Genomic DNA, 114,906 nt, shown 5'->3' on the forward strand with positions numbered 1-114,906 from the left:
TTCCAGATGCTTAGGGGAGAAAGCCGCATATGGATGCCAAAAGGCTCCCCCCCATAGGACTTCCAGATGAGTCAAGGGGGAAAGCCAGGTATGGTGGGTCCAGAGGCTCCCCTCATGAGACTTTTATAAGCCTCAGTGGGGAAAGCAGGGTATGGCAGGCCCAGAGGCTCCCCCCATGAGACTTCCATGCGCATTGCGGGGTAAAGCAAGGTATGGATGCCCAAAGGCTCCCTGCATGAGACTTCCATAAGGGTAAGGGGGAAAGCTGGGTATTGATTCCCAGAGGCTACCTGCATAGGACTTCCAGATGAGTCAGGGGGGAAAGGCTAGAATGGAAGCTAAGAGGGCCCATGCATGGGACTTCCAGGCACGTATGGTGGGAAAGGCTAGAAAGGAAGCTAAGAGGGCCCACGTATCGGATTTCCAGACACGTAAGGGGGGAGATGCTGGAATAGATGCTGAGGGCCTCTGTATGGGACTTTCAGGAACATAAGGGGAAAAAGCTGGTAATGGATGCCAAGAGGTTCCCCGCATGAGACTTCCAGATGCATTGGGGGGAAAGCCAGGTATGGATGCCCAAAGGCTCCCTGCACGAGACTTCCAGATGCGTTGGGAGGAAAGCCGGGAATGGATGCCCAAAGACTCCCCGCATGAGACTTCCATACGGGTAAGGGGCAAAGCTGGGTATGGATGCTCAGAGGCTCCCCGCATAGGACTTCCAGATGCATCAGGGGGAAAGGCTAGAATGGATGCTCAGAGGCTCCCCACATGGGATTACCAGACGCATAAGGGGGGAAAGCCAGGTATCAATGCCCAGAGGCTCCCCACATGAGAATTCCAGATGTGTTGGGGGGAAAAGTCTGGTATGGATGCCCAAAGGCTCCCAGCATAGGACTTCCATATGCATCAAGGGGGAAAGCCAGGTATGGCTGCCCACATGCTTCTCGCATGAGACTTCCAGACGCTTCAGAGGGAAAGCCAGGTATGGATACACAAAAGCTCCAAACATAGAACTTCCATACGCATTAGGGGGGAAAGCCAGGTATGGATGCACATATGGGACTTCCAGACACGTAAGGGGGGAAAGGCTAGAACGGAAGCTAAGAGTGCCCCTGTCAGGAAGCTAAGAGTGCCCCGGATCCGCTTCTCTCAGCCAGGCAGATATGCGCAGGGCTGAGAGAAGTGGAGATACGCCCTTACTCTATGGCCCATAAAGCTCAAGCAACAAGCTGTTGCACAATAAACTCATTTATCAACACATAGTAATAAGGGTGTTCTTTCATTTCTACTGTATAAGGTGTAGCTAGGGCAAGGACACATACAGTGGTATGGACATTTGTAAGTAAGAATTGCATTGTTTTACCAATAGCCCTAAAATGACTTTTGGATGCGTGGATTAAATGTTCTAATCTTATGTTCTGTGAGTGCAATAAGTTTAGCGGGTGATTATACAGTAAATAGCATGTATTTAGATGTGGAACAACTTTATTAAAGAATCCCATTAGTTCTTTAACCATTCTGTTTGTCTGCAACCTGGACTTTGAGTTGGAAGGGCTTAGGCTAATGCCACACGTAGCGTATGGCGCAAGCTGAAAAATGTTTGAATACATTTGGGTGCAGACACATGTAGCCGATATCCACCTAAAAACATTTTCTGGTGTTTTTAGGTGGATATTGGGTACATGTGCCTGCACCTGAGTGTATTCAATTCATTCGGGGGCAGGCACAGGTAGGGTTTTTTTTAAGCGTATACAGGTCCTTTTCAAAAAATTAGCATATTGTGATAAAGTTCATTATTTTCTGTAATGTACTGATAAACATTAGACTTTCATATATTTTAGATTCATTACACACAACTGAAGTAGTTCAAGCCTTTTATTGTTTTAATATTGATGATTGTGGCATACAGCTCATGAAAACCCCCCCAAAAAATCTCAAAAAATTAGCATATCATGAAAAGGTTCTCTAAACGAGCTATTAACCTAATCATCTGAATCAACTAATTAACTCTAAAAACCTTCAAAAGATTCCTGAGGCTTTTAAAAACTCCCAGCCTGGTTCATTACTCAAAACCGCAATCATGGGTAAGACTGCCGACCTGACTGCTGTCCAGAAGGCCATCACTGACACCCTCAAGCAAGAGGGTAAGACACAGAAAGAAATTTCTGAACGAATAGGCTGTTCCCAGAGTGCTGTATCAAGGCACCTCAGTGGGAAGTCTGTGGGAAGGAAAAAGTGTGGCAGAAAATGCTGCACAACGAGAAGAGGTGACCGGGCCCTGAGGAAGATTGTGGAGAAGGACCGATTCCTGACCTTGGGGGACCTGCGGAAGTAGAAACATCCAGAGCCACCGTGTACAGGCGTGTGCAGGAAATGGGCTACAGGTGCCGCATTCCCCAGGTCAAGCCACTTTTGAACCAGAAACAGCGGCAGAAGCGCCTGACCTGGGCTACAGAGAAGCAGCACTGGACTGTTGCTCAGTGGTCCAAAGTATGTCATTCGGAAATCAAGGTGCCAGAGTCTGGAGGAAGACTGGGGAGAGGGAAATGCCAAAATGCCTGAAGTCCAGTGTCAAGTACCCACAGTCAGTGATGGTCTGGGGTGCCATGTCAGCTGCTGGTGTTGGTCCACTGTGTTTTATCAAGGGCAGGGTCAATGCAGCTAGCTATCAGGAGATTTTGGAGCACTTCATGCTTCCATCTGCTGAAAAGCTTTATGGAGATGAAGATTTCATTTTTCAGCACGACCTGGCACCTGCTCACAGTGCCAAAACCACTGGTAAATGGTTTACTGACCATGGTATTACTGTGCTCAATTGGCCTGCCAACTCTCCTGACCTGAACCCCATAGAGAATCTGTGGGATATTGTGAAGAGAAAGTTGAGAGACACAAGACCCAACACTCTGGATGAGCTTAAGGCCGCTATTGAAGCATCCTGGGCCTCCATAACACCTGAGCAGTGCCACAGGCTGATTGCCTCCATGCCACGCCGCATTGAAGCAGTCATTTCTGCAAAAGGATTCCCGACCAAGTATTGAGTGCATAACTGAACATAATTATTTGAAGGTTGACTTTTTTTTGTATTAAAAACACTTTTCTTTTATTGGTCGGATGAAATATGCTAATTTTTTGAGATATGAATTTTGGGTTTTCATGAGCTGTATGCCACAATCATCAATATTAAAACAAGAAAAGGCTTGAACTACTTCAGTTGTGTGTAATGAATCTAAAATATATGAAAGTCTAATGTTTATCAGTACATTACAGAAAATAATGAACTTTATCACAATATGCTAATTTTTTGAAAAGGACCTGTATAGCATCAAATGTTTTTCGGTTTGCCGAAAATATGCGCCATACCCCACGTGTGGCATTAGATTTAATAATAGATAAACGGCCCAGACATCATTATTACAATGCATTTTTTGAAACTAAGTACAAATAAATAATTGCAATATGCTAACATTCTATTTTTTTTTTAAGACTCAAGCTCTCTAAGGCTTGGGGCACATGGAACATTTCCGCCTCTTCTCTCGGAGACACATCTCTGCACTGAAAAGTACAGCTTCCGTGCAGGTACACGGAGCTGCACAAGGGAACATATCCACTTAACTCATCCTGAAGAAGAAACCCAGGCTGCTTTTTAGCCTAATTAGCCTCATTTCAGCAGGATTCAGCCAAACTAAATCCGAAAAATCACGTGACTTTTTGTCATGTGAACACAGAAGTGGAAAAATTTTTAACCCTCCCTTGAGAAGGATTCAGGCGAATCCGAAAAAGTGGCTTCGTTGCATCCCTATTTATAAATGAGGGTTTTTTATAATATGTGCTCGTATTGCTGGTACAAGTATGGTAATATACTTTGAGCTTTGTGTTGATCCTGTGACATTATCATTTGATGGAACTATAGCGCCTTCTTTGGGCTGAAAGTGGTATAGCATTAGTAATATCTAACTACTTGTCTTAATGTAAAGCAGGGCAAAGCATTACTAATGCTATACTGAACTTACAAAGACAATACTAATTTATGTGAACTGCTGTTTCCTCGGATAATTATCATTCCATTGGTAATTCCGTGAGTTTGGTTGTGGTAGAACCTCTAAAATTAGAACCACCCCCTTAAGGACAGTTCAGTTATTTTCTTACCATACTGCATTGTACTCCTGTTTAAGCAATAAAATATACCCTTTGTGAGCTCTCATTTCTAGGTTCAGGAGGCAGGTTTTCAGAAAAGGGAATTTCGGGCAACGTAGTCTGTAAATCTAGATGCACCATAGTTAATGCAGCGCTGTCACAACAAGGATGTAATTGGTTAAATAAATGATTGTTACTTTCCTATATACACACTATACGCTTTCATCTTTCCCCCTAGACTGCCTTACTTTTGGACTAATCCAAAGGTGATCAGTTAATGAAACTGAGAGACTTGTACCCGCCAACAATTGAAGAATGGCGATACACGGTTAACGAAATATGTCATATGGAAGAATTATCTTCCTCACTCAATAATAAACATAACGATTTCATAACTACTTGGTTACCATGGATCTCCTATTATATGACCTAAACACTCAAATTCTGCAATAAAACAGGCACAATCAGGCGACCGCATCACCTCTGTATTTTACATCTTCTTTGTACTTTCTACCTCTTCTTCACTTACCTATACTTCCCTCTATCATTACCTAACCCAACCCCTACCCTCCCTCATTCCTTCCTATCCTTCAACATATATGATAGCCTCTTTCTAAAGTATCTATATTATAAAGAGATAAGATGTAAAGAATGTGGAAACAAAATCGTTTAAACCAATGTAAAAGGCTATGAATGTATGAAGCTTTACTATCTTTTTGAAAATAAACGGATTTAATACAAAAAAAAAAAAAAAAAAAAAAAAAAAAAAAAGAAACTGAGAGACTTGTAAAGTAAATATGTAAGCAAAAATGTTTGAGGGGAATCGACATATGAAACGTATATAGGAAAAACAGTTGACTTTTTGGAGCAATGCAGTTCTCCTTCCTCAAAGCCTAGTGTTGGATTTGCTTACTAACATAACCCACCTGTACAGGTGGGGGATCTATATCCAGAATGCTCGGGACCTGGGTTTTTCAGATAAGGGATCTTTTCTGTAATTGGATCACCAGACCTTAAGTCTGCTAAAAATCATTCATATGTAAATAAACCCAATATGGATTCATGCAGCTTGTTTCCCATTAAGTACAAGTTTTTATTATTACAAAGAAAAAGGAATTAATTTCCTAAAATTAGAATTGCTCAAAATTGGTTGTATGGAAGATAGCTTCCTGTAATTCTAAGCTTTCTGGATAACGGGTTTCCAGATAAGGGATCCCATACCTGTACATTGAATTATTTCTTTGATATATATTTATTTGGGTGTGAAGATATTTAAAAAAAAAATGTATCCACCAGTAAAGATAAATTTAAGACCCCATTTCACTTTTGAAGCAGAAACCCGAGGGATTATTAGCCCTGTAATGGGGGTGTGGTCAGGCCATGTCTTGGTTTCTATAGTTGGGTGTCATAGTAGGGGTAAGCGCCCACTCACTCGCTAACTCTGCCCGGGATTAATCTTGGTGTGCACCAATGCAAAGCGAAAGCTGGGTTCAGACTGTATCCCAAGTTTCTGTGGAGTCAATCTACATCCACAATATGGCATGCTTTAGTGGCTTTATTACCTCAAGGAAACATAGTTCAGTACAAAAAAAACATTACTAGACATTTTAGCTTGTTAATACACAAATATGCAGTGTTCACTGCTTTTAGCTGCCCGATGAAGGAATATTTTCATGTAAATACTGCAGTGCCAGGTCAGCCCATTTCATTTCCTGTTCTTTAACGGACTCCGTTGCTCCGCCATTATCCTGCTCTGGCTCCGGAAGTTCATTCTAAGAAAAATTCAAAACAAAATCTCAATTCTTGTTTCTTTCGCCCAATTTGTTTTATAAATATACAGTGTAAATAATAACTACATAGCAAATAGGGCTGAAAAAGAATACATGTTCTTGCTCCTGCACTTTCTTTTACTGCTTCAAGCACATGTTGGCCAACTAATGCTTTTCAGCCTTTCTATGGCCACTACCTGCAACCAGATAAGATACGTTTCACCAATGCAGTTTCACCCTTAACATCACATACACAAACAAATTACTTCCATAAAAACGGTGGTCATTGTTGTCTCACTGTGTGAGAATTTCTTTTTTTTTTTTATTGCTCTTATTAATTTGTTAGTGATTATATTCCTCTCTACATTTCTGTGCATAAAAAGTGTGTGTGTGCTATTCTAATGCTCGGGTCTCATATTGGGGGGTCTTTACATGCCATATAGTTCTGTTCTGGAATGCTGCTCAAAAGAGCTGTATCATTCTAATTTATCTATTTGTACTCTAGAACTAATTTTGAGTCTATGTAATTAAAAATGCAAACTATAGCTTTTGGTAATTTAAAGTAAAAATATACAATTTTCCTATTTTAGTTTTATCACAGAGTATACTTTATAAAATTACATGGCTTTCTGATTACTGCTAGGGCTTTAACGACACATAAATCACGGCAATGTGTTGTATTTGCTAGGTCAGCCACATTTTAGGGATAAACCTATGCATATTGGCCATTAAATACCCTAGGCATTTCTATGTGTTATGAGGCCTTATCTTTGTACCTAGGGACATGTGGGTGATAAAATGTCATCAACTGAGGTAATTGATACATTTTCTAAATGATTTAAAGGAAAAGGCTGATTTATTAAATATTGGTACATTTTGCATTAAGATTTTTTAAATCGTTGAATAGACTGATCTGATAGGAATCATTCTGGATGATAAATCTTGCTCTAAATCTACTACAAAGTAGTGCCCTAAATCTACTACAAAGTAGTGACATTAGTACATAGAAACACAAATGCTGAAGCAGCTTGTCTCACCAGAGGGATGGTCACATCCTCATACGGCAGTTTATCCTCTCTCCAAGCATCATCAATTAGGTCTAAAATCCGTCCATCTCTCAGCACCTCACTGTCCATTAATGGGCTAGAAAAACCAGAAGTAAAAAATTATAAAACTAACAGAACCGTGTTTCAGTCTATACTGACAAGATATAGAAGTCCAGATGTTCCTGTAATGGGGGACACATTTCCTATAGATTTTTATATTTAGATATGTTTGGTTAATGTTTATTTACTAGTTTGTACTTTATGTGTCTTGCTTTTTGGCAGAGAACAGGATGAAATGGGCTTTGCGCAGACCTAATTTATACCACCACCACTAATTTGCTGTCTTTTTATGCTATCTGCTTCCCTCTCTGGCCTGCAGACCACCTACCTCCCCTATCAGGGACCAGAGGGATGGGTATCAGGGAGGAACAGACAATATTCCTGTCAGGAGCATATGGCAGTTATAAACACAGTTTAAATAGTATGGGGGAGGTTTGTGGTCAGGGACTTCAAGTTCATTGGCAGGTGTGCTTTATAGGCGTATAAGCTTTATAGCTTTTTTCTTTTTAGGTGTTACTAATCAGTGCCCCCTGGGGCAGATAGCCCTACTACCAAATAGCACAGAGTCCCCTTATTTCCAATGAGGGCCCCGCCAAACCTCACATCAGACACAGTTCATAAGATTATTTCCCACATATCAGTTAATTCCAGAAAAAAGAAAACTTCCATGTTCTCAGGGACTATGTGCCTAACTAAGTCAGGCTTAACCTTGATCGAAGAAAATATTTGGCTGATGGGCCAAATTGTATGTTTAGTTTAGCATCACCCTCCCTGACCGGATATTCGTTATTACAGAGACATTTCAACAAAAATACGTAACTTTGCTAAATGTAGAGGCTGTGGAATACTCCACCTCTTTTAAGGGAAGACACACGAGCTACTTAACGCCAGAAAATCCCCTCCCATAGACAATACTGAGAATTGCCTCTGCTAAAACACTCGTAGAGACAATTATCAGGAAATGATCAGCATTGTCTATTTTTGTAGCTGCTACTAGTAAATCTGTGTGTCTTACCCATACATGGTAAGATCCACTCGCTTGGCGAGGTCACCTATGGGTGGGCAATATTGGGCTAATTCAGGCTAATTCGGTTATTTGGCCCTGGGGCCAAACGATCAAATTAGAATGATGGGTAAAGGCGTCCGTCGGTTCAGGGACCGCATCATACAGCTGATGCGGTCCCTGATCCAACTAAATTTTTTAACCTGCCCGATCAAGATCTGCCCGATCTCAGGCCAGATATCGGTCGGGCAGGCCCGTCCTTAGTGCCCATACGCAGGACCGATATTGGCAGCTAGAATCGGCCCGTGTACCTTTAGAAAGCATGCGTACTTCAGCATGTGTACCTCACTGGCTCTCAGTGTACCAACTGGCAGCGCTAATGGCTTGGGTACACAGTGCATTAAGTGCCCCAGCGCCACCTACACCATGGTACTGCTGCTTTTTAAGTTTGTCTGATTAGGGCTCTGGCACACGGGGAGACTAGTCGCCCGCGACAAATCTCCCTGTTCGCGGGCGACTAATTTCCCCGGATTGCCATCCCACGGGCGAAAATGTAAATCGCCGGTGGGATGGCATACGCTAATCTCCCCGTGTGCCAGAGCCCTTAACGTATTTGCTGGGGTTACGTGAATAGATCAACATTTTTCCTGTATCAGTTCCTTTTAGTAAAAAACAAAATAGAATTAAGATGGAGGAAAAAGATGTAGCAATTAAATTCATTAAGGGGTGCCCAATATAATCCTACGCACCCCAACCTCAGGTCCAATATTTTCTATGGCCCCCTAAGAGCAAAACAAGGCTGCAGCTGCGGGAATGCCAATAGGCTAAATAGTGAGTGAGTGCAGCCGCTAAGCAGCTCCCAGTAAAGAACATATTTATGTGACCGTAAAGCAGAGTTGGAAACTAATGTGGGAAACGCTTCGGCATACCCACCAACAGCCCTGCTTCTCTCTACATAAGCCGCAGCCGCGGATCCCAGCTCAATCACTATTACCTGCCCGGCTCCTTACACAGTATTCCCGCAGCCGCTGCCTCAAGTCTCATCTCGCGAGATTTGACGTCACTACGTCTCTATATAAGCGCAGCACGCAAAGCTCTTCCGCCAATGGGCAAGCAATGCGGGGTGTGTGTTAGATGGAAGCTGGGAGTATGGGGGAGTCTGTGGTGGTCCGGCATGGTCCGGCATGGTCCGGCATGGTCCGGCATGTTGCGTCGCCGTTCACTTTTCTTTCTTCTTTACTTTTACTTTTCTGTAGCTTCTGCCTTTGGCAGAAATAAAATAGGTTGGGCTGACAATATTGCCTAATACTAACGCCGTGAGTGCATTTGTTTAACCAACCTGGATTTATGATAGCTTAGTCACAACCAAGACACATATAGTATTTTATTATAATAGATTTTTTCTGCCACAGATAAGTCCAAATTGGCAATTTAGTCTCATGTAGAGCAGGCTGGACGATGTTATATGTGACTAATCAGTTTGGGCCCTCACACCGGCTAGTAAGTTTACTTCGTACTGACTAAATTTGCAGTAGTATCCTGATATATATATATATATATATTTTTTGGGCACACCCAACTTTGGCTATCTTGATCAAAATAAGATAATATATGGGTCATTTACTACCTGTATTCCCAGCTCAGAGAGCAATACAACAGTCTGCTTCCAATGTGTTTCCTCAATGGTACATGTAATATTGGTCCAGGGTATAATTTACTCTTAAGGGACCCAGTGTTATTGTGCGATTGAGCCAAAGAAAGAATCTTACTTGGAAAAAAAAATATTACTGCTACTTACTTGCCCACTCAAAATATAGCTGCTGCCCCTCAGCTAGGTAGCAAACAATACATAAAGACTGGTGGGAAAGAAAATAAATATTAAGAATTATGTATGAATACAGTGCAGTGTTGAAAAACTCCCAGTTGAGATTATCATGAGATCAGAGAAGAGCACTGTCAGGTATCTAGAAAAGAAGTATTGGATAAATGGAAAAACCCCTAATGTAGCTAATTATGAATAATATATGGTGCTGGTATCACGTTGGGCTAAAAATGAATCCTATCTGTAAAATGGCCCCTGTATTGGATCTCCCTATAGATCTGGGGTGCCCTGACTTTGTCACCCTGTGATCTACTCTTGCCACCTGGCCTCCGTCATGAGATATACTACAGTTAAAATAGTGCGACGTCTATCATTTTGCACAATAAGCAAGAAAAAGTATCAAACGGTGTTTAACAAATTCACATAGCAATATATAAATGCAGTGCCAAATTCACATTTAATGCCCACATAACATTATTCAAGTGCCAACTTCAAGTTTAATGTGAAAGGATTGGAGTAGTTTCCCTTGTTCATGGCCCACTTTGTAGTCTGCACACAGAAACATATATAAAGTGGGAACAAATATATACAGCGGCCCGGTGGGGACAATCTTCTATACTAGGATGGAACTACAAAGACAGATGGCTTGAGCAGCCGCACTCAAAAGCTCCAGTATGCTGGGGGTGGGGGGGGGAAATGATGGTGGCAGGATGTCATCCTACTGCATTTCACCTTGAGGTCTACCAGAAACTTTAAAGTGATCTGGTAGACTGCGATCTGCGATCACCCCTGCTATAGATCCTATCAGTTCTCTGTCCCTGTTTCAAATGAAGGGTGGACGTGTCATAACGGTCCCTGCCAAAAGCACAGTAGGAGGGGGAGAGCCAATCACAGCCCTGCAGTCACACAAGCAAAGACAGACTTCAGTTCCCTATCAGGTCAGCCTAGCTGCTATTCTACAATGCAGTGTATTGAGAACCGCAAGCTCCCCTGCACATACAGAGAATTCAGCCACCATGAAGTGGAACAGATAGGCGGGACTAGTGGGGTTTTGATGGAATTTCTCAATAAATCAGTCCAAAACACAACTTTTTTTAAGCACAATCGTTCTAAATCTAGAGGAGTATAATTCACTGTTACATTCTTCATTTTTATATATTATGTCTCCTTTAAGAACTCATTCCTGAGGGTTGGGGCCCACATGTCTGGGGTGTGCTGCTTATATCTGTGCATACAGTGGGGCCAAAGGTTTAGAGTCTGCTAATATCAGTGCTTGAAGCAAGGCCACATAAATATAAAGCATGGCTGGAAGTTGGACTGTGGCTTGTAGGGTAGAATGCTTGAGAGGCCACCACTCTGTCCGTCATGATTGAGACCAAAGTGAGTCTATTGTTCCTATCAGACTCTGATAGGTTCTGATCCAGGCTTCTAAAATCAGATTTCTATATTGCAGCACAAACATTCAGCTACTGCAGGCAAGTAATCTCCCCCAATATGCCTTACTACCAAAAAATAAACATAAGCGCTTTTGGGGAAGGCATATGAGGTGCTTCTTTTCCAAAGTCACCAGAAGTTTCCTCTTGCAGGAAACTTGGGAGAACAAAGCGCCACATATGCCTTCCCACCGATGATTCACTTTATTGGCAGTGGTGAAGGCTTTTCAGGGAGATTAGTCGCCCTCCTCCTGAGGGAATCTTCAGGCGACTTCAGAAAACGAAGTGCCACATATGCCTTTGTACTGGCATTTTACTTTATTGCTGGTGGGAACGCATTTTGCGAGCGACTAATCACCCTGTGGGCCATGGCCCTTACTCATTTCTTGCTACAGGTTAGTACAGGAAATACACTGACTTTTTAAACACGCAATCATCAATAGTACTGTTTGTAAAATGGACTAATCACTGTTAAGCAATAGCAACACAGTTCAAAATAATCTGCCTTTGCTTTGCATCGTCCAGTACAGAGTCCCGCAGTACAGAGTCCCGCAAACATCTACAAAATCTATTGAAATAATAATTAAAACAAACAAATTCTTTTAAACATTTAGATTCTCTCACCATGATCACAAGAGTCATCATTAATAATGACAAAAACAAATTTACTTTCCTACACAAGTAGCTTTTGATTGGTGTATCCTCCTCTGTAATTCATGATTACTCGCTCCACACCCGTTAGATGTACAAAAACTCATGTTGCTGTCTGAGCAATTATCAAAATGTTTAACCATGTCTATTACGTTCTTATTTCTGGCATGTAGCCAAGCCGCATTTGCATTTGTTCTCGCAGCACTTGGGAGTCGGCTCAAAGTGTGTGTTCACGGCATGGCTAGAGAGATTCTGCCAAAATAAATTCTAAAAGCTTTTCAAAGTGATCTGGCATGTGTGGTTTTAAACACGAATTAACCCCTTATGTAATAATAAGCAATAACCCATAGCAACCAATAAAATGTTTGCTTTTAAACAGGTGACCAATCAATGCTACCTTTTTTTGTTTGCTAGATGTGAATAGACTTGCAGCAATCTTTGCACCTTTTATTGCAATACCCTTTGTACTGTGGTGTGTACTGTTATGTGTCCCACCAGCATTTATACAGATTTTTTTCTGACCCTCTGATCTGAACCCATGGGAGTGAAAACTTGGAATTATTAAAGAAAAGGTCCTCTCACAGCTGCAGATTGGCAGAACAAAATGAAATTAATTACCACTTGCTTTGCCATTATAAGAGAAACATGGGACAAGAAATAATAAAGAAATGCAACCTACAGGGTAAGAATTTGAACATTTAACAGGAGCCCTTATGAATCATGAAACCCTTGAATTTAATGTTCTACTCTATTGCCAGGTTGTCACTTGAAGTTGTGCAGTGGGGTTGGCAGCTGCCATATCTGTCTGTGTTATTTCCAGTCCCTGGTTTTCTGCCATTGATTATCAACCAAGAGCATCCATACTGGAAGGCAGGAATAGGTCAGCTTCAGGCTGCAGCTTGTTTGATGCAGCGCAGCTCTGTATTTTAAGGTCAAGTGTAGGAAGGAGGGCCACGTTTGGGAGTCTAGTTCATGCGTTTGGTTAGGGGGGCCTGTGCAGGGGAAGGAAGGGTTAACCACACTGATCCCATACACAGTACTCAATCTCTAGGGGTTCTTAAAACAGATAAACACTTTATTTACAAATCTCATGCAATCTCTTTCTGTTGGGTGCTGAATTGACGTTAAACAAATGATCAGTTATTTCGTCCAACAAATAGTCATCCAGTGTATACTCACAACTTTCAGTTTTACTGTGTAGCATTGCCTGCCTTGGTGTACAATTCCCAGCAATAGGCACCCTCACAGCATTCCTATGTTCCAGCAGATCTGTCTATCCCTGAGCCTTACCCTTGAGTCCCTATTCTGGCAGCCTTGTCACCGCAGGTTACTAACTCTCTTGATCTCTTCTTTCCAAGCCCTTCAGCACCACATGACCAAAAGAGGCAGAGCACACATGCTTACCTTTTTATCACATTGGGGAAACCTGACATCTTTCTTGTTAAGGGATCTACTCTCCCTCCCAACTAAGCAGGACCCAGCCTATAGCCTGATAGTGATGTGCGGGTTGAGTATTTGTTGACCCTAACGTGCTCCTTCTCCACCTACACCTAAACTGGCTTGGGGCTTCACATCTATAGACCTGAACCCAGGGCAGGACAGGCACATGCCTATAAATAGATGTCACGAGACTCACAAGCGGGGCTCAGGTTGCAGGGAGGGAGGTAGAAGGCCCCGACATGGCTGCAACCCGCTTTTGATGTTGCGTTGTCGGCCTGAACCCGCCAGTCCCACGGGTTGTGGGCCGGCCTGCACATCACTACCAGCTGGCTAACTCATTCCCAGGGGCTAAAAAATTAAAGGTTGTCTAAACCTTTACCCTCCTACAATTGTATAAACTACTGAGCCAGTTGTCAAACACCTGATTCATGCAGCTGTAGATTTCAAGTTCACAATTTCCTATTCTAAGTTTTTAACCCCAGGTTAAAACAAACTGGCCAGCAGATTAATGGACAGACGGAATGCATGAAGCAAACTGCATTGGCTTCTATTCAAAAATGAGGAATGTAGCTAAACAAATTACTGGCATGGTGCATAACCACGCAACACGCGTTGGACTGAATTTAATTGAACCCATCTGTTTGTCTATGTGCTATATTGGATGCTCTGTAAGTAGCAAATTTTTAGTGTTTTACTCATTTATTAAAATCTGCTACACTGCACATCAGCTTGTATGCTTTATGTCCAACCTGTTGAGCATTGGAATATTTTTACATCGCTGGGGCATTTGAAGATCTGCTACAGGACCATATGCACCACCATTCCTTTCCATTTGGCTTAACGCTGATCTGTATCTGAGTAGGCTGACTTACTCTCCCTTATCAACACTGGGCAAATTTGCCCATGGGCAGTAACCCATAGCAATCAGTGATTGGCTGTTTTCAGCCAGTTGCATGTAGAACAATGAATGCAACAATTTGTTTGGTTGACATGTGTTACTGCCTATGGGCAAATTGGCCCAGTGTTGATAAATAACCCCCACTGAGTGTATGGTAAAGGAGAGATCAAACAAGTGCACAAGTCACTATAAATTGATTTTGGTAATTTTTCACATATCTTTACAAATACACAATCTGTATTAACTACACTATATAGTTTGGTATGTAGGGTAAAGAAGAGATCGTATAAGTCACTATAAATGGATTTATTTGGCCATTTTTCACATATCTTTACAAATACACAATCTGTATTAGCTACACTATATAGTTTTGTAGGTATGGTAAAGTATAGATCGCACAAGTCACTATAAATGGATTTATTTGGTCATTTTTCACATAACTTTACAAATACACAATCTGTATTAACTACACTATATAGTTTGGTATGTAGGGTAAAGAATAGATTGCTCAAGTCACTATAAATGGATTTATTTGGTCATTTTTCACATATCTTTACAAATACACAATCTGTATTAACTACACTATATAGTTTGGTATGTAGGGTAAAGAATAGATTGCTCAAGTCACTATAAATGGATTTATTTGGTCATTTTTCACATATCTTTACAAATACACGATCTGTATAAACCACGCTATATAGTTTTTATTTAATGTGTGCTTTCTTGTAGTTCTACTGCTTCTATATCAGATTTTGGACTCCTGTACAGAGGGAATGATTTAGGAAGCTGCTGTTCACTAATTGGATATTGGTTGTTTGTTTGTTAAAGATCATGTTTTAGTGCCAAACTGGTATACATATTGTCCAATAAGTGTTTGCTTGTAAAACATTAATACAAAAAATTGATCTTGCAGGGAGATTTTATTGCAATTTTGGGTGATTTATTTGTGTTTTTTGTGTGCATGTGCTTGCAGTCCAAAGTCACACCCAATTTTAAATTAGACCTTAACCCCCACATTTGTAACTGAGGTTAACTTGCCTCTCCCCAGTTACATCATACATCAGTTCCTGCATGTAAAAGGTCCCATGCTTCCCCCCCCCCCTTCTCCCCTCTCCTAGTAGTGCAGCTGTATCACTTTCTGCTTCTGCCTCCGCCTCCCTGCCATTTATTGCTGAGCTGGTCCTGGCTTTCAATGTACAGGCTCCTGTCATAACTTAGGGTAAATATTCCGGTCATTTATGACCACAGCTGCAGCTTCTGCAACAATAAAGCTACCTGCATGTAAGCACACTCCTCCTCCCTTGCTCAAATTTGCTCCACCAATTTCTATTATAGCCTTCCATTCCGTTTGGATGAATCATGCAGAAGTGCACCCAGGGAAATGCTGTAACTACCACCACCTCAAAGGATTCACACTCCACTGTTTCTATCAATAGGTGCAGCAGATCTGCGAAAAGCACAAATTCCGCCTATACTCAGGAATTATATACTCAGAAATATCTCTCTGAATTCTAGGATTTGAGATGGTGCCTATAGTAGCAATGGGGGGGGGATAATAGCCTCTGGGAAGGGACTGGGGCTGTGGGATAGCAGATATAGTAGGGAGAGATGGTGCCTATAGTAGCAGTGGGGGGGATAATAGCCTCTGGGAAGGGACTGGGGCTGTGGGATAGCAGGTATAGTAGGGAGAGATGGTGCCTATAGTAGAGTGGGGATAATAGCCTCTGGGAAGGGACTGTGGCTGTGGGATAGCAGGTATAGTAGGGAGAGATGGTGCCTATAGTAGCAGTGGGATAATAGCCTCTGGGAAGGGACTGTGGCTGTGAGATAGCAGGTATAGTAGGGAGAGATGGTGCCTATAGTAGCAGTGGGATAATAGCCTCTGGGAAGGGACTGTGGCTGTGGGATAGCAGGTATAGTAGGGAGAGATGGTGCCTATAGTAGCAATGGGGGGATAATAGCCTCTGGGAAGGGACTGGGGCTGTGGGATAGCAGGTATAGTAGGTAGAGATGGTGCCTATAGTAGCAGTGGGGGGGATAATAGCCTCTGGGAAGGGACTGTGGCTGTGGGATAGCAGGTATAGTAGGGAGAGATGGTGCCTATAGTAGGCAGTTGGGATAGTAGCCTCTGGGAAGGGACTGTGGCTGTGGGAATAGCAGGTATAGTAGGGAGAGATGGTGCCTATAGTAGGCGGTGGGGATAGTAGCCTCTGGGAAGGGACTGTGGCTGTGGGAATAGCAGGTATAGTAGGGAGAGATGGTGCCTATAGTAGGCGGTGGGGATAGTAGCCTCTGGGAAGGGACTGTGGCTGTGGGAATAGCAGGTATAATAGGGAGAGATTGTGCCTATAGTAGGCGGTGGGGATAGTAGCCTCTGGGACGGACTGTGGCTGTGGGAATAGCAGGTATAGTAGGGAGAGATGGTGCCTATAGTAGCAGTGGGGATAATAGCCCCTGGGAAGGGACTGTGGCTGTGGGATAGCAGGTATAGTAGGGAGAGATGGTGCCTATAGTAGGCAGTGGGGGATAAAAGCCTCTGGGAAGGGACTGGGGCTGTGGGATAGCAGGTATAGTAGGGAGAGATGGTGCCTATAGTGGCAGTGGGGGATAAAAGCCTCTGGGAAGGGACTGGGGCTGTGGGATAGCAGGTATAGTAGGGAGAGATGGTGCCTATAGTGGCAGTGGGGATAATAGCCCCTGGGAAGGGACTGTGGCTGTGGGATAGCAGGTATAGTAGGGAGAGATGGTGCCTATAGTGGCAGTGGGGGATAAAAGCCTCTGGGAAGGGACTGGGGCTGTGGGATAGCAGGTATAGTAGGGAGAGATGGTGCCTATAGTGGCAGTGGGGGATAAAAGCCTCTGGGAGAGATGGTGCCTATAGTAGAACCTTCCTGAGAAAGAGGATGGATAAGAATTTAGGGATTATCAGTTAGGGCAATGGCACCAGAACTGTAGGCAGGGGGTAGGTATCTGCAGCTTGCAATGAAGTTCCCTAATCTGTGTGCATGTATAATGTGCAAGCTCTGGACCATTAAAATGGGTGGACAGGCAGCAGTAATAGCTGCCCCATTAGACACAACTCATGTTGCTTTCTTTGGTCAAGACCAGGAAATACCGGATGTCGCTATGACACCATTACAATCATTTCAGACATTTCTCTTCCTATTATTAAACAGTTACAATGGAAACAAACACAAAACAAATGATTTTTAGTCCCAGATTCAATATCTGCAGAAATTTTCCTATGAATCTGATTAGTAGATATTTAATTTGGCTCAGTAGGAAGCATTGATCTCCTCTGATTCAATAAAACCCAATGAGTTAAACAGATATCTTTCCTGCTGACAGTCCACATAGGGGCTACCAAATAGCCAACTTTAGTTCTTATTTGCACCCCCAGGAACTTTTTTCCATGCTTGTGTTGCTCCCCAACACTTTTTCATGGGTATAAAAGGTTGGGGATCCCTGCTATATGGCATAAATCAGAACTCAAAAAGGGCACAAGTCTGATTTTCAGCATCAGTGTAGGAAAATATAATAAATATAAGAAAGCAAATCCCACAAATAATGTTGCAAATCTAGTGGAAACCTTTCCAGAGGAGTAGATGCAAAACAGAGGACCACCTTCATAGTTACATAGTTACATAGGGTTGAAAAAAGACCAGTGTCCATCAAGTTCAACCCATCCAAGTAAACCCAGCACACCTAACCCACACCTACCGATCTATACACTCACATACATAAACTATAAATACAACCACTAGTACTAACTGTAGATATTAGTATCACAATAGCCTTGGATATTCTGATTGATCAAGAACTCATCCAGGCCCCTCTTAAAGGCATTAATAGAATCTGCCATTACCACATCACTAGGAAGGGCATTCCACAACCTCACTGCCCTCACTGTGAAAAAACCCCTACGCTGCTTCAAATGGAAGCTCCGTTCCTTTAATCTAAAGGGGTGACCTCTGGTGCGTTGATTGTTTTTATGGGAAAAAAGAACATCCCCCATCTGCCTATAATCCCCTCTAATGTACTTGTACAGAGTAATCATGTCCCCTCGCAAGCGCCTCTTTTCCAGAGAAAACAACTCCAACCTCGACAGTCTCACCTCATAGTTTAAATCTTCCATCCCCTTTACCAGTTTAGTTGCACGTCTCTGCACTCTCTCCAGCTCATTAATATCCTTCTTAAGGACTGGAGCCCAAAACTGCACTGCATACTCAAGGTGAGGCCTTACCAGGGACCTATAAAGGGGCAAAATTATGTTCTCATCCCTTGAGTCAATGCCCTTTTTTATACAAGACAGCACTTTATTTGCTTTAGTAGCCACATAATGACACTGCCTGGAATTAGACAACTTGTTATCAACAAAAACCCCTAGATCCTTCTCCATTAAGGAAACCCCCAACACACTACCATTCAGTAGATAGTTTGCGTTTATATTATTTCTACCAAAGTGCATAACTTTGCACTTATCAACATTGAACCTCATTTTCCAGTTTGCTGCCCAGTTATCTAATTTTGTCAAATCGCTCTGCAAAGCGGCAGCATCCTGCATGGAACTTATAGTTTTGCACAATTTAGTGTCATCAGCAAAAATAGAAACATTACTCTCTATGCCCCCTCCAGGTCATTAATAAACAAGTTAAAAAGCAAAGGCCCAAGGACTGACCCCTGCGGTACTCCACTAACCACACTGGTCCAATTAGAAAATGTTCCATTTACAACCACTCTTTGTAATCTATCCTTCAGCCAGTTCTCTATCCAATTACAAATATTATGTTCTAGGCCAATATTCCTTAATTTGATCATTAACCTTCTGTGAGGTACTGTATCAAACGCTTTAGAAAAGACCAAGTAGATGACATCAACTGCCATTCCAGCATCAAGGTTCCTGCTCACCTCCTCATAAAAGGCGACTAAATTAGTCTGGCAAGATCTGTTACGCATAAAACCATGCTGGCACAAACTAATAGTATTGTGAACTGCAATGTGTTCAAGTACCCTATCCCTTATTACCCCTTCCAAAAGTTTTCCTAGTACTGATGTCAGACTAACAGGCCTATAGTTTTCAGGCTGAGAAAGGGATCCCTTTTTAAATAACGGCACCACATTAGCAATCCGCCAGTCTCTCTGCACCCTGCCAGACCTCAATGAATCCTGAAAAATTAAGTGAAGAGGTTTGGCAATCACAGCGCTCAGCTCATTTAATACTATGGGATGAATCCCATCCGGCCCTGGACCTTTGTTTACCTTTACATGTTCAAGTCTCTTTTGAATTACCTCCTGAGTGACCCACGCGTCAGTAGCTAAATTACTAGAACTGGGCATATTACAAGGGAAGCCTTCATTATCTGGCTCCTCAGATGTATAGACAGATGAAAGATAAGAGTTCAAAATTTCAGCTTTTTCCCCGTTCTCATCAACCAACATACCCCTCCGTGATAATAAAGTTCCCACCCCTTCTTGCTTCATTTTTTTACTATTCACATAATTAAAAAATAATTTAGGATTCTTTTTACTCCTAGCTGCAATATCCCTTTCCATTTCTATTTTAGCTTGCTTGATAGCTTTTTTGCATGCTTTATTTGCTTCCTTGTACCTGATGAAAGTTTCTGCTGTCCCAGCTAATTTGAATGCCCTAAAAGCACGTTTTTTCTTACCAACCTCTACAATAACACTTTTATTCAGCCATAAAGGTTTTGCTTTGCGATGCCTCTCCTTGCTTACAAGGGGGATATACTGTTGTGTATACCTACAAAGCAATGTTTTAAAGATGTTCCATTTTCCTTCTGTGTCTAACCCCATGAAAAGCCTTTCCCAGTTGACACATTGCAGAGATGCCCTTATACTGGCAAAGTCTGCACGTCTAAAATTGAGCGTTTTAGTTGCTCCCTTATAGCGCTGTCTCTGCAGCATTATCTCAAAGGAGACCATGTTGTGATCACTGTTCCCCAAATGCTCACCCACACAAATGTTAGAGATGAGTTCATTATTATTAGAAATCACCAGGTCCAAAATAGATTCATTCCTAGTGGGTTCTTGAACCGCCTGAAATAAAAAGTTGTCATTTAGCATATTTACAAACCTACTAGCTTTTTCTGACTTAGCCACCCCATTACTCCAGTCAATGTCCGGATAATTAAAGTCCCCCATAATAACAACTTGACCCAGTTTTGAAGCCTCCTCCATTTGCAACAATAGCTGGGCCTCATCCCCCTCATCTATACGGAGTGGTTTATAGCATACACCAATGATCATTTTCTTTGTGACCTTCAGCCCTACTGAAATTTCTACCCAAAGAGATTCAAGGTTTTCATTGGTAATGTCTTTATTTCATGGCTTTAAATCTGACTTTACGTAAAGACAAACCCCTCCACCCTTTTTAATCTCTCATATTAATACCCTTGGTTTCAGAATAAGGTGTTATACAGGCAGGTTTCCATTTTAGTCCATACAGTGTAGCACTATATTTAGTATGCAGATGGATCTGCAAGATCTAGAATCCAGTAAGATGGGTGGTCACATAGGATTGCTATTGTAGTCCTCCCACCCCTGCCCATCTTCTACATTCAGTTTTGCTGCTAGGAGGCACCATGTTCGCTGGGGCCTTCCAAAGATTTTTTTGGGGGGGAAGGGCAATGGTTTCTATTTAAGCCACTGGACTTTTAACTGGATGAATTGGAAAATATAAGTGACAGCTATATGTACCATCAGCCCCACGAGACCCACCAGACTGGACATCAGACAAAATGGGCAGATCTTATGGATTGCCAACAACTACACACTGCTAGAAGCTAAGGAGGCGCTCATAAATAAAAGATTATTTTGTGGCACCTCATGAGCCCTAATCTCCATCTAAGATGGACACTCATTTAAAAAAATAATTTCAGTCCACAATGCTTATTTTCAGAGGAACCCTAATAGAACTTTCCAAGTACTGCCGCGTACAAGCTGGGGGTAATGCCAGGGTTCCCCTGCCTGCTCAGTTTTGCATCCACTGGTAAAGGAGATCACACAATTCTTTAGGGCCCATTTACAAAAACAGTATGTAAGGTGCAAACTTCTGGCACAAATCAGCATATTTTTTTCAAAAATTCCAGTGTGCACCAACATGGACATAAATTAGCATTTGTTATAGTAAATTGCATCAGCTTGCAGCATACCTTCATTTTACTGCCTTTGTGTTCAAATTGCCTCACTGGCATTTGTGTCCGCTTGGTGCAGGACAGTTGCGGCTATTGCCACACCCTAAGGGAACCAATGGTTAGTCCAGACTAACGTCAACATCAGATGTTAGAACCTCTAAAAAGAGCAACTAAAACAAATTCAATGTACATGAGGCCTACAAAAAGTTACTGTTGCTTTCCTCTCTTCATTATTTAGTCAATTTCCTAAATTATAAGAATGACTTTCAGCAGAAGAACCATCACTTGCAGCTTCCCTTTGAGAGCCTTTTGCTTCGACACGCACTGATACTTTCTAGCATTCACAGATTTTCTAGGCTCATTACTGCCACAGTATTTTTTGCCCTAATATTAGAAGAATTACTAGAATTTGTGACAATTCCCAGTGAGAATTTCAATGAGTTTTGATGGCATGATCCTTGGAAAGGAGAATCTCACATCATCGGGGATTAGCTTGTAAGGAGCGACCTTGGCACATTGTGCTTTCCAGGCCCTTGCTACTGACCCGTTTCCAGCTGTTTGAATGTAGATATTCCCACAGCAAATAGAGCTGCTTCACTAATTACTGCCGATGGGTTGTAAAGCCTTCAATATTCATTATCAGAACTAGGGGATAATTATCATGTTTAAAGTTGATTTGTCATCTTTCCAGAAACGACAATGTTCCTTGTTCTTGACTAACAGAGAGTAAATTAGATTAAATCAGCATTTCCGTGGGATACCCTAACCTTCATCCCACTTACCTTTATTCATCTGCTTATATACAAGTAAGGCTTGTCCTTTATTACTCTTAAACAGTGACATAATGCTCACACACTGGCCAGGATTATCTTCCATGGGTCTCAGTTTTCAGCAGTTCAGCAAATATTGATCATCTTGGATAAAATATAGATCTATATGTGTGTACTTGCATTAAAGCCTAAATGGGACATGTGCAGTGCTGAAAATAGTTTCTTCATGTTTAATCAAACAGAGAGACATAGTGGTGGATCATACCCTTTTTTGCCCTCCAATTTGAACACAACCACTTGTTTGGTTTCTTTTTTTCTATTTCTCCAGTTTATGTGAACATTCTACTGGCTGAACTGGCAATGATCCTGTTGTGTTTATAATTCCATACCAAAAAGCTAGGAGGGGCATGACCTGACCTAAACCAGCATCTGGCTGGGTACCCGGGGCTGGGGGCCCAGTGGTGATGGCAGACTGACTCTAACCCACCCTTTCCCAACTTGGACTGAGTTCAAATTGGCACGCAGCATCCCTTATATAGCTACTACTGACAGAAGTCAGAGTGTGGGCTAAAGGGGTACACCGGTGTTTTTCTCGGTGCTGTGTTGGGCCAGTCCTACACTGAGTTCAGCCAAGAATAGTATACAGTGGTTGTCTGATTTAATCACTTCAAGTCCCCTTGGCGTTCCAACCATCCGGGTCCTTCTTATCTCAGAACTAGGTTACAGGTATAGAAAAACAATGGTGTAATGGTCATTTAACCAGTGTTTCAGGAACATCCAGGACAGCAAATGTTACCCTAGTGGGTCTTCAAACAGGGGATTCAGGTGTATTTAGAGGAACAAATACTAATTATCCCCAAATCTCACCCTAAATGACCTTCAGGCTGAGGCCCCTGCCTCTCCTTTAGTCTTGTCCCACAGTTTGGGAGCCACTAATGGTATGACTTAACTGGGGGCATGACCAGCTGAACTGGGCCATAATGAAACTCTTTATGACAGCAACATCTCCCGGGCCTGTAAAAAAAGATACATGTAATATAAAAGGAAATTCAACAACTTCCGCTGCAGAGTCCTGAGTACAGGTGGCCATACAGGGGCCGATTTCAGCTGCCGATATCAGTCCTTTAGATCGATTTGTGACTAAAGTATGACTGAAGTTTATCAGAGCACAGGTCACATGGCTGTAGCACCCTGGGAAATGAAGAATATGGCTAGCCCCATGGGAAAAACAGATTCCAATGCAGGATTCTGCTGGAGAAGCTCTATTAAGTGATGGGTTTTTAAAAAACACCCATTTTAAAGCTGTTTCTGCGTAGCTTGGGGGTTACCAGGAACCCATTCTACTGTATTTCTATACTAAGATACTTGTTGAAATAACTAAATCTGCGCCTATGTGCAAAAGGAACAATATCGATGTGTAAATACAAACACCCAAAGAAAAGAAAAAAAAAAGTTTTTTTTATAAATTAATTGGCTTTATCTTTAGTAAAACATACACAAACTGTGAATATACACACCTTTTATCCCATATGTTCATCCCATATGTATTGTTATATATAATATTGAAGTCTATAGAGAGATAAGGCTTTTACTAGCAATTATTTCATCTCATCTCTATTAGCGTAGAAATGGTTTTTCTAGCCCCTAATTTTTACAATTGACCTAGATATAAGATAAAATCAATAATCGTTGGTGACTTGATAAAATAATATCTTTATAGATATTTTATCCTTATTAGTTTGATGGGATGCCATAAGTGGGTACATTTTATATAATTTTGTTAATTGATGTGTTTATAAAACATGGTTATATAATTTATTTTTTGATCTGGGTTTTTTTTTTTTCTCGCTCTCCTGTCCCTTTCTTGTTTCTGTATATTTTAATTTAGATATACATTTATAGAATAGTGGGTGTACAGAGGCGGTGTTTCTTTATATTTAGATACAGTGTGTCTGGGTTTGAGTGTGCAGAGACATTGCTTTTGTTCGAACAGCCCGACTGCACAATTAACGGACTGGTGCGGAAAGAGGGCAACCCCACACATAGGAAAGTAAGTTCCCGGCCGGTACAATTGACACACACCTTGTTTTTATTTATTTTATGCGCCTTAGCTATTTAATACAGTAGATACTGTTTAATCCCAATTAAGGGAGGGAGACCTTGCTAATTCGCTAGGCTTAGTAGCCCTTCTCTGGACCCTGTCTAATTCAATAATGTCCCGTTTGAGCACTGGAGACCAAAACTGCACGGCATATTCTAGATGGGGCCTTACCAGCACTCTATAAAGGGGAAAAATAACACCCTCCTTCTGTGAATCTATACCCTTTTTAATACAGCTCATAGCCTTGTTTGCCCTTGCCACTGCTGCCTGGCATTGCTTGCTACAGCCAAGTTTATTATCTACAAGGACTCCAAGGTCCTTCTCCATTTTGGATTTGCCTAGTGCAGTCCCATTACCCCAGATACCAAGGACGAAAAAGCCTCCACAATAGCTAAAGTAAACTAAACTACTCCCTATCACCCCCAGGGAGATGCCCTTCCTGAGAGATTTAACCGGACATTGTTGGACATGCTACTGTAGGTACCCTACCAGTGGAGGATAGCATGTGGAGGCTATGGTGCATGCTTATAACAGTACTTGGCATGATAGCACTGGTTTCTCTCCATACTTCTTGATGTTTGGGAGGGAGCCAAGGTTGTCCCTTGATATCCAGCTGGGTGTATCTACAGATGGAGTGAGTCATCGGGACCACTTTTGTATGTTTCTCGATTGAGGGAAGGCTTGACTACTGCCTATTGTTTGGCTCAAGAGAATGTTAGCAAGTTGAACGCCAATAACAAAAGGAAGTATGATCTTAAAGTCAAGTACAGAGAGTTACTTCCAGGTGACAAAGTGTTACTGAGGAATTTAGGAGTGCCTGGGACGCATAAGCTGATCATTGAAGAAATGAACTATTTGATATGGTGAGCAAGCAGCCTGGAATTCCGGTGTACAAGATAAAGGGACCAGAGGGTCGAGTAAAAGCCTGGCATAGAAATCACTTACTTCCTGTATCTCAAGTAAGTGATGTTTCTACGGGTGTTGACATTGAGGAGGGTCAAATGGAGTGTACTTCTGATTTCCCCAATGCCACAGAAACCGCCCCTATAGTTCAACAGACCCCTATGGATGTTCAAATGCCTGAACCTGATGAGGGTGGAAATGATGTACTGTACTTCACCCTTGCTCAGATATAAATAATCCTTATTGAATCCTTATAGTAGACCATACATACACATATCAAAATCTTTTGTCCTGCACGACAAGGCGGCTGATATCCAAATTGTTTGCGTTATCTGTTGTCTCAATCCACCATACGGAATACTGGATTCCCTATGGAACGAGGTTTCATACAATAATATCGGTGCATGTATGGCAAGCTTAAAGGTATAGAGGTCAAAATTATGGAAAAACCTATTATTCGGCAATCCCCAGGTACCGCGCATTCTGAATTACAGGCTCCATACCTGTAACCATGTACCATGTAAAACAATAGGAGAGGTGTTAGAACTAAAAGCTCCTTCTCTAGGGCAGCGTCTACAAACTGTGCTATGAGCATAACCAGTTCTTCCTCCAGAAATGCTTCTGAATAGTAAAATGGCAACAGGCTTACCTATGTAAGAACCAGTCACACCAGCCATAAAGGGTAATAATAGCCCCTCCTCCTCTGGGAAAACAATTTATTTCCAAAATGATAAATAACTTTAAAATTGGCCTAGAAAGAAAAAAAAATTACATGCTGAAAATGAGAGCCATATGCAGCTTTTACTCTTTCTATATATATTTAAAATCTTTTAAAGGGAGCATTTGCTGTTATGAGAACATTTGCCGTGGCGATTGATTTAAAAATCATCAAAGAGAAGTTTAATGAAGAGTAATGAACTGATATCTATCTATCTTCTGTTTATTCGAAGGTAAATGCATTTCTGTGCATTCATTTCCTACTCTGCTGTGGCCCTGATTATAAAAGTATAGCATTATATATATTAAGTTCTTGTAATCTTGTCTCTTTTACACTTAGCACATAATCTTAGATAATGTAAGATAATTTTATTATAACTGTATTACTATTTTGTGTTTATAATTACAGGTATAGGACCTGTTATCCAAAATGCTCGAGGCCAAGGGTATTCTGGATAAGGGGTCTTACCGTAATTTGGATCTCCATACCTTAAGTCTACTAAAAAATCAATAAAACCTTAATTAAACCCAATAGGGTTGTTTTGCATCCAATAAGGATTATTTATATCTTAGTTGGGATCAATTACAAGGTACTGTTTTATTACTACAGAGAAAAAGGAAATCAGTTTTAAAGTTCTGAATTATTTGATTAAAATGGAGTCTATGGGAGATGGGCTTTCCATAATTTGGAGCTTTCTGGATAACGGATTTTATTCTGTTTTTTTTAATGTATTGTTTTAATGCACCATGTGCATGCATGCACTATAAATAAAGATGTACATACATACAGAAATACAAGTCTGACTTAGTAACTGAATTAGCCTGTTTGGGGGCCATAAGCTAGTACATGCCCAGATGCACCAGAATATCACAAAAACAACAAAAGTTACACAATAAATTCAAAGAGATCCTTAATTAACATGTGGGTGTCCTCATGTTTCCAGAGCACTGCACTCTTTCAAACCAAGCCAATTTTTCTAAAATGTTTTCTAAAGAGATGTTTGTCATGTTAAGTAGCGTGTATTCAGCTGCAACAGTTTAAATGAAACAGCTGTGTTTTCTTATTCCTTTCATAAAGTATTTTAATATTCTTGCAAACATTTTTGGTCTGTTAATGCACAAAGAAAAACAAAACAGCAAGTTTGTCTCTAAATACCACGTTAATATTTTTTAGTCATAGAAGCCGATATTATAGTCTGAGAATAAAAAAATCCAAGTTGCAACTCATATATGTCATATATTGTGTCAGTGATACAAAATTGCAACAGATAGTGTTGTAGACACTAGAATCCCAACTGGCCGGTATCTGGTGAAATATCTGTCAAGGCCAGGCCATGTATGCCCATTTATTTCTTCCCTAGCCCACAAAGTACTGTCTGAATCCTTACTCCAAGCTTACTTTCAGCGCCCCATTCAGCTAATGAGGTTGAGCTCAGAAGCGATGAGGCAAAACTGAAGAGGTTGAAGAAAAAGAGAAGGTGGTTTCAAAGCAATGAACCTTTTTTAAATACAGCTTTTAAAAATTGGAGTGGAGTTAACAGAAGGTGATACGGCATATAAGAACAAAACATTTCATAAAGGTGTAAAATTCTAGGTTTGGAGTAGAGAATCCTAGAGCAAACAAAAAAGGTAAAAAAAGGAGCAAAAAGAAACATCCTTGTAAAGTTAAGGTCCCCATACACTATAAGATCCGCTCGCTTGGCGATGTCGCCAAGCGAGCGGATCTTTACCCGATATCCCCACCTACGGGTGGGCGATATCGGGTAGTAAGTTGCTTTAAAAAAAAATAATCCGATCGTTTGGCCCTGGGGCCAAACGATCGGATTACATTTGCAGCCATGGGCAGTCGGTTCGGGGACCGCATCAACGAGCCGATGCGGTCCCCGATCCGACTGGATTTTCTAACCTGGCCGATCGATATCTGGCCAATTTCAGGCCAGATATCGGTCGGCCAGGCCGCTCTTTTCTGCCCATACACGGGCCGATTAGCTGCCGAATCGGTCCAAGGGAGCGATATCGGCAGCTTCTATCGGCCCGTGTATGGGGACCTTTACCCAAGGAATTGGTAGAAATCTTAAATGACAAGATTACCATCTCTCTTTCCCCCAAAAGGGTCTCTGTTTTTCTTCAACTGCTTTGTTAAATAACTTAAATAACTATTAATTATAGGGTAATCTTAGACAGTCTTAAACTGAGGACGCCTACTTTTTATGTTATACTAAGAATACATATTAACCTTTCACCCCACCTGGGAGGCTGATTGTCTCCGGACAATAAAAATGTGATATTTTTTATTTGCTAACATCCACACATTGGATTTAAGCCTCTCCTTTTATGAAGATTTTAGTCTGAGTGGGAATTCTTTCTTATTGATTATGTTCTCACCGTATGGGGCTCCTCACCCACAATTGGGTCTGTATTGTGTACTGTATGGCTTATATTATATTCTAACAAACCTTCAAATAAACTCTGCACACCAGAAAAAAAACTTTCTCAGGGAGGTACTATAGTTAAAAAGACATTTTTATTTATCAAGTCATTATGCAGCAACAATATTGCATTTAAAAAAAAAAACAAAAAAAACAACATAATATCCATCAACAATACATACCACCCAGTGAAAAAGCTGAAAAAAGATATGAAGGCAGATACTCTGGATGAGAGAATACCCCAATCTTTCGGCTCAAACGCCTTTGTCAAGGGAGCTCTAGTGTCCATAGAGTGGTACAGGTATGGGACCTGTTATCCAGAATGCTCTGGACCAATTTGGATCTCCATACCTTAAGTCTACTAAAAAAACAATAAAACATTAATTAACCCTTTCACTGCCAGCCGTTTTGAACAAAGCGGAACTTCTACTGCCAGACAGTTTTTGGACATTTTGCACTGTTTCACTTTAGGGGCCTTTCCTTGGGGGAACTTTTAGTTTACCCAGGAAAACAATATATTGTTTTTTTCAGGACAACCTAAGCTTTTAAAATATGGTAGAATTTTTGTGTAATTCCAATTTTGTAACAAGATATAGGCTTCTAAATGTCTAAAAAATGAAAAAAAATTATATTTTCCATAATATAAACACACATACCAGAAACAAAAATTATTTTATGCATGAAAATACACCTGATTTGGAAAGTTTCATGTCTCCTGAACGTGCAAATACCAAATATATATAGTTTTATGGAGATTTCTCACATGTATAGGTCAAAAACTCCCAGCAGTACACTACCAAATTTCCAAAGCACTGCTCCAGAAAGCTGCATACTTTAGATTTTAAGGCCAACAATTCCGCTAACAGAAAGTTTATCCCAGAAAATTTTACATTTTTAGAAAGAAGAGATTCTGGGGAATCCAGAATAGGCACAACTGTCTGTCTACTCCAAACTATCAAGTCGCAATGCTTTCCTAAAGTTATTGGTTTTTATCAAAATTTGTGAAATTTTTTTAAAATCGCTTCAAAGCTTCCAGTCTATAGTATCTTAACTCCTAAAGGTCATAAAGTAACCAAATAAAACACCCTAAATATGAACGCCAGGGGCCCACTTAACAGTTTGATGCCCAATATGTATAGGTTTAGCTAAGTATGTGGCATGTAGGGGCCCCAATGTGAACATACACCCATATGTACTGTCATTTCTGTCATTTCAGCTTCTGCAAAATCAACATTTACATCATTACATGTGGGATAATGCTAGTAAAAAGTACATTCACCCCAGAAAGCCATATATTTTTGGAAAGTACACATTCCCCCGAATCTAAAATGGGTACCCATGTCTTTCTACTCTCTAATCTTATTTTCTACAGGTCATTAGGTACCAAGACAAAACACCCTAAATATGAACCCCAGAGGTCTACTAAACAGTTTGATGCCCAATATGTATAGGTTTACCTAAGTATGTGGCATGTAGGGGCCCCAATGGGAACATACCCCCATGTGATCTATCATTTCTGTCATTTCAGCTCCTGCAAAATCAACATTTACATCATTTTACATGTGGGATAAAGCTAGTAAAAAGTACATTCACCCCAGAAAGCCATATATTTTTGGAAAGTAAACATTCCCCCGAATCTAAAATGGGTACCCATGTCTTTCTACTCCATAGTACCAAGCCGCAAAGCTTTCCTAAAGTTGGCAATTTTGATAACATTTCCAAAAATCCACTCAAAGCTTCCAGTTTCCAGCATCTTATCTCCCACATAGCATTAGGTACCATGATAAAACACCCTAAATATGAACGCCAGGGGCCCACTTAACAGTTTGATGCCCAATATGTATAAGTTTACCTAAGTATGTGGCATGTAGGGGCCTCAACGAGAACATACCTCCATATGATCTATCATTTCAGCTTCTGCAAAATCAATACATTTACATCATTATATGTGGGATAATGCTAGTAAAAAGTACATTCACCCCAGAAAGTCATATATTTTTGGAAAGTACATATTCCCCCGAATCTAAAATGGGTACCCATGTCTTTCTACTCCACAGTACCAAGCCATAAAGCTTTCCTAAGTTTGACGATTTTTATGGCATTTCCAAAAATCCACTCAAAGCTTCCAGTTTCCAGCATCTTATCTCCCACATAGCATTAGGTACCAAGATAAAACACCCTAAATATGAACGCCAGGGGCCCACTTAACAGTTTGATGCCCAATATGTATAGGTTTACCTAAGTATGTGGCATGTAGGGGCCCCAATGTGAACATACCTCCATATGATCTATCATTTCAGCTTCTGCAAAATCAATACATTTACATCATTATATGTGGGATAATGCTAGTAAAAAGTACATTCACCCCAGAAAGTCATATATTTTTGGAAAGTACACATTCCCCCGAATCTAAAATGGGTATCCATGTCTTTCTACTCCACAGTACCAAGCCATAAAGCTTTCCTAAGTTTGACGATTTTTATGGCATTTCCAAAAATCACCTCAAAACTTCCACTATGCAGCATCTTATTTTCTACAGGTCATTAGGTACCAAGACAAAACACCCTAAATATGAACCCCAGAGGTCTACTGAACAGTTTGATGCCCAATATGTATAGGTTTACCTAAGTATGTGGCATGTAGGGGCCCCAATGGGAACATACCCCCATATGATCTATCATTTCTGTCATTTCAGCTCCTGCAAAATCAACATTTACATCATTTTACATGTGGAATAAAGCTAGTAAAAAGTACATTCACCCCAGAAAGCCATATATTTTTGGAAAGTACACATTCCCCCGAATCTAAAATGGGTACCCATGTCTTTCTACTCCAAAGTACCAAGCCGCAAAGCATTTAGAAAGTTAGCAATTTTGATGACATTTCCAAAAATCCGCTCAAAGCTTCCACTTTGCAGCATCTTATCTCCCACAGAGCATTAGGTACCAAGATAAAACACCCTAAATATGAACGCCAGGGGCCCACTGAACAGTTTGATGACCAATATGTATAGGTTTACCTAAATATGTGGCATGTAGGGGCCCCAATGGGAACATACCCCCATATGATGCGTCATTTCAGAAAATAAACACATTTACATCCTTTATGTGGGATAATGCTACAAAAAAGTATGCTCACCCCAGAAAGCCATATATTTTTGGAAAGTACACATTCCCTCGAATCTATAATGGGTACACATTTCCTTTTACTCCAAAGTACCAAGCCGCAAAGCTTTCCTAAATTTAGTGGTTTTTATGACATTTCAGAAAATCGCCTAAAAATGTTGCAATTTGCTGCATTTATCTCACACAATTTCTTGCGTACAAAGGCAAATCACCCCAAATAGAAACACCAGAGGCCTACTGAACAATTTGATGCCCAATATGCATAGATATACCAAAGTCTGTGGTGTGTACTGACCCCAAAATGAAAATAGCGTATATGGATTTCTAGCCTGCCAACTCAGCTTTTGCATACAGAGCCCCCTGTCAGCGTATTATGTGCTGTAAAACCCCCAAACTATACAGAAAAACCCAGAAAACCATATATTTTTGGAAAGTACACATTCTGACAAATCCAACATGGGTAAAGAGTCCTTTCTACACCAAAGTACCAAGCCGCAAAGCTTTCCTAAAGTTAGTGGTTTTTATGACATTTCAGAAAATCGCCTTAAAATGTTGCAATTTGCTGCATTTATCTCACACAATTTCTTGCATACAAAGGCAAATCACCCCAAATAGAAACACCAGAGGCCTACTGAACAGTTCAATGCCCAATATGCATAGATATACCAAAGTCTGTGGTGTGTACTGACCCCAAAATGAAAATAGCATGTATGGATTTCTAGCCTGCCAACTCAGCTTTTGCATACAGAGCCCCCTGTCAGCGTATTATGTGCAGTAACCCCCCCAAACTATACAGAAAAACCCAGAAAACCATATATTTTTGGAAAGTACACATTCTGACAAATCCAACATGGGTAAAGAGTCCTTGCTACACCAAAGTACCAAGCCGCAAAGCTTTCCTAAAGTTAGTGGTTTTTATGACATTTCAGAAAATCGCCTAAAAATGTTGCGATTTGCCACATTTATCTCACACAATTTCTTGCGTACAAAGGCAAATCACCCCAAATAGAAACACCAGAGGCCTACTGAACAGTTTGATGCCCAATACGCATAGATATACCAAAGTCTGTGGTGTGTACTGACCCCAAAATGAAAATAGCGCATATGGATTTCTAGCCTGCCAACTCAGCTTTTGCACACAGAGCCCCCTGTCAGTGTATTATGTGCTGTAACCCCCCTAACTATACAGAAAAACCCAGAAACCATATATTTTTAGAACGTACACATTCTGAGGAATTCAAAATAGATAAAGTTATTTTTCTACACCAAAGTTACACATGGCAAAGCTATGCTAAAAACAGATCAGGAATACTAATACAGGGATAAAAATGCAATAAAACCACAAAAATTGTGCAAATTAGTGAAACAACAAAATAAGTCACACAACAGCGTAATTAGTGGTCAGAATATCTTATCCAATAGTCACGCTGTCATAATAAACAGTTTTTAAGGAAAAGAAACTAAAAACAAAGTGGTAAAAAAAATTAAAAAATTTTAAAAAAAAAGTGTTTGTGTATACATGTGTGTGCATGTGTAAAAGTTGTGTGACAGTGTGTAAGTGTGTATATGAGTGTATATGAGTGCATATAGGTGTATATAAGTGTGCAAAAAACAAAAACAAAAAACCCCCCAAAAAACTGTAAAATTGTGTGCTGTATGTGTGTGTGTACATGTATGTAAGTGTATGTAAGTGTGTGTAAGTGTGTATAAATGCAAAAAAAAATCACCCTTACCTGTCTTCAAGTTTGCCTGGTCCTGGTGCTGCAGTTCTGCCCTCCATCTCGCGTGAACTCGCGTGGGCGGCGGCTAGGGAGGAAGCAGGAAGCCGGCAGTAAGCAGCAGACGCGATGCGATGCGTCTGCTGCTTGGGGGGGAGGTCCTGCAACGATCGCGTTGCAGGGCCGGCCTGACAGCCCCCCTGGCTCGTTGCCCAGGGGGCTGTCATGCTTAAAAGCTCTCTGCGGAAGCGACACATGCCGCTTCTGCAGAGAGTATGTTTATCTGCCAAACGACGTACGGCGCACGTCGTTGGCAGATAAAGCCTTTTAATGCCACGACGTACGCCGTATGTCGTTGGCATTTAAGGGTTAAACCCAATAGGATTGTTTTGCCTCCAATAAGGATTATTTATATCTTAGTTGTTATAAAATACAAGGTACTGTTTTATTATTACAGAGAAAAAGAAAATGCTTTTTAAAAATCTGAATTATTTCATTTAAGTGGAGTTTATGGGAGACAGGCAATCCATAATTCGGAGCTTTCTGGATAATGGGTTTCTGGATAACAGATCCCATACCTGTACACAGTTCTTAAACCTTGTATGGCGCCAAAAAAATGACTGCACGAGCGAGCGGATACTGTGATGTCACTTCCGCATACATCACTTCCGCAAACATATTCGCTTCCGCGATGTTGCGCCCTATACACTACGTGTGCGCGGCATCGCATGCGCATACCCGTAATCGTGCATGCCATGCATACACGTAAAAGCGCACACACCTTATGCGCATACACACATATATTATTTACAGCGTTGCTTAGCAACCAGTCTAAATTTTATATTAAGATTCTCTCTGTGGTTCCAAAGGAGAATCTATATGTATATTACTAATATTCCTAGGCCTTGGTTTGCACTTGTGGTTCTCAATTCTGCACTTTATGCCAGCAGTTTCTAACAGTATGTTTTATGAAGTAACTGGCAATAATATACTTGCTCATAAAATCAGAAGGAAACTTTCATTTCCTTCTGTTTAAGTCCTCCTTTGAGACCAACTTCCTGCTTTCCGGTACATACAATTCCTTTTGGGTAAAATTAGTCCTTTTGTGCAAAGCGTTGTTCTTTCTACTTCTTGGTCTGTTACAATATGTGTTATTCTCATAAATTATTTTAGGCATTATATTCTTAAGTGTAGGTGAATGAAAGCGTGCATAGTGCAGCAGATTATTTCTGTGTTTTTCATATTCTAGTCTGTAATCAATGAGTCCCTTCTTTAAAAGTCAAGCTCAGAAAACTGATTTTCCCAGCACTGTGTATCAGAGAGAAGCATATTGTAGGCACCACGGAGTTCAGAGAAGAATGGAATGCAATGAGCTCATTAGGCAGCCCCTCCTATAGTATAATGGACAATATTTAACAAGCAAGGGGTTTCCTTAATACAAATAAATGTTCTAAGCAATCTATGTATATATTGGTGTACGTGGTGTATGTGCGTGCTACATTAAGTACCAAAAAGAATTGTTGTGCCTCAGGGAGAAGGTACAATATGCAATTATAGTTCCACCTTCATCCTGCTTCATGCATCATGGATTTAAAAATAAAATGCATAGACATACTAGCCATGCTGATTGGATGGATTTATAAAGGTTGTGCATATCCATAACAGCCATGAACATATGTCTCAACACCTCACACTCACTTGAAATGCTTAATAGGTTTGTAGTGTCCTTCACAAAGGATCTGAGTTTGGTCACAAAAGGCTGGAATAAGTAGTGGGCTCAACTCAGAATCATTGCTTGCTAAATCAGACAGCCAGAAGGATGGTGTATGTGTTTGTGGGTTTTGGCAGTGTATAAAATGATTATTATTGCTATTATTATAACAGGTATGGGATCTGTTATCTGTAGACCCTTTATCCAGAAAGTTCCGAATTACGGGAGGGCCATCTCCCATAGACTCCAATTTAAACAAGTTACAATTTTTTAAAAATAATTTACTTGTTCTATGCAATATTAATACAGTACCTTGTACTTGATCACAATTAGGATATTATTAAACCTTTATTGAAGGCAAAACAATCCTATTGGGTTGTTTTATTGTTTAAATTATTTTTTAGTAGACTCAAGGTATGCAGATCCAAATTATGAAAAGATCCATTATCTGCAAAACCCTAGGTCCTGTGCATTTGGATAACAGGTCCCATACCTGTAACACATATTTATAAAGCACCAACATATTCTGCAGTGCTGTACAATAAATGGTTATACACATTAAGCATACCGATTACATAAAAATGGTAAAATACAGGGTTATAAAATATAAAAATAGCTCTTAGTGTAAGTTGATCCGGGGACTGGTCTACACTTTTGCATGACTGTGGAACTTTTTTTAAAAATCCACTTCTGATGTCACCTTGTTAAAAGAACAAAAGTGACTTATTGGTCTGGACTTACATTCAACAAGGCTGTTCACCCTGAAATTAACTTTTTAATATGATGTAGATAATGATATTCTGAGACCATTTGCAATTGGTTTTCATTTGTTTTTTGTAGTTTTTGTTATTTAGCTATTTGATTAGCAGTTTCCAGTTGGAAGTTCAGCAGCTATCTGGCTGCTAGGGTCTTGTTTACCTTAGCAACCAGGCAGTGTTGTGAATGAGAGACTGGAATATGAATAGAAGAGGGACTAAAGAGAAAGATAAGACATGAAAAGTAACATAGACAAAAGTAATGTACACCAAAGGCAAATAATTAAAAAAATAATGAAGACCAATTGCAAAGTTGCTAGGAACCGTACATTGCATAAACTAATAAAAGTTATCTTAGAGGTGAACCACCCCTTTAATAGTATATTACAAGGTAGGAAGTATTCCAGGCATCTTGAGAAAAATGTGTGCACTTGTTATCTTTAAAGACAAGTTAGAATTGGTTCAGAAATATTAGAAATTCTGTGAGAAATAACTGTTCCTCTGTAAGTGATGAAAATAACTTAATAAAACATTGCAGCGAAACTGAAGAAAGGAGCGTCAAATTTAGGAGAGACGAGCTTGAGTGCAATTTGTACCAGTTGAACAGTTGGCAGAAACATAGTAATTGCTGGCAGTCCTAAGGAACTGAACCCCTCCCAACCCAGAGACGTTATCAAAGGGAGATAAGGGAACAGGAAACTGTAGAAAAAGAGTGGGGCACCTCCACAGAGCGTGCAGATACACGGCACGGCACCTCATCAACATCCTCATCATATTTTATTTTCTCTGTGCCCAGACCTTAAAAAAAACACATGCAGAGAAAATGACAGGGAGGGCCACCATAGGCAGCAAATGGAAACCTGGAGGCATCCCAAGTTGGAAAATATTGCCATTTTGTTTTTTTATATGCATTCTAATAATAAACTTTGTTTTTTTAGATAAAATACGATGAACTGCTAACCCCAACCACAAATGGCTGAAAACCACAAGACATCCTGCTTTCTGACCAATGTTAGTTGACAGTAGATAACTGCCAAGATCTAGCATGAAATAATTACGATGCATCACCATAACTTCCCCCTTTTTTATATTGGATGAGGTTATGCCTTATTTATATAAAGGTGCTTTAGACTCTTTGAAAATTGCTATCACAATACTTTGCCCAACGATTTTGCTGTCTTTCTTTGTTCCAGACAAAACATTAACATCTCTTTGGCCCTACAAAATAATAGAGAAATATTAAATATATATATATATATATATACAGGTATATATATATATATATATATATATATATATACAATCCATACACTTTCAGAACACCATACCTGCAACACAACTAATCTGGGTGCTACCTAACTGTGCCAAATTATCCAAAATCCAAAAATAAGTAGGTGCACACCAGGACCCTTTAAATATATATATATATATATATATATATAATTAATGATTTTGTCTACACATTATGACACATTCCAGTTACATATTAATCTAGAGCAGTGCTGACCAACGTATCACATGATGCTGTCATACAGTGAAATCTATGGGGCCTTTTAGCAGATGAAGATCTAAAGCTTGTTTTTGGTAACATAGTATGTTAGGTTGAAAAAAAGACATACATCCATTAAGTTATGTCTATATAAAACCTGCATAACTGTTAGGTAATCCATAGGAAGGAAAAAAAAACCTTCTGAAATCTCTCTAATTTGCCATAGAGGAGGGAAAAAACCTTCCCCTGTTGGGGCTGAGGTAGCTGTGGAATTCAAGCCAGACGAAAGCCCTGGGGGAACCCTGGTAGTACTAGACAAGATTATGTAAATAAAATATTGTACCATCCCTATATTGACAATATCAGGTTATTGTGGGAGGAGCCCCTTGATGAGCTAATTTCATACCATTCTTCTGACTATTAAAGAAGGGACTCAGTTGATAGCCAACCTGTATTAGAAATAATCTGATAGAAAAAACAAGCTCCCATGGTCTTGCTGCTTATTCACACTATTTGCTGGGGAACTAATGATTTCAAATACACTATAGACTTGAGAATGCGAGTAGGCATTGTAGGACGCACATATGATAAGGGGGCTAGATGTGCTAGATCTCTGTATATCAACCTCACACAGATGGGCTGGTAGAAAGATTTAGTAATCTTACCTTAAGGGCTTGCACCGAAAGTTTCTTCCTGCATTCACACCCAGTGCAGGATGAAACGCACCCCATTTTTCCTTATAGGGCTGTACTAACACAGGCGCATGTAATGCCAAATACAGATGGAACGCAACATGCTGTCAGTACAGCCCATAAGGAAGAATGGGGTGTTTCTTCCTGTGCCCCCCTGTAGTGTAAGGTAGGAGAACACCACTGCGCAGGAAGAATCACTTGTCTGTAGAAAAAGATGGAAAGACTTGGACTGTTTGACCTTATTTATCATTTGTCATTAAAGAGTGCCCCAGGGCCCCAACAGGTTTTCACCATTTAAACCGCTATATGGAAGATGCCCAGAGGGACTTCTTAACATTGCAAAAGAAACATGCAAACAAAAGGCCACTCCTTATTAAAGTGTAACTAAACACATTACATTCAAGCAGGATTTGCTGCTGTAATGCCAGTCAACTATTAAAAAAGCGACTCAGCCAACCAGTATAAGAAATAGTCTGATAGATAGGAGAAGCTCCCATGGTCTTGCTGCTTATTCACACTATTTTCTGGGGAACGAATGATTTTAAATACATTACCTACAATGCGAGTAGGCATTGTAGGACACATGTATGATAAGAGGGCTACATGTGACATGTGAGTTTGCATATTTTTGCAGTAATCGCTTTTTATTGTTTATAGCAGCTAGTCAACTCCAGAACTAAGGATAAGCCAAGCATTGGCACAGTGGCGTTTCTAGAAGCTGGTCAACACTCCATCTTGGTTAGTCCGAGCACTGATAATTTCTATCTTTCTGTCACGGTAGACAGAAATAGTCTTCTACACTATATGAACTTTCATCCATCTACACAAGGCAATAAAAATGTTTGTTCATCTGGATGAAGAGAGGCTTGTGCCTCCCTGGAATGTTGATTCGCAACTGGTCAAAACCAGTGGGTTAATCTCTGTCTGCATGATGCGTGTGTAGCTCCTTATAAAATCCTTTTGCTCCATTTTACCCACTATAATGGTCTTCAACCACATTGCAGGAGTGTGGGAATAGTGAATGGTGGAATGGCTATTTAATTCTGCTAGCAGTTCAGAAAGCATATCTATAAATTCCTTTACTTCCTGCGGTACTTTCACTTCAGGTTCCTCATTCATAACACAGAAAGGGATTTGCTTTCCTTTCAGTGTTTTATTCGATACATACGGTAAATTTGCTTTATATATATCTCACCCACTGACTTAATAATCTTATATGGCCCCTGCCAATTAGCAAGAATGTGCTTTCTAAAGTGGGTAATAAAACTCACAGTACTCTGTCTCCAGGGTTAAAGGTGTGGACTGATACACCCCAGTATTCTGCTGTAAGTGTTCTTTAATGACTGGCATTCCAGCAGCAAATCCTGCTTGAACGTATGGACATCTTCCATAAAGCGAACAGGATGTTGCTTTCCACCTGCGTTTGGCACGACATGCGCCATGTTAGTACAGCCCGATAAGCAAAAATGGGGTGCGTTTCTCCCAGAGAATGCCACTGGGTGGAAATGCAGGAAGAAACTCTCTGTACGAGTCCTTTAGGTAAGATTACTAAATCGCTCCACCAGCCCATCTGTCTGAGGTTGATATACAGAGATCTGATGTATTGCTTTAGTGCCACTCTTTTGATGATCCGGGCAGCTATTGATTCTTTTGAATGTATCCACTTCTTTGCCAGGTTAATGAGATCATACATCAGTAATCTCGTTTGGCACACTGTGTGGGCAGTCATATTAACTCCCAGCAGGGATAGGATTTCTGCTTTCAGTTTAGCAGAATCCTGTTCACTTAGATAATAAAAAAACCTTTGAGGTTCAGTAGTTAATGGCCTCTCCTTACTGCTCTGTTGTTCCCTCTCTCTGAAATTCTTTCAAACACCATTATATATGCCTTAAGATCATCTGTAGGTGCAGATATTTGTGCCTCTACTAGGACAACACCAGTGTTGGGTAAATGTAGGTTATAACTACCAGTTTGGTTTCAGTATGCCCATTTTGTGCACTTGAGTAGGACTTTTTCACTGCATTATGCCAAGTATTGACTCGCACATAAGCTTCAGATTAGGCAACACATCTACAGGTTTATATATCTATATATATGTATGCAGATGTGGTTGTACAGGTCAAACTAAGAGGAAATTAAAAGCCATATTCAGAAATCATAGGCCAAATCTTCTTAAAGGTGCTCAACATACAGTATGATCTTTCCAAAACCTTTTCAAAAAGTATTTAATGGAGACTTGACAGGGTTACAAGTCTGTAGCATAGTACATTTTACTTTTACTTTGAACAAAACCCACTTAATGAATTATGTATGAAAGAAAATTATTGGATATACAAACTTCAAACTTTCTCCCCCCTTGGGGTACTGTGGTGGAACTGAAGCCCGTCTCTTGGCTATGCACAAAAAAGGGTATATTTAAACTGAATTGTCAAGTATTACATATATATGCTTTTGCCTCTAAGAAAGAATGCCATAGACCTCTTGACTATTGTCTCTGTAGATGACATTCATTAATTCTGTAAGTGCAATGATTTTTACTAACTAAAAAAAAGCCCTTGGATGTTGCTCCCAGTGGCCTCAAAACAGGTGCTTATTTTTGAATTCCTGGCTTGGAGGCAAGTTTTGGTTGCATACAACCCAGTATAATGTGAAACAGAGCCTTCTGTAGGCTGCCAGTCCATATAGGGGCTTTTACGGAGCCAATTATTGCTCTTATTGGCACCATCAAGAATCATTTTCATGCTTGTGTTGCAACACAACCCTTTTTCATTTGAATGTAGCTCACGGGTATAAAAGGTTGGGGATCCCTGATGTACACTATGGGAGTGTGCCCCTCTCTTTTGTTTATACATCTTTAGATGCTTCTGATTTGACCTACCGCTCAGGTGACTACACCCTTTTTAATCAATTGATTAAATACACCAATTAAATCATTAAATACATCAATCCCTTGGAACTCTACTTTTGTTAACCTCATGTCATTTCTGGTGCATAAATGATCTGCTTTGTTAATTCCTTTATGGCTGCTTTTTATAACCAGGTACCTCTTAAACAGGTGTCTGTTCTTTAAAGATGTTGTCATATTTGCAAATTCACTCAAATGGCAGAGGTAATATCTGTTTCAAAGTGAAAGACACCCAGGGTAACTTCAAGCAAATATTAATACCAGGGTTTTTTTTGTATACTATAAAATACCACAAACCACAAATACATATGCTCAGAGTAACCTGGCCGATTGACATCAACCAGATTGACATCAGTCAAGATGTAGGTGGGGTAGGACTGCCAGAAAGCCCTCTACAAGGGCCGATAACACCTTATGGATTATAATTGAATACATATCAATGAAGAGAAAACTGCTTAAGTTGTGACTATTGTAAACACTATTGTAACACCTGGCCTAAGCCGAGGCCCCTAAAAACAATAGACAACCATAGTGCCCAAGTATGCATTTTTCACCAGGGGACAAAGTACTGGTGTTGGTTGTCATGGTTAAGAAGTTCCTTACAATATGGTGGGGGAACTTTGAAGTCATGAAGAGGAAGGTAAATTGCAGGTTCACCAACATGGCAAAAGGAAGCCATAACAAATATATAATTTTTATTTACTTCAGTCAGTGACATCCTGTCTTTCCAGGGTTCAAGTCCCTGCCTCCACAATCTCGCATGTACCTCATTAGATGCCTCTGGTCCCTACCCTACTATTATGGGAATTTTGTTCACCCCCCAAAAAAGAGGCAAAAGAATTCCTTATGGGAAACAGGAATATTTTCTCTGACCTGTAAGGATAGAACACAGATATTGTCACTGAGCCAAGGATTAAAACTCAAGCCTTTTAAGATCCCCAAGCAAGTCAAAGGGCTGTTGTGGATAAAATGGGAAAAATGCTTGCATAAGGGTGATTGAGTTGTCCTGTAGTGACTGGTCCGGCTCAATTGTACTTGCTCCCAAGCCAGACAGTAGCTGGCAGCTTTGTAATAACTTCCTTAAGCGTAATAGTGACCAAGTTCAATACCCAATCCACAGGGTAGACAAGCTCATAGACAGAGTAGATACCACTCGGTATCTGTCAACATTGGACAAAATAGTATCAATACCATCGACTGAACAGGGTAAGGTTGTCACTTTAGGTTAGGATCTATTATCTGAAATGCTTAGATCCTGGGGTTTTGAAGATAAGGGATCTTTCCTTAATTTGCATCCCCCATACCTTAAGGGCAAGGGTACACGGGAGATTAGTTGGGCTGCGAAAAACCTCCGTTGTCATGGGTGACTAATCTACCCGCAATGCCATCCCAACGGCTATAATGTAAATCGCCGGTGGGGTGGCATAAACGCCACCATGTTTTGCCGAATTCGCAGAAGTTTCCTCTCAAGGCAACTTTGGCGACTTCGGCAAATTTCGGCACAATTAATCTCCTCGTGTACCCCTGCCCTTAGTCTGCTATAAAAAGCTGCCTTCAACTACAAGGTACTGTTTTATTATTACAGAAAAAAGGGAAATCATTTTTAAAAATTAGAATTATTTGCTTAAAAGTGACTCAATGGGGGGTGGCCTTCTCATTATTTGGAGCATTCTGGATAATTGATTTCCAGATAAGGAATCCCATACATTTTTCTACAGTTCATGTTTTAAATATGTAGCTGAGAAATGAGAAAATTGCCAGTGAACATAACCAGGGTAAGATGTAATAACAAAGAATATGTTACGTCTTTCTGGTTTTTGTTTTTCTTGGATCCCTTGAGCCTTAAAAAGCCAGCAGGCTGTCCACAGTGCGGGAAAAGAACTTTGCAGGATATATAGCAGGAACTCAAAACAATACAAATGAAAATACTGAGTTATTGGTGGGGTAGGTGTTCAGAGATGCATGTGGATAGATTGGGATTTGGGAGCCAGTAAATGTACTTCATAATGTTTACCATGTAGCTAAAAGTGATTCTGCTGGAAGGTGCTAGCGAATAACCACTCAATAAAATCCCTGTTTATATTGAATTTGCTTGCCTGGCCAACTACAAATCAAAAACATTTTTTGCACCATTAAAGTAGCCACAATAACTGTATATATAACATTCACCCCTTGATTTACCTTGAATTACAGACTCAAATCTGTGACCAGAACTTGATGGATATGTGGTACTACGTTACTCAGACTGTATATACAGGAAACAAATTCCAGACACCTCCACTCACATGAAAAGTCTGTGAAATTCTGTTATTATATATATAAAGGAATGTAATATGATCTAATCCTTCATCTTCAATCATTCGAGCAACACATTAGGGGTCATTTATGAAGTGCAGGTGCAGTTGACAAGTTTGCTGCTTTCAGTTGTAAGAAAAAAATATCTTTTTTTCCCAAATTGATTCTTGTACTTCAGTATACTTGGGCTTGGCCCCCTGACTTTATTCCACCTTCTTTTACAAATTTGGCATTAGGTACTTTTACGCAGGGGAACCCTGGAGCTACTGCCACCTTTGGAGGTTGGAACAACTCCAGGACAGGGTTCCCTGTATCAATTGCAACAGAAAACCTGTGCCTAAAAAATCACGTTCTTTCAGTATACATCTGCTTGTTTTGGCTTCAACTTTTTCCTACAAAACTAATAAAAAGGCTTGCTGTTGCAGGCTTGTTTTTTTGCCACCAATTAAATAAAATGCAGATGATTTGGATATGAAAACAGCTTTGACTCAAAATGATCCACAATTAGATTAGCATGTTTTGAATATAAGTAGTTAATTGTTTGTTTGTAAACTTATTGTTAGCTAAATATTTGGATAAACAGGGTTAACATTAGCAGTCATTAGCAGTCATTAGCAGTGTATTACTATATATTGTAGTGCAGAAGTGTATTATTTTATTGTTTATTGGTGGGAAGCCAGCACTCATGTTAAAAGGAGGTATTCGGCCTGGGTGCAGTCCTCAAAAAACTTCATTGATAATATCAAAAAAGTAGGATCCGCTTCACACAGGACTTATAGGTAAGTAAAATATTTTATCTAAGGCAGGCAAGTAACTAAGTTTTAGCTGGTATCCAAGCCTTTATCATATATATATATATATATATATATATATATATATGCTGTATATATGTTACTTAAGAAATATGGCTTAAAAATAAGAAGATAAAGCTTGGCCACTCCTTGACACAGGGCTGGAACATTAGAACTGATTGCAGCTAGTATATATGCTTATTTATAAAGTATTCATAAAATGATGAATTTGTCTGATTTAATTTTAACATTGGCTTGATATCCTATGCCTTTTAAAGGAAAAGGTAAGCCCTATTCATTCTGGGGTGCCAAAATGTCAGGGAGTAGTAGCACAGAGGCTCCATCTTGCTTTGCTTTCCCAGTCAGATTTAGATTCCCCCATGAGCAGCTGAGTAGACTGAAGCACTTAAAGGTTATAAAAAGAGGACCAGCTGGTACTTTTTTTCCATCAAATGTAGTTTCTCTGTTCTTAATATTACAAGCCGCTGACAAGATCCTTTTACCATAGTAAGTGGTACAGTGTGTGTTTTTGATATTTAACCCCAACAACAGTTATATTGCCGGTACATCTTTGCCTGATTGTTGGGCAGAAAAGGGGTTCCAGACAGAGAACTGCAAGGAGTTTGTGTGTTCCCCCAGGCTTGTCCCAAGGGCACTGTGGCTTTCTATTCACTTTCCAAATACAGAAGGTTAACTGGCTCCTGATAAAATTTCCATTATATCTAAGTAAACCCTCCAGGCAAGGGACTAAAGGTGGCCATATATGTTAAGATCTGCTCATTTGGTGAGGTCACTAAACAAGCAGATTTTTTCCGCTATGCCGACCCAAGGTGGGCAATATAAGGCTAATTAGGCTATTAGGCCAAATGATCTAATTAAAGCGGCAGGTATATGGGCACTCTGACTGAGGACTGCATCAATGAGCCGATGCGGTCCCTGATCCAATGGGAATAGCAAACCTGTGCAATCGAGATCTGGGCAATTTTAGGCCAGATATCAGTTGGGTAGGCCCGTCAGGGTGCCCATACACAGGCAGATAAGCTGCTGAATTGGCAACTAAAATCTGCCCATGAATGGCCACCTTTATGTGAATGCGGCATAATCTCTGTAAAGTGCTGTGGAATGTGTTAGTGGCATATAAATTAAGGATAATTATATACAATTTTGAATGTTGATGTAGAATTTGTCCACATTATGAGGACAAATTGCATGGTGCATAATTAGACCCATTAGGCACACAGATCTTTTTTGTATGTGCATGAAATATATTTGTAGAGGGAACCCTGCTGCTGGCTAATTGAAATACAAAAGAAGTGTGTATCATTAGCCAGATGCATTTAGCCATTCATACAAAGCATGTTGCATATACCTTGCATCTACTCCAAACAAAGCATACGGACTGACAGTATGGTGCCTATATACAAGCTATGCATAATATCAAATATGCTTTGTCTGTGGATACTAGTCTGTAGCAAATTAAAATATTAAAATGCTGCCATCTAAAGCTGGCCATACACACACCAATATAATCATATAAAACTATGTTTCACACCAGGTGTGGACGTTTGAATTATCATCCCGATAATTTGTGTGCCACATGTTCGGTGGTTTCGTCGATCAAACAGGTTAGAAAATTTTAGTCGGATAACTATAAAATCTTTACGTGTTTTGTGTATCTGCCAATATCGTTGGGGGACCTACAATGCATTTCTGTTAATGCAGAAAAAGTCGCGACAATTCGCGCAAATCGTAATGGTTACGAAAAAGTCGTAACGGCGACAAAATAATCGCAAAAAATACGAAAAAGTCGCAAAATGTTCGTTTTCCAATCTGAATTTTTCCCATTCAGATTTGGATTCGTGGATTAGTAAATCAGCCCCTTAGTGTCTGCCAACCTGTTCCAACCTGGTCAACTCTGAGATAAAACCAATAGTAATGTATCTGATCTAAATCTACGCAATCATTGAGTCCAAGTCTATAAAAAACATCCCCCATCAAAACAAGAAAGGGAACTTAACATTTTTGCTGACCAAGCCATCAGTGAGCTCTGGAGCAAATATAAACAGAAGGTTACTCCATTGTACAGGCAGCTTTCCTTGAATAAATGTATCCCACCTGGCCTGTTAGCCCACCCTTTCCCTCCCTGCCCTTCATTTTCTTTCTCTTAATGCAGCTTCCGCACCTTCTGCTGCCTGAAGGGGTGGGGGTGGAAGGGGCAATGCTCTCAGCTACAGAGCCTTCCCTGGGGGAGGGAGAGCCCTTTGCCAAAAAAAAGTACGTCAGCCTTATGTGTTGGCTTCTTTTTTACATTGCCGTAATTACAATTTTTGTTATTTGGATGTAGATTTTTTTTATTCCTTACTCAGCCAATATAAACAATATTGGAGGTCAATTACCTCCTTTCCTCTAATATTATGCAATCACAATTTCCAACCTTCAACTGCTAGATTTCCCCTGCATCAGATTAGGTTAACAAGGCATTTCGGACTAGGAATCCTAGACTGGGGTTTACACAGAGAATGCGTTCTAACTCGCCTGGGTGTTATTCACTTCAGTAATATTCCCTAGCACTTCCCCTGCACTTAACTCGGCTGCAGGCGAAACATTTCTGTAACAGTTAGTCTTATTGGCTGTAGATAGGTCCTGAGACTGTGGGAGGGGAACATTCTAGTGCTCTTTATGAAATGTGAATAGGTTAGAAAACAGCTTTACATTGTAAAAAATCTTAACTAAACCTAGCGACATGGCTGGTAAGTTGCTGCATATTCTCCAATAGACTGGCTTCAAATTACAAGTAAGGAAAAAGCAGAAAGTATTAATTATGTGCCTGCATTTCAGGACTTTGTCTCACTGTGCTGTTTGTGATTGTGACCACTTCATATTCATTGGAAGTTTCAGATAAAGGTAAGTGTGCTCTTTTTTAAGTGTTTATTGCTTTATATTACATTTTAATAGGGCTAATCCCTTGCTTGTTGGAAAGTACCCAAAACACTAATGAATGCATAAAAAGGCACTGAGAAGATGGACATGTTTATCCTCTTTTTGAGGAAACTAAGTCCTGAATAAAACTTTCTCAGTGTCATATCTAACGTTTTTCAGAATTTCAATCAAATACCAGGTTGGACTCCAGTGTTTTCCATAGATTTTAGCTATTTTTAGAGGTGCTGTAATCTTCTATTGCCTTTGTTGCATGTTTGCTAAAGATAGTTCATAATTGCCAGTTATAACTTGCACGCTCCACATCTTAGAAGTACTTTATAACAATGCCCTGAATACTTTGGCTGTACAAAAAAGGTTAGAAAATGCAAGCAAAGAAGCTGGTATCTATTCTGTTCTGCAATTTCTGATATGATGAACTTGCTTTAGTGTTCATTGATTTTATATTTTTATTAGATTTCTTTGCTTCCTATTAGGCAGATAACAGGTACATTTGCCCCAAGGTTTGCCCATGCACCCTACACTATAAAGCCACAAGTAACTAAACTCATACCTGGGGCTTTTGCAATGCATGATGCAGTTTTAGGAAATGCAATTTTGCACACAATCTACCATGTATTATTACTCACAATGCAATGTTATTCTGTGGCAACTGTTTTTGAGTTTTGTGCCACCAGTGAATGCCTCCTCTAGTAAATTGCATAACCTGCTGCTAATTTCTGTTTTATAAGTAATGGAACAAATTGCATCATTGTGGGCCTGGTGATGTGCAAGGCATTTCCTGGATTGTGTGCAATTCATTCGGTTCAAGTTAGTTGTGTGTGTGTGGATGCAGCATGGTAAGAGATCCTTGGAAGTAACAATTTGTCAAGGTAGTTGTTCTAGTACTTATGTCTGAATTCCCAATACTTGCACCTAAACAAAATGAAGGCAGTTGGCTTTGTGGTGCAAGGTCTGTATATATGTAGTGCAGCAAGTACCATTGAATACTGTCTAAGAACAGTGCCAATGTCCTTAGACATCCCTTCTAAAATTACATCTTTAATTTAAACACTCACTGCTGTGGGCAAACAACTGCACATAAGTCGTATCCAGTGCAAAGGATTGACGGGATTGGTATAAAGGTCTCCACCATTGGGCTTTAGAGCAGGGGAAACACTTTCTCTGCAGTGATGAACCCTTTGTTGCCATTTAGTAAAGAACAGTTTGAGGTCTGTGTTTTTATATGATTTGTTATTTAAACTGCATTAGAAAAATGATGTCTTAGTGCCTGCCATATATGTTAAGTATGGTTTATCTGCTTGAGATGTTGGACTAGGCGGGCACCAATCTGTAGTGGTGAGATTCACTTACTAAGCTTTAACACAACCATATGCTGCTGTCCTACCCAAGTTTCTTTTCTCAGTAGTTCTGTGTGCAAGTTTCCTGATGTGTTTATTGCCGTCAGGATTCCTTCCATCTCTTCTATTAACCAGGCTTTCAGAGAACAGGATGCATCTGTTCTGTTTAACATTACAAATCTCTTTAACGTCTCTTAATAAGAAGCAGCTTGTTACATTGTCTCATTACAATGATTAAATCGTTTAGAAATTGTGTATGGAGTATATTCAACTTGCAGCTCGACAGCTGACAGCGGCTGTCGGAGAATGCTGGGAAAGGATAATGATACACTGTTGGGAATCCTTTAGCTACATCTACATTTAGTACACTATTAAATCTCACCCATAGATTTTCACGTAATAAACCATTTTTTAATCTGACCCATTGTCATTAGATGTCTGACAACATTAAAGACCCAGGTGAGCATAAACCCATTTTTACTGTGGCATATCCCTATATAATACCATCTATTGGAACTCTGATCAGAACACTCTAGAAAGCTTTATTGGAAGTTACGACACCTATCAACCCATGCTATTATGTGAGTACAAATTTAAAATGGGGATTGCAGGCCCATAATTATACCAGTCCATAGTAGTAATAAGATTGTGTGTAACTATTTAAAACAACCTGGCCATCATCCTGCACTTTGATCATGTATCTACAGGTTCACACACCATTGTGCACCTTGTGGATAGCAATAGAATCACGTTATGGGAAAGGGGTGTTCCTATACACTGGATCCCACAGTGGTGGCAAGACTGCCCTTCAGCTATGCTGCCACATGACTCAGTTTAAGCAAATGAAGTGCTAAAAAGGCAGAGAATTTCAAACAAAATCAAATATTGACCCAAAATGATGGGATGCTAGGCCACAGTGGGGTATTACATCACCACTGTAAACACTTAATTATTATAAGGTAGTTGGTCAATTATAGTGCAGGACAGGTTATTCCTAAGATGGCCATACACATTAAGATCTGTGAAATGCCCCAGGCCCCCCAGGCCTAAGGGTCAGATCAGTATGAGCAACTATGCAGGCCAGCCCATTCATTCTTTTGACATAGTAATAGCCTTCTCCACATAAAGAAATCCAAGGGAGTTTTTGAAAAAAATAATTACATAAAGGGCAAGATTCAGTTTACTGAAATGCAATTCAATTCAGATTTTTTTTTCTCACCGTTTATCATGTAAAAACTCAATTAAAGTCTATGGAAAAAAGCTGAAATTGTATTAGAAGTTTTTTCTCCTCAAGTTGCAACTAGTTTTTTTATGATAAACCATAAGATTTGTTTTTCTGAGCTGAATTGCGTCTCAAATTGAATCTTATCCATGAGTTAATAAACCTTTTTCTCACTGAATTGAATCTGGCCCAATGTACAAGTCAGTGTAGGCTTGCCGGAATGTGGGTGAGATTAGGTTTAGAGGTTGCTAGCCAGTTTGATAACATTTTCCTGGATCAGTTTTGACTAATACGTGCCTAAGGCTTCAGCCATGTCTTATGACGTGTTTGCAATCCACATTATTTCTGACAATACAGATCTTTTGTGAATAAGGAATACTTTTAAGTGAATGTGGAGAGTGACAGCATGTTCAGTAATAGTGTTCTTCTCAATGTCTTACCGTTATATGTTAGTATTAACTTTGTCTGGGGTCAAGTGAAAAAAGTTAGTTTTACAGTAATCATTTTGTGCTGTAAATCTGACAGATAAATATTCATTAAAAAGAGATGCTTTATCTAAAACCCCACCTCTAACATAAATACTATAGAGCATATGAAAGCAGTTACATAAGAAAAAGATAAAACTCCAGCAAGTTCAACCCAAATGAACCCCAGTGCCTATATCTACACATACAAATGCAGACCTAACTATATATGCCAATAACTATACTGAACTAACCGTAGATTTTAAGATTCCAATAACCTTGAATGTTATACCTGTTTAAGACGTTGTCCAACAATGACTGAAATCTGCTTAGAATCACATCACTAGGAAGGGAATTCCCCAAACTCACTGCCCTCTCCATGGGAAAAAAAACACACTGCTTCAAATGAAAGTTCTGTTCTTCAAGTGTAATCCCCTCTAATGTACAGAGTAATCATATCCCCTGACAAGCACCTTTTTTTTCCAGAGAAAACAACCTCGACAGTCTAACCTTATAGTTTAAATCTTCCATCCCCTTTACCAGTTTAGTTGCAGTCTCTGCACTCTCTCCAGCTCATTAATATCCTTCTTAAGGACTGGAGCCCAAAACTGCACTGCATACTCAAGGTGAGGCCTTACCAGGGACCTATAAAGGGGCAAAGCTATGTTTTCATCCCTTGAGATAATGTCATCCTTTGACAGTCCCCTGCAGTACTCCACCAACAACACTGGTCTAGTTAAAAATGTTTGATTGACCACCACTTTTTTTATTATATCCTTTAGTCAGTTCTCTGTGCAAGCACAAATATCATCTTGTTCCAGGTCAATATTCTTTACTTTAATAAGTACTCTTCTGTTTTTACTAAATCATGCTGCTTTCACCTTAGGAACATTTCTTGCATTGGACCCATCTTCACACAAGTGACAGACAAAATTCTCATTCATTCTCTCATCGTATCCCGTACGCTGCTGTAATTCATTACTTTGCTTACTTTCCCCCCCTTAACTGAACCCACTCCAGTGCATCATGAGCACTGCGAGATTTATATACCTGTCCTCCCACTCCATTGGTTCTGCTCCTCTCTGCCAGTCTCCGTATTGGCTACCTATCATACATAGAATTCACTTTCAGGTTCTTTTACTCACTTAGTCACAAAACAAAAACTGTAGTACCATGTTAGCCAGTGTCAACAATAATAAAAAAACACAAATACAAGAGAATTGTAGAAATGATAGGAATACATTGCAAGCTTTCAGAGCTCTAAGGCCCCTTCATCAGGCAAAATACTAACAAAGGGGCCTTAGAGCTCCGAAAGCTTGCAATGTATTCCAATTGTTAGCCAATATAGTTTTAATTTCTACAATACTCTTGTATTTGTGTTTTTTTTATTATTTTTTACTCACTTACAAAGCACTCAGTGCCACACCACCACCATACATACAGACCTTTCTAATTATTAAGTACACCATTAGACATAACCTTTGGTCTGCTCACATCCTCCTTCTCTACTCCTCACTAATTACTTTACTCCTGTATTCAGAAGATTTCATGTGCTACACTGGAACACTCTCCCATCCCATTAGACACTCTTAGGACCTCCAGGCTTTTTAATCATTACATAAAACTCCCCTTTTTAGTCAAGTCTATAACCTAAGCCCTCGGTAACCTGACCATCCTAACCCTCTTAATCTTTGCTTATACACACACACTGATTACTAGTTTTACATCTTTCACTATGCCCTTTCTATTACTATCCTAGCAAATGGGAACACTACAACCACACTGGTTACCCATTCTTCATGTCTCACTTCCTTTCCCTTCCTTTCAAGCAGAGAACTACACAAGTTCAATAAGCAAAGTTCAGGCACAATTGTCATGTTTTCCCACAATGCAGCACAATGCAGAATTCCAGCATCATTACGGGCACAAGGGGGTATGGGGGTGTGTCTGACACAGTTGCATCTAGTATGGCAATTGTGTGGTATAGTTACTGGTGTTCGCCACCATGTTATGTCTGCATCTGATTCTTTAGGTGCAAGTGTGCTAAACCTTCTCTGGAGTGGAAGGCACAGACCTGTATCTCATGCTGTAGCATTAGTAATAAATCACACCCACTGCCACCCCAACATCTAGGTTTCTGCTCACCTTCTAGAAGAAAGCAATTTAATTTGTCCGTCAAGCATGTAAAACAATGCTGGGCACAACCCATAGTATTCTGATTTGAAATGTGCGTGTGCTGTTAGTCTGGACAAACTAACAATATAAATTGTGTGTTTAGTGTAAAAAGTGTGTGTGACTTTCCTGGGCGCAGGCAGAAGAAGCAGCAAAATTGGCATGTGATTCAAGTTGGTATGGACCAGTGGATAGATGGAAGGACAACATATATTTGCTGTTGTCCTGGGCCCCCAGGGCAGTCATTCCTTTCTCTGTTTCTTGCCCAGGGTCACCAGTGGCTAAGCTAGCTAAGCCAGACCGGGGAAGTTGTGCATACTGAATGAGCCCTTAGGGGCATGCTAAATGCCTCTGAACGTCTTTCCCCAGGCTATCGAATGGGTCCCTTTGGTTTTCTGCAAAAGCCATTTTCTCAAATACATTCCTATCTGTCAGCGCAGATGGTATACCATGTTTCCAAAGAAATCAAAGCAAGCAAGACATCCTTCTAGTAAGCACAAACCATGCCAAACAGAAAAGCAGGTCCCAAAAACAAAACTTCAGCATGACCTGTGTGCAGAACTACACTCACTGAGGGCTGGGGGAAGTCTGAGACATATTCATCCCATTGGCAGATGTACATATGAGACAAATGGGCACTGATGATCATTTGGGAGGGCTACAAGGTACCGCACACTTCCCCCTACACCCCAGAACTGTCAGAGTACTAAAGGACCCTCTCAAGAGATTGGTTCAATACAATGTCATGGTTGTTGTCCTACACAACAAGTGATCAAAAGTTTTTTCATACAGTCAGGGAAGAACTTTAGCCATAGGGTTATGCACAACTCTACACAGAGATAAACAGACCTTTTCTACCTCATTAACCCACTCTGTCTGGGAGATGAACTACAAGACAAGGCAGTTCACTCTGACCCAGAACATAAAGTTCTTTGGAATGTTATTCAGTTCAAATTACACTGGCAATACCAGACACCAGAGAAGATACAGAGGATAACACAAGCACCTCAACAAATATGCACATAGCTGACCTCAGCAACACAGCGGTGTCTTGGAACACTAGGCTCTATGTTTGGACCATGCTACTTTGACATAAAATAAGAGAATCTTTAATGTGGTGGTCATCAAAAAATGACATTAACACCATGGACAATCAGTAGTAGGATGATAGAACAGAGCAAAGTGGAGGTTGGTTTAAAAAACCATGAAGGCAGGTATTTTTAGGCCAACCTTCGCTCCGTTTACCTACACTCAACCGGAAGCTGTACTTCTCAGTGCAAATAAATGGCCCTGTGTAAGGGAGCATATCCATTTCTCTCAGTCTAAAGAAAAAACACAGGCTGAGGGAAGCTAAGAAAATGCTCTGTGTGCCCATAGCCTTAGAGAGCTTAGCACAGTTTTAGCCAGGCCATTTTTCCTAAATTTCTCAGGCAGGCTTTTATCTGGTGTGGTACCTATGTACTGAAGGAAAGCTAATGAAATTCCAGCATTTAAATCAGTGATCCCCAACCAGTGGCTCGTGAGCAACATGTTGCTCCCCAACCCCTTGGATGTTGCTCCCAGTGGCCTCAAAGCAGGTGCTTATTTTTGAATTCCTGACTTGGAGGCAAGTTTTGGTTGCATAAAAACCCAATATAATGCCAAAACAGAGCTTCATGTAGGCTGACAGTCCTCATAGGAGTAATTAAATAGCCAATTATAGCTCTTATTGGCACCATCAGTAACCATTTTTATGCTTGTGTTGCTCCCTAACACTTTTTCCATTTGAATGCGGCTCATGGGTATAAAAGGTTGGGGATCCCTGATTTAAATAATAATTACAATCTCAGCCTGGCAGTTATAGACCTGTACATTTGACATTTGCTGTATATATAAGTATTATATAATATAATAATACTTATATGTATAAATATTATAAGTCACCTTGGAGTTCAATGACCTGCATAAAAGCTCTTTGCTTGGCCTTGTGCTTTTATATGGTCATGGAACTCCTTTGTGACTTATAATATCCTCATATTTTAGAAAAGGGGTACTTTATTAACTATATAAATAATGACAGCTTGCCAGTTTGGGTTGGATGTGGGTCTGGACAGCCTTTTTTTGCCCTCCTACACTAGGGGGCACATTTACTAATCCACGAACATCCGAAAAGCGTCCGAATGCAGTTTTTTCGAAATGATCGGTATTTTGTGACTTTTTCACAAATTTTTCAAGCGCTCAATACGGACAAGTCGTGACAATTCGCGAAAGTTGTAATGGCTATGCAAAAGACAATTCGACGGTGACGAAAAAAACGCAAAAAATACGAAAAAGTCGCAAAATGTTCGTTTCCAATTCCATTTTTTCCCATTCGGGATTTGGATTCGTGGATTAGTAAATCAGCCCCTAGCTCTTGGAAGGGGGTCTCAGACTCGACAAACTGTTATAGTTTGATGTATTTCTTATCTTTTGCCCTGCTGAGTTTAGGATTTATTCTTCTCAGGATTATTCCCTGAGTTATGTAAGCTGTTACAATATTATATAATACTTGCTAACATTTACAGATGGTGCAGAAAAAACTATTAAGTAACGTAGCAAACTATAACAATTCTGTTTTTGCACCTGTATTACTGAGATTCCACACTGAGAGAGAGATCAAGAGAGAGGATCAATGAAGTCAACTTTAAAATGGGCAAAAAGTAAAACAGTTGAAAAAATTCTTCATTTCTGGTATACTAGCTGAAAGCAACGGAACTAAAAAGTGTTAGAAAGGGAAACAACTCTCTTGTAACGAGATCACACTGAAGATTATGTTCTGCAGAATGGCATTATAGTAATACTCAGAATGACTATATGAAGGACAGGCTATGCTAAGTTGAATAGCTTTTTATGATGATGAAAGTAGGAACTTTGACCGTGGGGTTGCAGCAGATTTGATTTACTTGGATCCTTACCAAATAATTCAGTACAGTGCTGCATAAACCTATGCCACAAAATCTTTTGGTTGGTAATGCAGTTTGCGGATAGATAAAAAGGAATGCATTCATAAGTAAGGTTCTTATTGGGGTGCTACAGAGTAAACTATTTCAATTTGTACATCGATGACTTGGCTGAGGACATTGTAAGCTAAGTGTCTGTATTTGACATACCGTATTTTTCGCCCTATAAGACGCTCTGGAATATAAGACGCACCCAATTTTAAAGGAGGAAAATCTAGAAAAAAAATATTCTGAACCAAATACTGTAGTAAAATATTTTATATCAACTGTATAAAGTTAATTGTCTCTGGGCTCGCACATAATGAGGCTTCCCCCAGGGCCCCCCCCAAACATCCTTCAGCTTCCCCCAGGGCCCCCCCAAGTATCCTTCAGCTTCCCCCAGCCCCCCCCAAAGTATCCTTCAGCTTCCCCCAGGGCCCCCCAAGTATCCTTCAGCTTCCCCCAGGCCCCCCCCAAGTATCCTTCAGCTTCCCCCAGGGCCCCCCCCCAAGTATCCTTCAGCTTCCCCCAGGCCCCCCAAGTATCCTTCAGCTTCCCCCAGGGCCCCCCCAAGTATCCTTCAGCTTCCCCCAGGGCCCCCCCCAAGTATCCTTCAGCTTCCTCCAGCCCCCCCCAAGTATCCTTCAGCTTCCCCCAGGGCCCCCCCAAGTATCCTTCAGCTTCCCCCAGGCCCCCCCCAAGTATCCTTCAGCTTCCCCCAGGGCCTCCCCAAGTATCCTTCAGCTTCCCCCAGGCCCCCCCAAGTATCCTTCAGCTTCCCCCAGGGCCCCCCCAAGTATCCTTCAGCTTCCCCCAGCCCCCCCCAAAGTATCCTTCAGCTTCCCCCAGGGCCCCCCAAGTATCCTTCAGCTTCCCCCAGGCCCCCCCCCAAGTATCCTTCAGCTTCCCCCAGGGCCCCCCCAAGTATCCTTCAGCTTCCCCCAGCCCCCCCAAGTATCCTTCAGCTTCCCCCAGGCCCCCCCAAGTATCCTTCAGCTTCCCCTAGGGCCCCCCCAAGTATCCTTCAGCTTCCCCCAGCCCCCCCCCAAGTATCCTTCAGCTTCACCCAGGGCCCCCCCAAGTATCCTTCAGCTTCCCCCAGGCCCCCCCCAAGTATCCTTCAGCTTCCCCCAGGGCCTCCCCAAGTATCCTTCAGCTTCCCCCAGGCCCCCCCAAGTATCCTTCAGCTTCCCCCAGGGCCCCCCCAAGTATCCTTCAGCTTCCCCCAGGCCCCCCCCCCAAGTATCCTTTAGCTTCCCCCAGCCCCCCCCAAGTATCCTTCAGCTTCCCCCAGGGCCCCCCCAAGTATCCTTCAGCTTCCCCCAGGCCCCCCCCCCAAGTATCCTTCAGCTTCCTCTAGGGCCCCCCCAAGTATCCTTCAGCTTCCCCCAGGCCCCCCCCCAAGTATCCTTCAGCGTCCCCCAGGGCCTCCAAGCATCCTCCAGCTCCCCCACGGCACCCCCAGCATTCTTCAACTTCCCCCAGGGCCCCCAAGCACCTTCCATTTCCCCCCTAACCTCCCCCCAGCGGCCTCCGGCTTCCGTGATGTCTTCCTCTCTGTGCCGCGGCTCCCAGCTGCTTCTGTGCTTTTATAAGGTTGCGCCCTGTGTGTGTGACGTCAGTACGCACAGGCGCAACCTTATAAAAGCGAGGATGTAGTTCAAAAACCATACCCTTTCCATTGTTTCCATCATACAGCTTTGCTGACTTTAATATTAAGGGTTACACACCCTGCTGCTTAATTATATGTTATGTAATTCTATAATTCTATATTGATATTTAAAATTATTTGGGAATTGCTTTACTCTCTTCAATAATGGATTTTCATTTTCTGCTTTTCTAATTGCTTTTTTGGATGCTCAGTTGACCTCTTTGTACTTGTAAGTGGTTTGGATGACCCAGCAAATGCATTAAGAGTTTTTGTTTTGTTCTGTGTCTTCCTGTTTATAGAGCATAATGCATTGTTATTGCAATCATATACTCTGCTGATCTGCTTGGTTTGTACGCAACCTATATTGGGTCTAGGGGGTCTATAATTGCTTGTTTAATGCATTTAAAAAACGAGTTTTTCAAAATTGTAATTACTACTAAAGTGAGTGTGACTGGATTGCAGTCACGGCAAGTAGAAGCAAGTACAGTAGTTAGTAGTTCTGTGCAGGATTGTTAGTATTCTTGGAGAAGAAACTGCTTTTCAGGGGTTTGATATTAAGACCATGATTACTTCATCTTTAGAGACTTGATATACTGGTTCAAGAACTATTCTAAGCTTAGACTGATGGCCATCTGTATATTTAATAATGGCGGTCTGGTGTATAATGTAATTTCCTTTATAATCTTTTATGAAGCTGATACCTTGCTATAGAGTACGATACACATTTGTGCCCATGACTTGATAAAGGTGCTTAGAAGCCCCAAAACATTTCTATGTGACTGAGCTTGGATGTATTTTTCTACAATATATTTAGTTGCATTTGACTTTGTGTGCTGGGTCTTTTTGGATTTTTTGTATTATTAAGGTGGCCATACAGGCCTATTGTAGTTGCCGATATCGGTCCCTTGGACCGATTCGGCAGCTTATCGGCCCCTGTAGGGGCAGGAACAAGGGGCATTCTCAACCGATATCTGGCCTGAAATTGGGCAGATATCGATCGGCAGGTTAAAAGAATAAGTTGGATCGGGGGCCACATCGGCTCGTTGATGCGGTCCCCGAACCGATTGCCCCATTGCCGCCATTATAATTCGAATTGAGCCCTATGGGAGACTTACCTTGGGCCGGGTTGGAGCTGCAGAGTGCCATTGAGCCCTATGGGAGGCTTTCCTTGGGCCAGGTTGGAGCTGCAGAGTGCCATTGAGCCCTATGGGAGACTTTCCTTGGGCCAGGTTGGAGCTGCAGAGTGCCATTGAGCCCTATGGGAGACTTTCCTTGGGCCGGGTTGGAGCTGCAGAGTGCCATTGAGCCCTATGGGAGACTTTCCTTGGGCCGGGTTGGAGCTGCAGAGTGCCATTGAGCCCTATGGGAGACTTTCCTTGGGCCTGGTTGGAGCTGCAGAGTGCCATTGAGCCCTATGGGAGACTTTCCTTGGGCCAGGTTGGAGCTGCAGAGTGCCATTGAGCCCTATGGGAGACTTTCCTTGGGCCGGGTTGGAGCTGCAGTGTGCCATTGAGCCCTATGGGAGACTTACCTTGGGCCAGGTTGGAGCTGCAGAGTGCCATTGAGCCCTATGGGAGACTTTCCTTGGGCCGGGTTGGAGCTGCAGAGTGCCATTGAGCCCTATGGGAGACTTTCCTTGGGCCGGGTTGGAGCTGCAGAATGCCATTGAGCCCTATGGGAGACTTTCCTTGGGCCAGGTTGGATCTGCAGAGTGCCATTGAGCCCTATGGGAGACTTTCCTTGGGCCAGGTTGGAGCTGCAGAGTGCCATTGAGCCCTATGGGAGACTTTCCTTGGGCCAGGTTGGAGCTGCAGAGTGCCATTGAGCCCTATGGGAGACTTTCCTTGGGCCAGGTTGGAGCTGCAGAGTGCCATTGAGCCCTATGGGAGGCTTTCCTTGGGCCGGGTTGGAGCTGCAGAGTGCCATTGAGCCCTATGGGAGACTTTCCTTGGGCCAGGTTGGAGCTGCAGAGTGCCATTGAGTCCTATGGGAGACTTTCCTTGGGCCAGGTTGGAGCTGCAGAGTGCCATTGAGCCCTATGGGAGACTTTCCTTGGGCCGGGTTGGAGCTGCAGAGTGCCATTGAGTCCTATGGGAGACTTTCCTTGGGCCAGGTTGGAGCTGCAGAGTGCCATTGAGCCCTATGGGAGGCTTTCCTTGGGCCGGGTTGGAGCTGCAGAGTGCCATTGAGCCCTATGGGAGACTTTCCTTGGGCCAGGTTGGAGCTGCAGAGTGCCATTGAGCCCTATGGGAGGCTTTCCTTGGGCCGGGTTGGAGCTGCAGAGTGCCATTGAGTCCTATGGGAGACTTTCCTTGGGCCAGGTTGGAGCTGCAGAGTGCCATTGAGCCCTATGGGAGGCTTTCCTTGGGCCGGGTTGGAGCTGCAGAGTGCCATTGAGCCCTATGGGAGACTTTCCTTGGGCCGGGTTGGAGCTGCAGAGTGCCATTGAGTCCTATGGGAGACTTTCCTTGGGCCAGGTTGGAGCTGCAGAGTGCCATTGAGTCTTATTGGAGGCTTCCAAAAACATGCACTGAAGGTTCAAAGTCAGAAATATTTTCGTAACTTTCGCACCGTACCACAATATTTTTGTAAAAGCACGATGCAACTTTTCGCATAGTTAACGCTCATCAGAAATTTCTGTATTTAATGCAAATTTTCGCAAATCGTACTCGTAATTCGGACTTTAATGAATCAGCCCCTATATGTCCAATTATTACTAAAAGTTCCCAAGATCGGAATCTTATCACCTCTTGGAGCCAAAGGCTTTTTGAATATATCATATTGAGATAGGACTTCCCCTATTATCCAGTATCAGTTAAGCGATTTGCGAGCTGCTGCCGTCACCAGGTGAAAGTAATTCCCAATCTAACTTAGTTTTCTCAGATAAATGACATTCCAACTTTTTTCAAGTTGAATATATATTTTGGCAAGGCCCTACATAATAAAAGGTATCTATACTAAGACATTTTTGTATATCATTTCTTATATCCAAGATGTAAAATTATAAATTGATGGTCCCTCCGACTATCATCAGTAACATGTCTATTAAAGTATTTCTTAGCATTTTAGAAGTTTCTCTGCTGCTCTCTGGAAAGGAGGTGAGACAGAGAAGGTTATGTGCAAAACATGATATAACGTGAATTTTGTTCAGTTTTGGTTTTGTAACAAATTGGAAAATAGATTTGTACAACTGGTTCCAGCACATATATAAGCTAAGAAAAAATAACAACCTATCACTTACCTTTTAGGAATACATTTGTTTCATATGTTCCCAGAAGAGAAAATTACTGGTTTCCTGGTCTACAACATGCCTAATCTGGGAGATTCCTCACTTCCTGGTTTCCAGGAAACAAATGTAGAATTTCTCTTGGAGTTTTAAAACACATACTAAATTTAATTGGGAGAGGAATGGATACCTCTTATAATTAAGGTCATTCTGTTTACATTACAATTTTCCATGATCTTATAGTATCTCTATATGTCTAGTGATCCCCAACCAGTGACTCGGGAGCAACTTGTTGTTCACCAACCCCTTGGATGTTGCTCTCAGTGGCCTCAAAGTTGATGCCCATTTTTGAATTTCTTTTGGAGGCATAAAGACCATGTGTACTGCTAAACAGAGCCTCTAGTAGGCTGCCAGTCCACATAGGAGCTACCAAACAGCCAATCACAGCCCTTATTTGGCACCCCAGAAACAATTTTCATGCTTGATGGGCGAAATGTTTTGCCAGGCATGGATTCGCGGCGAATTTCCGCGTTTCGCCATTGGCGGATTGTTTCGCGAAATGGATGAAAAAATTTGCCGCGGAAAAATTCGCCACACGTCCAAAAATTGTTTTTGGCGCATGACATTTTCGCCATTTTGCGAATTTTTCGCCGTTTTGCGGATCTTTTGAAAGATTCACAAATTTTTCGGCGAAGCGAAATGGAACAGATTCGCTCATCACTACTCCCCAACTCTTTTTACATTTTAATGTGGCTTACTGGTAAAAAAAAGGTTGGGGACCCCTGGTCTAGATGTTGATCTTTGTGGAGAGTAAAAACAGTTTGCCCCCTTAATTCTAACAAAGTTTAAAGTCAATATCGGCATGGTTTGAATTTTTCAGCTTGTATAAAGACATTTTTTTTATTTTGCCAAATGTTGTAATAAGGTGTTCTAGTTTTATAACTATTACCCGTGTGGCTCTATATTAAATACAAATATCAAATATTTGCTAATTCTAAGTAGATCATTACCCCAATGTCCAGGCTTCTGCTCACCTCCTAATAGAACACAATTAAATTTGTCTGGCAAGTAAAACCATGCTGGCACAAAATCATAGTATTGGGAATTGAAATGTATTCTCGTATTCTATTCCTTAGAATCCCCACCAAAGGTTTTTCTACCAGTGATATTAAACCAACAGGCATATAGTATTGGGCTGAGAATGGGATCCCTTTTTCAGTAATGGCACCACATTATCTATTGGCTCAGGCTCAGACATCAGATTATGCAGAAATATTACACAGAGTGGTTTGGCAGTCACAGAGCTAAGCTCTGTTAGTAGTCTGGTATGAATACTATCAGGTTCTGGCCATTTGTTTTTATAAGTTTAGTCTCTTTTGAACTTCCTTTTGAATTATCCAGCCATAAGTACTTAAAGATTGGGTCTGTTATGACAGGAAACCTTCATTAAATGAATTCTTAGCTGTGTAAAAGGGAGAAATACAACCGTTTTGTCTGCTTTTTTTATGTTTTTAGAAACCAATTTACCTTCCATTGAATCAAGATTCCCATATTCTCTTAGTATGTTGACAGGTATGTTTGTTAAGTAGCATTTTAAAAACGTGCCTATTCTCTCTGTGGTAAGTCTCTTGCAGATGCAGAGATGCCTACATATCTATATATTGCCAAATATTACATGTCCAAACTTATTTGTCCTTGTCGCGCCATATACAGTTGTTTCTGCAACATAATCTCAGGAGACCGTGTTATGATCACTGTTCCATAAATGCCTATTCCCTGTGCAATGTGCATATAGACTCAGGAAGAAGCCATATAGTGGTGAAACATATTAGCAGTGGCGCATAAGGAACAAGGAACACTATATGAGCAATCATATATCGGCCCCCAGTGTATTTAAGATACAAGCTTGTTGATTTTACACATGGAAGTCTTTTTATAAGCCCACATGAGAGGAGAAGTGGTGCTTACTGGTTGGATATGAGCAGACAAGTAAACAATGTCATATTACTACATGCAATACAGTAAAAACAAAGGGAGTGCTGACAGTGTTGGACTGCCAGGAAAACTCCCAGTGGGCCCAGGTGTCAGTGGGCCCTCCTGCTTCTAGCTATTTGGCCTAATTCATGGTCATTACTTATTTTTCAATGGGAACAAAGCAACTAAATATACAGAAGAATAGATTATAGTAAGTAAAGATAAAAAAAACTAGGAAAATATAGAGACGGAGTAAGAAATGGTGAAAAATAGTTTGGAGAGTGGGCCCATGGTCTAAGGTTTTCTGGTGGGCCCCTGGCATCCCAGTCCGACACTGGGCACTGGGAAAGCACAACCGAATACTGATTTGGATATATTTAAGGAGAATTATGGTTTGTAACACAATTTGTTTCTTCTTAAAGAAATTATATCATAGTAACATAGTGCACAATAGCACTTTAATATACAGTGTATATTTAATATAACATAGAAGACTAAGTCATATATCTCTTTACTTCTTCCCCCCATTTTCCCCTTTCTTTCTTTTCTCTCCCTTAAAAACGTACCAGGGATAGTCTGGAGTGAGTGCTGCTCACAGGGCTGGCCACTGTTATAATACAGGTATGGGATCCCTTACCCGGAAACCCGTTATCCAGAACGCTCAGAATGCCAGTCTCCCATAGACTACATTTTAATCAAATGATTCAGAATTTTAAAACTGATTTCCTTTTTCTCTATAGTAATAAAACAGTACCTTGTAACTGATCACAACTAAGATATAAATAATCCTTATTGGATGCAAAACAATCCCATAGGGTTTAATTCATGTTTTATTGATTCTTTAGTAGACTTAAGGTATGGAGATCCAAATTACGGAAATACCCCTTATCCGGAATACCCTTGGTCCCGAGCATTCCGGATAATGGGTCCTATACCTGTATCAGGGAGAGAATGTGGAGAAGGCTGCACAGGGTGCAGGTGTAGTGATATATATGATGTTTCATTTCTTCTAAATTACCAAAATATGGTTCTACAACAGAACCAAAGGAACAGAAAGTTTTTATTTGGTCTAATAACCCATGGCAACCAATTACTAGATATCATTCCCTGGTTACGTACTGCAACACTGTATTCATAAAGAGCAATGCAACATTACCATGAGAAAGATAACACAAGCCCTTTATGGAATGTAATGTGAAAATGGCATATCCTCATAATCCTCATTCCAGCCCCCCCCCCCTGCCCCCCAGTCTAAAGCTTCCAGCTACAAATAACTTTGTCATCCATAGCCATTTGGAACCTCTTTGCTTGTCCAGTCCCAGCTGTGTTTAAAGATATTACCAAGGGGTTTGTTTATCTACTCTCCCATTCATTTTCTTTATTCCTTTATTTAATTTTCTGTGGTAGGGAGTCAGCTTTATCTATATACACATTTCAGCATAACCTCTCTCAAAATACAAGGACTTCCTTAGTTTCTAACTGCGGCTTCCCTCCTCCTTTTTCCAAAGGAATGTATAACCAGAAGACATTGACACTTAAATGTTACATTCACTTTTTTTTTTTTGAGTTTGTGGTGCCAGAGTGTAATGGTCATGGATAGGCAGCATCATCAGTGTAGCCAAAAGCAATACTTCAGCATAGCAGGGACAGAGTAGACTATATAGCCTTACTGCATTAATAGCTCCATGACTGGACAGCAAATAAGCTTTCTTTGGTGCATCCCTTTTCCCAGTTACACATAGGATTGTTTGCCTCAAATAATGATTATTTATATCTTAGCGATGATCAAGTACAAGGTACTGTTCTATTATTACAGAGAAAAAGGAAATTATTTGATTAAAGAGAGTCTAGTGGACAAGCCCTTCCCGTAACTTGGAACCCTCTGGAAAACGGGTTTCGGGTACTTTTGACCCTGTAGTAAAAGAACCTTCTGTGGGAAAAAATGACTCCAGGCATAGAATAAAACGGTATCCAAGGGCAATGACTCTTATTGGAAAATCCATACTTTTTATGGGGGCCATGTACCATTAACATTGGTATTGGTCTCGCCCTATAAAATGTACACCGGTGCGGGGGGAGGGAGGCCAGTCTGTAAGACAAATGTAGTGGTTAAGAGAAACTTTTTATATAAGATAAGGCAACCAGCAGGGAGGCCCTGACCTATGAGATATATGAACAGAGATTAGTAGCGCTACATGGGATTTCTTTAATGTGAGTATGCAGGCTTGGCAGTTTCATGATCATAGATCATAGGACGAAAACCCCTCTCCATATGCAGAATAAATTATTGGTACATAATAGGGGTAGGGAACGGGCATCTCCAGAACAGCACTATAATGAATTTGGATTATCACAGTTCTCCATACAGGTCAGGAGTACAACAATCCCAAAAAAATACTGCTAAATGAAAGAAATTGTTATTCTGAACCAATTTTCAATGGTTTTAAATCATTTAAAGATGATCAAAAACTGCATTTGTGGTGGTTTCGACATATAAAATAATGGATCAGGAGCCAGCAGATGAAAGATCTGCAAGGTTGACTTCTGCTACATTGTTTCAAGAGCCACAACCAGCAGTGCTTAAAAGAGGATAACTTATCTTTTATTTAAAGATGATAATTATGCTGATAACGTTAAAAATGTGTATATTGTAAAGTTGCTTAGCATTACATTTTCTTTCATTAGAAAAATGGTATTTCTGGGTTTACATCCCTTTAATCTTTTAATCTGATTAGGTGAAGGGGGTAATGAGGACAATATCATTGCCCAAGCAGAAAACATAAAGTCTTTGCAGGAGCAGATATGATTTCTATAAGATTGCCATACTTCCTGACATTTGAAAAACAGAATGAGCCATATAACAATCTGCCATACTTATAGCCGCACCCCCCTCAAATACTATGCCCATTTTACAAAAACACACCCTTTTCTATAACTGGAATGGCACAAAGTGCACCAGTGTTAAGACACACACAGTGGCCCCCACCATTTCTTGACAGCCACATTGTGAGTCCCCCAGCATTTCATGACAAAGTACTGGGGCACTGCAGCACTTTGGCAAAGGTGCAAAGTTGCCCACTGTTTGCAAATGAGCCCCTGTGTGACAAAATTACATCTGGCCCTAATTTGTAGGGCTGTTGTGGCTGTAGGTACTGTTTGCAACTTACCTGGGGCCACTGATATTCTCATTGTCCATTTTCTGCAGAGATCTGGAACATGACATGCTAGTATGATAACTGTAAAAACTGATGAGCACTCCATTAATGTCAAACATACCTGCAGAAATTGAGTTATGAGCACCCCAGATATCCCATAAGATTGCTGCAGATATGGCCAATCAGCATAATAACCCAACAAATCACTATGATCACAGCAAACCCTGCATGTTAACCTCTCATGCAAGTAAGATCACTTCATTTTGTCCCCAAACATGCCAGCAGGATCATTGCAGAAAATGCACAATGGACAGATTAACCCTATATACTGTATGTCAAATAAGATCACTGCAGAAAATGAATAGATTAAAAGCACGACTTTGTCCTAACTTGCACAAGCAGAATGCTACAAACTATTCTTCTCCTAACTTCTTTCTGCTCCAATTCTGTGTGGTCTACGGTGATTTTTTTTTCATCTCCTTTCAAAGGAAAGAGCAAGTACAGAGATTGGGCTGAAAAAGTCAAAGAGCATATCTGGGACAGCTGACTGTGTTATGGAAAATTGCTTTCATTGAGCATGCAGTCAGAACCAGCAGTGCAGAGAATAGCAAATAATATGAAGATACTTTATTCCATAGCAATTACATTTACAAATAACACATATTCAATTTACTTTTAATATACCCAATTGTCTGTGTACTATGCCCTATATGTAATAAAAGACACAAAGCTTGCCTAGGTGTAGTAAACATAGCAACCAATAAGATGCTTGTTTTTGGACAGCTGACCAGCTACCTACTGATTGGTTGGTAAAGGTGACTGTAGCAAACCTTTTTTATGTTTAATTACATAACCCCATAAATGTTTAAACTGCTAATAACACCATGTCAGTATCTTGGATATTTTACTATCATATGCCTTCTCGTCTGCTTTGTTGTAGTGAATCCATGCTGCTACTACCCATGTCAGCACAAGGGTGTTTGTGTGAGGTTTGAAATGGATAAATACCTATGTGACTGCACCCGAACAGGTTATTATGGTACCAACTGCACAATCCGTAAGTATTTCAGGGAAACTAATGAATAAACAAACAGATGCACACTTTTATTGAAGTACACTGTTGTACTAGCCATATACATTTTAGCCTAGTGAAACTCTCCTAATGATTCTGTACAGAATCTCAAAAATGTGGCACGTTTCCAGGATATTAAGCAGTAGAGTATACTTTTAATGTGTCCAGGCCAGAAAAGTGAAAAAACTGAACTTCTGGAATTTGTAAAGAGGAAATAATGTTTATACAGGTGTAGGATCTATTATGCGGAATTATTGTGACCTGGGGTTTTCCCGGATAAGGGATCTCTCTGTTATTTGAAACACTAGACCTTAAGTCTGCTAAAAATCATTTAAACATGAACTAAATCCAATAGGATTGATTTGCCACCAATATGGAATCATGCAGCTTGGTTAGCATCAAGTACAAGGTGCTGTTTTATTACAGAAAATATAAATCATTTTTAAATATGTGAACTATTTGCTTAGAACTCTATAGATGTTTGGCTTCCAAGCTTTCTGAATAGTGGGATCTGGATAAGGAATCCCATACCTGTAATATATAAGAGACATGAATATCTTGTAAATTGCACCCTTACAAACGGTACTTAGTAATGTCATCAGATATAATTGCTGCCTTGGGAATCAGAGGTCCATGACCTGTATGGAAGCATTTAGCCATCAGCCTTGTGCTGATGGTCATGGAACTCCTTAGTGACTTATAATATCTATATATATATATTATGCATATCTTGTATAATGCATATATATTACCTGTATATATACATAATATAACATATGCAAGATAACATATGTACCTCTTATATAAGGTGCAATAACCCTCTTTACGTTCAACGTAACACAAAGAGATGGGGACTATATAGGAAATGTGTTTTGGCCATTCACCTAGGATGGTGCCAGACAGAACTCCAGAATCTTGTAAAAACTGCTAATGTCATGGAAACAAAGAGAAAAAATGAATTCATGTCAATACAAAAGTGCTAAGATGAGGTCTGTGAGCTAGGCTGTGTGGTTCTGACTAGTGATGAGCGAATCTGTCCTGTTTTGCTTCTCCGAAAAATTAGTGAAACTTTGAAAAGATTTGTGAAACGTGGGAAAAAACTTTCTTTTGTTATGCAGCTGATTTTTCCGCTGCAAATTTTTGCACCCGTTTCACAAAACAATCCGCCAATGGCGACATGCAGAAATTCACTGCGAATCCGTGCCTGCCGAAAAAATTCGCTCATCACTAGTTCTGACGCGAACAGTTTGGTTTTTCTTGACCTTGACTTTCAAATAAAAAAATATAATTATATATTTACATTAAGCTCATCCAGAAATGTCTGTAACTCTGATGCAATGGATTAGACGGTTACCAAAGTATTGAATGACTTTAAACAGAAGGTCACTTTCACCTCCACTGGTTCTGAGTTGGAGCCAGAAATGACCTCTGACTCCCACTGACCAAGTTATAGATAGGCAAAGATGGAGGCCCCCTTGCAATGGCAATAATATCACCTGTACAGAAGGTTAGCGTCCATTTGTTTAATTTTTTTATCATTTATATTTGCTTATCATTGCCTTTTCCAGCTGAATGGTGGACAAAGTTTCGGGAATTTCTTCGTCCAAGTCCTGCTTTTTATCACTACATTTTGACCAGATTTAAGTGGTTTTGGGATATAATAAATTCTACCTTCATACGTGATGTCATTGTGAGACTTGTTTTGACAGGTAAGGAGGCACATTTTATATACATTACAGACTACTTTAACCCAAAGCAGTGTTAATCTGGGATTTTATACCACCCTCAAATGAATAATATCAATGCTGTGATATGATGGAAAGCTACAGTGAGGCCGTTTAGTTTTTTTTCTTACTTCTAGAGGAATCTAAAATAGATATAATTCAAATGCTTTTTAAAAGTGAGTTATTTCTCTTTGCTAATTTGCCACGGAATGTTTACAGAGAAAGTATTTATAGGCATAATTCTTTTGACAGATAATTTTTATATAGATAGAGGGTATTCATTTTAAAATCGCGTATGTATTTCTTTATGAAGCAACAAAAGGGTACACTGTGTTTTCCAAAGATTAAACAGAAACAAGGGTGCAGTTATTATATATTAAAAAGTACGACTGAATACATAAGTCCTAGGCGTTTCAGTACCTATTTGGAATGAGGCCAAACAAAATGAGAAGGGGGAAGTCAAGACTGTTGCAGAGGAAGGATATTAAAATGCTTCATCTAGACAGTAATTTCGCAAGGATGATAAAGCAGACATTCTGCACATGCTTTGCTCGTGCCCCAGCATTAAACCATATCTGAGAACCAGCCTACAAATAATAAGCACCCTTCTGGGGTACATAACTCTCAAACTGCCTTAAACTAACACTGCTGGAAATTAGATCTCGAGAGGAAACGTGCAGTTTCAGTGAAATCACGCCGCCGCGTATACCATCTCACCGGCGATTTACATTTTCGCCGGTGGGATGGCATTTTGGGGAGATTAGTCGCCCGAGACACGGGAGATTTGTTGCGGGTGTCTAATCTCCCCGTGTGCCAGAGCCCTAATATATTGTTAGACTGTCTATTAAAATAATCTGTAAAAGGTAAAGAGTATTTTGCTTAGTGTGTCGTTTTGTCTAATGCAAGATGGTAGAGTATTCCAGGTGTAAGCCAATTAGATGGGATGGGTTTATGTGTGAATTCGCTTTTATGGGGAACTATATGAATAACAGAGGGTTTTGAAGAGAGTCTAAAGATCAGGAATGGGTGCCTGGGGAGACGAGGGCATATATAGAGAAGCCAAGGTATGCAGGGTTTTAAAGGACAAGATAATAATTTTGTACTTGTTATGCCACTCGACAGGGAGCCAGGAGAAAGACTTTAGTTATCAAGGGGAGAAGAGAGGTTCATATGTAGGTGAGATGGTGTGGGCAGCAGCAGTAACAATGGATAGCACTGGGTAGAGATGAGATTCTGGGAGTCCAGCTGGAATTACGTAGGTTGCAGTATTCTATCCTAGAGAGAATAAACATTTAGCCAGTCACATTCAGCCATCATTGTTTTATCAGTAGAAAGACAGAGGAAGGGACACATTTTTCAATGTTCCTGAGAAAGAAGCAGTATGTCTTGGGATCCAGTGTGGTCTGAAAAGGTAAGGTGTTGCTGTTGACTGTAATAAAGAGAGGTGGCTGGATTCTGTTGTGAATATAAGAAGTTTGGTCTTTGACATATTCAGCCTTATAGAGAGAGAGAATTTCAAGATAAGAGATCCCAAGCCACACCCTCTGAGCACAATTACAGAGTGAGTGATCAATAGGTGAAAAACAGTAGTTACAGTGAAGGGTAAAAGAATGGTCAGCTGTATCAAATGCTGCAGAAAGTTTAAGGAGTATGAGAATGTAAAAGTGTCTCTAGTCTTTACATGGATTTCACTTATGACCTTGGTTAAAGCAGTTTCAGAGGACTGACCTGTGTGCAAACCTCACTTGAAAAAGGATTCTTATCCTGAAAACTACAGGCCTCTTAGTTTGTGGTAGAAAAGATTTTGGAGGGGGTAATAATGAATAATATATATTTGATTTTGCTAAATTACTAATTGTAGTTAATTGTGCAAAATTCCAAGTTCTATGCAGGTTATTGCTGCTTTGCAGAGAGATTTGAGAAGATAAGATGCATGTATTAATTACTGTAGTTCTTTTTTAAGGGTAGAGGTGTATAGATAGAACAAAGACTTGGTTTGGGTTTAAGACACAGCAGATGCAGATTAATGGAGAAATGAGAGAGAAAGAAAAGCAGTGTAAGTTTCAATTGTCCAATAAAATGTAAGGCTCGGGTTTTAGCAGGCAGCAAGAAAGCAGAGTTAGCAGTCCAGGAAATATAAAAATGTATTTGCTATTTGAGTATGATGGCCAGTGGGATCAGGTATAGAGTAGGAAAAATTGAAATGTGATGATTTTAGATTTGCAATACTAAGGGGCTGATTTACTAATCCACAAATACGAATCCTAATGGGAAAAATTCGGATTGGAAAACGAACATTTTGCGACTTATTCATATTTTTTGCGACTTTTTCGTAGCCGTTACGACTTGCGCAAATTGTTGCGACTTTTCCATAGCCATTACAAATTTTGTGAATTGTCGCGACTTTTTCATAGCCATTATGACTTTCGTGAATTGTCGCAAATTTTTCATTGCCATTACAAATTTCGTGAATTGTCGCGACTTTTTCATAGCCAGTACGACTTTCACGAATTGTCGCGACTTTCGTATTGAACGCTCGGAAAAGTCACAAAATACCGATCATTACGAAAAAAATGCATTCGGACGCTTTTCGGACGTTCGTGGATTAGTAAATGTGCCCCTAAGTCTGTACTTATAGCCTCATACTATAAACCTTTAGATTGTAAGCTTTCCACCCCGCAAGCCTAATTCATTCTTTTGTCTTTTTAGTGCGTTCAAATTTGATACCCAGCCCACCAACCTACAATTCTGCATATGGCTACATAAGCTGGGAGGCGTATTCTAACGTCAGCTACTTTACGCGGGTTCTTCCCCCTGTCCCAGATGATTGTCCTACTCCCATGGGAACAAAAGGTAAGTAGTCTAAGAAGTTTCACATTGCTTTCATTGCTCATTGTATTGCTTGTTCTGGATTTCATATGGACAGGTTACATCTATTCTATTCATGTCAGTAACATACAAGAAAGGCAGACAAGTGATACTGCATTGAGTTTGCACCTAGCCATGAGAATTTGCAACAGTTAGATCAGTGTTCCCTAACCAGTGGCTCGTGAGTAACATGTTGCTCCCCAACCCCTTGGATGTTGCTCCCAGTGGCCTCAAAGTAGGGGCTTATTTTTGAATTTCTGGTAAGGAGGCAAATTTTGGTTGCATAAAAACCAAGTATAATTCCAAACAGAGCCTTCTATAGGCTGCCATTTCACACAGGGGCCATTAAGTAGCCAATTACAACCCTTATTGGCACCCCCAGGAACCTTTTTCATTTTTGCATTGCTCCTCAACACTTTTTCCATTTAAATGTGGCTCATGGGTATAAAAGGTTGGGGGTCCCTAAGTTAGATGAATCCCCCTGCTTTGCAGAACTGAACAAAGAAATGAAAGAAATCATTGCTTCTTTGGCACTACTATACAGAAGGCAGATTTGTCAGATCTGTAACTTAATAAAAAAAAATCTAACTGTTCTTCGCAGGATAAAAATCTACTGATCAAAACACAATGTTGTGTACTATAAACGTAATTTTTTGGTTACAAGACCCTAGGGATTTCGGCCCCTAGTGCCGCCCTGAGGCGGTCGATGGGACTGAGGGGGGCCACATCACGAGTGCAGAAAGCACAATAGCACTTTCTGCACTAGAAGATTTAAAAATCTGAATTTTGGCTCTTTAAGCTACCAGGAGCGGCTTTTTGCTGCCTGAGGGGAGTTTCTCAGTTTGCCTCTTTCAAGCAGCGCCCATGAATTTGCATTTTACCTGTATGTTATACTTAGTTTTTTGCATCTGTAAAAGGTAATTACATCTGTTTCTGTACTCAATGTTCTTTCTGGTTTTGTCTTTGCTGGCAGCATGCCATAGGACCTCAGGAAAGGGAATTTAAGTACATATTAATTTGAACGTCATTTGAATTGAATAGGAAGCACATAATGACTTATTAAGTTACTTGTTGCCCCTGCAGTCCCATATGTTTGTCAGTGTGCCCATCCTGTCTCTTCTGATCATTGGCGTGCAACTACACTTGGCTGTAGCAAGCAATGTCAGTCAGTAGCAGGAATGGCCAGCCAGGTATTATCCTGTAATAAAAGGGGCATAGATTAATGGGAAGAGAGGGTCATATTCTCGCTTTACAAAGTGTAAAGGGTTTTTCAGTTAAAGCTGTGAAGTTGTGGAATTCCCTCCCTGAATCAGTCATACTGGCTGATACATTAGATAGCTTCAAGAAGGGGTTGGATGTTTTTTTAGCAAGTGAGAAAATACCGGTTTATTAAAAAGTTAATCCGGGGACTGGTCCAATTTTTTCCTCCTCTGAGGCAAATTGGAGAGGCTGCTGATTTTTTTTTTATTGCTATTTCTATCTACCAGATAAAAAGATTTCACATAGGCAAAAGTTTTAATTTGATGGACTGGTGCCTTTTTTTCAACCTCATCTACTATGCTACTGTTGAGACACTAACAATAATATGTAATAATATATATGCACATACCTATACTAAACAAACTGTAGATCTTGAGATTACTGTAGCCTTGGATACTATGCTTGTTCAAGAACTCCTCCAGGCCCCTCTTATAGGCATTAACAGAATCTGCCATTACAACATCACTAGGAAGGGCATTCCACAACCTCACTGCCCTCACCGTGAAAAACCCCTACGCTGCTTCAAATGGAAGCTCCATTCCTCTAATCTAAAGGGGGGACCTCTGGTGCGTTGATTGTTTTTATGGGAAAAAAGAACACCCCCCATCTGCCTATAATCCCCTCTAATGTACTTGTACAGAGTAATCATGTCCCCTTGCAAGTGCCTAATTCCAACCTTGACAGTCTCCCTTCATAATTTAATTATTACATTCATCATATTAGATTCGTTGCACATCCTTTGCACTGTGTTTCCAGCCTATTAATGATTATTTTAAGAACTGGGGCTCAAAACTGCACTGCATACTAAAGATGAAAAAATTGTATATTTCACCCTACAATTTGGGTCAGAAAAGTGCAATTTTGTCTGTTATGATACATTGAGCACAACTGTGGCTAAATTGAGTCTAAATTGCACTTTGCACATTACACTTGCATTCATATATGACTCTTTAGGGTTACCTGCGCAACTAATCTGAGCTATGCATCCTTTACTAGTTACTATCTTCTTCTGATAGTAAGCTGCAGGGCCGGAACTAGGGGTAGGCAGAAGAGGCAGTTGCCTAGGGCGCAACGATTTAGGGGCGCCAGGCAGGAGCCTCTCCTGCCTACCCCTAGTGCTAATTTGTCATTGCCTCCGCCGCTTGTCATTAGCGGCGGATGCAATGACCGACTAACCGCACCTCCTGTGCATTGGCGCGCATGCGCCATTCGGGGGGGGGCGGGGAGGTGGGCGGAGTTGGCCGACCGGGTTGCCTAGGGCGCCCGGTCGGCTTGGCCCGCCCCTGGTAAGCTGTAAGAGCAGCAATATAGAAAAGTAATGCCTGACAACTATTAAAATTTTTACTATTACTATTACTATTACAATCGTTTTCTAGAGTTCTCACCTCTTCCTTTACCAAATTCAACATTTAACCTATGACAGAGTTAAAAAATGTGCAGTAAGTAAGGCATGTTGGCTTGATACATGCACAAAATTGGGTTTATATATATAAGCTAACACTCCCTTAATAAAAAATGAATAGTTTCTGAGGAATACATAAGGCATAATAGTGTAGTCACTGATCTAGTGTGACTAATGTTCCCTATAACCCACACAGAAGCATATGCAAAGATTGTAGTTGGTAATCTCACTGAAAAGCTGTTAAGGTGGCCCGATTCGTCAGCTTATCGGCCCGTGTAGGGGCAGGAACGACAGGCATGCCTGACCGATATCTGGCCTGAAATTGGGCAGATATTGATCGGGCAGGTTAAAAGATTTAGTCGGATCAGGGGCCGTATCGGCTCGTTGATGCGGTCTCCGAACCGACTGTGCCCATTGCCGCTGTTATAATTCGATCGTTTGGCCCCAGGGCCAAACGATTGAATTAGCCTACATTTGCCCGATATCATCCATGCCTAGGTGGGGATATCGGCAGAGGATCTGCTTGCTTCCCGACCTTGCCAAGCGAGCAGATTTTAATGTGTATGGGCACCTTTTGTTGTCAGTGACCGTAAGTCAATGATAACGTTATTCTTTTCTTATTACTTATCTTTACCTTTAGATCTCATTCTTCTTTCATCCTAAATTCTGGACTGCTTCCTGCTTGCAAGGGTAATTAAGCCGTAACAATGAGATAATGGTCTAAATTCCGAGACTGAAAACAGGAGAACGAAAAGTTGTGAAAACCAAAAACTACAAAAAATTAAAAAATGCTTTGAAAATCCAGCGCGGCATTGGCCTGTCCACACACACAAGGCAAATTTAGGTGTGAAAAATACTTTTGCATTTCCCCCCCCCAGTACAAAGTCTTTACACTAGTCTAACTAGTTTAAAACTATTCACCCACCTTTTGCCAAGGCCAGCAGACCATAATGTACAAAGCAAAAGGCAATTAAATTTGTTTGCCATGATTTGCCCTTCATGCAGTCCATGTGGATTACCGGATTATCATCTTGAGTTCGGTTCCTAGTGCCTGCCTAATATAGCTGGGCAGCTGACGGTAGTGATAACAGGGGTCATTTACATTATACTGTAGTGCTAAAGTGCTACAGGGGTCCAAGATCACATCCCTTAGTGCTCACTTAGCAAGCAATTGCACCCTGGGATAAATAGTGCTTTGCTCCTCACGTCATATTGAAAATCCAGGCTGAGCCTCCTACCGCTCTTTGCAGGTTGCACCTCCTGCTGCTCTGAATGCCACGCAATTTTGGGCGGGAGGGGGGTAGGGGCAGGTGTAGGAATGCCTGAGTGCCTGCTTGCCCCTAAAAATACAGCGATGACGAATGCAATCAGCACATTAGAGACAAGCAGCAGGTCTCCAAAACAAGGTGCAGAGGCCTGTGGCAATTTACGCAGAATGCAATATTAGAATTAAAAAAAAAATACTTTGCACACTGTGCTCTGCATTGTAAATGAACCCTAGGGTCTTTTAGGTAAGTACTCTACAAGTCCCCACCTTTAGGCACCAATGTGTACCTTGACCACTAGGTCTTCCACAGCCCCTCCTAGCAATCTATCCAACACAATGCTTGTCATGTAGGGTCTTGTTCTCAAATCAGGTGTAGAAACATCACCGGCATGCACTCAACGGACTCCAGGACAGCGGTTGTAAAACTTCAAAAAGCTTTATTCAAGGATCCAGACCTGACGCGTTTCGTGTGTTGCCACACGTAATCATAGGTACAAAGTCAGTAGTGAACTGATACAAGTTTAAAAAGCATGTGGAGATGACATCACTCCTGATGTCACTTCTTATTTTCCTTATTACATTTTAATAAAGTTTCTTTGTATTATAAAAACAATGAGAACCAATGAATAATGCAATGAATTACACAAATCTCATTTTTTCTATCCACCTTAGTGTTATCTTTAGGTTACATTATTTCTTCTCTCTTTTTTCTCACTTTACTTCCCCTTTTTTTTTCTTTTTTTTTTTTTTTCTCTCCTGTAGAGAACAAATAATGTAACCTAAAGATAACACTAAGGTGGATAGAAAAAATGAGATTTGTGTAATTCATTGCTTTATTCATTGGTTCTCATTGTTTTTATAATACAAAGAAACTTTATTAAAATGTACTGACTTTGTACCTATGATTACGTGTGGCAACACACGAAACGCATCAGGTCTGGATCCTTTTATAAAGCTTTTTGAAGTTTTACAACCGCTGTCCTGGAGTCCTAAGAGTGCATGCCGGTGATGTTTCTACACCTGATTTGAGGTCGTGTTTTCCCTTGCTGAGGGTCTGGGGCATTGCACCCGGGCCACTGAGAGGAAGCGGTGAGTGTATATCTAACCGTTCACAACTGCATGTAGTATACTAATTGTACTTATATGAAGACTGAATATCTACAGAGCGAGAGGTTCGGGGCATAAGCACCTGGACCTGTAGTCTAATTTGGTGAGCGTTTGGCTTGTTATAAGAAACCATTAAATTTAAGTTCAAGCTTAAGGTTATAGTTCACCACTACACAAGCATATAAGTGAATAGGAACGACTGCGAGCCTCCAGACAAACAGAGTGAAATTTAGTCTTGTTCACCCCCAGGTTCTTAAAGAGACATCTTGTTCTAATACATGTCAGTCACAAGCTTTTCTCTCCAATATCTTTCCAAAAAATGCCAAATTGGTTGGGGTGAATTTTCTGCAGAATAGCTATCCTGCCATTCCTTACTAGTATACCACTACCCCTACAGGGATAAAATATTATGCACCATGCCAGTGCTCCTTTTCAGAAAAACTGCCCTATCAGGGAATCGTCTGAAAAAAGTAAAAAAATGAAAAAGCTCTCTGCCACCATCTTATTTGTTTTTACAAGGCATCCTTTGTGAAGATTTAGGCTAAGGGCTCTGGCACACGGGGAGATTAGTCGCCCGCGACAAATCTCCCGTGTCTCGGGCGACTAATCTCCCTGGATTGCCATCCCACCGGCGAAAATGTAAGTCGCCGGTGGGATGGCATACACGGTGGCGCGATTTCAGTGAGATCGCGCAAGTTTCCTCTCGAGGCAACTTGCACGATCTCACTGAAATCGCGCCGCCGCGTGTGCCATCCGACCGGCGACTTACATTTTCGCCGGTGGGATGGCAGGTGATGGCAACTCGGGGAGATTAGTCGCCTGAGACACGGGAGATTTGTCGCGGGCGACTAATCTCCCCGTGTGCCAGAGCCCTAATACATCAACTCTATTGTGAATGCACACAATTGGAGTTGGAGAGGGACTCTTGGAAGAGACAGGTAAGATGGAAGTGCAGTTTTAACCCCAGAAATGCAGATTTTTGTATTTAGGAATTCCGGTTCAGGGAATTTGAGCAGTCCTTAACTTTGGTGAGAGTTAATAGGTAACCCATGGATCCCATGTTTATTTGGTAAACAGATAACCTCAAGAATTTAGAGTAGATAAATATTTCTTTCTGTCTCAATACAAAAAACTAACAAACTTTAAAGTATTTTCTAAAGTTAATGGTCTTTACAATATTTCCAGAAATCAACTAAACAGTGTACTGTAGAGCTTCTTATCTCCCACATACTCATATAGAAAAACACACTGTAAACATGAATGCCACATGTCTTCTGAACATGAACACAGAATACTATATACCAAATATGCATATAATGACCATAAAAACAATCAGTGCACCAGAGGCCCCCCCTTTAGATTAGAGGAAAGGAGCTTCCATTTGAAGCAGCGTAGGGGGTTTTTCACGGTGAGGGCAGTGAGGTTGGGGAATGTCCTTCCTAGTGATGTTGTAATGTTTGTTAATGCCTATAAGAGGGGCTTGGATGGTTTTCTGAACAAGCATAGTATCCAAGGCTATTGTGATACTATGATCTACAATTAGTATAGATATTGGTATATATAGATATATATGTGAGTGCATGGATAGGTTTGTATGAGTGTGTGTATATATATGTGCACTGGGAGTTTGTTTGGAGGGGTTGAACTTGATGGACTTTGTTTTTTTTTTTTTCAACCCAACTTAACTATTTAACTATATAATTAGAACTATATATTGAAGCAACCTTCATCCCCAACCCATAGGGAAGTTAATACAGATAGGTGTTCAGGTGGTGCATGCCATCCAAACTAATAAGAACTATATCAATGTGTGTACAAAGATGAGATATTCTGCACTTTCCCAACCAATGATGAAATACTATAAAATGTAAACTTTCATTAGATTGTAATATGAAATTCTGAGGCGGGTATAATCAATTAGTGGAATTTATAAGAACTATAGTGGCTGTTGCATCCCAGTGTAACACCAAGTGCATTTCAATGAGTACCTTCTGGGACTTTTATTAAAGTGCTCTACAGTGGCATGGAATCCCACCTGATCCTACCATCAGAATCATTTTTTTAAAAACTTTGGATTTTATTGAGTGGACCACCTGCCTACCACCCACTCTGTGTTCTTATAGTCCTCCCCTATAGGATAAAGAAGAGTTGCACCAATGGGTATAGCCCTGGCTCACTGCTACAATTAAAAGGTCCCTCCCCCAGGCCAACCCCACCCCCACCGCGGTATCTGCAGATTTTCAAAAGTTCTAATCTTTAGTCTGCCATTTGTTAACCCCCAAATTACAAGCTTCTCCATCTGACCGGTACCATTGTGGCATTTCATAGTATCTGAGAATTACTCTTACGCAGTTTATTGTGTCAAGGAGCAAAACAAGTAACTAGGGGGGTTTCAAAGGTGCTGAGCTTTAGTTACCTATCACGTAGCCTCTGAAACAATTGTGTCCAAGGCATAAAAATTAACTAAATTTGCATTTGTTTAAAAATGTTGGCAGCCATATTTTTGATGAAATAACTTATGACATAAAAGCACCATTGGCATGTGATTTTTTTGGATACCAGTCTCTTGTACCTACTGACGCTGGTTGCCGTGGGAACCCTGGAATTACTGATATGTTCAGGGTGGTGGTAGCTCCAGAATTCCTTGGCATCGTTAGGCACACTTGTGCACGATCCTCTGTAATGAGCGAATGAGCACTCAGTGAGGAGGGTTATGCTGCATGTTTTATTTAAAGTGTCATTAATGAATAGCATCGATACCTGCAACATTTGTTTATTTAGTTTATCCCAACTTGCACCATTGTTAGTAAATGATGTTTAAATTATATTGCCAGGGCTAACTTATTGGTTAGATGGCACCGCTTGCACCACTAGCGTCTAAGCCCTGCTGATAAAGTGAGGGTAAGACCACCCAGCTTTGCTTGCACCTGTCTGATACCATTTGCCCAATTATGTACATATGTATTGCCTTCATTCTTCAGCATTCTTTCTTGATTCATACATGTGCATTTAGAAAACATTGTGGAAGAGAAGCATAAATCTGTAAAACACAACCAAAAAAAAAACAATTTATCATGTCATATCTCCTATCTCTGTTATAAAACAGATTGTTGCTTTAATCCCAGCCTGTGAGTATGCAGGAACCTGAAGATCACATTCCACACTAAATTTTTCAGCAGTGGGAGTAAAAACTTATAAAAGAATGTAGACAGATAAGGAATTGCCTGTGTAAATTACATTTAGAATGAAAAAATACAGCACAGGATTCTGTGCTGCTACAAAATATATTATATAATATATATTGGAACACATTATCTAATGCTACGGTAATGGGTAATCATTGGAGGACAGGCTCAAAATAAGTGATTTTTCAGAGTCTGAAAAAATTGCAAAATTCCCTTTTCAATTTTATCTCCCTTTATAAGGCTAATGGCACACTTGACGCCGCTTTGGCTTCATCCACTTTTTTTTTGCTTCACAATAATTCTAAAATATATAGGTATTATGTTGGCAGACTGTCCTGGTCTAACCACCTATTGTGGATTGAATTGGCAGAGGTAGGCTAAAGGTGGCCATACACGGGCCGACTATAGCTGCCGATATCGGTCCCTTGGACCGATTCGGCAGCTAATCGGCCCGTGTATGGGGAGAGCAGAGCGGCCTGGCCGACCGATATCTGGCCTGAAATTGGCCAGATCTCGATCGGCCAGGTTAGAAAATCTGGTCGGATCGGGGACCGCATCGGCTCGTTGATGCGGTCCCCGATCCGACTGCCCCATTGCCGCCCACATAATCCGATCGTCTGGCCCCAGGGCCAAACGATCGGATTATTATTTTTTTTACCTAAATGGTCCCCGATATCGCCCACCCGTAGGTGGGGATATCGGGGGAAGATCCGCTCGCTTGGCGACATCGCCAAGCGAGCGGATCTGCTCGTGTATGGCCACCTTTACTCCAGTTTGGATCAGCAGTTAACACACGGTTTTTGAGAATAAAGATAATAGTTCACACTGATAGAACAACGAGAAGAAAATAAAGGGAGGTAGTACAGGTATGGGATCCCTTATCCGGAAACCTGATATCCACAAAGCTGCGAATTATGGAAAGCCTGTCTCCCATAGACCCCATTTTAATCAAATAATTCAGATTTTTAAAATTGATTTCCTTTTTTTAAAAAAAATAAAACAGTTCTTTGTATTTGATGCCAACTAAGCTATAATTAATCCTTACTGGATGTAAAATAATCCTATTGGGTTTAATTAATGTTTTATTGATTTAGTAGACGTAAGGTATAAGGATCCAAATTACGGAAAGACTACTTATCCGGAATTCCCTTGGTCCCGAGCATTCTGGATAACAGGTCCTATACCTGTAGTACCAAATACATTTTTTATATACATTTGCTATTCATTTTCTACACCATACAGGTCAAATGAATATAAATACCACCAAACAGAAATGACAAATAAAGAAATCTGGAAAGTAGAAAGTTATGCCATCACCCCAATGTTTCAGCATAAAAGCCTTTGTAAAGGCAAATGCACTGATACGCAGAAGTCCATTATGCAGTGGCATTTCTGTGCAATGGAAATTTATATATCTACATCACGAGAAACAAAGATGGAGTTACTTCATTTTCCCTGTTTGTGCTGCCTAGATCAAGAAATAACAATGGCCATACATTTATTGTCATTACAACAATAGGCAAAAAGTATACTAGTCCTATTCACTGGACTTGAACAATGGGATAAACTACCCCTTTAAAAGTGTAAATAGAATCTGCTATCACAGCATTACCTGGCAGGGCATTCCACCTCGTTATCGTGAATAACCAATTGTGTTACATCAAGTTCAGTCTAAAGGAGTGGTCTTTTGTCCTTCCTAGATTAATATATATCACCTGCTATCTATAGCATCTTTTAATGTACTTGTAAAAAGTAACCATGGACCCATTGCAATTGCTTAGAACAGCATTCCTTTTTTAATAATGGCACCATGCCAGACATCTAAGAATCCTGGAAGATTAAGGAAAGTGGTTCGACAGTCACGAGAGTCTTAGCTCTTTTAGTAGCCTGTAGTAATGGGTGAATCTGTCCTGTTTGGCTTTGGCAAAAAATTTGCCAAACTGATCAAAAATTCATGAAACAGAATAATATTTGTGAAAAGCAGACTTTTTTTTGACTCACATGACTTTTTTGACACTACCGTGGGTTTTTTTATGTGACCGTGACTTTTTTTCTTTCGCCAAATATTTTTGTCACTGTGAATTTTTGCAGCCAATGTTGCCGATGGTGAAACGTGGAATTTTGCAGCCAATCCATGCCTGGTGAAAAAATGTGCTCATCACTAGTAGCCTGTAGTCATTACCATCACATCCTGGACCTTTGTTTCACATATTCTATTTTCTTTCTAAGGTACCTCCCTGAGTCAACAGCCATGAATGCATAAATTATTAGAATTGGGTCTATTTAAAAGAAAGCCTTCATTAAATGATCTCTCAGCTTTGTATATAGAAGACAAAACAGTTGTCAAGGCAGAGATGTGCCCTGTAGGCCCCAGAAACAGCATATGTAATTAGTTTTAATATTGCTTAGTGATCAAGTAGTTAAATATAAGTTATGCTTACGAGCACCATGTGCTGGACTGGAAAGTCCCAGAAGTTCTGAATAAGGAAGAAGTCATATTATTTTAATCAGCCATGGCCATACTGTGTTAGAAAACCGTTACTCAGATATTATTCAACTATAAATAGCACAACCAATCCTAAAATTATAGTTACATATGCCTATGAAGATTATTGTAGAGCATTGTATGTAGCAGACAGATGGTGTTGAAGCCCCCCGCCTCTGTTTAGGGATGGTTTCACCACTTTAACATGAATAGCCTCTTTTACACCTCTTTCAAGCCAGCGGTCTTCTTTGTCCAAAATTTGGACATTGCTATTCTCAAAGGAGTGTCCCTTGTCTTTTAGGTGTAGAAATACAGCAGTCTTGGCCTGTAGAGTTCGCCCTTCTATGCTGAGCCATTTGCTTGGAGAGCAGTTGCTTTGTCTCCCCAATGTAAAGGTCTGTGCACTCCTCGCTACACTGGACTGCATATACAACATTGCTTTGTTTTTCCTGAAACCATCCCTAAACAGAGGTGGGGGCCTTCTACATCATATGTCTGCTACATGCAATGCTGTTCTAACATCTGTACCCCGGCAGTTTCAAAACTCTTCACAAATCCATTCATGCAACTCTAACAAGTAACACCTGTTTCAATGAGTTGCATGATACTTTGGTAATCCACAGCATTCACACCTCTGTGAGTTTCAGGTGTCACCTCTCTGAAGAGTTACATAGTGCCATTGTGATTGGATTAGTGGAAGAATACATATGCTGAGGACCTCGGATGAGTAGTGGAACATCTTCAATGATTACTTAACAAGTCCAGTTGCTTTAGATTTATTTATACTAGATATAATTACATATCTTAATTGATGCCCAACTAAAGTGAATCTGTAATTAAAAGATCCGAAGGCTGCTGAAAGCTATGTTGGCATTCTGAGCTTGGTGCCCCAAACCAATAAAGTTCCTTCTCTGATTCTTCTCTAGGTATATTGAGTGTATCTAGGTGTGGTGGTTTTCAAAGAATTTATCCAGATTTTTCACAATTTAAAATCTTTGCTTTTTTCCAACCCTGCTCAGCTGCACAGCTGCATGCATCAGTTGCAACTGCATCAAGTGCATTGCCCACCATTACACACTTGCAGATGAAAATTGGCTCACAAGTTATGATCACTGTTGCCTTCATACTTACTTACATTAGTGCTGGAGATACATTTGGTATTAGTAAATTCAAGATCCAAAGAGCATCTTTTCTAGTAAGTTCTTGAACTTACAGAGACCAAAGGGCCTATTTATGACTGCTTGAAACCCCTCATGAGTAACTCATTCTGGGTTTTGGACGTGAATACCATGGCAACTTTTGTTATTTTTTCCAAATGGTCTTTTTTTAAAAAAAAAAAAGATGCTAAACTGTTTTAAAATAAAAGTGCACTTAAATTGTGGGTGTCGAGGCCTGTGGGCAGAGTTCAAACTGCAAAAAGAGGGCTGCACTGGCTCTAAACTGCCCAACCTAGAGGTAAATTGTTGGATTCAGGCTGGCTCACACAACACTATGTTGGAGCTCCTGTTCTAAGTATGCATACTGGAGGCTTGAAAGGTCCATAACAAAAACTTTCTTCTTTTTAAGGTAAGGTGCCCATTTCAGTATGCAAAACATGCATTTTTTATAATAACTCCTGCCCACTTGGTGCTATCTTCACACATTCGGTGAGTTTCCCCATACCCCACTGCACTGGATCCCTTGTGGACTACCAGCAGAAAAAACATGTGTTTGGGGTAACCCCTGTCCTCATTGTCCTGAAGATTCATTGAGGGGATTTCCCAGCCATCTTGTTTTATTTCCAGACTTCTAGGAGCTCCATCTCTCAGTTAAATGTTCCTGATACTTCAAGCAGTGGTAGTGAGCACCCAGCCAACCTGGTAGTACCTTCCACAGACAAGTAGCTTTTCTGCTCTTGGTCCTTCTCAGAGAGACCTTCCTAACATCCTCATCAGAATTAAATACCTTTCCACATGAAAGCCATCCTGTAGTAAGTGAGCACTTCCGTGTGCACTGGACTATTGGAATGGAGTGACTGGCAAGACAAACACTCCAGGTTCCAGGACCTGACAACAAAATTCTTTGATCAGAGAAAACATTTTCTAATTAGCAGGACATTTCTCACTGGGCAAAAGACAGTACTCGAGTATAAGCCTAGTTTTTCAGCACTCAAAATGTGCTGAAAAAGTCACCCTCAGCTTATACTCAAGTCGGGTGCCATGGGTCCCTCCAAACTAGCACCCTCTCTCCTTTGTGTGCAAATTAGGCCAACCGCATCCAGACCCTCCAGTGCCCTGGCCTAGGCTCCCACTAGCAATACTTATTTCCCCTTACATCTCCTCTGGGATCGGGACTGCCACCAGTTTGCCAATGTGCAATGAGCGTGGGGTAGTACTCATTGTTTTTGTTGACCCTCTTCTCCACTTACAGAGCTAGTTTACTGTTTTTCTTTGAAATAAGTATTGAAAAACATATACCCAACTGATGCCTCAATTAATGTAATTTTATTGGTATTTATTTTTATTATTAAAACTTAGCAGTAGCTGCTGCATTTCCCACCCTAGGCTTGAGTCAATAAGTTTTTCCAGTTTTTGAAGGTGAACTTAGGTACCTCGGCTTATATTCGGATCGGCTTATACTCGAGTATATACAGTACTTTTTACTTTTTAGCTAGGTCAAAACCTGCAGTGAAAACCTAAATGTACTGCTAATTATCCCCGTTACAGTTCACTAAAAAAATAGTGGAAGTAAGAATAAGCAAATCCTTTAAACTGTTTAGCTCCTTGTTTTGAACTTCTGTTTGGTTGTTTTCAATTCCGGATTTCTAATTACGCCGTCAAGTGGTTCTGAACCCTGCCACTAGCCACACTTTGCGAAGGGGCGACAGTGTGATTTTTCACACCCACTAAGATGACATATTTCCTTCATAAGAGAACAAGATCAGTTCAGTGCCCTTCTGTCTTGAGAGGGGAGAGGTTGTCTCTGTATCAGAAATTTGATAGGTATCCAGGGCATATTCACTATAGTAGCCACTGACTGCCTTAGTAGTCATGGAAACTTTGGACAAGGCTATGTAAATCAAGAAATTTAGGAAAGCATGTGGCCATTCTCCTCATATTCTCACACCATCAGGATGAGCTCCCATCTGCCGCTTCTGCAAAACCTCCCCTCCCAGAAGGGTTGTCCCACAGTTTGGGAACCAGAGGTTTTTCCCCGAGGCATCTCTGTGTGAGTCAGGGTTGCAGAATACACTCCAATTTTGTTTATGCTTTTCAGATTCTTCCTACAACTGAAAAATAAATATCCTATTCTAGCTGCCTAGTGTTGGTGCCTCTTGAAGATTCATTAACAGTTGTGGCAAGTTCCATTGTGTCCATACTGCCTCTTCATGCACATGTACACCTATTGTCAGTGTGGGACCCTGGAGCTACCGCCATCTTCAATGTAGTCCAGGGTTCCCTGCATCAACAGACAGAGTGAATGTCATTTTAGCGTCAATCCAGACTCTGTATATACAAAAACATCTCGGGACAAAAATGTAAAGCATATATTTTGTTAATACACTCTTTATTGCTTTGAGCAAAAGAATTTTAGGAGTTTGGCCAGTATATCGGACTAAATGATAAATATTTGCAGAGGGCTAAATAACATTTCACTGTAAATATTCCATTCTCTGGCCTTGTCATGCCACAGTAGGTTCAAAAGTTCAGATTTTCATGTCATTTAAAAAAATGCAGTTTATGGTGTTTCAACTGTAAAGTAAATTTATTGCATCTCTTACATATCTCTCTCTCTATCTCATGAACTTATATTTATACTAAAAGGAGTAATATAATCAAACCTGAAGGTGGTCTGAGAAGGAGTGGGGATTTCAATTTGTAATAAGACTTGAAGACGTGGATTTATTTGCAAATATATATATATACAGGTACAAAATGCAAAAAAATTCAGACTGCGTCGTTTTTCCACTTTGCATTCTGATTTCCATGACATAAATCCCCCCTTTTGTATTTATGGTGTAGAGTCCATAATACAGCAAGATGTATCAAGGTATCAATCGTCCTGCCCTCTTTAGAAAGAATTAGGGCAGTGATCCCCAACCAGTGGCTCCGGGGCAACATGTTGCTCCTCAACCCCTTGGATGTTGCTCTCAGTGCCCCCAAACCAGGTAGTTATTTTTGAATTCCTGACTTGGGGGCAAGTTTTAGTTGAATAAAAACGATTTCCTACCAAATAAAGCCCCCTGTAAGCTGATAATGTGCATAGAGGCTGCCTAATAGCCAATCTTAGCCCTTATTTGGATCCTCCATGAACTTTTATGGTGCTTGTGTTGCTCCCCAAGTCTTTTTACATTTGACTGTGGCTCACGAGTAAATAAGGTTGGGGACCCCTGAATTAGGGTAACAAGGAGGAAGATGAGTGGTGGGATGGGAGAGAAAGGGAATGGATCAGAGTCAGGTTCCTAATAATGTGTGGGATTCTGATGCTCCTGAATTCAGGCATATACAGCATGAAGTATGTATAAAAACATAATAACAACTGGTTCTTCTGTAGTTTCCCCACTACTTCGGTTTTCTCAGTGTGTTTACAGCAAGCAGTTTTACATGGGAATCTTGTTAATTTTGTACATCTTTCATTTGATGTTTTGCTTTCCGCCATTAGTAGGTATATGGTGTGTTTAATTGGAAAGGGCACAGTCCATATTTTGTTTTACATTTTTTCTTGTCATTTAGGATGCTTGCAAGTTTCTTTACAAAGATCTAGTTAATTTTATTTATAAGCTAAAAAAATATGGGAATATTTATTTATATGTGTAATTTTATTTCCCATTCATGTTTCTAGTTCCTGTTGACTCTGGTTACCAAATAAACCAGTTCATACAGTATATCCTAATACAGAATCACCTAAAACTTGGAACATTGCCACCGTATAATAAAAGAATATGCAGTCCTTTGCTTGAACTGATCCCATATTATTATCACAAGTGTTACAGACAAAGATTAAAATAACTTTAAAACCACTGAAAATTTGTACTTAAGGTATATCAGAAAAGTGCTTAGAAACTCGTTTAGATTTACAGACATTATTTCATTTCGGAGTTTACATCCTGTAAGAATAATACAAGTTTCAAGCTGGAACAAGGTCCTTCCTAAAAGATCTTACAAGTCTCCGAGGAAGTGGAGACAGACAGAAAAAAATAGGGAGAGGAACAAGTGTCAAGGGACAAGGAACAAGTAACAAGTCAGAGAGCCATTGTTGGCAGGGGAAGTCTGTTGACTATAATGTTTCCTTTAGAAAGTGATTTCTAATGAACTGTAAGTGTTGTGTTAGTGTGAGAGCTTGTCTGATGGGAAATGGTCGAGCATTCCAGAGGCGTGGGACAGTGATGAAGAATGGGTTTATGCGTGAATCATCTCTTGTATTATATAAATATTATCTATGCAGTAGTTTTAAAGCCTATAATTAATTATTGATATGAATAGATAGAAGAAATGCAGTCATGTATTTAATATACCAGATTGCTCAATAGAAACTCGGAATCTATACAAGAGAGGAACAAGGCAATACCAATATGAATTTTTGTATATTTAATAAAGGTAATAAATCAGTTAATAAAGGACACACCAAATGTGCAATAAAACATGTCATGGTAACCCAAACATCCAATAAGACTGGAGAACCTTTCTGAAGCTTCTGGCCATAGCAAGGTCAACACACACCTCCCAAATCAAAATACCTATAATACACAGGTTCCAGTGGAATCACACATATACTTTTCATGGTTACATCTACACAATTAAAATCACTCCCACCACCATACCCAGCTAGATATAAAATGCCCCTCCTGAGTCCAGTGATCCACACTTTCTTCTTCCTTTATGTGGCAACAGACACCTATGGGTTGAGTCCTACCTTTATAATAGAATTGACAAGCCATTGCACAAGCAAACTTCTGTTTGTATGCATTTTTTGGACTGTATATATAAACCCTGGATGTCAATAAATGCACTTGTGCCCAATTTAGAACAGGAGACAACTCTACAGTTGTGCAAGGAGCGGCTTTGGATGCAAGTACCTTTAATGACTGGTGTCAATTCCCGCAATGTCCTATTTTGCGTCATAAATGAGCCCTCTATTTTTAACTTATATAGGGAATACAAACATTCTACACACTGCTTATTTCTAGGAATGCATGACCTGCCTTGGGGGTCAGAACTTTCAATAGGAACAAATATAAACAGTACTTCAGCATAGACAATCATTGTACAGCTCCCAGTCTAGAATGAGTAACAAATATGGTGGCCCAGGGACTAAAAATGAGTCCTTCAGAGTTGGGAGAAGGTTGCATTTTATATAAAATGACACTGTGCCTGTTTAGTATTCAAAAATATTGAATAATTCCTGTGACACATCCTGGGTTATCAAAAGAAACCAGTAAATGTTCTAAAGATGTGGAGCTCCTTTTGCCATTCTATAAGCAGACTGGCAAATGAGTAAGCCATCTTTTCTCCCTTAGGAGTCCATCATAAGAGATGTGAAGTTGTGGAATTATTTTCCTGAATCAGTCGTACTGGCAGATACATTAGATCAGGGCTGTCCAACTGGAGGCCTGCAGGCTGGATGTGGCCCTCCAAAGGATATTTATGGCCCCCAACCAGTTCTAAGGCTCCACAAACTTCATTTTATGACATAATTTTTGTTTTGGTTCTCGTACATGCTGTATGAGAAATATCCAGCCCTCTCCTTGTAACAGCACTGAATTAGCTTCAAGAAGGGCAAGATGGCTTTTTAGCAAGTGATTCCCTCATTTGTTATGGTTTATGGAAGCTCTACGTACAAGTTAATCCAGGGACTGGCCCGATTGCCATCTTGGAGTCAGGAAGGCATTTTTTTCCCCTCTGCGGCAAATTAGAAAGGCTTCAGAAGGGTTTTCCTCTGGAGCCAACTACCAGTTAGGCAGGTTATATATAGGCATTAAGGTTGAAGTTGATGGACGTGTGTCCTTTTTCAACTTACTATGTTACTGTGTTGCTATGTACGTAATGTGCATTTCTTGCCCATAACTTCTGGCACTTCTTCACAGTAACCCAGTAACATGTGATTCCCATGCTTCCACCAAAACTTTAAAGGTAAATATTATTTAATAGTAGATGTAAATACTCTTTAAAGGTAAATACAATTCTAATATTTATAAGTACATAATATATACAAGATGAATGCTCATAAAGGCAAAGATACATTTTAACATAATATTGAGAGAATATTGAGTGTTACTCATTCTAAAATACATATCCATACTCACTAATTAAACCTACCAGGTTAAAAACATAAATGATAAATTTTTGTAGAATTTATTGCACGCATTTGGCAAATATAAGGTTTAGAAGACTAAAAGCCATATTGCTTCATCCCATACATATTCTCACTCTTGTGATTAATCATTGCTAATCTATAAAGTGCTTTATATCCCATTCTTTGTGTATTCCTCCTGGTGTTTTTGTGTCTAATCTAAACATCCACCAGATGTCTCTCCAAAAAAGTAAACCTTGCCATCCAAACTATTTACTCTTTATCTGATTCAGGAAAGATGGAACTCCCAGACGCTTCTCTTCTTGTGGAGACATTTCTGAAAAGAGAAAAATTCATCCCAGACCCGCAAGGCACAAACCTCCTGTTTGCCTTCTTTGCCCAGCATTTCACGCATCAGTTTTTCAAGACATATGGCAGGATGGGACGGGGTTTCATTAAAGGATTCGGTCATGGTGTAAGTTGCATGTTTCCTTGTATTCCAAAATGGGTTAAAGGCCAAGAATAATATAAAGAGGTGTGAATGCAGCTTTTATAAAGAAAAGTATCCATGAGTACAGCCCTTTAAACAAATTTGGGTTTTACAATGATGTCAAACAAAGCATGTTTGAATGTTTTTTGCTGTAAATACACTGCTGATTCGGCCCCTCTTTGCCCCATATGCATGTGCATTGACAAGACTGGAATCCACCTGTTACTGTGCAAATGGATTTTACCAAACCAATGCATGTAATGTGAGCCACAAGCCTTACAGCCATGGGTTTTATTCTTGCCCAAGGGGAATCATTCTTCCCACTTGTATGACTTAAATATAAGTCTCTTAGTGCTTTTCCTAAAAGTACTTATGTCTGGGGTCTGGCTGCTCTCTGAAATCCAGCACTAGGTGCTAGCGGGCAGTGCTAGCGGGTGCAAGGCAATGGTAAGTACAAGGCCCTATTTCTGCCCGAGCCAACCAATACTTCCTGACTTGTGCGTCACAATGTACAGGGAGTAAAATGTAAAAAGCATGGTGAATTGCTCCTGTTTTTTCACTTTGTAAATGATCCCTATAGTTTGTACCAGTGAAGTCTTATTGGCAATATATTTTACTAATAAAACTTTGTTAATAGCCTAGCATAACCACATTTTCTCATTGTGGGAAAACTAGTTTGCGGAATAAGCCAAAGTTCTCTGCACTGACCCATTATCAATCTATATGTATATCAAATTAAGAAAAATGCTGATGCACACCATGCACTTATTTATTCGGGGCATCTCTAAAGTATGTACATATATATTAGGGATGCACCGAATCTGTTATTTTGGCATTTGGCCAAATACCAAATCGAGTCCGAATCCTAACTTGCATATGTAAATTAGGTAAAGAAATTGTTAAATAAAACCGTGTGCTGAGTGCACAGTAAAAAAATTTCAACTTCTGTTTATGTTACAAAAAGTCAATTGGATTTTAAGGATTTGGTTCAGCCAGGAGCATGGATTTGGCAGAATCTGTATCCTACTGAAAAAGGCCGAATCTTGGCGAATCCCAAACTGAATCCTGGATTCGGTGCATCCCTAGTATAAATATATGTAGGAAACTAAGACATTGAGCTACCAAGAAACGTCCATCCCTTCAAGCAAAACAGGGATTGTTTGTCCATATATTGCAATGTATCCAAGCTTGCCAGCAACATCAAAGTCATCCCCAGTCTGGCCAGTCCTACACTCACTTTCATCTGATTCATTAACAATTCTACTGCTTCAATATACATTTTTCACAGGACAAGTTTTTCCTGCAACATGCTTTCCAAGGGTAAGCATATATATATTGATTATGGGTTGGTGCAGAGGGCTTGTAGTCTCTGTCTATGTGAATTTTGTGGCCACAACATCATTGTGGTTTTGCTATATTCTGCAAAGAGATGCAAAAAAGACTTTCCATAGCATAATTATAAGATCTCCACAAGTGAAAGTTATTACTCCCTCCCTTCTCATGTTCCAGTGATTACGGCAGATTGCCTACTAGTGTTACTTACAACACTCTTAATGTTATGCCATAGAAGGTCTTTTTCAGGAGATTGTTTGCCCAGGGAAACAAAGATTTAACAGCGAGCGATAAATCTCCTGGTGTGCCATTACTCTAATGTTGGAATAATGTTCCAGTAGTCAGTGACCCTCCAGCCAAGAGAGCAACTCCATCATTCCAAGATTTGCACGTTCTGTGATTAGCTGGCTTATAAATAAAAGAATGACAGAAGTGTGCAAAGCATTGTGGGAGTATTGTTTTATCAGGAGATGAGCTGACAACTGCAACACTGGTAATGGTTTAATGTAGTCAGTTTAATGGTAAATGTAGTCACAACCACCAGTGCATAGAAAAGCAAAGGACAGGCAGATTTTACTTTCAACTGCAAGTCTTCTGCAGCATTGTTTCAAAGGTACAGGCAGTCAGAACCAGTGCAGAGAATAGCAAAGGGCAGACATACTGTATACAGCTTTCAATGGCAATTATATTTTCAAACAATTGTAATCTTGTATACACAAGTCTATTTCTGACTGAATTCTCTAATTGTTTTTGTCTGTAACCCCTGTAAAGTTAAAAAGGAAAACCAGACAACTGGCTCACAAGGCAGTCTGTTCAGCACCCGATTTATCTGCTGGCCCCCAGATGATGCCCCCCTTGTGTGCATGTGCATCCATTTATCTTGCATATGGAACACTAGGGACAGGACGGGAGAAATCTCCAGCAGGAGACATCTGATACATCCCATGTTCCGTATAAACATTCTAAGACCTAAGCAAATAGAATGGCCTATACCCATGAAGTCACTAGGAATACCTGTGCCCGGAGACATCTGATACATTCCTTATTCTGTATAAACATTCTAAGACCAAAGCAAATAGAATGGCCTATACCCATGAAGTCACTAGGAATACCTGTGCCCGGAGACATCTGATACATTCCCTGTTCTGTATAAACATTCTAAGACCCAAGCAAATAGAATGGCCTATACCCATGAAGTCACTAGGAATACCTGTGCCCGGAGACATCTGATACATTCCTTATTCTGTATAAACATTCTAAGACCCAAGCAAATAGAATGGCCTATACCCATGAAGTCACTAGGAATACCTGTGCCCGGAGACATCGGATACATTCCATGTTCCGTATAAACATTCTAAGACCCAAGCAAATAGAATCTTGATGCCTAAAATCATCCTACAATTGCAGTTGTTCTGTGCCTGTGCCCTGTTCTAAATCTTTGTGCTTTGATAATAACTAATATATAAGTGATTATAGCATGAACCCAAAACACCAATATCTACACAGACAACGGCTATGGTGATTGCATCTATTTCAAAATAAGAGCACCATTATAGGTTTAGAAAACTGAGTGCCCTAATAGACAATGCATGGCCTAACATATTTACACTAAGAATGTCTGATGGCAAGTATATGCATATATTGTATATGTATATAATGCATATGTATAATGTGTATATTGTATATGTATATATGTGAACTTGGGATTGCATTTGTTGAAATAGTGAGATTGGTGGAAAAGGACTTTATTAGGTTTACTGAAAGGTGTACCTGTTATGCACAAGCACTGGTTGTTTATCGTACAAATGACTTGGTCATTCTCTTCTGTAGGTTGATCTTAGCCATATTTATGGAGACAGTTTGGAACGCCAGCATATGCTTCGTCTCTTCACAGATGGAAAACTCAAGTATCAGGTGTGTTTTAGATCTCCTTCAGAATCCATGTGACGATGTCCATGAGTCCATTTATAATGAATGATATCTTGGGCCAAAAACATGCCCCTCGCTACCATCCAGTGGTGTAATTAGATGTTTAACTGAGAGCCCCGAAATATTGGTAAATTGACTGATTCTACGAAGAAATCTTAAATTGCTAATAAATAAAGGCCTTGTCGCTTCGCCTGGAGTTAAGTTCCTGCTACCATTCCAATGCCCCTCTTATCATCTTCCTGCCAGGCCAACCAGATTTGGCTCCCAAGCTATCAATGGGCTTATTTATTTATTAAAAGTATAATAAGACACACATTATGCTATCTGTAGACCCTGTAGGGCCACAAACTGCCACCACATCAACCTTCAGCATAACACCACAGTGGCAGGTGTATCTCAGGCTGGCATATGTTATATGTGCATGAAACTTTCCATCTAAAAACTCTACTTTGCCCCAACTGTTCTGTGAAATTATCTTAACATTAACATCAAAGCCATATGTTTCTTCATGGATTTCTTCGTGCTTTAGATAATAAATGGGGATATATATCCGCCAACAGTGGTCGAGGCTCCAGTCTTCATGATTTATCCAGACAATGTCCCCAAGGAAAAGCAGTTTGCCGTAGGGCAGGAGGTATTTGGACTCCTCCCTGGATTGATGATGTATGCAACCCTTTGGCTCCGTGAACACAATAGGGTTTGTGATATTCTGAAGAAGGAGCACCCTACTTGGGATGATGAGCAGCTGTTTCAAACTACAAGACTAATTCTTATAGGTAAGTAACCCAACATTATTTCTTTTGCAGATTACTTAGCCCACTGATTATGGATTTATTTAACCATAGTAACCAATCAGCAATTAGCTTTTATTCATTTTTTGCTCTCACACTAATCATAGTATTTGGAGAGAGTACCAGTATTAACTCTTTCTGTCTCTAAAAGTGTAATTTACAGATCAGTATGAAAGTGTGTTAGTAATTCGGTAGGAACTATAGCCCAAACCTTATTCAGTAAAGGGGATTTATATATATATATATATATATATATATATATATATATATCGAACCAAGGGTGGCACACCGCTTCAATCCTCATCCCAGGTGCACGGTAAAAGAATTTAAATATTGAAAAAAAGACCAGCAACACCGGATCTATTGCAAACAATCAATTATATATTGAAAAATACATGAACAGCCATATATTTTTTTCAATATATATATATATATATATATATATATATGTATATATATATATATATATATATAGCCATTAATGAGCTGCCCCCTAAAGCTGCTACTCTAGGCATGGCCCCACAGGTGCCCCATATTTATAGGCCCCTGAGCCTTACTGAAGATGAGTAAATTTTCATCCTCCTCTGGATGAACTAGAAGTTAGGGGGGGTTCACCTGGGCAATAGTTTGATCCTGATGGACACGTATCTTTTCAAGTAAGTAATGTGCAGACTGATATGCAGAATATCCAAGGCTATTGTGATACTAATATCTACAGTTAGTATTACTGGTTGTATATACAGTTTATGTATGTGAGTGGATAGATTGGTTAGTATAGGTTGTGTGCTGGGTTTACTCGGATGGGTTGAACTTGATGGACAATGGTCTTTTTTCAACCCTATGTAACTATGTAACTATATGTAACTATATAGAAGGAGGATTTCTTAACCACAAGACCTAAAATTTGTTCAGTGAATTAATTGCATGACCCTGAAAAATGTTTAGAACTAGTTTATATGAGTTAATCTAAAGATGAAAGATTACCTCTATTTCGGCTCAACTGGACTAGTACCAGTAGAACATGGGTTACATCCAGATTGGGCCTTCACTAAGTGGAAGAGCAAGATGAGGGTGTTGTGCAACTACATTTCTCTTGTTGCTATACAAAAACATAAAGACAGAGGGTGCCAGAGGTTCTTGCAAACAACAAAACAGAGAGTTTATTGAACGTCCATAGTATTTACTCACAACACAGTTTTTCCGAGACAAGTGGTACAGGCAGCATCACATGTAGAGCACTATATCAAAGTGAGGCAGGAAGTGGTCACCCTATCTGCTTGCCAATAGAATATAAATATAAATTAATTTATTTAGATACCCTCTTGCCCAGCAACTGAACCTGTGGTAATAAAAGTTATAGGGGCTATTAATCCTATAGGTCCCTACAGTATGTATTATTTTGACATTATGTAAGATAGGAATTGCCTGCCTACCTCTACTACTTATCCATGTTCATAATGGTTATACCTTATTATTTACCAGCATTTTGCTTCTTAGCAATATACAAAAGGTACAATTATTTCAGTTGTTTTAATACCCAGACTTGAGTGGCAATAAAACGAGGTACCGTTGTGGGCCTGCAAGTTAGTAACCACGCGCTGTCCTATACACAGGGGAGACTATAAAGATCGTCATTGAAGACTACGTGCAGCACCTGAGTGGATATTATCTGAAACTGAAATTTGATCCAGAATTATTGTTCGGCGTGCAGTTCCAGTACAGGAATCGGATTGCTGTTGAGTTCAACCAGTTATATCACTGGCATCCTCTTATTCCGGAGAAATTTCAAATACTGGAAGATGAATACAGCCACAGCCGCTTTCTCTACAATACATCCATTCTTTTAGACTATGGAGTTGAGGCTCTGGTGGAATCTTTTACAAAACAAATTGCTGGCAAGGTAATGAAAAATGTCTAGCCTTTTCTTTTACTGTGAAACTGTAATAACTGATGTGTAAAATGATAAGTTTATACAAAGGAAAACTTGTGTTGGAGAATGCTTTTTTGAAAGGTAATATGCTGCCTCAAGTCATGTGATCTTTCCTTGTAAGTGGAGCAGTATGCATCACAATATAAATGGGTACCGTGTAATTAAAGTGATAGAATTAATTGCCTAAGGGGTAGTAATTCAGTACAAATATGTAAAAACAAATTACACAATTTTTTAGATGTTGAATTGCCAGTGGTATTAACTCAAGGATAAATCTCCTACACTGGACAATTGCCTTCATGCTATGCTTTTGGGCACCTCAAGCTGAATGTAGCTCTAACAATTTACACAAATTACAAGAATCTAGCAGCAAAGTGTGGTTGGACAAAAAGAGCCAACTCTTTGCATGTGTTGACATTGACATTAACTTTTAGTATGTTATAGAATGGTCAGTTCTAAGCAACTTTTCAACTGGTCTCCATTGTTTATTTTTTTTATCATTTTTAAATTATTTGCCTTCTTCTTCTGACTCTTTCCAGCTTTCAAATTGGGGTCACTGACCCCAGCAATCAATAACCCATTGCTCTGTATTGTTATTGTTACTTATAATTTATTTTTCTATTCAGGTCCTCTCGTATTTATAAACAGGTCTCTAATTCAAACCATTTCCTGGTTGCTAAAAATAGTTGGACCCTAGCAACCAGATAGCTGCTGAATCTTTGCAAAATAATGGAAGCACACCCAACGGTCCTGGCTTTCCTGTCCTCAACCCCCCCCCCCCCCAGACTGGGAGGGCTGCTTCCTTTATAGCTACGCCACTGACTTATCAGTATTACCAATTTGTTGTTCGGTCCCCCAAATCTCTAAAAATTAAAAAGAAAAAAACATTTAAGTAAATCTGCACCCCAAGAAATTCTGCTTACCTCCATGTAAAAGGCTATGTGATTTGCCTGGCACAATCTAAAGTGCATAAAAGCATCCTTAGACGTACTCAAGATAGTAATCTGAAATGTATTCCAATATCGTGTCATCTTTCCTAACATTGATGTTAAAATATATCTTAATGAGAACAAAATTCCTTTTTAAATAATGGCACCATCATACGGTGTCAGACCTGCCAGGAACTGGAGATTAAGGGGCTGATTTACTAAGACACGATTTCGAATCCGAATTGGAAAAATTCCGATTGGAAATGAACATTTTGCGATTGTTTCGTACGATTTTTGCGTAAAAACGCGAGTTTTTCGGCGTCTTTACGATTTTTGCGTAAAAACGCGAGTTTTTCGTAGCCATTACGAAAGTTGCGCAAAGTCGCGATTTTTTCGTAGCGTTAACACTTGCGCGCAAAGTCGCGCCTTTTTCGTAGCGTTAAAACTTAAAAGGCGCGGCGTTTCGCGCAAGTTTTAACGCTACGAAAAAATCGCGACTTTGCGCAACTTTCGTAATGGCTATGAAAAACTCGCGTTTTTATGCAAAAATCGTAAAGACGCCGAAAAAATCGCAAAATTACCGATCATTACGAAAAAAACGCAATCGGACGCATTCGGCCCGTTCGTGGGTTAGTAAATGTGCCCCTAAGTGTTAGTATAGCACAAAGGCAGTGGGTCTATTGCTGTTATAAATATACAGTTTGGTCATTTCCCTATGACACCAAATGTAAATTCTATCCTTATAAACGGTGTTTAGTGATGTCATCAGTTAAAATCGGAGCTTAGTGATGTAACTTCTGTGACGCGACTCACTAAAACTTGTATATTATAATAAATACAGTATCCCCTGTTGTAAAATATATTAGAAGATATAATAACCCTATATTTTATAATAGGGGATGCTGTATTCACTATATATATGTAATAAATATACATTCCATGGCATCCACAGAGGGGATATACAAATGCCTTTCACAAATTTTCTGGTGTCTGTTGGTTCTTGCAGAAATATTCTTGACAATTTAATCCCACTGTCCCCACACAGCCCCAATCACACGGTGAGGGCTTAAAATAATCTATTGTTTATGAAGGACTGTTCAATCATTTTCTAAACTGGCCAATCTCAGTAAGGGATGGCACCCCAGGGAAGGAAATACAACCTGGAAGTGACTTTACACAGGAAAAGGAAGTGAGTGGAGTAGCTGATGTGAGAGACTGGGAGGCGGGGTTGGCTTTGGTCCTGTGTAACTGACAGGTGCCAGTGGTGCAGGTTGGGGGTCATTTATAAACACTGGTCAAATTTGCACCTTGGAAGTAACACATGGTAACCAATCAGATGATTGCTTTCAGTGTTTTGCAGCTGGCTGTAAAAAATGTAACCACTGATTGGTTTCTATAGGTTACTGCCCAGGTACAAATTTGCCCAGTGTTTATAAATGAGCTCCATGTTGCCCAGCCTGGAGAAGGGCTGCACATCACTTTCACTTTGTCTGGCTTTTTTGTGGAGTGAGTTTATAACTGTAGAGTAGATTATCTGTCTGTGTGCAGAACTGCTTGCTGGTGCTGCCCTCCTGTGGCTAGTCATGGGACTACACCCTTTAGCACATATTGAATATTCTCTGTCAATAAAGCAAAAAACCCCCAAGCCTGTTGGGATGAGTCTGTTGGCTGGTCTCTGAGACGTCACTGCCCTGGCGTGACAACCCGCTTTATGGAAAGGGCATCTGTTTCATATAGAGATGCACTGAACCCACTATTTTTGGGTTTGGCCAAACCCGAATCCTTTGTAATCTTTTACTTAAAATTAAAATTTTTTACTTCCCTGTTCACACGACCAAAAGTGATGCATGCAGCACAGAGTGTCATGTGGTTTGCCTGATCAAGCAGTCTCATCAGAGTCCCTTTCTTGTCAGCACAAACTTCTATTCAGACTTGAGCATTTGAGCTTGCATTACTATTTCTTGTGTTTGGCCTTTGAGTCTGTGGGCAAGTAATACATGACCAAAGTAATGGGCTTTGTACCGTGCCAGTATGCATAGCCAGATCTAATGAAGAACTCTCTCCTCTTCCGCCCTACACTTATGTCTAGAGATACATTTCTATTTTCTCTTGGCATTTCTTATTTGCTTTATTCATTGTGTCACAGAATTCCATGTGGCGAGTGACTCACCTTCAGCACAAGTGAATGATTTCATCTTTACCACACAGCAAACGCAATGAATTAGCACAATCCATGGACAGGACAAAACTGATCAACTTGGTAGAAAACAGGTAAAAATAAAATGAATAATTGTGTATTTTTTTTCCCTATAGATTGGTGGAGGAAAGAACCATCACCCGGGCCTGCTGAAGGTGGCTGCAGGAGTTATTGAAGAATCTCGAAAACTCAGGCTACAACCTTTTAATGAATATCGAAAGAGATTTGGTTTGAAGGCCTATAAGTCATTCAAAGATTTAACAGGTTTGCTCATTATTATTTAGTGTTTTTAGTTTAGTTTTACTATACATAATTATCCAGATAATGCTTTGCTATATGTGCAATATTGAACAGAAACCGATATATAATATACATATACTGTACATTACACATAACAGTGCTGACTCAGGCGCAATGGCCTTTGTGCCACCAGTGATGTAAGTACCAGGGAACAGGTAAACAGCAGCAAAAGGCTGCAAATGTAAAAGAAGAGGAGACAACTCCACCACACCCTGAGACATCCTAGAGTGCTTAAACTATTTTGAAAACAAAGAAAGTATCATTGCTAAAACATGGAATGCCACCTATCGACCACCAAGGCCATCTGGTCCAAATGTTCAACTATCTCTCCCCCATAACACTGGCTAAACGAAGGGAATTCAAAATCTCAGAGAACAAGGCACTGCATATCGCTGGGGTTTCCCATTTAAACTTATAGCACTCAAGGATCCAACTCAAGGCCTCCAGTTCCTCAAGACACAGAGTGTTCCGTCTCAAGATCAGTAACAACAATCTCCCAATGGGCAGCTCAGACAGCAGGAGAAACTGAAGCCCACCTGGGAGAAAGGAAAGACCACAGCAACTAAACCATCAGAGTCCACTTTCAGATACTCCAAACTCACACCATGACAATTAGCAAAAGACATGCTATAATGGAGGCCTCTTGTAAGTACACATCATTTAAAACACACACTCCATGGTAGACATGGATGCTCCACTGACTGGGCTGGGTTGGCCTGTATAGTGCTTAACCTGTTATGGTTTAACTGATGCACCTGCAACCTCATACACATGGTTAACACTACTGTGAGTTTTCAAACACCTTAAGCCACCCACAGCCAATCTATATGCCTCCATACTAAAACACGCTATCCTTCAGCTGGATGTGGTTGCTTTTCTCATAGCTTATGCTGTTTTTTAATTTGTTAATTAGTTTACAGTTCCTACAGGGCTACATCCGACTTCATGGGTTCTTATGCTACGCATCCATATACGTATCTAGGCCTTCTCTGTGTTTTAGGTTGGAACCCCAATCTGTATTCATAGCCTTTTGTGTTTTAACCTATGAAATGGTGAAAATATTGACCCTAAATGTTAACGGCCTTACTAGTGTTATGAAATGATCCCTTATGGGAGATCCATAGGCTCAAACTGGAAATTGTAATGCTGCAAGTCTCATTTTAAAGCCTCATAAAACCAAACCAAAACCCTCAACAAATCTGTAGCCCAAAGCATTTCAAGCAAGAGGGCCAGCCTTCTCACTATGTTCCAGAAAGACTGCCCATTTGAAGTCACAATGTTCTCTCAGACCCGAATGGTCGCTACCTAATTACCGAAGGGACCATAGTGGGAAACCCCCTTAGAATAGCAAACATTTACTCCCCTAACACAAACCACTTTGCATTTCTTAGATCCACCTTAGCCAAGATCTTTTTCAGAGGTGAGTTTGGTATTTCCTGAATTCAGAGACGGATCACCCCCCTCCTTACAAAATGACTACGAAACTCAGTGTCGGAAGTTTAGACAACTGGTCAACAAGATGTGTGGCGTGTCCACCATCCTATTGATAATATTATATCGTCCAATGCCATCCCGATTCACAGGTCTGACCACTCGGCAGTAGTGCCTGACATAGAATTATCCAAGACCCCAAGGAGATTAAACTTTTTTAAGCAAACCACATACATGTTCAGAAGTTATGCAAACAATTTCAAGGCAAACTAAACTCTGTAACTGCATGCTGTGGGAAGCCCATAAAGCAGTCCTCAGGGGTAAACTTATATCGATGTCCTTCCATAAGAAAAAATCTAAACTTCACACAAGAAACACTCTTGAGCGAAAATTGAAAGACCTTGAAGGTATAGCACATAGAAACCCCATGGAGAAAGTATTAAAGGAAATCTCCCTGGTCTGTAAGCACATAAAATCTCTAAAAGCAATAAAAGGAGTTGTTTGTCTTTGTGCATTAATAAAGATTTGAATACAAAAAAAATCTCTAAAAGCAGAAGACATTGAAAAAGCATTATACTAAACCAAACAAAAATACTACGGGGAGATAAACCCACTCTTCCTCCTAGCTAAGTAATTAAAAGATCAACAGATACAATCTGCTATAACCACAATAATGTTAATGGAAGGCAGGATGGATTATGCTCCCACAGAAATTGCTGAAATACATCACTCTATTATCTACCAGATCCCCAGCACACTTACAAAATGAGATACATCATCAACGGAGAGCCTTCCTAGAGAGAAATATCAGCATTAGAATTAAATATAGATAAAATGGAAGCCCTACCCCTGAACCTATCAATGGAAAAAAAATTCAAATCGGCGACCTTTCGCTACAAATGGAGGGACTACGCACTGAAATATCTAGAAATCCACTTAACTGAAACATATGGCACCGTATCCCATCATAACTACCCCCCACTTATACAGTGAATAAAGCCTCCACAAATGGGACTCCCCTACTATCTGGGGATTAGGAAGAATTACAGCAATAAAGATGACTATTCTCCCAAATCTTTTTGAGACCCTGCCTGTGCCCATACCTTAAGATCGCCAAACAGCCTTCTTCAAGTTTATATGGTGTAAGTCTGGGCACCGAATACTCAGAACTGTTATGATGTTCAGAAGGAGGCCTAGCTGTCCCTTGTCTTGCATATAGCTTGAAGACCAATACTAGGGGGCACATTTACTAACCCACGAACGGGCCGAATGCGTCCGATTGCGTTTTTTTCGTAATGATCGGTATTTTGCGATTTTTTCGGAAATTATTGCGACTTTTTCGTTACCAATACGATTTGCGCGAAAAAGCGCGAGTTTTTCGTAGCCATTCCGAAAGTTGCGCAAAATCTGGCGATTTTTTCGTAGCGTTAAAACTTGCGCGAAAAGTCGCGCCTTTTTCGTAGCGTTAAAACTTAAAAGGCGCGACGTTTCATGCAAGTTTTAACTCTACGAAAAAATCGCGACTTTTCGCGCAAGTTTTAACGCTACGAAAAAATCGCCAGATTTTGCGCAACTTTCGGAATGGCTACGAAAAACTCACGTTTTTTCGCGCAAGTCGTAATGGCTACGAAAAACTCGCGTTTTTTCGCGCAAATCGTATTGGTAACAAAAAAGTTGCGATAATTTCCGTAAAGGCGCCAAAAAAATCGCAAAAAATACGAAAAAGTCGCAAAATGTTCGTTTTCCAATCGGAATTTTTCCAATTCGGATTCGAATTCGTGTCTTAGTAAATCAGCCCCTATGTGTTAACATAAATCACAATGTATGGTATGGTTTGCTTTTGTATTTTTTTGTTATAAACCTGTTAACACTTCAAGAAAAATTTAAGTTACATAAAAAAGAAAATGAGGAGGTTGGCCTGTAATATAACCTGATGTTCCAGGGCTAATTATTAAATTCTGGTGCTAATTGCACTGGTTTCAGAGTTACCATGTAATGTGAATTTGAATTTGAGTATAAGCCGATCCGAATATAAGCCGAGGTACCTAATTTTACCTAAGAAAACTTTAAAAACTTATTGACTTGAGTATAAGCCTAGGGTGGGAAATGCAGCAGCTACTGCTAAGTTTCAACAATCAAAATAAATACCAATAAAATTATATTAATTGAGGCATCAGTGGGGTATATGTTTTTCAATATTCATTTCAAAGAAAAACAGTAAACTAGCTCTGTAAGCAGAGAAGAGGGTCAACAAAAACAATATGAGTACTACCCCACGCTCATTGCACATTGGCAAACTGGCAGCAGACCCAGTCCTGGAGGAGATGTAAGGGGGAATAAGTATTGCTAGTGGGAGCCTAGGCCAGGGCACTGGAGGGTCTGGTTGCAGGTGGCCTAATTTGCACACAAAGGAGAGAGGGTGCCAGTCTAGAGGGACCCATGGCACCCGACTCGAGTATAAGCCGAAGGTGACTTTTTTCAGCACATTTTGGGTGCTGAAAAACTAGGCTTATACTCGAGTATATACAGTAATTTACTAATCTGCCATGTATTGTAAGATTCATTCAGAGTCGGCCCCTGAGCTCAGTAACTGACAGCACAGAGTATATGCAGGGAAAAGAAGATGAGGAGCTACTGGGGCATCTTTGAAGGCACAGACTTTCTTTGCTAAAGGGCTGTGTTTGCCTTGGGCTGGTACAGAAGCCCAAAACATAATGTGCAACATTTCTAGCCTACGTCTTTAATTCTTTTAGTACCTTGTACTTGATCTCACCTAAAATATAAATAATCCTTACATATTCCCCCATATGTAATAAAAGGCACTAAGTTTGCCATGTAGCAGAAACCCATAGCAACCAATAAAATGTTTGCTTGCAAACAGGTGAGCGGTAAATTCTACCTGCCGATTGGTTGCTATGGGTAACTGCTTCTGGGCAAACTTAGTGCCTTTTATTACAGTCCAAATTGTGGAAAACCCCAGGTCCTGAGCACTCGGGGTAACAAGTTCCATACCTGTTTAGGAAAACAACAAAAATTTGCAGCGTTCTCTGGACTTAAGCCAAAAGTGTAGGGAGTATTTTTGCTAATTTATTTCTTTTAGATTCAGAGAGTATGCATACAGTTTGCTATATACTGTATATATACACAGGTAGTGGACCTGTTATCCGGAATGCTCATGACCAAGGGTATTCTGGATAAGGGGTCTTTCTGTAATTTGGATCTCCATACCTTAAGTCTACTAAAAAAATCAATAAACCATTAATTAAGCCAATAGGATAGAGAGAGAGGAGAGAGAGAGAGAGAGAGATCTATTCATTTTCATATATGTTTTTATTTTCCAGGAGAAGAAATTATGTCAGCACAACTGGAAGAGTTGTATGGAGATATAGATGCACTCGAATTCTATTTGGGGCTACTTTTGGAAAAATCCAATCCAAATTCAATATTTGGAGAAAGTATGGTGGAAATAGGGGCACCATTTTCTCTTAAAGGACTCATGGGGAACCCAATTTGCTCTCCGGAATACTGGAAGCCCAGTACCTTTGGGGGAGAAACTGGGTTTAATATTGTAAAGACTGCAACGATTCAGAAGCTTGTGTGTCTCAATGTAAAACAATGTCCCTTTGTTGCATTCCACGTGCCGGACGACGTATTACCTAAATTAAAAAAATCTGATGAGCTTTAATTTTGATGAAAAGCTGCATATATTAAACTGTATTTGTCTTTTATTAATTGTAACAGTTTAGGATATTTTTTTATTATAATTTTTTCAAAGGCTTTCGTGACCCTTTCATCATTTCCAAGACATTTTCAAAGTGTATAATAAACTGGCAAACCCAACTTAGGTTCCCATGTGAACACAATATATGTTTTATAAAATTGTCTGAAAAATGGGGCATTAAAGAAGGACAGCAAACCTGATCCAAGTGTGAGAGCAAAAAGTGGCACGGACTGCTGCATAGAGATCAATTACAGGAGGTCAGTGGTCCTTTTAATTAGAATCCCTAATTACCTTCACAGGGTGATGACTAAAGCTGGCCATACACGCACCAATAATATCATACGAAACCTCGTTTCGTACGATATTCGGTGTGTGTATGGCATGTCGGCGAGTCGACTGATATCGCAGGAAGCTGCTGATATCGGTCGACTCGCTGATCGGGCCGGTTAAAAGATTTTGATCGGGCGCCATTGAAGGCGTCTGACCAAAATCTGCCTTCAGCGCTGAATCGGCAGAAGGAGGTACAAATCCTATTGTTTCTACCTCCTTATCTGCCGTTTCAGCCCTGAAGGTTAGATCGTCACGTGTGTGGCCACCTTTAGGGCTCAACTATACAAATTTCGATCAGAATTTGCGGGTCAGATTTTATCTGGCTTCTTCCAAACGACTGGAATTAGTGGCACTTATCATCTGATCGTCGGCCTGAGGGCTAAATGATTGGATCAGCTCAATATCTCCACCATTCATTTGGTGAACTTACCAATAAGCAGATCTTTAGGTGCATGGGCAACTTTAGAAGAAAAGCAATGTTTTGGAGTCATAAAAGTAATTAATAGGTGGTTTACCTTCAGGTGAATATGTTAGCAATGTTTCAATCAGTTTTCATTTTTGAATTATTTGCCTTCCTACTCTGACTCTTTCCAGCTTTTGAATGGGGACATCACTGACCCCAGCAAACTATTGCTGTGAGACTAAAAATTTTTTGTAAAGCTGGCCACACACGTGGGCTGAATCGTCAGAAATGGAGGTAGAAACAATAGGATTTCTACTTCCTTCTGCCGATTCAGCCCTGAAAGCAGATTTTGCTCAGGCGCCTTCTATGGCGCCCGATCAAAATCTTCTAACGTGGCCGATTGGCGAGTCGACCAATATCAGCAGCCTCCTGCGATATGGGTCACCTCGCCTACTTGCCATACACGCACCGAATATTGTATGAAACAAGGTTTTGTACGATATTATCGGTGTGTGTATGGCCAGCTTAACTGTTACTTTTTATCACTTATCTTGCTATTAAGGCTCTCCTATATTTATTTTTCTTTCAAACCACTGCCTGGCTGCTAGGTTAAACTGGACCCTAGCAACCAGTTAACTACCAAAATTTTAAACTGGAGAGCGTGAACACAAAACACAACTAAAAATAAAAGACCAATTGCAAACTGTCTCAGAATAGCACTGTCTACATCATACTAAAAATAAATGTGAATTTAAATTCCCAGATGTAGAAACATCAATACATCCATGTCCGAATGACTACAATCTAAACCACAACAGCTTTTATGTAGCTTCTATTTTCCTTTGGTTTATTTGTGGTGCTGCAGATTTATCCTTTTCATTATTTTCTATCCTACAATTATGTATAAAGCACCAATATATTCTGGAGCACTGTACAATAAATGGGTGCATACAAACACAGATTATATACAAAAAGAGCCCAAGATAGCTTACAATTCACTGTTGGCGCTCTATAAATACATATTAATAATAAAGAGAAGAGGGAAAGGCAGCAGGGCAGGGAAGATGATACAGAGGGAGGAGAGGTAAGTCAAAGGAAAGAAGAAAGAAGTAAAAAAAAAAAAAAAAAAAAAAGGACAAGGAAGGACAAGGTGAAGAATAGAAGCCAAAACAAGGTAGAACCTTAGATGGAGCTAAAGCAACATGTCATCTCGTTATTTTCTGGTTTTCCAATAACTAGCCTTCTGCACCAGTGGTCCTGCCCTGAAACAGCATTGCAGTGAGTACAGAAAAGGACAGTGCTTTCAACTGCACTTATATTTACAATGAACTTTAAGGCTGATGTCCCACGAAGCAGTTGAGTCGCCCGCGGTAGATTCCCTCCAAAAAAGCTTTCCAATGGAGTCGCTTGCATTGCTTCTGTAAGTAACGTGAAGTTTCCTCCTTCAGACAACTTTGAAAGCAAAGCGATGTAAAGGGCTTTCCACCGGCGGCTCCTATTGGAAAGCCTTTTCGGAGAGGTTTGTCGCCGGCAGAGATCTATCGCGGGCGACTCCACCAGTTTTAGGGCAAGAACCCACGGAGCAGTTAACATCTTTAGGTAACGTATATTGGAAAGTTGCTTAGAGTTACATTCTCTTTCATTAGAAATTTATTTTTACTACAACCTTTTAACCCTTAACATGCCAGACAAAGTCCACATTATATCTGCACTCAATTCCACGTTCTCTCTTTTTATGAGGTATTTCCTGGACAGCTCAGAGTATTCAGTTTACAATATCTTCTCACCTACACAGGAAAGACACAAATTACTTCTTGATATGAAAGAAAATGTATTTAATTTATTCAGAAGAACAAACAGATTCCAGGACTTTTTTCCCCCTGAAACTTGCTTGTGTTAAAAATCACAAAGTACACTTTCATTAATATAATAAAAAGAATGTTGGTGACTGCACGATCCCCAGCCTTTTCAGCTGGTCTAGGAGACTAACAACAAAATTCTTCCAATACACAAATGATAAAACACAAATGGTATCAATTGCCTACAGGTGTACATATGGGAACATGTAACGCACACAGCTTTTGTGACAAAAATACACAGCTATGCTAAATAAGAACCTCAGCCTCAAGGTCAGTTTCCCAGGCAGGGTGGGTTCTAACCCTACTCTCAGGTTCGAATGGCTCCAACATGGGTAAACTTTTTCTTTAAATCTACTGAAGGGTTTTTCTTTTTCTCCTTGATTATATAATGGCCCCCTATTTTCATCCTGTTCTGGACTAGATCAGGTATAGTTAGTCTAGCAGGGAACAGTCCATCTCTTACAGCATCATTGCAATCAAAGATGCATTTCATACAGCTCCATATGCAGATGCATTGAACCAAGTGTAACGTTTGATAACGGCTACTTTCCTCATATAAACAAGTGTACTTTTACATTTCAAACCTACACAAAGGTTCGTGCATCCCTTTTTCTTTTGCCTAGGGGCCTATACTACAATAAATGCCATAATAGCCATACATATTAGTCTATATCTAGGTCGCTATCTGAACTATAGCCTTGAATAGACGGATTACAGATTGAAGTGGCTACAATATCCTTTTCTGGTAACAACCCACATTCGTGCAAAAATGCTTCCAGGTCAACAGCAAAAAAATCCACTCCAAGTTGGTCTGTTATCCTCACAAAATTGCCAATTAGTTCTCCTGCCTTATATACAAGCAGGGCTGGCAGGGCGTAAGTGGTGAATTTTGCACTGGTCCCTAAGAGGGAGCTTTTCACACGGCAAAACTTGACCCCAGGGTACTCTGAAGCCAGACAAATTATACTGCCATTTGCTGCCTCACACCCTAGAACGTCATCCTCATAAATCAGAATTAAAACACGTGTTTTCATATGTTCTTTGTCCACCATGTCCAGAAATTCCTCTCCACTGGCAATGTCAAACACTTTTTTAAACAATTGTGGCTGAGAAAGTTGCTTTTTCATCTCTTCAATTCTTTGTTTCCGATATTGCTGTAAAAATTCTTCATCATCTCCATCATTCATCATTTTGTATTCCTGCATTGTCATCTGCAAAAGAATAACCCCATTAGAACCATTTATAGGCCCATTTTTACTGTAGTACCATTTTTATTGTACTACTCCTAAAGTATGTTTATATTCAAGAATTGGATATGAATGCAATATAAAAAAAATGTAATACCTGCGTTAGTAGTACAAAACACAAAAAACAAACCTCTATTAGCTTTGAAAGCATTGCCAGGCACTGAAATTACCAGGAAAATGTAATATAAATGTAAATATAGTGCTTATTGGCCATGCATTAAATACTTGTGGAAACTTAATATGACTAAGTACAAACTATGAGCAACCCTAGGGGGACCGTATTAGCTATACCTGCAACTAAAGACAGTCCTTTTCTCTCTTTTCTGGAATTATAAATGGCTGATTTACCACTTGCACCACTGACCTTTAAAAGTGCTTCTACCTCTTGAAAAGTAGCGATAGCCACAAAAACTGCATCATGTGCATGAAGTACACTGCATTCTAGGGAAAAGCAGTGCAGCAATACAGAAGACCTAGGCATTAATATGGGGGCTACTTTTACCAATGTTAGACTACAACTCCAGGCACACTAACACATGTTTAGCTAATGGGAGAGCTGCACTTTATCGGAATTGCCACCAATAAAGCCAGTCAGTCCAGTGGAAATTTAAGTGTCTCTGTTTCTATTTTAAAACCTTTTTTTCTGTTTGGAGTGGGTGCTAACATGAAGCCATCAGGTGACGACAACTGCATGATTTGCAAGAGGGAAGGAAAAAAGTTAAGTTATGGTGTTTAGCTTGATGTGAGAGAGTTACCACCCTAGCAATGTGGGATGTATGGCAGGGTGTGGAGGGTTGGATCATTATTTTTATTTTGGTAATAGTATTCACAGTTCTTACATTTTACACCAGTGATCCCCAAACAGTGGCTCGTGAGTAACATGTTGATCCCCAACCCCTTGGATGTTGCTCCCAGTGGCCTCAAAGTAGGTGCTTATTTTTTAATTTCTGGCTAGGAGGCAAGTGTTGATTGCATAAAACCCAGTGTAAAGCCAAACAGAGCCTTCTATAGGCTGCCAGTCCTCAAGGGGGCTACCAAATAGCCCATTCTAGCTCTTATTTGCACCCCCAGGAACTTTGTCCATGCTTGTGTTGCTCCCCAACACTTCTTCCATTTGAATGTGGCTCACGGGTATAAAAGGGTGTGGGGATCCCTGTTTTACATAAACGTTTACACTGGGTATTAATCAGCTGAATGCGCTAATGTGCTTTTTTACTTTCTCTTACTTACAATAATCTTGGTAATTTAGTGATTATTACAACGTAATTTAGTTAAGGTACAGAGAGTTGTGTTTTTATATATGAAAGTGAACGTCACCTTTCCCTGTAGCCTTTCTTCAAGCTCCTTTTCTTTCTGTTTGTCCTTCTCTTCATCAAGATGAGATTTACAGGTCATAGATAACCTCTTAATGAGCTGTTCCATTTCCCGTTTTTGATCCTCATTTTGTTCGGTTTCAAGCTGCTTATAACGACGCCAGTCATTTATCACCCCTTTGGGACCTAAGAAAAAAAGAAATGCACGAACTTTAACATAGCGGGGGTTAAAGAAAACAACTTGTGCTCTCATAAAATATAATAATCATTATCTATTAAAAAGAAACATCCTTGTGTCATCTTAATGGCACACACTGTGTTAAAGAAACTCTCCTGCACTCCTCTAGTGAGAGAGAATCTACTACATGGCATACTGAACATATTGACCAGTGTATTCCTCATTCTCCCGATCTATTATGCTTTATATGACTCTGCATTTTCCCACCCTGTGGAAAAAGCTACAAAGAGCCTCCAATGTGAACTACTACATGCACATATTACTGGCAATAAATTAAGTTTGTCTAGTAACCAATAGCAAAACATTAGAAGAAAGCATGTACTGGTCAGCTGTTTGATAACACATATCTGGTAGCTACTAGATGAGACTTTTTATTACAACCTTCTTATAAGCTAGTCAGTACTCTAAACCTCATTGCAGATGAAAATCTGGAGAAAGGTGCAGATTACAGCACTGGTGCTCCCTAAATAGCATGTCTGCATGATACACAAGTTAGGGGACACGTGGGGGCAGGAGGGGTAAGCCTACCAGCCTCCCCCTGCTCACCCCTCACGAATACAGTTTTAGGCAGCATTGTATAAACTGTAAAGCACAGGCCCACTTATGTTTGCACTCAGGCCTGTGCCAAGAGGTGCTTACAGCTGAGCAGGAAGCAAAGTGTAAAATACATGGCAGCTTGCACCAAGTTTCTGCACTTTGCCTTGCCACCTATAATGAGCCCTTAGATCTTTATTTTATCTACACACTTGAAAGCTGATAGAATAAAACACCCTGACAACATTTCTACAGCATGCATACTTATAACAGGCTCATTTTGGAGTATTATGTGTTTATTCTGAATGTTGGTTTGGCAGCTAAGCAGCTCTCATTTAAAAGCCATCTATCATGTTAAGTCAGGCTATAAAAGTGTACATACATGAAAGTGTTAATATCTCTGAGGCCTATTCCCCAGATTAATTAAGAAAATAAAAATACCTGTATTGACCACACTTCCCTCTTTCCCCCCTTCCTGTTCTCCAGAGAACTTGATGGTTTTGTTATCTTGCTCACTGTCCTCATCATCGCTGCTGCTGCTGTAGTAGTACTGCCCCTTTTCTCCCAGTAGCTTATCATCGAGGGTGGTCATTGTATCTCAGAAGTTAGATCTGTATTTAGATAAGTCTGTAATTAGAAAAATTGAGACATTGTGACATACATATACATTAAGTAAACATAGGTTAATTTCTCTCTCTCTACATCCTTGGGAGTTACTATTGTTGTACTTCAGGAGACATAGGAATGGCTAAGGCTGGTCACAAGTAAAATGTTTATATGATTTAGTAATTTCCAACTGGTTAATATGATCAATGAGCCATCTGTGGAGCACAGGAACACACTTTGGATAAATGACTGGTCAGAGCAGAAAACAAGGTTGCCTGAAGGCTCATGTAAACCTATCTATGAAGATATTAGTCAAATTAAAATTTGATGGGTCCAAAATTCCCCCCCAAAAAAAATAATAAAGTATCAAACTCATTGGGGCCTTTCTGAAAAATCAGCTGATGTGGCTCAACAAAGCACAAAAGATCTGCCAAACAGAAAATGTATTAAGTAACATTGTAAGTTAGGTTGAAAAAGATGTACGTCTATCCCCCCTACCCCTGTATTCCCTGGCTTGTACTGAGAGCTATCTCCCCTACCCCTGTATTCCCTGGCTTGTACTGAGAGCTATCCCCCCTACCCCTGTATTCCCTCGCTTGTACTGAGAGCTATCTCCCCTACCCCTGTATTCCCTCACTTGTACTGAGAGCTATCTCCCCTACCCCTGTATTCCCTCACTTGTACTGAGAGCTATCTCCCCTACCCCTGTATTCCCTCACTTGTACTGAGAGCTATCTCCCCTACCCCTGTATTCCCTCACTTGTACTGAGAGCTATCTCCCCTACCCCTGTATTCCCTCACTTGTACTGAGAGCTATCTCCCCTACCCCTGTATTCCCTGGCTTGTACTGAGAGCTATCTCCCCTACCCCTGTATTCCCTCACTTGTACTGAGAGCTATCTCCCCTACCCCTGTATTCCCTCACTTGTACTGAGAGCTATCTCCCCTACCCCTGTATTCCCTCACTTGTACTGAGAGCTATCTCCCCTACCCCTGTATTCCCTCACTTGTACTGAGAGCTATCTCCCATACCCCTGTATTCCCTCACTTGTACTGAGAGCTATCTCCCATACCCCTGTATTCCCTCACTTGCTAAAAAGCCATCCAACCCCTTCTTAAAGCCATACAATGTATGTTCGTATGTATGTATAACTTACGCAGCACTGTACAATCTTACAAAATACAAAATTACACACAGGGAGGACAAGTGTTAAAATAAATAAATAAATACAATATATATATATATATATAAATGCACAGGGAGTAAGTGCCATGTGGTATGAGACACAGTAGGAAAGAGGTCCCTTTCCCATAGAGCTTACAATCTAATGCATCAGCCACTACACAACCTCACAGCTCTCACAGTAAAAAATAATTTCCGAATATTTAAACGGAACCTCCCTACTCTATAAGGAATACAGGAGGCTGGATAGCATTTATACAGCTTAACAATTAACTCATTTGTTGCCTAAGGGGATTGGTTGTGGCCAGTAAATACACGGCAGATGGTGCCCCACGTTAGCACTGACCCGCAGGCAGCAAATGGCACAACTGTGGGCAAATAAAGCAGAGGGCATCGGCAAAGTGAGTCTAAGGCTCCGTTCCACTACAGCTCTGACTATCCCCTCCTCTCCCACAAACCCCAGAAGGATGTAGATTTGTGAGAAGGTTGGCTTGCAAAGCCGGATTAAACGCTAGGAGAGTTAGTAGCCTGGGGCCCGGCTAGTGGCAAGCGAATGGAGCGGGATGATATCTGATAAGTCCCTTCATTGAGAGCATGGCAGCCCGCAGCGCTCTGGCTCACACACCTAATGAGTAAGTCCCGCTGCCTGAGTGCCGGGGGGACCCGCCATTCGTTTCATTTACCTCTCAATCCCCAGATTCTTCCTGTACTCCAGAATCATACGCGTAACTGCGTGCGTCTGACGTCATTGGGGTGGAGTGAGACGGGCAAGCGAGTGACGCAGCACGCAAAGGAATGACGCAGCACGTCCGCTATAAATGTTGAGCGGAAGGGTCTGGCCTCCAAATGAAAGGCGGGCGCTGTAGTGCTAGTGACATTCATATGTGCCCGCTTTGGCCTGCTACGCACGACATTTTTCCAAACTCTAACAAAAATCAACTGACTGAGCAGAAGTAAAACAGCCATTGAGACAAACGAGAGAGAGCGCTTGTATTAGTCTTTTTGTTGATAAAACTAGCGTCAAGGAGCCCTTCTCTAAAATAGCATGCGGGCTTTAAACAAATGGATTTTGTTAACCATCTACGCTAGCATGTAGTACGCCAATATTTTAGTCAAAACTAGTTTAAGGTTAAATTGTTGATATGCTAGTGCTTTCTCTTAAACAAGTAGCTTGGAATCTAAAATGGTGGGTGGGGGGGGGGGGGGGGGGCAGTGCTAGAGAGCCATGTTAGAAATAGAACCTGAAGGAGCTGACCTGGTGACTGTACATAGCCGGAGTTAGTGGTTGAACATAGTGGGTTTGCCCAGGTGGTTTCAGGTAGAAATTTGGGTCAGATCTGCACCTGAAGGTTTCCTGTGTTGGTACCAGAGATAAGTGCAGAAGTAGCAGGAAGGGACAGGTCCTACAATGGCAATGTTTTATAGGCTAGGGTCCAGTCCAGAATGGGATTTAAAACATAGGCCCTGTCATTTTAAGTAAACAGAGGTCCAAACAGTCACTGCAGGCCTAATAAATAGTGTCAGTGGCATCTTACAGCAGCCCCTCTGGCATTTGCCAGAGCCCACAGATTGCCAGTCGGGCCCTGGTTTAAGGTTGGGTGTTGGTTGAGTCTTTTCTGATGGGCACGTCGCTAGTTGGGTTTTGCTTGCTAATTTGGATGAACACTAATCACCTATTTTTGTGTGGAAATAATAGAGAATTCATTATTGTGGGAAATAGCAGCAACCTCTCTACATTGTCTCCTCTGTGCTCAGTACTTTGGGCTTGATTCAATAGATTTTTTAATTTGAGCTTTAAAAACATGAAACTCAAGATAACAACGTATTGCCGTAATGTTTGTAATAACCTCCACTCCTGAAACCCCTGATTAGAAATTTTATAGCTGCCTCCGTTCACTTAAGTTGCTGCCCTGGACATATACAGAAGTGTTGCCTAGTTATTGGGCGCCATTTGCAATGGCTGTACGTCACATCCCCCTTCTTGATTATAATGAATGCGCCATTATATGTGCGCTGTACGAAATGAAAACAATACATTCCAGTTGTAGAGAGTTATGTGCCGCTGTATTTGTAAATTCAACACACTCCACCAATGAGTAAATTTGTGTAAAAACTTGTTCTGTTTTTAATGTCCACTTTAAAAAAAAAAAAAAAAAAGTTTATATCTACTCTATGAACTGGTGTTACCTTTTTTGTTATTTCACTTTTTATTTTACTAACAATACTTATCTCAATTGCTAAACATTATTCATTGGAAATTAAGGAATCTCTAAACTGATTTTAATAAGTCATTATTTCCAAATAACAATGTTCAGGTAATAATTTCATACCTACATTAATTGCAATTAATTGTATTTTTTTTTTTTAAAAATTGACAATTTTTTTTTTTTTTCAAAGAAAGGGATACAAACAAAGTATCAGTAGCCATTGCACATGTTTTAACAATACAAATGTATGTTTCAGGCCATACAACTTTAGAGAACCATAACTTGTACTCTTTAACGAGTAGGTAGGGAGTAAGAAGGAAGGAAGAGAAGGAGAAAGGAAGGAAGGGAAAGAGAGGGGGAAGAAAAAAAAAAAAGGAAGCTTTGGGTTAGGAAAGAGAGAAAAAGGAACCAGGAGATAGTTGTATACCGGAGTTCTATAGGCATCTTTAAACAGACTTACCGTATATACTCGAGTATAAGCCGATCCGAATATAAGCCGAGGTACCTAATTTTACCTAAGAAAACTGGAAAAACTTATTGACTCGAGTATAAGCCTAGGGTGGGAAATGCAGCCGCTACTGCTAAGTTTCAATAATCAAATTATTTAATAAAGGACACTCACAAGTGCTTACATGACTACATGCGTGCTCGGTGTGCACTCCTCCCCCCCCCCCCCCCGTGTGTCATGAGGGACCAATAAAAACCTCTCTCAAGTTAGAGAGAGGCCTACACCTAATGGACACTGCAAAAAAAAAAGTCACAGTATCACCTGAAATATTACATGGAATTATACCACGTGGGACTACATTGCACAATCCACCAATCTGCCCAAGCCAATTTATCTAGGGGATTTCCATAAATAAGCCAGAAGGGGCCAGTAAAATATTGCAGTATTTTGTGTGGCACTCAAGAGTGGCAAGTGGGTCAAATACTGCACAAATGCATTGTCCTCTATATGGACAACTGTCATGGCTGTAGAGGATTGTTCACATGCAGATGTTCAAAGGATTTATCCTTGAAAAGGGTTTACAGTGAGAAACTGGCAGTTACAGGGTGACTGACAATGGGAGAAAGTGGAGTAGGTGCAAAGCAGCTGTATGAGGTTATGTCACAGATACTCACAGTAGTAGTAGTGAACTAGATGTAACTGCTGGCAGCATCATTGTTGGTATTTGGGGAGGCACCAGACATGTAACCCTTGGGAGGCGTTTAGCATTAAATATATATCGGCTTGCAAGCCCCCCGTGTGTCGCCCGCTCATGCGCGCTACCCCTCCCCCCCACGTGTGTCGCCTGCTCATAAGCGTTCGGCGTGCACCCCGCCCCCCTGTGTGCGCATGACGGTGGAGCGGATGCCTGACAAGCCATATACTCACTCGCCGCTAGTTTA

At 40.4% G+C, this 114,906-nt stretch overlaps 3 protein-coding genes across 10 annotated transcripts; 1 reads left to right on the forward strand and 2 right to left on the reverse strand.

The window, feature by feature from the left end:
- Positions 1–4,814: 4,814 nt before the first annotated feature.
- On the reverse strand, positions 4,815–9,110 carry anapc13.1 (anaphase promoting complex subunit 13, gene 1). Of its 4 annotated transcripts, none has more exon segments than NM_001017240.2 (3): positions 4,815–5,906; positions 6,941–7,046; positions 9,007–9,014. In NM_001017240.2, coding segments are annotated over 2 exon segments (225 nt in total). In that variant the 5' UTR covers positions 7,040–7,046; positions 9,007–9,014; the 3' UTR covers positions 4,815–5,780.
- Positions 9,111–46,139: 37,029 nt separating this feature from the next.
- On the forward strand, positions 46,140–103,655 carry ptgs1 (prostaglandin-endoperoxide synthase 1). 2 transcript variants are annotated; one of them, XM_031890271.1, is made up of 12 exons: positions 46,140–46,561; positions 46,650–46,715; positions 61,296–61,352; positions 65,850–65,966; positions 67,550–67,690; positions 70,415–70,558; positions 88,842–89,023; positions 92,201–92,284; positions 92,829–93,075; positions 94,704–94,990; positions 98,263–98,410; positions 103,219–103,655. In XM_031890271.1, exons 1-12 carry the CDS (start codon positions 46,555–46,557, stop codon positions 103,560–103,562), a joined length of 1,824 nt encoding a protein of 607 aa, XP_031746131.1. In that variant the 5' UTR covers positions 46,140–46,554; the 3' UTR covers positions 103,563–103,655. The 2 variants fall into 2 exon arrangements, with proteins under 2 accessions (XP_031746131.1, NP_001258184.1); NM_001271255.1 differs by lacking the exon at positions 61,296–61,352 and having other exon boundaries at positions 46,540–46,561; positions 103,219–103,654.
- A 2,490-nt stretch (positions 103,656–106,145) lies between these two features.
- Positions 106,146–112,115, reverse strand: pdcl (phosducin like). 4 transcript variants are annotated; one of them, XM_012968364.3, is made up of 4 exons: positions 111,936–112,115; positions 109,964–110,149; positions 108,755–108,936; positions 106,146–107,401 (listed from the first exon to the last, which is right to left on the reverse strand). In XM_012968364.3, exons 2-4 carry the CDS (start codon positions 110,112–110,114, stop codon positions 106,853–106,855), a joined length of 882 nt encoding a protein of 293 aa, XP_012823818.1. In that variant the 5' UTR covers positions 110,115–110,149; positions 111,936–112,115; the 3' UTR covers positions 106,146–106,852.
- Between the last annotated feature and the right edge of the window lie 2,791 nt (positions 112,116–114,906).

This window comes from Xenopus tropicalis, chromosome 8, assembly GCF_000004195.4.
Source record: "Xenopus tropicalis strain Nigerian chromosome 8, UCB_Xtro_10.0, whole genome shotgun sequence".
NCBI lineage: Eukaryota > Metazoa > Chordata > Amphibia > Anura > Pipidae > Xenopus > Xenopus tropicalis.

Excerpts from the sequence above, each read along its gene's own strand:
- ptgs1 (XM_031890271.1), top strand. Across the intron at positions 46,716-61,295 it reads ATTGGAAGTTTCAGATAAAG|AAACCAATTTACCTTCCATT; the intron begins GTAAGTGTGCTC and ends TTATGTTTTTAG. Across the intron at positions 93,076-94,703 it reads TACAAGACTAATTCTTATAG|GGGAGACTATAAAGATCGTC; the intron begins GTAAGTAACCCA and ends TCCTATACACAG.
- pdcl (XM_012968364.3), bottom strand. The coding sequence starts at position 110,114 with ATGACCACCCTCGATGATAAGCTACTGGGAGAAAAGGGGCAGTACTAC. Across the intron at positions 108,937-109,963 it reads GGGAAGTGTGGTCAATACAG|GTCCCAAAGGGGTGATAAAT; the intron begins GTATTTTTATTT and ends TTTTTTTCTTAG. Across the intron at positions 107,402-108,754 it reads AAGAAAGGCTACAGGGAAAG|ATGACAATGCAGGAATACAA; the intron begins GTGACGTTCACT and ends ATTCTTTTGCAG.
- anapc13.1 (XM_012968478.3), bottom strand. The coding sequence starts at position 9,056 with ATGAGACTTGAGGCAGCGGCTGCGGGAATACTGTGTAAGGAGCCGGGC. Across the intron at positions 7,047-9,006 it reads CTGTGTAAGGAGCCGGGCAG|CCCATTAATGGACAGTGAGG; the intron begins GTAATAGTGATT and ends TGGTTTTTCTAG. Across the intron at positions 5,907-6,940 it reads AGGATGTGACCATCCCTCTG|AATGAACTTCCGGAGCCAGA; the intron begins GTGAGACAAGCT and ends AATTTTTCTTAG.